This window comes from Amblyomma mixtum, chromosome 1, assembly GCF_055824585.1.
Source record: "Amblyomma mixtum isolate Tamu chromosome 1, ASM5582458v1, whole genome shotgun sequence".
Taxonomy (NCBI): Eukaryota; Metazoa; Arthropoda; class Arachnida; order Ixodida; family Ixodidae; genus Amblyomma; species Amblyomma mixtum.
In genome coordinates this window covers 234,232,149-234,376,327 of record NC_143012.1, presented here as the reverse complement: position 1 = coordinate 234,376,327, position 144,179 = coordinate 234,232,149, and the positions used below count along the sequence as shown (strand labels likewise).

At 47.9% G+C, this 144,179-nt stretch overlaps 1 protein-coding gene across 2 annotated transcripts; it reads right to left on the bottom strand.

The window, feature by feature from the left end:
* Positions 1-65,602: 65,602 nt before the first annotated feature.
* On the bottom strand, positions 65,603-138,816 carry LOC149371155 (paired box protein Pax-6-like). 2 transcript variants are annotated; one of them, XM_089564678.1, is made up of 9 exons: positions 138,640-138,816; positions 109,165-109,212; positions 100,613-100,778; positions 97,169-97,349; positions 84,630-84,903; positions 71,960-72,082; positions 71,219-71,301; positions 66,609-67,113; positions 65,603-66,193 (listed from the first exon to the last, which is right to left on the bottom strand). In XM_089564678.1, the coding sequence occupies exons 1-9, from the start codon at positions 138,665-138,667 to the stop codon at positions 66,099-66,101; spliced, it is 1,503 nt and encodes a 500-aa protein (XP_089420804.1). In that variant the 5' UTR covers positions 138,668-138,816; the 3' UTR covers positions 65,603-66,098. The 2 variants fall into 2 exon arrangements, with proteins under 2 accessions (XP_089420804.1, XP_089420810.1); XM_089564684.1 differs by lacking the exon at positions 109,165-109,212.
* Positions 138,817-144,179: the final 5,363 nt, after the last annotated feature.

The following is a 144,179-nucleotide window of genomic DNA, read 5'->3' as shown; positions in this document are numbered from 1 at the left end:
TCCATGTGCCGCGGCCGCTGGGATATTGCGAGCGGGACTGTTCTTTTGCCCGCCGCGACGAAAAATTCGCCAGCGCTAGACTGCTTTTCTCTGTTGCATACGGGCTTAGGTTTATCCGCGGGTGGTTGTTATACACCGTAGCACTGGCTCGTAAACACGCGCAAAATCATACCCAACAACTCTGGACAAGAGCATTTCTGAACGGGAAAACGCTTATCCCTATATAACAGTGGTCTGTAGGTAGTCTATAGACTACTTGTAGACTCTATTTCCTTCCTATAGATTATTATTTTTGCCTTTTCATAGTCTATAGACTGTCTAAGGACAGAAGTCTACTAAAAGTGTATGGTCATAAATCTATCGATTGTCTATAGACTGTGTATAGCGTTTGTGTTGCCCATAGACGGTTCTCTAGGATTTGTCAATAGAGAGTGTACAGACTTTATAGACAGAAGTCTATTGACTGTCTAAGAAATTTTTTGTAAGGGATGAACGCGATTGTTTAATATAATGTAAGATTTCACTATAACAATCGAGGTATCCGCGTATCACCCCACGACTGTCTTGTATCTTTCTTTTTTTTCGATTGACGTTTTTGCTATTGTCAAAAACGTTCCCTATTGGTTTTATGGCAGTCTTAACTGTAGAATGTGATCTATCGAAACACTCTAACAGAAGGATTTTGATACATATGAGAAGAACAGACCTATACCTTCAATATTTTCATAGCAGTATCGCACAAGTTTCTAATTTTCAAAAATTTTGTGCAAGAATGTTGGACGTGTATAGCCCTATATCTCACGCAGAGGACCAAACTGAAGCATCTTCACAGTACTTTAACTATGGATATGATAACAAGCCTTCTTCTCTTTGAGCTGGCCCATCACTCAATTCGTTTAAAATAAATTTATTTATTTATTTATTTATTTATTTATTTATTTATTTATTTGTTTATTTATTACCTCAAAGGCCCCGGTTGTGGGGCCTCATGGTTGTGGGGCCATGAGGGATGGCGGATTACATGCAGATTATATAAAGATTACAGAGCACATAAAGATCAGGATACATAAAGATTACAGGATACAAGATACAATCAGTAAAGCATCGCCTTAAGCTAAAGTATTTCAAATTCAAAGACGCAGTGACCAAGGTATAGCGAAAGCCAAAGGCACTTTGCTGTCACAGCTTCGCCACAACGGTTCATGTGTTGATCCGTCATTTTTTTTATGTGAGTCGTTTCCGTGCCTTGCATCAGTCATTAAAAAAAAAATCCAGATCACGTGTCTAAGCTTACAGCACTCATTTCCCTTACCTGAATTGGTTACGGGGACCTGGTTTGGCAGCATTCTTTACCTACTAATTTTAGGGTTTGCATAAATTGTTAACTTCCCCGAACTGCTGGACTCCCTTGCACATGGTGATGTAGCCAGTTCCTTATCCACGGACGGGATTTTTTTTTTTTTTTCCTGTGCTTGTCTGCTTTCTGCCATAGGACATCTGCAGAAGCTTTTGAACTGAGCATTTTAGCCGCTGTTCGAAATCCGCTGCGCCGCACTGTTCATAATCTCTACAGTGAAGACACCTTATCAACCAAGTTAGCGAAGTATGTTGTTTACTATATTTTCTACCTGCCCGTCATGTACGCAAAACTCAGCATGGCACATCTCAGGGGAAAATTAATCCACAATGAGCATGCAGATGGCCACAGAGTGTTCATTGTCAATACAGCTAACCCCCAGGCCCTTCTGGATATAATTCTCAATGGCAGCAAGCGAACTCGGAGGTTTAAAAAAAGTAAGCACGAAACAGTGCAGGGCATAGATTAACGAGAGTGCTAGAAAATAATGAAAAATAATAGTGCCCTGCCCACAGCGGAAAACGTAAGAATAGATACAAATGAAGCGCTGCCTATAGCAACCCAATTTTTAATGCCTGTTCAAAGCGTACATATATATACGCAGGGTCAACGGGAAAAAGCAACCAGATACAAAACAAAAGCAAAAATACTGATAGTGCAAAGAGTGTTTCACTCGCGTGCGAGATATGTCAGCTTTTCGCGGTGGAGCGCGATAGGCGGAAGACTGGTGTCATTCGCCCCTGTCTTTAATCGCAAGGCTTAAAAAATTTCCCTAGCCCTTCGATCCCGACACTTGTTTAGGATTTGACACGAATCAAACAGAGGGATTCGTTTGCAATTTCCTCGTTCTTTGAAATCAATACAGTGGTCTCCTGAATGCTTTCTGCCGGATCCTTTCAGATGATTGGTATGTTCTCGTAATCATCGTTGGTGCATCGTCCTAGCTGCTTGCCCGACGCGTAGCAGCCACGACGTGACAAATAGATGCAATGCATCACTCGGCGGCAGCAGTCAGTAAAGCTACAGGCATGAAGCCCAGAAAGATGTTCAGGTGCTGAGAACAATACTCTCATATCGGCTTTCGGCAATATTTTGTCGATAGCATGTGGCAGTTTTTAAACGTATGGGGTGGCAGCGCGCGATACCACGGCCGGCCGGGCACTTGGAAGTTATTCACCCTACCATCTTGCATTTGCCTGAGTAGACATTCAGCTAACCTTGTCCGCATGCAAAATAATTAACCCGGTAAATTGGTTTTTGAGAAAACGAAATGGGGCAGTATCTGTCTCCCATATCTCGGTGGGCACCAGAACCGCGTCGTAAGGGAAGGTATGAAAGTGGGAATGAAAGAGGTGCCGTAGTGGAGGTCTTTCCGGAATAATTTCCACCACCTGGGAATCTTTAACGTGCACTGACATCGCACAGCACACGGGCGCCGTTTCCGTTCCGCCTCCATGGAAACGACGGCGACGCCGCGAAACGCAGAAAGGGGCGCCGAAGAGCTGCGCTCTAATAAAGGTGTGGGGAGATAAGAGAGAGATCTGTTTCGCCTTTTCGAAGCTTAACTAGCCACGCCTCCAGGTGGCGTTCAGGTTATAAACGAGCTCGAACGAGCAGGATGTGCAAGAATAAAAGAAGGCTAAACAACAGCGAGACAGGCAGAAATGAAGGCAACAGTTGTCGCAGGATGGCGCCACTACATTTGAGGCCGGAGCGCTAGCGAAAGATGCGCATGCAAAGATATTGAGAGAAAGGGGGGGGGGGGGGGGGGGGGTGAGAAAGAACACCAGTGAAGGAACACAGGCCAGCAGAGAGAAGGAGATAGAGAGGGAACGATACTAAGACGTTGCACGCTCTCTCACCCACACACGCGTGTCATCCTCGTGCTCATTTAGCACTCGTTTTCGTTAGCTCGTGTTTTTGCACAAAAGAGTGTGTCGGCACCATATATACACACAGGCATGCAATCCACCATGTCCCGGGCACAGCGGGAGGAGCAAGAACATAAAGGATTGGGAGACGACTAGAAAGAGGAAAAAGATCCACCGCCCTCGGTAGCAACGGCAAAACGCATTGCTCGCCGCACCAAAGACGCGGCGGCGGCGGCATCAACGACAGAGCCAGCCGCTGCCGTTCCCCGCTTTCACTGCCGCCTTTGCAACAGCAGCAGCAGAGAGCAGCATCGCTGCATGATAAGCGATCGCTCAGGCGTGATTCCAGCGTTCCCCAGCGTCGCCACCGCTGCCGTGCAGGCAGCAGGGAAAAAAAAATAAAAGCTGCAAAGGCGCCGCACGCGCGGCGTGGTGATACCGCGCGCGCGCAAACGATGGTCTTCGTCGAAGACGACGACGACAGCGCCGCCGCGTGGTGTTCGCTGTTCGACGTCTCGAGCGCGCCACTTGCTTCTCCGGTTTGCGTTCTCTTAAACTGCAAAAAAAAAAAAAGAAGAAGTTTGATTTTATTTTTCCTCCACGATCGGCTTTCTTCTTCTAAATTGTTCCTTGGCGTAGAGCTACATTGTGTCGCTTTTTTCTGTGATCCCACGTGCGGCAACTCTCCTGTTCTGTTCCCTGGATCGCTAAACTAGTTTGTTGCGTTTTTATATGCTTCCTTTTCTTTTTTTGTGCACGTGTCGAAGGGAGGGGGGGGGGGGTGGAGGCTTTTCGGAGGAGTACGAGAGAAAGCGAGTCTCCCGAAAAAAGGAATACCCTGCTCGCTTGTGCATGCTCTCCGGTGCGCCTGTGCTCGCGCAAGACGGTTTATGCTTTCATCTCTCGACGCAGCCAGCGGCGGAAGGCGGCTGGGACGACGACCGCGCTCTTCCCTCTACTCCTTTCTCCCTCTTTTTTTTTTTGTCTTTTAACTATCACCGCCGCTTCTTCCTCTACCTTTTTCATCTATTTCCCCTTCTCACTTTTATACCACGCATTCCTCAGCGAGTTTTCTATATTTCGGAATGAGCTAGACAGTCTAGCAAAAGTTTGCTCGTGGAAGCAAAAGTAAAGCAACAGCTAGCAAGAAAGGAGACGGGGGGTATGGCAAGGAGATACACGTAAAGAAGAAGGAGAAGAAACGAAGGAAGAAAAGTGGAGAGGATGAAAGAGGAAGAAGAAGAAGATGGAGGAGAGAAAAGGCGGGCGCGCGCCGCGGGCTCAGCGTATGCATCACCGCGCGCGCCTCTCTTCTGAGCACGGCGGCGCTGGCGGCGTAGAGAGAGACGGCGGCAGCGTCGGCCGGCGGAACGCTCGCGGCCCTTCGACGTCGACGGTTGTCGCGGGATCGGGGAAGATGAAAAAGAAAGTGAGAGCGACGTGGGAGAAGAGAGAGAAGAGAGCAATGCTGATCTATGCGCGCACTATATATCGCTCGACGCGGCGCGTGCCGCCGCCGAGTCGCGGTGTACACAGATTCGACCTCGCAATGCTTTTTTTCGATGCCGCGAGCTGCTCCGTTTCTCTTTGCCGTCTCTTCTTTTCTGTTTGTGTTCTTGTTTAACCTCTTCGTTCTTTATATTCCACAGTACCGTATCTACCCGAACCTAAGCCTCAGGGGGGCCAAAGGAGAAGCGAATTGCAAGACAACGGGGTGCACAATATATTTGTCTCGCGATGTAATACTACGCTGTGCTACGCGTTCTCGTGTTAACATAGCTGAGAACAGCACTTCAAAAACTTCCCTTGTTTCACACGAAAGAGTCAACGCAGCGCTCGTGGCCATTTTGTTCAAACTGTGCGCCCATGAGCAGGTACGAGTAATCAAGTCAAGATAGCAGTCAACGGCTTTCAATTAAGGGCACTCAAACCTTTTTACCACCTCCAGTTGCCCGGTCGGGGGAGACCGCCTTCTCAACCGTGGTAGGCGTTGCAAACAACCTTCTAAGGCAAAAGCAGGTGGAATTAGTAAATGGCTGGTCCCATATATTTTCAAACCTTGCGAAAACACTAATCTCCTCTATACACCGCCTCGTCCACCCCTCCCGCTATTCTTGAAGACAGAAACGTACAGAGCATCAAGGAAGTACAAGCAAGGAAGACATGATACACACAATCATGAACTGTCTCGTTAGTGAACTTAAAGAATCAAGCCCATAGATCAGCCTTTGTATGAGACGTTAGACTGTCGCTCAACATTCGGCACTTTGGTGTGCCAATGGTTCTGTGGAGGACCATGTAGCATAGAATGATAGATCATTTCAAAGGGCTCTGATGGGCTATGGCTTCTGGCAAGAGTACATGTTAAATCTACGCTAAGGGACGAAGATGACAGAAGACAACAAGCAACGCCACCGTGCAGTGATGTTTCTGATTTTTTTTTCTTGTCCGTGTCCTTTAGCGTGATTTTACAACATTGGAAACCACAGCAGGCTTCTTCACTTCAACTCTTAGCGATGCAAAGCTCCTGTCGCTTACATGCGTGAAAATGCGGTGCTCGAGTGCTTCGACAAGCGCATGTTTGCGGCATCGGGACGCGGCTTTCAATCGGACCGCGAAACCCATCTATCTGCGCCGGAACCAGCGGCAGTTGTCGATTGGTTCCCGTTTCATTTCCTTTGGTTGTTTACGCTTTCATTTTTCTCCAGCCGAATCTCACTTTCCTGTTGTCGTTATCCCAGCCCCGGAGTGATGCGATTTCATTCGAAATCTTCGAATACGAGTGCGCTTATGCAGAACGCCCACATTTATGCCTGTTCTATATGCGGTCTGGAAAAGAAGCTGTACATATCTCCATCAGGAGGAGGAGACGATGCTCCCTGTCGAATGAAGTCGCCTGAGATCTGCCGTGCATGCACATACAATAGATCGGCCAACGTGTGAAAGCGAAACTTAAGGAATGCGCAAGAACTGCACCGTAGTTCGTTAACTTCGGTTGCAAAAAAAAGAGAGGAAAGGGGGGAGGGACATATTTTTTAAGTTTTACTAATAAGACGGAAGAAATAAAAAGGAAATTGTATCATTTTCGGGTTTTCTGAAAAATAACCGTACGAACCTACCCTTCTGCCAGCGTCACTCTCAGTTCATGATTAAACTGCGCGAAGAAAACACGGACAGAGACAGAAAACACGTACACACACTGAGCGCAGATTCTGCGCTCAGTGTGTGTACGTGTTTTCTGTCTCTCTCCGTGTTTACTTCGCGCAGTTTAATCATGAACGAAAAGCACCAACTAGCCCGCCACAAAACTCTTCGTCACTTTCAGCGGGAAAACAATTGAAAAATACAAAATAAAATGATATTTGAAAGCTACTCTATTATACAAATGTGGCTGATCGGGCTAGTTGGTAATTCATGACAGCTAAAAATATAACATAGGACAAGTTTAAGACAGGGGCGAAAAAAAGACGGGACACCACAGTGTTGGGCTGCCCCGCTGTTGTGATGTGGTGGGCACCACAGAACTGTGATGTCCCCGTTCGCCTTTTTATATAGACAGCAAAATCCGAGTGCAGTTTACAGCTGAACTGGCTTTATAGAAAAGAAAAGTTTCTAATCACCGGGCTTAAAGGATACACGCATTAAATATATATGTAAAACACTATTGCAGATCTCGGGTATTTATCATGTTGTACTCCACTGATCTGAACTTAGATACGGGGTGATGGGAAAATAAAGAATATTTCGCAAGGTAAAAGGAGCTCCTCAGTGGAAGAGCAAGGTATATGTAAAAAAATATTTTGAATATTAACTTTAGTGAAGCAAGAAATTGGGACCTTTATCAAGCGAAAAAGATCCCGTGCGCAGGTGGTGCACGCGCATGATGAAAGTTCATCACTCGGCTAATGTAACATAACGGTTAATGTAAAATGACACAGCGGCTGATGCAACAGTTAAAGTACGGTGAAGTGTGATATCAGATTAAGAAGTTTGAGGGGATAGGGTGGCCGCAGCTGGCACAGGACAGGGTTAATTGGATAGAGATGGGATTTGTCCTGCAGTGGCCGTAGTCAGGCTGATGATGATGATGACAAATAAGCCTCCTTCAATTCGGCTGTGGATTATATTTTAAGTGGGAAATGAATGGCTTCGACAAAACAACTCTCGGATACGTTCTTATTACAACAACAACTTGTATTATAATCGTATTGCGTTAATACGAATATATGTCTCTGATACTGCGTCGTCCCATATACTCCTGAGGCCCGAAATAGCACAACTTGATAAAGCGTCCGCCAACTCTGGTCTCTGATCAAGCTGGGGTGTGTGACACTGATTCAAAAATATTTGTGAAACGAGCTCATCTTTCTCCACATCAGAAGGACATCAGAATTTCATGTATAGAGAAGTGACGAATGTGATGCCTGCAGACAGATGTGACAGATGTGACAGAAGGTGATGCCTGCAGACTGGCGAAAAGTGGTCGGTCATCAATTTCCAAACCACGAAAAAATTTAGTTGTCAAAATAAAAAAAAAACATGATGAAGAAAAGTGTGTTGAAAAGGATCAGCAAATCAGGGGGATAGACTGCTCGTACATGTGTCATAAGCTGTAATATGATCAACTCTGTTTTCGCCAAGTATTGGAAGTTTTATTCCGGTGTTCTCTAAATACCCAAGTTTGACGTGTCTTCATTGTGGCGTCATGCGAGAGTTTTGTCTAAGATCCATTCGTACATGCGAGTAGAAACTTGCAAGCAAAACTGTAGGCCATGCGTTCATTTTTGAGGCTGCTTAGGGAAGCTGTCGTTTTGTGTTGTCCGTAATAAACTCAATAAACTTCACTTCAATAAAACAATAAAACAGTGCACAAGCACCTTATAAGAAAGACCTATCCCTGGCAGCGCATACGCGTTGCACTCTTATTAAAGTTTCGGCGCTTAAGCAGAGTCGTAAATTCGCAAAAACCGGAAAAGCTGGAGATGCGCGGAAAAGAACGAGCTCAGTGACGTTTCGGGGAAAAAAGGCGACAGAGGGTGAGAGAGAGAGAAAAAGGAATAAATGAGGCGAACAGGGGGAGTGTTCGATTGCATTTTAACGAGGCCATCGAAACGGGATTAAGGCCCCCGTTACAAGATGGTGCCGATCCGAGTAAAGGATGGCCGACGCCCCGCCGCCGCTCGGTCCTCCCCTTCCCCTCCACCACCCTTTCCGAAGATCGACGTGATGCATGCGCTGCCGAGTGCCTGCCTTCCATAACGAAATTCTCGTTCTAGCGTACACATAACGAAGGCACCGATGTGCTGGTCTGTACAGATGCAAGAATTAGCGGATGAACGAACGCTCTAAGCGACGGGAAAAATAAAAATGGAACAAAAATAAATCACTGTTGAACACCAGACTTCACATCCGACGGATGGAGATGACGCTTGTTTGTGTTCTTGGCGCAGTTCCTCGTATACGTGTACCCCAAACGAAACAAGTCTCGTCTTTTTTTTTTTTAATTGCTTTGTCTTGAGGATTTTTTAAACCTCCTGTTATCTATCACATTAGCTGCCTCAGAGTATGTTTTCATCCGTTCAAGCTGATGGATCGACCGGGATCCCTTTTCATGCGTCGCTACCCTAACAGCGACAAAAACAAAAAGAAAGTTTGTCAAAGTAAAGAAGCACCAGCAAGAGATGCGCTGACAGAGACAGCATCAGCAATCTTCGATTCCTGGCACGGCTTTAATTTGGCGAACCCTGCAGCAGACGCTCCGCTCTTCCTCGCAGAGAAGAGAATGGCTTTGTTTTCGAAATTGTTTTTGTTTTTTTTCTGCGAAGGGCGCTTGCAGACGCGATGAGATGAAGGCAAAGCCGAAGGATGCATTATTGGAGCACGTTTTGGAACTTGTCTGCTTTGTTCTTCTTCAATCGCAGTGTCGTCGTTGTTCTTTCTAAAGACAGAGAAGAGTGGATGACATGAAAAGGGCTTAAAAAGTAGGATAAGGATTACTGAACGTAAAACATGGAAATAAAAGCAAAGCTTTCAGAGTTATCAACTGAAGCGTGAGTAATACATTACTCATACGTTGGGGAGTTAGTGATGACAGGCAAGCAGGCGAACGATGATTCGCAAAGCTCGCAGTCATACCCAACAACTCTCGACAAATGCATTTTTTAACGAGAAAGAGGTTATGAACGCAATTTTTTTTCATATATTGGAATATTTCACTGTAACAATAAATCCGAAGATCTCCCGTCAGCAGGCATGTTTTTTTTTTTTGTTATTGACATTTTTGCTATCGCCAAAGCGCTCCACATTGGTTTTCTATGGCAGTCTTAACTGCTCTATGCCAACGGTGGAAATACTACAAAAGAAAGCTTTTGCTACATATCAGAAGAATTGACTATTATCTTCAATATTTCCATATCAGTGCCTTACATTTTTCCAACATTCAAAAATTTTGTACAAGAATGTTGGATAATGTTATTCGCCAGTAAATGACATGTGTCCCCGAACCCGGCCGGTTTGGACCATGAACCACTGGTATGGACCCGACGCGTTCGCGTCTATTCCTGCCGTTGCCGTAATTGCCACTGTTAAACTCGCCCGCTGAATGTTTCCGAGGCACTTTTGCGCTGTATTTTACACGGCCAGCAAAGCTGTCTTGTGCTTCACGGGGTTCTCAGAACAGTGCCCCGGAAAACTGAACAAACGGAAAGGAAGGAAAGGCCAGATGCCGAAAGCCTTATTTGTTTGTTCAAAGTGCCGCTGAAGGCCCTGTTGTGCGGGTACCGCATGAAAAACATATACTACAGTTCGCCCGTAAGAAAACAAAAAGTACATTTTAATGGTTTAGTTGCAACAAAAACAACTTTAAAATCGTACGAATCTGATAACTGTACAAATATGATGTCGGAAAAGTATATGGAGGAGTTATTTTGTCAAGACCGATTAGCGTTCTAATAAAAACTTGTCTGAACTAATAAGAGAGCATTTAATAAACAGAAAACTGAATGTTACTCTTCTATAGGTTGACGTCACTGCATGTCGGATCTCGAAGGCTAGTACAGGCTTTCATGACAATGAACAATTCATTAGCTACTCTTACCGGTCACAGACCGCGCGATCAACTACCTTTATACTATTTCGACAAAGGAAGGACGCTTCAGGCACATAAATGTTTGTCGATGATCTCGTTGCGGTAGGGCAGCCGCTAGTTATTGCTAGGAAACGGGCAGAAACGCGTTGGACGACAGTGTTTACGGAGGACCGCCCTTCGGGCAAATTAATGCTGGTGAAAAGTCCGTACAATTTCCGTCATTATTTGTGATACCGCAGACCTACTCGGGAACATGAATCGCTGGGTCGCAAAGTAATACAGAAACAAGTTCGGGAATACGGTAATCGTATAATGCAGAATATACCTATTTCTTTCGTTTTCAATTTTTGCTGACGATTCCAAAGCGGAAACACGAGTAAGCAAACGTGGAAGTTGCCTCAAAACACGCTGGGGCCGAGGGGAGAGAGAGGGTGGAATTGTAAGAAATGGCGCAATGGGGCAAGAGGAGAGGGAACGAAATGAAGGGGTCCCTAATCGCCCTATTCCCAATCTCTTTCCCTCGCATTTTCCCGCGCCAGTCTAGTTTTCACGCAACTTGCACGCAGCAGAAGCTGAAAGACGCTCCTCTTTTGCCAGACCGTTTAATATCACTCTTTCCGTCTTTTTTTTTCTTCGCGTATGGGCTCCACGCAGTATGTGCTGCCCGCATAAAAAGCGTGCGTGTCGTTTCCATCCCCCCCCTGCCCCCCCCCCCCCCCCCCCCCCACCCATCCCGCGATGCGAGAACCAAGCAGCAACTGTCTTAACGCGTAGCGAGAACGAGCGCGTTTGTTTTTCCCTGCTTTTCTTGTTTAAGCATCGCCGCGTGTCACGCATATATAGAATTACAAGGAGGAAACTGTAACCGAGGCGCCTGAAAAAATAAAAAAAAAGGCAAAGAAAGCGAGGGCCGTTTCGAGGGCGAAAAAATGTCGTAAAAAGGCGGTTGCATTAGACGGCAGACGAGGGTGTGACAGCGGCACTATGGGAAGCAAGTAAGCATTACTAAAAGTGAAAAGAAAAAAAGCTAAAGCGAGAGCGTGGAAGAGCGCTTCCAACCCCCCTCCCTTCCTTTTTCCCGTTCTTTTTTTCCTGTGCTCCACTGCCTCGCCCGTGTTTTTTACGCGCCTCGCGAGCGCGATGATGGATTGATATGGGCCGCAGTGACGATTAATGCCTCAGAGAACAGGCGCCAGATTACAATAAAAAGCTGCCAGATTGCACTCGAAAAGGATACTGCACGGCCCGACGCGCATCTCTCATTTCCTCCTCTTTCTGTTGCCTCTGCCTCTATCCTCCTCCTCCGCTTTTTTTTGTATGTGTGTGGGTGGAAGATTATAATTTTGTATTCCTTTCTTCCTCGTCCTCAGCTTCCTTTTTCTCCTTTTTTTTTTCTTTTCCTCGGCCTAGAATCTTTGCCTCTCTTCCCCTCAAGCTTAATGGTTCCATCTCGCACTTTCGCTGTTTTGTCTCTCGGCCCTTAGTCCTGTGCCCTGCAGTTGCGGCGCTTTACTTTTTTTTCACATCTTTATTTTTTATCCCTTCTTTCTTTCTGCCTGTCGTTTCTTTCTTCTCCTTTGTTCAGTGCATCGCGAACAGCTTTTCGTCGTATATATACCCGGCCGTCGCAACGCGCGCACATATACATGCAAAATGGTTCCCGGGGCCCTCGAGTGGTGGCGCCATTGTTTCACACGAGTGGCGGTGAAGGGTTGTGCAAATGAAACATGGTGTTAACGCGCGCCCGCTGAAGCCATTTGGGCGCGATTATGCCTCGCTTTATGAGCGCGCCTGCGAGACGCGCGAAGCACCCTATAGCGCCGTTCCGAAATACGATGTATGGGCGAACATCTTCGGTTTTGTTTCACTTTATTTGAACTCGCGTACAGAAGTGGGAGGTATAGCCTGTTTTCGCTTCACTTCCTCCTTCTGGATTCTTTCTTTTCCTTGTCGGTTATGAAAAGTGTCAGGGTTTTAACTTGGTTAAAGCGATTATAGTGCTAAAGCACGGGTGGTATTAGTCGATGAAGAAAACGGTGCGCAATGCATAGCGCGCGAACACATCAGCTTCGCAGGCCACTGCCCGAGAGCACTGTGCTAACGCCGCAGCCGATCAAGCTTCGATCTTGTTGGTGTTGTTGTTGTTATCGCTTCAGAGGCAACAACAACAACAACAACAAGATCGTGACCTCATCGGCTGCAGCGAAAGCCTAGTGCTCTCGCGCTGTGGCCTGCAAAGCTGATCTGTTCGCGCCGCTACGGGTTGGACACCCACTCATGGATATTGGTTTGATTTCTTTTTTGACCTAACGTGGCGTCGCTGTTGCTAGGCAACGACAAAACATCCAAAGATGACAAGATTCTTGGTCGGCGTTGGTGATCGTGTGAGTGCCCTCGCCCTGATATGCTGAATGCGTGTGTTTCAGGAAATAAAAAACTTGCGCGTGTTAACATGCACAGGAATTCACATGAACGGCTCATCGTACTTCCTGAGCATCCACCTCAAATGATTATTCCATCCCAACAAGATGTGGTTCTGATCTGAAGCTTATATCAAGAACTGCTTTTCTTAGAGTAGCGATGCATCAGCGTGCGACGCTGCTATAGCCTAGCGTCAATTTTACGGTGCTAACCATTACTCGCAGGTACTTAGGGTTAGTGACCGAGGGATTAATGCAGTTTTACATATCAGACTAGTAGTGTTGGGTATGAATCTTGCCGTATGATTCAAGGCCACATATTATTTTCGAACATCTGGGTTTCCTTGACGTGAATCGAAAATATACTGCGCACACGGACATATTGAGTGTCAAAGGGCAGCAGGTCGTTGAATTTTGTTTATTTTCAATTTCCGGGCATGTGGACGCAAAGCCGGCCAAACCAATGTGGTGTTGTAAATAAATTCATTTTATTTCGATAATTATTACTTCGCATATTTTAAGGGCTTTTCTCATAAGGATGCTTCGCTGATTCCTGCGATTCTATGCGGCCAGAATTTTTAGGTGTGTGTGGGTGTGTGTATGTGCGACCGCAAAGTGTCACAAAACAAACGTCCAACTCTGCAAGCTGATATGAACTAGTGCGTTTTTTTCTGACAGGGGATTGATTCTACATCAAGGAATCGATTAGGAGTGGTTTGTATAGCGTGCCCGAGTAAACTCCACAAATCGGGAAGCATCGTGTACGTCACGATTGAAATACTGGCGCACAGCATTCGCATTATATTTGCACTAGTCGATTTTCCTCATGCCTGCCGCCAGTACGCGGCACAAGATGACGCGCTGTGAAAACTCGGCTTCATCGGATATGGCTGCTACATCAAAAGAGCGATGCATGCGAAAGTCACCACTACAAACGAACCGCTTGCGGATCCACCGCTGTGAGCGCGTATGCGTGCAGTATAGCCAAGCCGTCTTTCTCTCCCCCAGACTGATGCATTCTGTACATGCAGCCATGTTGTACAGAAAAGCAAACTTGCGGTAGTTACGAGCGCGCAGTCATTGGAATGGTTTTTGGAAGGATGTTCTCCGACAGTCAGAGCTGTGTGATGGCGAAAAAATTCAGTCTTCTGCTCTGCGTCTATTATTTTATTTTTTTTCGCGTTAAAGAACCCCAGGCGGTCGAAATTTCCGGAGCCCTCCACTACGGCGTCCCTCATATCCTGAGTTACTTTGGGACGTTAAAACAACATAAACCCATAAACCTAATCTATTATTATTATTTTTTTTTACAATATGAGACGCTGGCATACATACAGTCCTGCATCGCGCAATGAAAGTTGTACATTCAAATTCATCGGAGCTGCAGTAGCAGCCGGCACGCACGAACTATACTCTCCTAACAGGCTATAGCTTTACATATTTGCCGTGATTCTGCAGCGGCCGCAGATCTTTGAGGGCTCGCATGTTACATTACGGAGTTCCGTGAAGCAATGGCAGAGAAATCAAGCCCCACGACATGCAAGTAGCACGTAATATTATGGAGACAGGGGTGTCATGCATGACATGGCATGGTGCACCATGGATTGCGTGGCATGGCTTAGCTTGACGGGGCTTTGCGTGACATAGCATGACACGGCTTGGAATGGCATGCCATGAGGACTTAACGTCCGAAAGCGTCACGCGACTAGGGTCACGTTGAAACGTCACAGAGCGTCTCTCGTCGCGTCCCGCTCTCTGTCTTTTACGTTCTTTCTTTCAGCACCCGCTCGTCCCCGAGTTCGCGCTGCTCGGATCCCTACCGGCAGCTGCCTCGGCCCGCGGCCCGAACCCTGAGCTCCGTCCCCGGCGCGTTGGCGGCGGCGGCATTGGCAGCAGCCGGAGGAGAAGACCAGTGTAGCGGAAGTGAGCGACGCTCCCCCGCGGCGGGCCCGTCTGATGAGAACCAGGCCAAGTGGTGCAGAATTAACGTGATTCGTGGAGGACCCCCCGCCGCCGCCTCCTCCCCGTTTTATTCGTCATAAAGATGGCGCGCGCGCGGGTCCTCCTTGCCGACGATAAGCGCCCGGGATGGAGCCGCCGCCGGGAAGAGAACGGGGAGGGGGGGACGGAAAAAAGAAAAAGAATCCGAGCACACACATAGCCCGCCCCCTCCTCGGCGCGGCGGCCGATCGAAGAACGGGGCCCGCCCGTGTCTCCCCGACGCGGCCGGCCGCTTCATAACGGAGCCGCAGAGCCGGAAACACCTCCTCCACGGAGAGGTCTGTGCTACGGCTCTACGTGCGTTCGTGCGTGCGTGCGTGTGCGTGCTCTACAATTCTGCCTCTAAGACGGAGACGGAGGCGCGCACGCGCGAGCACGCACGACGTCGCTCCTCCGCGCTGTCAAAGCGCGCGCACCTTACCGCCGTATATCCCTTCTCGCCGAATGGTCGCGCACCCCCCCCCCCCCCCTCTTTCCACCGCTTACCCCGTTACACAAGAGGCAGACTCCATTGCCGGAACCGCCGGAGAGGGACGGCGTTGGTCTGTATCTGTACGTCCGAGAATTGTTCCGCACTCCCGGCATGTGAGCGGGAATGACGAGGACGACTCGAAAACAACCGCGGTTGGCGCGCCGGCTCGGACAGACCCGAGGCACTCGCGAAGGCGATAGAAGAGCGTTTTACTCGCAGTATAGCATCGTATATGCGTCGGCATAGCATATTGCCACGTATCGTTGTAGTGTCAGTTCGTTCGCGCTCGAGGGCAAGGGGTGTTATCATTTCTGTTCGTGGCGGGAGAAGCGACTGGACTAATATCGATTGATCACAGCCATGAAGAGCTAATCTGCGTTTTTCCAGATTACTGTATATGATCTTGACCTGTTATCTCGAAATTTCCTTGCCGGCTTTAAATTGAGCGATGCCGCGAGTGGCGGGCATTCGTAGTTCGACGACTGACGAGCACGTTTGTTGCTTACGCCGCCGCCGAGTGATCCGGTTCTTTTGCGGGCGCGAGTCAGCCCAAATAAAGAGCTTAGTTTGCAAGTCTTGCTGCTGTCTTCCTGACCGCTGGACTGCCGTCACTACAACGTGACATCTGGTGGAGGTGCTGGGTAGCGTTCCATGTATAGGACTTTAACAAAACTTCAGTTTGGGCTAGATGGTGCATAGCTATAAATGAAAAGAAATTTAAGCGCACACGAAAAACGCACACAAGAGGAGATACACACAGGACAAGCGCTAACTTCATCTGATTTATTCGCAGGTAAGAGAGAATGATTAGGACACCCCCTACAAGCAGTGACGCCAGCCCTCTGAGTCATTCACCGGAGGACCTGACTCCAGTACACCGCGCAAGCCGACGTCTGCTAGGGGACGCGCCTGAATTCGGGACTGCCGGAGCCTACCCGGAAGCGAAAGCAAACACCAACGACCGCCTTGAGTTTACCCCAAATGTCGACTCCAATCATTCTGCAGCAGCCCCGGGTGCCACCAACCTTCGACGCTTCGCCTGGCGCCGACCCCGAAGAATGGCTGGAACCGTTCGACCATGTAGCTCTATTTAACAACTGGGACGATGCCATGAAATTTAGGTACGTCTTCTTCGCCTTGGAGGGACCAGCAAGAATCTGGTTTGAGAATGAGGAAGCTAGCCTTACGTTCTGGGAAACTTTCAAGGAGCAGCTTCTGAAGTCTTTCACAAGCGTCGTGCGAAAGGAGAAAGCCCAGCAGCTGCTACAGTCTCGCATACAACACCCCTTTCCTGCGGCCTTGAGCGCGAACGAACGGACACTACAATGATACGTGGCAATATGTTTAGTATACCAACGCATTACGATGTGTGCGAGAAGGTCGGGGATTGCCAGTGAGCATGAGACACAGCGGATTGGGATGGTTGCAATTGGAAAACATGCTCTTGGGAGTAAAACAGAGTTTTGTAGTAGGTATGCGTGGCCATCCTTTCATGAACTACTATGTGACCCGAGTTGGCAACAGCACTAAACCCGTATGTGGGTCGATGCGCTGTGTAGATCGACTGCCTATCTAAGGAAACCGGGAGAACAAAAAAAGTTTGAACGTCATTTAGGTTGACAATGGAAAGCTCTAAGCCACCAATGCCCAAATAATGAAAATGGTACGGCACAGCACATATCATAGTCGCGGGCGCGCTGCCAGAAACTAATAATCGGAGATGGCACTCTGCTAAAGTGAGCTTTAACTCTGCGCGAAGAGTTGTTCCGCCATCCGCGCGAGTGAAGACACGAGACCCGATGTCGTACGTGAATGGCAGTAAGATTACAAGGCTGTGGGATCAGCTTTGCGTTGTTATCAAAAGGGAAAACACGTCCTCACTGCTTTCCCCACTGCCTGGCGCACTTTTCGGCTACATCAAACTCCAGCGCGCTGCCGCTCATTTCTTCGATGTTTTCCTTCACTTCGTTTGTAGTCAGATTTACGCTTCGTCCTGGCTGCTATTCGCTTACTCGTCGACCCACGAATTCTCAACGCATGATTTTGAAAAAAAAACAAGAAAAATCCCCCCGACTTATCTTGGTTAAGCTAAATGCGACTTTCCTGCGCTATGGTAGCATACAACTTTAAAAAAAAATCTGTTGTTAACACTGGGCTACGGCCCGCGGTGTCCTGTAATACTCCGCTAGCCAATCGAAGCAGTAAATGAAATCAGTTTTAAGGCGAAAGCCTTTAATGGCTCATACTGTCGTCCGTTAACAAAGCGTGTCACACGCGTTTAACTCGGGAGCTAAAAAAAGATAGAACAAAACCAATGGTTGCTTCAGATATAGGAGGAAAAAAATAACCTAGAAGCCAAGTTTAATGACTGCAGGTTAATTAGTTCATTAATTATAGGCAGAAATGTAGAAATTGCGTCGAAATAGCGTGGAAGTCGATATAGCCACGGGAACGATGGGACGTCACATCCACCGGAGTTCACCACGGCACAGTGAAAATTGTCACAGAATGGTCGGAAAAACGTCAGATTTGTGTCAGATAAGGTGGATAAATTTGTAATTAAGCGTAATTAACACTTAAGATCCCCGGAAGAATTTGGGTATTGATATAGCCACGGGAACAGTGTGACGTCACATCCGCCGGAAGTCGTCGCGGCATAGTGTCCTCGGCTTTCGCCTCTCAACACTTTAGTTGCCAAAATGTCCACGCAATTTTTTAGCGCTTGACACTACTACACAAGCCAGGGATCAAAATAGAGCTTATAATTTCTTTCTTCGCATTTGCTTCTTGTTTAGCTAACAAGAAGAAATTTAACAACGGGCGGATCTTTTGTCGTGGAGTGCGACGGCCCTGGATATGGGCGGAGCTTCACTACAAACTTAAGCTGTATACGACAATAGCACGTTCAGTCTTGCGTAGCTTTGTTTTTCTGTATTTTTTTATAAGCTTGAAAATTCGAGTTGCACACAAACGCTCTTGCAGTCTTTCCTCGGCTGTCCACCTGCGTTGAGCTGCTCGTTGCGATTAGAGAGAGTGAAAAACTTTACTGTCGCAAAGTGATCCTCCCGGGGAGTAGCGTTTCCTCCGTTTGGCCATCTCTGAAGCCACTTGTGTGCAGCTGTCGACTGTACGTTATTGCGGCGACTTCATCATTCGCCTCTTCTTTCCCGCTCCTCTTCGCTTTTCTCGCTCTTCATCTGTTTCCGCACCCGTTTATAAAGGTTATGCTGCCTTCTTCGCCCTGCTTCTTCGGCTTGCCACCTCGCTATATCCGCTGGATCGGATGATTCACGTTGGTACTCGCTTCTTTCGCGTTGCTGTTCAGCAAGTTGGTCGAGTAGCCATGGCCAGTGGAGTCCTGAAATGAGCAAGCCACCCACTCGACCATTCCAACGAGATCAATAAACTCGTTGATTCCAATAATTGTTTCTCCTCTTCCTCCTCAGCTCGCCGTACATGTATTTCGGCTTAGAAATCTGACGAAGGACCTCATCCTTTTGTTGTTGTTTGCCCATGATTTACCTTTTGTGGCGACTTCATCCTTCGCCTCATCTTACTGTCATCTGCATGCGCATGTAACCGCTTTTGTCGCTATTGTTTTTGTTGTTTGCCTCAACTGCTTCCTTCGTCTTCTTCTTCCGCTTCTTCATCATCTTTCTTCCCATTGGTTGCAGCTGGCGCGGCGCTCCTGCGAGCTTACCCAGTTGCTCCGCTGTTACCACCCCCACACTACTAAACACCACACCCTACCACGCCTTCTATAGCAGATCTCTCCACACCACATCACGCACTACATCACACCGCACCAAACCACGCCACATCACAAAACCACACCGCACCACAGCAGGCAACCCAATGCCACCACCCCACACCACCCCAAACCACAACACGCCACGCCACGCCACTTCACGCCACACCACAGCACGCCTTCCCTCACCACACCGCATCACACCGTACTGCACGACGGTCCACGCCACGCCACATCACCAAACCACACCATGCCACTATAGGCAACCCTACGCCACCATCCACACCATCACACACCACCACATGCCACCACACACCACACCACGCCTTCCACAATGCACTTCACCACAAAACTTCTCCAAGTCAGAAAACGTACAACCAGTGTTGTAAGGTTTGACAAAATCTGCGCTTCTTTTGGCTTTCTATACTTTTGGACCCTCACAGATCCTCTTCGAAGCGAGATGTTGAGAATTCCGAAGCAGCATCGTTAGGTTGATGTGACAGCAGTTAACGAAGTGTTTAAAGTAATTTTGTAAGGCGTAACGAGGCAGCCATACGGGCTCTTACAGCACTGTCTCAATGCGCGCCGCGGGATTCTTTGCGCAGGATCCGAGTGATTCTAGTGCCTCGTGCTGTTATTTCTTCTTCAAAAGTGGCAGGTAGCCGCACAGATATGTCATGCAAGCTTTAGTGAAGCAATATGATTCGTCTGGTTTCGGGGAGTCTAAGGTTCCTCAGGCTATGAGGGACGCCGTAGTGAAGGGCTCCGGAAATTTCGACCACCTGGGGTTCTTCAACGTGCACTGACATCGCACAGTACACGGGCCTCTAGAATTTCGCCTCCATCGAAATGCGACCGACGCGGCCGGGATCAAACCGCGTCTTTTCGGTCAGCAGCCGAGCCCCATAACCACTAAGCCGCCGCGCCGGTTTGAAGCAATATGATATGACACGTTAAAGTAACCGTCAAAAAAAAAAAGCGTTAAAGGAACGTTTTATAACTTGCATTCGTGTGCTATATTTTAATGGCTGCATAAGCGATGGTCTGAAGCCACAACGACAGAATTTCATTGCTCCGAAGTATCGTTCGTATATTTTCTCTCTTCTGCCATACTGCAGCATTGGGCAGAAAAAAAAAAAGCGTATTATATCGTCAACTTGCTACGGCTATCTTCCTTACGATCTCTTCTTTTCGAACTTTTCTTTACTGCCATCATGACAAACAAATTCCTGGCAATGAAATGTGGAGCTGTAGCATTTAGACAACTCGTTTTGTTCTGCAGAGGGGCTGGCCTGGCCATTTAGTAATGCGGCTTTTATCCGTCAGCTCCTTTCTCCTTAAGGGACAGAATCAGTTTGATTTCATTTGAGGGGCTGAAGGAAAACTAAAGCGTTCATTATTAAGCGAGTTTATACGTAAGCTACCTATCCCCACTCGTCCAATTTTCTGCAAATTTTACTAGAATTTATTTCGTGTGCAATCGGCTTTGTGAAGGGCGATGCACAGAGCCGGAAAAAATTCTGAATAAGAAAAAAAGTTGTGCAGGGGGTACATGAACAAAAATGTCGACCTGTTCTTGTGCTTCCTGTGACAACAGAGATGTTATTTTTTCGTTTTGTTTATACATGGCATTATAGAAGTCCTTTCAACAATTTTTTTTTTTTTTTGTAGTGAACGAAGCATTTAATTCTCTCGTATTATAAATACGGCAGATGCATCGTCGCCTACGTTCTTTGCTTCTTCCTTAACCGTTCTGGGGCTTATCTCCTTATGTGTTATCTTGTGTCAGAGATATTGTGCCTGACTCCCAGCCACTGAGACCGCAATTACACCCAAAACCAAAAGCACAAACGCCACGGTAGCGACATTCGTGTGCTCGTTGAAAAACGCCCTCTACTAGTCTAAATTCCAATCTGGCGATCCTCATACCCCGGGTCTAAACTCGGGAAGTATAAATCCATTACTTTTTATGGCCTCCACTCCGTCTTTCAATGTGCGCTCGTCATTACACCGCATGCTCAGCATTCTAGGGCGGACTTTGATGGCTGCGAGACCAATCCACATTCTGACACATACGGGATCATGCGGAGATAGAGGAAAGAAAGAAAAAGGGTCTTTTTTTCGTTTTTGATGTTAAGCAACTGTATCATTACCAGTGTAGAAAGAAACACTGCACTTTTCCTCTTTTGCTACACGGGCATTACGTACGGAAGAGGATGCCATGGACTTCGCGGAGCGGAAACATCGCATGAACCTCTTTCCTTTCTCTTTCTCTCTTTCTGCATACGAGATAAAGAGAACGAGGCCCTCGTATGGAAGAGGTCGAGCCAGCAAACCGAAGCACAGCGCGCGGATATGCATACAAGGCCCGTGTAAGATCCGTAAAGGTGGGGAACAAGAATAAAAGCATTCTCGAGCTTCTCGCGCGAGCGGCGCGCGCCGCAGAGCGTAATTAATCGGGGCACTTCCTTTACGGGCCGCGGTGTCGCCGGCTTTTGTGCCGAGCCGCGCGCCCGAACAATGGGAAGACGATGAGGAGGACGCGGCGGAGGCACGGAGAGCGCGCTCTCCTTTGGCGCGCCGCCGCCGATGCCGCCGGCAATGCTCGCTGCAGGGGCAGCCGCTCGCGCGTGCGTTGTGGAGAAGCGGCCGAGGCACGGCCGCGTCGTCTTGTGTAGAGAGGATTTTTCGGAGCCGCTCCGCTGCTGCCACTTCTCCGCCACGCGAGCGGAGGCGGAATCGTAGAAGGAGACTCCCACTCGAAGGGGGCGCGCGCGTCGCTACCCGCGGGACATAGCCGCGCGCGCGCGCGTCATCGATCGCGCTGCATCAGCGCGCGGTCCTTCAACTGCGCGTGGACCATGGTCCTGTGAGCCGGGTTCCTATGTCTTTGTTTTCTTTTTCTTTACTTCTTTCTTGACGGGAGAATTAGCCGCCGCCCAAGTTTTTACGACTAACGCTTCCCTGTGACTTCTTCAGAGAAAGAAATCATCTACGGAGTGTGTCGTCAAGGGCTAGAAGGTGGAAACCCGCCGGAGGGATAGATAGCTTTCTTGATTTAACTTTGTCTTTGCATCAAGATGGACGCGACTGGTTCGCTACAGACCTTAAGTGAGAGTGCGTCGCGTGTTTGTAAACGCACACAAGTGGGCTTTCAGTCGAGCTTTGTGGAACGCTGCGCCCTTGCCGCTTTTGCACGCAGCGCGCTGTCAAAGCGCCTGGTTACCCTCAAGTGCCCGTCTCTTGCGGGATCATCGTTTGATTTGTTGAACCGTACACAAGGCATTGGCACCGTGTATTAGCGACGGAGGTAAAAACAGATAGAAACCTTCGTGCTCAGTGGCCTTGTTTGTTTATATTGTTTCTAGAGGCAGATAAAACTCTGAGGTTTTATTTGCTTAGCTTCAGAGGCATCCTGCAGTGCTGAAATCAACTTGGACTTACTTTTTTCGAGGGCAATAGCAACTCTGCAAGGATTTCCGAAATCGCAAGCATCGGCAACACGTATATACAATCAGTAATCAATGTTTGCAGTCGATGGGATTGGCGATGGGTGGTAGTTTGAAGGCAAATCTTTCTTGTTCTCAATTTTAAAACTCATACTTTTATTCCAAGCAGGCTTCGCGCTGACTCGCTAAGGTTCTCCACTTCTTCTTCCGCTCTCATATGTCACATGGGAAGGAATTCCGGACAAGCCGCTAGATCATATTTCCTTCACGGGGTGCCGCAAGTCCCTCAGGAATAAAGTTTTCGGTCATCAGTGCTAATGTTATCGTTTAAGCGAAGCTAATAACAGGCTTAAACTAACACTGAAAGAGAAATGGATTCTGTTTTATTGCAATACAGCTATATAGGAACCCTCCTCGAGCCCATACGAACAAGTCAACGCGTTGCGCAGAGCAAGCTCGGATCAAAGAGAGGCTAACTAATTATATTTTATCAAAGGAAAATCCCTCTATCCCTTTATTACTTTTTTTTTAGACTCAGAACCTGAATAGGTAACACTGAACTACGTAGGGGGTGCGTCTTTTGGGTACCTAATGCCCCGCCTGGGAGCCGATGTCCACAGCTACTGGATACGATCCCAGAAAATAGCTTCTATAGTCTCCTCATTTCGACGAGAGGTCATTCGAGGAAGGAAAGAGGCAGTTGTACTGCATAAGTAAGTCCCTTGAATGAACCCACTTTCAGGCTAGCCAGCAAAGTCTATTGATTTATGCAAAGCATAGGGTTTGCACCGCTGCTACATAAGTCTTTCAGATTGTTCCTCCCATATATGGAATTTTCATTTCCTTTATGGCAAACCAAATACTTTTTCATTGACCTACACAAGGTTCTGTTTCGCCCTCACATAATGAAGTTTATTATTACCTCGTTCTGGCGACGTTGTTGCATAATTATTTTTTTTTCCCGTGGCCTTCGCTTCAAGAGACGCATATAGTCAGTATGAGGTTAGCTGGTTAGCTGCAAAGTCTGCCGCAAGTAATCAGCCCAGAAAGCGATCAAGAGAGGCTCCTGTGCACATTCAGCTCGAGTCCGCAGACGCAAAGGCGAAGTCCATTACATGCACGCACACACCCTTCAAACTTCCTTCATCTTTTGTTCTCAGAGCGAAAGAAAGAAAGAAGAAAGGAGGGCAGAGGGAGAGGCAGAGAAGCGAGAGACGGCGGCGGCTCTATGGGCTGACGTTTTGAGCCGGCCTGATAAAGTGTGCCATGCTTCGACGCTTGGGATAATCTGGGATTTGGCGCGCGCCCGGAGAGCCTCCGCGCTCTCTCCAGCGCGGCGAGAGTTTGACGCTTTGTTCTCGCGCCAGGCGTACCAGCGTCGCCTTCGCCCCTCTCCGCTTGGCCCTGGCTCCGTCGCTGCCGCTGCAGCCAGATTGCAGGCCGGCCGTCCGTACTTGCGAAGCGCCTTGCTCCTTTCCGCTTTTATTCCGTCCGTTCGTCCCCCCCCCCCCCCCTCTCTGTCTCTCTCTCATGGTTTGTCTTCTCTGACTCTGTCCATTCTGCTTTCCCTTTCCTCCATCCTTCTTTCTCTAAACTTGCACCGCGTCTTTGCTCTATCTCTCTCTCACACATCCTACGCTACCGTTCTCTGTTCGAGTCCTCGATAGCGCCCGCAGTGTTTTCAACTTCAGAACATCTTGCTTTCTTTTTTTTGCGCCTACCGCCCACCTTCCTCTTTTAAAGTTTCGCTCACTCGCTCGGCGCCCCACGACTTCTCTGGGAATTGCTTCTTCTCTTTCTTCTAGTTGTCCATCGACACCGCCAGGATTCGGCCTTTCGTGCCTCTCAATTTCGCTCCCCCTTCCCCGCCTACCTTCCCTCTCTGCCTGGATTCTTTTTCCGCGACTCCCTTTTGTTTCGAGCTGAGTCTCACTCGCTGCTTTCTCGGCTTCATTCTGACTCCTCCGTTGCCTTTTCGAACCTGGGTATTTTTGAGCGGGGCCAGCGGCCTGCTTTTCTCCCCTGGCTTGCTACTACAGAACCTCTTTGTTTGCGTTTTCGCTGTCTCCTCCTTTATTCCCTTTCTGCCCACCTCACCCCCCTTCCCCCCCCCCCCCCCCCCGCCCCACCTCTCCACTCCACCCCACGTCCTGGGCCTCTGGGCCTTGCCGGGGCCTGCAATGTTTTGTCGGTCGCGCGGCTGACATAGCTCTATATTGGGCGTCTTCTACTGCTTCCAGTTTTTTCCACTTTCTTGCCTCCCTGTGTTTTGTTTCTCGAAAAGCGAGAATTTCCGTCTCCTCCTTTCCCTCTCTTTCTCACTCCGTCTTGCCATTGTCGGCAGCCGGAGCTGCAGACTGCAGGGATTGAAGTCTTTTCGTCAGAATTCGCTATCACTTCTACTGCAGCTATTGCTGTATTCTCTCAGTAATCTTTATTGCGGTTCGGTTCGCTCGTGCTATGTGTGACCATTAGGTACGCTTGTTTTGCTTCCTTTTTCTTGCTTCATTGCGCCGGCAGCAGCACCAACCCGCTCTCTGTGTCGCGCACGCCAGGCACGTGACCTTTAAATGCCCGAGAATAAGGCGGACATTCTTCTGCTTAGACTGCATGCTGAGAAACCAATGGGTAGCGGTCACTGATGGATTCGGATTCAACTGGCGTCGCTGCACCCGTTAGTACCATCCTCATGAGAGGAGAGCTAATGATGATGATAAACAGCTGAAATCGAGAGCAAGAAGGAGACTTTAGCGAGGCATTCGGATGCGTAGACCAGGTAGCCAGCAAATCTTTTTGTTACATATGTTTGAAGCGAAAAATAACAACAAAGTTTGAGGAAAGTAAAGCCGCAGCAATCATCTCGCTTCTCAACCGCGACGTCAGAGAAAGGAGGAAGGAGGGAGAGAGAAAGAATCACTGTAGTTGGGGCTCCGGAGTTACTTCGACCACCTCGGTGTTTTTCAAGGTGCACAGACATTAGGTCACGGTTGTCTTTCTCAATTTACCTCCGTAGAAATTCGGCCGCCGCGGCTAGGGTTGGATTCTGCCTCGTATTAACTTACCGAACGGCCTAGCTCCGGTTCCAGAGCGGCGGGTTTAATTCCCTGACGACGTGGTCTAAGTGAGCCTACAGAGTTCAGCTGGTTATATAGCCAATATGATTGCAATTTCACTCGGTGATTTTTATCGGAGCAGTTTTTTTTTATTTAGGAGCAAAAAAATTTTTGCGAATCAATGCCACGCCCTCCGATGATTGCTGTACCGTAATTACCATTGCACACGGCCGCGGCGCTGCTCGAACTCCTCATCTGCTGTGTACGCTGATATTCAGGCGTTCATGCTCCCACGCCCTTGATTGTGACCGGCGTCAGTGCTTCTGACGGTCTGTGTTTACCGGAGCACTGGAGCGCGCGGTTATCAAGTGACTCGGGCATCCGGCGTAGCCCATATTGGAGCGCGTCCCGCCGCCGCTTCGCTTTCCTTTCTCTTGTTCTCTCCCCCTCTCACCCGAGCCAACACAATTCTCTGGGCTTGCGAAATATGTAACAGCAGTCATTCGCCTAATAGAGCAGATATGCAAGACAGCAGTGGTCGATGTACAGAAAAAGGCATTTTGCCGTAGTAAGGGAGACCCAGCGCAGTCAGGTGCTGAGGCGTGTTGTTCTAGCGAACGCGCTAAATATAAAATTTTCTCTATGCCACAGGTTTAGTCGCAGTTTACATGAAATAGTCCTCCAGTAATTATGAAAGAGATAACGCGTTGAACATCATGAGCCGGTAAATCCATGTGGTCTGTTGTGAGCAATTTCAGATTTCACCTATGGTTATCTGTCCTAAGCTTCTGAAAGGTGGCTTACCTGCCACAGGAGGCAGCGGATTGTGGGAAACTTGCCAGGAGGCTTTATGGCAAAACAATGTATGACCGCGAGTTGGTTTCGAGCCCGCGGCGGCACGAAGAGATGAGTTTCGTTAGCCACTGCATTAGACCACTACGCCTTCGCCACAGCCGAACAATCCGCGTGTTTAACTCCCACTGTCTCGCGCTGTGAACTGCATATCGTTGTCTTCATCAGCTTCCATACTTGCGCAATGAACCCAAAGCACACCGCTATCACATTGACCTCTCAAACCGAGCCTCGAACCGAAACCGAAACCAAGTGGAAACTGCAGTGCGAGCACATCTGATTCGCATTTGGCCTAACCAAGCTAAACCGTCCTTCAGTTTTTTTTTTTAACATATTGTTGGTCGATGACTATAGTTGTGCTCGGAAGTAGTGAAACGGCTGGTTAATGCGACGACTTTCAAGGCCTTCATGTCAGTCTTTAATGGTCTATGCAGCATGTGACAGAAAGCTTGCTGCCACTAACAGAGGGCCGCCTTTCGATGTGTCTACGCAGCGTTGGTGGCAACACGACTTCTCCTTACAGCCCCGTGTTTACTCAGCTGATACGATGAAACCGACAAGCCGTTGATCATGGTTAAGTTAATCTATTTTTGTTTTCATAGCTCACGCACGTTTTGTTTCCAAAAAATATTGGCGCCAATTACTTGTGACACCGTGAAAAAAAGGACAAGAGGCACATAATTTTTCAAAAAAAAATTCGGCGTGGGTTGAGCGCAAAATGTGGTGCGTTTGGCGTGGAATGACCCAGTTCTAAACTGTCGTGTTGAAGTGTTAAGACTCAAGAGTCGCTTGAGTCAATGACGATGGGTCACACGACAGTGGGTCGCGTGAGCTTGCCTACAAGAGTTAAGGCCTTTTTTTAAAAAAAAAAAGGACGGGCTTTAACTTGTTGAGAGCCGCAAGACAGTTTTAGTGGACAACAAAGAACTGTCGCCAGACTGCTGTATCCACTCGTCAGTGCACAATCCTGTACAAAGCCGGGCGAGGCTTGAGGATCGATCTGGCATCCGGACGGGATCAAACGTTGGGACTGCCGCTCTCGGTCTCGTTCATGCCTTGTCAAGAATTCTTTCTCTCATTTTCCGCTTTTGTAGCCTCACTGGCCAGTTCGTACGTCGCAATTCCGTGTGCACGCTATTGCACAGCTGCGCAAAAAATATATATATATATATATGTCTAGCCTGTAAAGCTCGTCCCAAAGAGTAAGTGCGTAATAAAAAATGCTCACCTTATCTGAACCCGCCACAACTTGCAGAAGCCGTCAGATGTCTGACGACACTGACACTACTGGTATGCAGAACTTGTGAGCAGAGCTCTCAACTGGGCAGAACCGATGCATAGCTGTGTACCGGCTTGCACGTACTTTTGGACAGCATGTGTTAGCTTACCTGTTTAGTAATGCACAGCGTAAGCTTTTGAAGCTTCTGCAATATCTAACGTAAGAAGATCTTGAGCATTGACCGTTTTGCAAATTCAGCACAAAGGAGTTGCTTGCTCGCTTCCTTGTACTGCGTTGTGTACTTGTGGGCTACAAGCGAGTTCCTTTTGTGCTAGCCTATCAACAGTGCAATACACACAAAGACCGGAAGTATTTCGTCGAGTTTACCATGACTTTGATGTCTCCACCAGTCGAGCTAATTACTGGTCATACATGTATTTCACGCAATAAATTACGCATTTTTTTTTCTCCACTTTCCGGGCTCACTGGCACTGCGAGCGCAAACAGGCACTAACCACGAAGCCCTCTATAACCTCCACTCCCCTCAGCGGGAAATGTGTTCTCAATGACCGGCGCGTTTTTGCAACGCGTCCGGCCCGAATGAACCTCAGCCTGGCAGTGACTGTTAGAATAAGGGCGTAATTACTCACCACCGTCAACACTAGTGCCGCCACACTTGCTGCAAAGGAAAACTATGCAGCTTTCTCAGAAGCTTCCCATTGGAAGAAAATTCATGCTCCGGGGATCGAACCTCGGACCATCGCGTCCGGGGCAGTCTCTTTACCAACGAAGCTAACCAGGACTGCAGCAGATGGTATGGCCAGGCCGAATCGATTAACAATCTACCCCACCTAGGGATTTCCCCTTAAACAAATGACTATTGGAGACGATGCTAGGGCACAAGCAAATCTCAAGCCCTGTATCTCCGGTGGTAACCAAGGCATTTAGGAGCACCGTGCTTCCGACCGATCAGCGTTATATTCAGATATCACTCTCCTTACGGAGCAGCGCACAGCGATCGCGGTTTATCTAGACAGGTGCGATTAGGTCCGCGAACTCTCCGCGCGTACACACCACCGCCCTATCATCCCACTTCTTCCTCTGCACAGTTCCGTCCCCTGGACTCCCCGCACTTCTTTTCCCCACTCCCTTCGGACGCATCCCGGGCAGCTTTCTCTCGCGATGCACGCCTCTTCTCTTCAGCTCCTCTTGCCACTCCGCGGCTTCCGACAGTCCCCAGACGGAGCGTGGCTCGGCGCGAAATTAATGAGCGCGGCCGCGTCTACGACGAGCGGGCCGCCCCTAATGACGGGAGAGGGCCGGTCAACGGGACTTTCCCCCTCACCCCCACTCGTCCACGCACGCGGCAGGCGAGGACGGAGGAGGAGGAGGGGAAAATGAAAAGGAGAAGTGGGGATAATGGGGGAAAGGAGAGGGACAGTTAACGACTCCGTGACTTATTGAAGGATTTCGTGTTCCTGGCGGCTGCAGTCTGTTGTGATCACTGCACGACCTCCCCGCTTTCTTCTTCTGCACCACGCCCTCCTTCCTTCACGCTCCCTCTCTTTCTCTCCTACGCTTCCTCTCGACTGCTCCTTGCTTGCCTTGAGCGTCATCAGCCTCTTCCTTCCCCGTCCTCTGACGAGTTTGGGAAGAGCGTATAATACTCTCGTTTGTGGATGCGGCGGCGGTGAGCCAATTTCGGGAATCGTGTCAAGGCTTTCTTCCGGCTGTCTTCCTCAGCGCTGGGTTTTCTGTTTGTTTGTAATTTCTTTTTATTCCGGGCGAGCCGATGAGTGCAGCCGGCAGCTAAGCTTGCGGCGACTTTTGTAGACTCTGTGTTCTCGCATGCCCTACAGTTATTCGGGAGATTTGCTTTGTTTACGTCTTGTCTTTTGTTTTTGGGCCTGGCGTACTGGCCTTGTACTCTGATTCTTCGTCACCGTAAAGAGCCGTTTTTCAGCGCATGGGAATTGCAAAAACGCTGGTGTACTGAGCTTTTGGCGCATGCTGAATAATATGATGTCTTCGAAACGCAACTGTTGTTCTCCATTGCGTGGTATAGATGCTAGCCGGTATGTGGCAAGTAAAACACCACAAATAATTTATTTCGCAGTGCCGTTCGACTGATTACTATCAAATTCAATCGAAATGAAGACGTCAAGTGAACCGCCCATGTCAACGCAATGAAACGGCATTTTCAGTTGCGTTTGTGGATCTACAACAACAACCAAAAAATCAAACGCTTGATATGCTGTCTTCTGTAGTAAAAGATAACTCGAAGGAATATATCACACGCGAAGTGACAAGAAAGTGCGCTTAATCTAGAAGCGTGATTTGAACTAATGAAGATCCGCATTTATTTCGCTTTTCCAGCTTCATTTACCATTCTTCACTCAGCCTTGAACTCTAATGAGAATTGGAAATTAAGTCAGCGCGTGACTCCCAATTTAATGATTCAGTGAGAGGATAACCTATACGTGCTCTTCTGCAAGCGAGAGCTTGTGTGCCTATGGCTCGGATCAGTTCCTTGATATACGAGCGTTTCCACGTGACGCAGCCGTTCCATCGTTACCCAAACAGGGTACGTCCAGACAGGGTACGTCCAGACTGGGTACGTGCAGACAGGGTACGTGCAGACGCCTCTCCTTCGGTCTCCAGTTAGCCTAGTCCTCCGCCAGACGTGATCAACTAAGTCTTCCGGCAGTATAACACACCTCAAACAGCAACAGAAACACGTGTGGTCTGCGCAGAAAACATTCACGGTGCTATGTGTCGTCTGCTTTGTGTTTTTCTTTTCATTATGCTACTATATTCTGGAGTGGCTTTCTTAGCAAGAATAGACGCATTGTATTAATCAACCATACTGTATGCTTGATGTTATAATGCCGCATCAATTACTTCCGAACAACTTGATATACGTTGCGGTCGAGGCAGTGTATAATGAACCAAAATGGAATTACTTTGAAATATGTCCTGATGAACTGCCTTTCTGACCTGTTTAAATGCAGACAAAAGTTTTGTAAATGCTGTGGTCGGGGCAATGTATAATGAAGCAAAATGGAATTACTTTGAAATAGGCCATGGTGAATCGTCTTTCTGGCTTGTTTAAATGCAGACAGAAGCTTCCCGACAAAGCATCACTTCAGTAAGCGTAACCGCAAATGTTATTATTCCAGCCGTCAAAAGCCCCGAAGCAAGAGAAGAAAATGCAATACACCGAAAAGAACCCCCATCCATCTGAACGTGCCAGCTGCACTTGGCGCGTAACAAATCGTCAGATTGACGAGGCGGTGTATATAGCGGCTTGGTAGAGGGCACTATACGGGCTTTAAAAAAAAAAGCGCAACAGAAAGAAGGGGCTACGCAGTCACGAAGCAGGGGATTTTCTAATGAGGGGCACAATAACGTAATGAATCCGTCGTCAACCCACGTCAACCGGAGCTTGTATGGAAGCTGACGACGCATTCACAATGAACCTCCCTCCTCCCGGCACCCAATTCTCCCGGTTTCCCCCCAGCTGCTTGTTACTGCGCGGACGCGTCAACCCACACCGCGTTGCAAGCATCGAGCGTAACCGCGAACATGCAGCAACCATTCGCTGCTGGGCTGAAATTGAGCTCTGCTTGCCCTCCTGGAGAACGTAATAAACGAGAAGTGGAGGAGCGAGACAGATCTGATTTGAAATAGCGAAACTTTGTTGGCAGCCTAGTTACCACTTTATATATATATATTTAAATACCATTATGTTTTTCAATTTCTGGTGACTTTATCTTATATTGATAAATCAGCTGCGAAGAAATCAATCAGCTCCCAAGAAAGTCACCTATATATATATATATATATATATATATATATATATATATAAATCAGTTGCATAGGATGGATTATTTTTTTGTTCGCCCTACAAGAGGCAAAATCGAGGTATACTAATGGCTGTATCGTGCCAGTAGTCACCTATAGGGGCCTGAGCTCGGAAGCTAACGAGAAGAGCTGAAGTTATATTGAGGATTAGAGAATGCACACGACTTTAATACAGCCGCAACCACGAGAAGGAAGATGAGTATTGCTAAACACATAAGCTGACAACAGACAGCCAATAGTCTATTTGGGCACTAAAACAAATTACAACACGGGGTAAGTGTTGCATTTCGGGGGTCAGCGGGGAGTCTGGTGGCAGGGCAGGGCTCAATGAAGGTCAGTGGAAAGAGCCATTGTCCTGCAGCCCCGGTGACCTCGCTGATGACGACGAAGATAATGTGGAGAAGGAAGTGAGAAAATAGTGGTAGTAGGGATCGATATGGCAGTGATGTAGGGGTACGAGAGCCAGATTTCGCCCATGCAGTGCCAGCGTCAACAGCGACGATGTGACGCTATCGCTATACGAGGGGGTACCCAAAAGAAACCGGACTAAATTTTTTGGTCGGCAATGCTTCTGTGGTACCGCGTTTTGCCACTAGGAGCGCATAGAACGAACATTCCAGAGTCAGTAAGCCGAGTGCCGTCGGTGAAGGAGGTCAGATTAGTTTAGGCAGAGTTTTATAGTGACGACTGTTTTGTGTGAATGTCGTTTTTCCAATGGCTGATTTTCGTGAACAGCGTGCGCCGGTGAAATTCTGATTTTTGCTCGGAAAAAGTTGAATGCAAACTCTTGAAATATTAAGAAAGACGTACAAGGACGATGCTATGGGGACAACTCAAGTGTTCCTGAATCGAATCCTGAATCAAAGCAACAATCATGCCAATGGAAAACTTCAAATTCACCTCGCCTCAAGAAAGCTCGTCAGGTGAAACCAAACCTCAAAACAATGCTTATTTGTTTTTTCGACTTGAAAGGAGTCGTCCATTGAGAATTTGTTCCGCAGGGTCATACAGTTAGCCAGGCTTTCTACTTGGATGTTTTGAAAAGATTGGGCAACAGTGTGCGGTGGAAGCGGCCAGATTTGTGGCGGTCGGGTGACTGGCTTTTCCATCATGGCAATGCCCCTGCTCACACAGCCCTGTCTCTACGACAATTTTGGACCAAAAATGGCATGACCCCTATTCCTCAACCCTCATAATCTCCCGACCTTGCCCGTGCTACTTTCTTTGTTTCCTAGAATGAAAAAAATAGGTGAATCGAAAGCGTTTCGCTGATGTTGCAGAGGTGAAGAAAAAAACGACGGAGGCACTGTCAAGCATCACAAAAGATGAATTTAAACAATGTTTTGAAAAATGGAATGAAACATTCGACAAGCGTATCATTGCAAGTGGGGAATACTTTGAAGGAGATTGAAGGTCTGTGCTTAAAATGTGATCAAATAAGTTCAAACAAAAATAAGTCCGGTTTCTTTTGGGTACCCCCTCGTACGTATTCGGGACGGGAGACACTCGGCCGCGCTCAGTACTCCCTCCTTGGCTTTTGCTGGGTATACCGCAGCGACTCGCGGTATTCCGGCAAGGACTCGAAGAAAATACTATGAGAAGGTTCCGAAGGTCCCTGGTTATGACGATATTTCTTCTCAGACTAGGATGTTCCTATATATCTCCATTCCTTCCCGCTTATTTCTCCGTCTCGATTTTTTCCTCAGAACAGCACTCCTTTTGCGCTCGCGTGCTTATGCAGAGATGCAAGGTATGTCGACAATCGCATATCATGACGCTCTGGTTGAGCAGTAAGAATTAACGCTCAGCAAAGCGGAAAGTTGGGCAAGTTGGATAACGTTCATGATGTAAAAAATAGTGCACAGGGAACACACGGGACGGAAAGTAAACGACGCAGACAAGCGCTAACAGAGGGACTGTTTGTGGTTGTTTTTGTTTTATGTTTTTAAAGTGACTACGTTATATTGCGCGCGTCAGCAATAAACCTCAGTTGCGAGTTAGCGCTTGTCTGCGTCGTTTACTTTCCGTCCCGTGTGTTCCCTGTGCGCTATTTTTTACATCATGAAGAATTAACGCTACAAAATGAAAACAAAGAGAAAGGAATCAGCATTGACAAGGAATATTGTATGCGCTACGATCGCACGCAGCGCGCGGGTGACGATTGAGCGCTCCAACCCAGCGTCGCGCAACTGTGCGGGGCACGGTGGTTGAGGGGAGAGGAACGAGGCAGGGCCAGATGTGGAACGAAACGGCCAGCGAACAGAAGCAGGAGCAGCAGTATAGCTTCTGCTGCTGGCTAGCACGGCTGTTGCTGTTGCTGCTGCTGCTGTCACTGTTACTAACCCAGCAGCGGTGGAGGAGAACGTTGCCTCTCCTGCGTGCACCGTGAGCCCTTCCTCCCCCGCTTCCACCCCCCCAACCTCCACAGCACGGCCATTGTTCCTGGATGCTCGCGTCCTCCGCGCGCGCCTGAGCAGCACAGCGAAGCAGCACTAATCCGGCCGATCTTTTACGCTTTGCGCCGACGCCGGGATCGGTCCGGGCTGGCGAGAGGAGGAGGGGGGGAGAAGGCAGACGGCCCATTGTGCGCACAATGCTAGTTAATAAAGCCGGCACCGCTAGAACACTCCCCAAATAAAACGCGCTGGCCGCGCCTCCCTTTCCAGAGAGACTCTTCTCTGCTAGCATGCGCCGCGCAGCGCGCGATAGCGGGAGGAACTTTTTAACGAGCTCCTAGTTAGGGGAGCCGTATCCAATTGATTCTGCGGCCGCCACGGCTCTGCAGGGCTCGAGACCGGAGAGGCTCACTGCGCTGTCGCTTCACGTTTTTCCACTCGTTCTTCTTTTTCCCTCTATCTCTCACTTTCTCTCTCTCTCTCTCTCTTCGGGGCTCTTGCGGATCCTCAGGCTGGTTCTCCTCATCTTTCCAATACCACCCCTCCCCGCTCGGCATCCTTTCCCTGAGTTCGCAGGAGCAGCGCTTCAGGTGTCCCAGCCCATGCGGAGTTAAAACCGATCGCTGTTATTCGATCGGGCAGACGCCGCCCGCGGGCAGAGGGTAATTTGTACTGCCCTAATCAGTCTCAGAGAAGAGTCGGATTCTCATTTGGCGCTTTCGGCCGTTAAAGCTGCTCCCATTTTTGTTCACCTTTATTTGTCGATCGCAGAAAAGACAGATTTCTAGAAATTTCCCGCTCGTTCACTCTAGTAAGCGATTGCACAGGCATACGTTCTGCTACAGCAAATGTCTTGAACGTTTTGAAGAAACTTCCGGAATCTCTTGTAACTTCTTGGGTGATCATTCTTGTCTAAGGCTAGATGGCATTTTTTGTTGGTCACTTCATTTTTCTTTACTCGAAGGAACAGCCGAGAGATATAATTAATAAAACGCCTGTGCATCAAGTTTGCGGCCCTAAAGTTATCCCCGCTTTCTGTTTATGAAAATATAACTATTTCAAAGGTGAACCCAGCGTCTGAGCGTAGCCTATGGATACAAGATCAGGAAGGAGGCTTCAGAGGTGAAGGTTTCGCCGAAGTTGCAAATAAACGTTTTGCTTTCTCGGCGGTCCGCTCCGCAGCCATAATCATCGCAGTTACGTAACAGCTTAAATCAGCTTGTTATAACACGATTCTTTTAGCACATTCACCGACATGGAGCTAAATCGAGCGTACGTATGTTCACAGCGGCGCGTAAGTCTGCAGTGGTGCACAGTGATAAGTCTGCAGTGGTGCACAGTGAAAGCTGTCCAATCTCGAGCGTTGTTGCCGCTTTTCAGAGCTCTTAACAAATCTTTTGGATGAAGAAAAAGCTGGAGAGTTAAGCTCAGCCTCAGGGTTTTACACGACAGAGTTAATGGGTTAATGCCCATATATGCGGAAACGGTCACAGATGCCTCGGAGCTCTCCTACCACTCTTGGTGTAGTGGTGCAGCGATTAAGCCACGCGCCACTGCCATGCCATGGCAGGTGATTCCACCGGTAGAGATTGTGCGACCCAAGTTGCTCTTCCCAAGCAACCTCTCGTGTCCAATCATTAACTGAATTTCCACCTCCCATAGTCGGCAGTTTTCTCACGATCTGGTAGGTAGGTTGTGATGACGTCATAAGTTCAAGGGACCTAGGTGGCCCACCTGTCACCTAGGTCACGTGGCAAAAGCCGATTAGGTGGCCTCTCTGGGGATTTTATTGCGAAAGCAATACTACTTGCACTTTCACGCCTTTGCCGTGCCGCGGCGGTGACCACCATTGGCCTTCATTTGACCTTGATTGCATTAGATTGGATTGGATTAGATTAGATTAGATTGGATTGGATGTGATTTGATTTGATTGGATTGGATTGGACTGGACTGGTTTGGATTGGATTGGAATAGATTAAATTAGATTACATTAGATTACATTACATTAGATTAGATTACATTATATTGGTTTGTATTGGATTGGAGTGGAGTGGATTGGATAGGATTTGGATTGGATTGGATTGTATAACAGATGCATCGCCACAAGTATAACCACGAGCACCACCACCAGCTACACTACCAGCTACACTACCAGCTGAACCATGGCGTAGGTACGGATATTGCTTTCGCAATTACCGGGCTTAACCTAGCTAAGCCACAGCGAATTTTTTCGTTGATATTTCGCTCACGACCACCAACACCGACAACACAACCACGAAGGCATTCTGCGAAACGGGACCCTTAATGCTGTCGTGTTAAAGAAAGGCTTCCTGGAACAAATTTTGTTCATTTCCCTGCTAAACAATGCCTGCTTTCCTTTATTTCCGCTGCCTCAGCTCAGGTGCTTCCAGACGCGATGACAGATGCCGGGGCTAGCAACAATCTTTTGTCTTCCATTTACCATGTTCATTAGAAACCACTTACTACTACTACTACTCGCATGTTCCGGGCACATATCCATGTCGTGGTCAGCAAACACAACTTTATTTCTTGACTATCCGATATCGATATGCGACAGACTTCGGGCACTCCTTCAATATTCCGATAATAGAAGCCTGTCGGCAAGCGTATTAATCGCATGGGTAGTATGGTACGCTCTACGCAAGAACTGTGCTGATATCTTGGACCAGGTTCAAAATTGTGTTCAAAACGTTTTCTTCGCAGTGCAGCGACCGCAAGCGCAATAAACACACAAACAAAGACTGGAAGCTCTTTCTTCGCTCTTCATGCAGCGAACGACTTTGAATGGGGTGGGTTTTGGAGGTCGCTCTCGGAATCCCACAAAAGAGGCTTTGTCTGCTAGCGGAAACAACAGCGTCTAGCGTATAGTACGCAGGCTCTTCTCCCTTCGGAGGCAACAAATAAATAGTGTGCTCATAAAGACTCAAAATGGCAAAAGCCGAGGCTCCTTAGAATCTTCGGTAGGATACGTACAAGGCTGTGCGGACCGAGCAGTTGGGATAAACAATGTTTTAATTTTTTTTTTATATGCTCGGTACAGGAGATGTTGGCTCGCACATCAGGAGTCCGCTATACACAGTGTTTCGCCTAAGACTTTCCACAATGTTTAAAAATAGGCTTTTTGACTTAGAACAGCGGGCCCGCCGCGGTGGCTCAGTGGTTAAGGCGCTCGTCTACCGAGCCGGAGTACCTGGGCTCGAACCCGACCGCGGTGGCCCGTTTCGATGGAGGCGGAACGCAAAAGGCGCACATGTGCTGTTCAATCTCCCCAGGTGGTCGAAATTATTCCGGAGAGACAGGTAACGCACCTCTTTCTCTCTTTCTTCTTGCACTCTCACCTTCCTCCCTTCCCTTACGACGTGGTTCAGGTGTCCACCGAGATATGTGAGACAAATACTGCGCCGTTTCCCTTTCTCAAAACCCAATTTACTTTATCGTCAGCGGCGTAGTACAACAGAATGCTGCTCAGACGGGCTACTAGTCGGTTGGTTAAACTAATATTCAGTAGTTAACTTTTTTACCAAGCATTTTTTGACTGCTTATTTATCGAGAGGCGTGTAGCCCACCGTAAGTAATATCTATATCAGTTTTTAGAATTTCGAAAATGGGATTACCCTCAGCGCTGTGGCGCAACAAATGTTTGCTATTTCGACGAGTTACGAGCACTGAAGAGATTGCTTTGCCTGCAAGCTTCTGAAAGCGCATGTGCCTTGGCGCCCTCTTTCTCTCTCTCTCTCTCTCTCTCTCTCTATATATATATATATATATATATATATATATATATATATATATATATATATATATATATATTAACATTAACCATGTAAAATCACTCCTGAAGAAGATCGGTCTTCCGATCGAAACGTCGAGTCGAATAAATATGTTTCCTTTAACGAAGCGTATACTTACTTCGCTATACGCTATATATATATATAATATATATATATATATATATATATATATATATATATATATATATATATATATATATATATACTGGACAACTGGTATATGGACACTGGTACCTGGACAACTGGTATATATATATATACCAGTTGTCCCAGCTAAATGTAACCAAGGTTTTAAAGAACACGGAATGCCCTAGCCATCTCAAACCAACTGAGGATTCTTTAGAGTCGCGTGACCCAGTCTGCCGTGTATTTCGTTTTTCAAGGTCAATTAATTAGTTAAGTTTAATTAACTAACTTTTTTATTATTGCCTTGATGAACAAAGTGTCAATAGAAAAGTTGGAGATCGCTTTGAAAAACAGCTGACTGAAACATTTGCAGCAACGTACTATTTACGTAAAGTAGTTTTTTTACCGGCCTTTAACCCTAATTCGGACCATAAAAAAAGCTTCCACGTGACAACCGTGCCACTTCAACGTCCCAAGATGCACCTTAGAGGATAAAATCCTGTTTTCCTGAAGTCCTCTCCTCGATGAAACTTTGGGTGCACATTGGGGCAGACATGCGAGCGAGCAGCTGGTCACGTGATAACTTTCTTTTAAGGCCGATAAATGAAGCTACGTAAATCGTACCGTGATGGAAACAGCCCTACTAGCGCTTTTTCGAGGCGATCTAAAACATTTGCATTTACACTTTTTCCTGAAGTCAATACTTAAAAAGTTAGCTAATTAAGCTTAACTAACTAACTAACTTTGAAGAATGAAAAAATACTCGAGGCTAGGCCATGCGGCTCTGAACAACCTTTAGTTGGTTTCACTGGACTAGGACACTTAGTATTTTTTAAAAGGTCGGTTACATTTAGCTGGGACATCCGGTATATATATATATATATATATATATATATATATATATATATATATATATATATATATATATATATATATATATATATGCCCCGCCGCGGTGGCTCAGTGGTTACGGCGCTCGGCTGTGGACCCCAAAGACGCGGGTTCGATCCTGGCCGCTGCGGCCGAATTGAGGCGAAATTCTAGAGCCCGTGTACTGTGCGATGTCAGTGCACGTTAAAGAACCCCAGGTGTTCTAAGTTTCAACAGCCCTTCATTACGGCGTCCCTCACAGCCTGAGTCGCTTTGGGTCGTTAAACCCCCCAATATATATATATATATATATATATATATATATATATATATATATATATATATATATATATATATATATATATATATATAGTAAAATGCTGCAAATCAAGGAAGAGGGGGATCGACAGCGCCGACAAATAAACAGAAACCTGCCTTGTATAAAAGCGCACACTCATTGTAAAAACGCCCCAAGTTTTTTCCCTCCAGAGTGTGTACACTTCAGTTCTTCCCCCCTTCCCCCTCTCAAGCATTGCTGCCTTCGCAGCCAGTTGTTTCAAAAAGTGACGACCTCAGCGCGCAAATCCCGCTGCGTCACACGGCTCGCTGTGCAAACAGAAAAGCGCGCGCTTTTTCCTCCTCCTCCCAGCGAGACGCGCAATTCGCACTTTCGCGCACGTCTGCGCAAAGGCGCTACTCGCACGCGTAGCCAGCAGATGCAGCCAGGCGGCGATGCTATGCGGCCTCGAATGCACTACAGGCTCCGTGCGAGCTCAGCTGATTGAGCTGCTCGGCGCGCGTATCCCAGTTTGTCTTCCGCATTACCCAAGCGCCGAATGCACGCTGACGCCGAGGCGCCTCAACCAAGTCCGCATGCAACGCGGAGACCCCGAGAAAAACGTATACCATGAAGTTTTCAATACTTTTTTTGTACATGAATGCTTGTTTCTATGCCTGAATAAGTTTCTAGTTCGTTTTCCCTCCCGCCTTTCGCAGCCTGCTTTTTTCTAGTCATGTAAGCGTCCATGTATGGCGGCACATGGCTTCCAAGAACGCATTTTTATAAATGATAACTCTTTATGACAGATTCACGTTGCGCTTTCTTTGCTCACTAACATATGTGCAGAGGTGCCTTTAAAGGGTGGAGTAGTGCCTGCCACTAAGGCACACTATTTTCCGTACTACGGTTCCCTGCACACTAGCATATATGGATTGGTGCGGTGGTGTAGTGTCTGCTATTAAAGCACATTGTTTCTATCATACGGCTCCTTTTGAGACGAAAAATGCAATTGTTATTCGTTTCCATGCACGGTGACAGTCACACCTTCTATCCATACCATTTGAATGTAAGTTCTGTTCATTCCAATATTCTCGTGAATCAGGACTTCTGGTCAGCAATTTTAACTTGTAATTGGAATACCGTATGTACAATACCCTTATCCTCCGACGGCAAAGCAGCCGTTCTGCTGAAAAAGCACCGCTGAAGCTCGAGTTCTTCCAGTGGTTCCGCGTTATCCCTAACGACTGCGTTTCAATTCATCCATGGGTTTGCGTAGAACAGCTAAATCAAGAAGAAAATAAATAAATGAATATCTCACCGCAGCGAGAACACGGAATCCCGGGAGGGCAGAGGGTACTGAACGGGGGAGCGGCGCCGCGTGGGGAAGTAGTAAATAAGGAGGCCACCCCTCGCGAGCGCTGAATTTCACTCTGCACGTGCGAGCCCCTTATCGAGATATCTCCCCCTGCTGCGCATTCGCGAGGCGCGGAAAGCCCCTTTTTTCTCGAACGGGATCCTCGCTCCGTGTCGCCAGCTTTCACTATTAAAATCTCACTCGATATCTCTGCCTGATAACAGGAGCGGAAGTGTTTATAGAAAAGCATAAAGGGAACACCAGTGTTGCAGGAAAGTATTCGTGTGGCTCGGGGACGTGGGGGAAAAGGGGAGAATTTTCTCTTTCTTTTTTCATCGCTTGTTCAGCCTTCAGTGTGCTGTGAGTGTAGATGCCAGGTGGTGGGCGTTCACGCGAAGGCCGCACATTGTTGCAGATATAAAGGTTTGTGTAAAATAGAAATTGTCATGTTCTCATATTGCCAACATTTTACATAATGCAAGGTTGTTCGCGACATTTTCTTCATTTAGAGCTATAGTGTTGCACTAATCGTGCCTCTATGCACGCGCCTCGGAAGAGAAAGGCCCTGGATTAATTAATGACTTGAAGAAATTGGAAAAGTTCTTACAGTGCCTCCATCTTGATTATCATTTCAGAATTCAAATTTATTTACCCCCGCGGGACTCGCTAGCCTTCTATCACAGCCGGTTGTTGCAGTACCAACCTTCTATGGTGTAGCAACGAACGAATCAACAATCAGCTTTTTGGTCAGCTGCTTTTTAACTGAGGCGGCAAAGCAATGGACTTTGAAGCGCACACGCTATCACACTGGGTTCAAACGTGCACCTGATACTTTATTGTTTTTTTTTCTTTTCTGCTGAGTAAGAACTATATATACGAGTACGGTTGAAGTGAAACAAAAAAGGACTCTCTTCTTCTAAACGAGTTTGCTTCGAATTTGGTACAACGTAGTTTGGTACGAATCTAGTAATACATCGTTTAAATTTTTACACTGTGTTTCTTTTGCTAGGAGGTTTTCAGACTTTGTGAGAACAATGGAGAAACTTGGGAAGGCAGTTTTAAAATCAAACTTAAATGCGCGCACGTGAACTTTATGCTATTTCGCCACTTTGTTAATTCAAGGAAATTTCGATGTGCCATAGTTCCTTGTTTGCTCAAGACGAGCAGAAGCCAATGGTGCCCCGAATAATGCTAGTGTATGCCACATAAAACTTTTTAAAAACAAACAAAACCTTTCTCGCGTGTACGTACTGCCCGCCATTACGACGGATGTCGGCTGATTTTTGCGACACCTGCTCAGACACCTGTTTTGTGCTGCCACCCCGTTGAGAAAACCATTCCCCGCCGTACTGTGGCAGCGCCTTTACTGCCCTAGTCGCGAAAAAAAAAATATTTGTAAAGAACATCCCTTATAAAAATGGTCTATTGACTGTCTATAGACTTCTTATTGACTCTATTGACTTCTTATAGACATTACTTTCTGTCTATCCATAGTCTATAGACTGTCTATAGACAGAAGTCTACTAAAAGTATACGGCCATAAATCTACAGATTGTATATAGACTGTCTATGGCATTTGTATTGCCTATAGACTTTATAGACAGAAGTCTATAGACTGTCTAAAACTTTTTTTGTAAGGGATTACGCACATTTCCCATCACTAATCAAGCATTTACTTTAGCCGGCACAATATTATGGTTTGGCTTGGTTTATGGTTTACAGAGGTTTTAACGTCCCAAAGCCACTCAGGCTATGAGAGACGCCGTAGTGAAGGGCTCCGGAAATTTCGACCACCTGTAGTTCTTAAACCAGCACTGACATCGCACAGTACACGGGCCCCCAGAACTTCACCTCCATCAAAATTTAACCGTTGCGGCCAGGATGGAACCCACGTCCTTCGGGTCAGCAGCCGAGTGCCACAACCACTGAGCCACCGCAGCAGAAAAAAAATGTTATTATGCATTTATACTATTCATTATGTGCCCGGACAAATTTGTCTCGAAGGCGCTTCGAAGGCTCGAAGGCTCTTGCTGCTGTGAGTGAGTTGCAACAAGGCTTGAAGCACAAAGGTAACTCATTCCGAAATACTCTAGCGGAAGTATCGTCCTAAACCACACAGAGAAAGTTTTTTAACGCAACGAATGCATTCGTCGTCCAGCATGCTCGCCAGTTTTTTCAGAACAGTAAGTGGGCTGAAAAAGAAAACCGGGAACTAATACATTTCGCGTTAGTTGCCGAAAAAAAAAAAGACGAAGTCGGCAGAAAACCATCTCAGTACCCCGAAACCGTATTTTACATTGCCTTGGTACAAATTCGCACTAATATCTAGGTTCACCGTAAGGCTTATTCAACTTGTTCGTACCTGAGCTCTATTACAGCGAAATGCTGAAGAAACTGAGAGCACTAACGACAGCACTCATGGCAATCTCACTGTACACGCATAGGCAGCGAAGCCTACACTTCTCGAACGAGCTTTTGTTGGAACCTCAACTTTTACTCGGTCGCTGACATGGATGCGGAGAAGGGTTTTCGTCTCATAATAAACATGTTCGTCCTGCCTACCCTTCATCTACAAACCCCTCTGAACTCCTGTTCGTTTACGTTTTTCAAGCAGCGCTACCCGTAGAGCCATGCTTGCTACTGCAAACTTGCCCGGCGGAAAGTATGGAGTGAGATGGGACAAAAAGGTCCAAGGGGGGGGGGGGGGGGGGTGCACCCGCGAGAGGCCCGTCGAATTAACTCGATATAGCCTCCCCCGCTCCCAGTCCAGTTTGCCGCTCTTCCGCCTGGACCCCCGCTTCCTCGCTCTTCCCTCCAGGTCTAACAAATGCCACCGAACCCCGCTCCTCCGATCCGGAGGTCGGCGCGCTGGGCAGCAGCCGACCACCACTTCCTTCCTTTTCGGGCCGCCGTCGTCTAAAGCGAGCGACAACAACAACAGCTACTCCAGAGCGAGGCGACCCGCGTGCACAGCGATGCCCCTTACATCGGAGGACCCCGCACACAGTTCCGCCGGCGGATCGCTTTGCGCTATTTCGTTCACCTCCTCCATATAACGCGTTCGCCTGCCAAAAAGAAAAGCGGCCCGGCAGGGCTGCATACGGCGGCGGCACGGGCAAAAAGGGAATCTTCGCCACCACCACCACGACCACTGCGCCGCACAATTGACGCTTTTGTGCGCGCCCCGCCATTAGGGCCCTGCAGCGCCACCATGGCAGAGTGGTGTGCGTGCGCAGTCGCTTAGCAGCCCTCTTTACGCCCCCCTCACCAGGACTGAGTGAAAGGAAGCCGCTTTTCCCGACTTCCTCGGCGCGGCTATAGAGACGTATGCGTGTACGGCGCGGGTTCCGTTCCGTATATACGCACACACGGTGCGGCGGCGGGGCGACAGGCGGCGGCGGGGGTCGTCGAGAATAGCGCCTTGGGGCGATGCGACGGCAATATATACGTGGTGCGCGGCAAAAGAGTGAAACATCGGCCCGAGAGGCGGGGAGAAAATGCGTAAAAACCTCTTAAGCGGCGCCGCTTCTGTGCGAGCACGGGGTGAGGACAAATAGCGGAGGCAGCAGCAGCAGAAGCAGCCGCGGTGGTTTGCGGTCGGTTGACTCTGCTCTAAAGAGACGCCGCCGCCGCCTGAGGCTGCTGCTGCCTTTGGCGAGATGGTCGGAGAGAAGAAGCGAGTGATTTCTCCAGTGTGCGTGAGTGTGTGTGCTTATTTGCATGTGTGTTCGTGGCACTATTTTGGCACTAAGCTTCTGGCGTTGTAGGCCGAAGTGCCGAAGAAAAAAACTAGGAAGAAAGGGAGTGAATGTGGTAGTCTTGGGGACGAGAATCTGGGGATGTGTCTGTTTATTTATTAGTGTATGGGACCCGGGTAAAGCTGAACGTGGGTGCAGGAAGAATGTCCGTGAACGGATGGTTTTGCAGTAAAGAGCCCCAGTGTGGTAATAGAGCAGCACATTGGGGAAGCACTAAACTGTATACGGCTAAGGGAGCCAGCCTGCCGCCAGTAGAAACATTTCTCCTTCTCGAGACTGCATCGGACCTTCTCCTTCTTCGATTGGCGCTCAAATGCAAAAAAAAAAAAAATACGCTCAAAAAGCGCACACTTTCTCCGAAACATGGCAGGGGAGGAGGGGAGGGTATGGAGTGAGAACTTACAAGACAGAATAGAGAGATGCCGCCTCAGGCTTAAAAAGCGGCACGAAGCCGCTGTTCCCCTTTTCTTTCTTTCTCTCTTCAGTACTCCATTCTTCTTCACTGGAAGCCTAAAATCGTAGGGGCGAGCGGAAGAGATGAAGAACGAGACGATGCATACAACGCACTGTATATGGCGTACCGCGGGGAAGAGGAACTCCAGGAAGCGCCTACGTCCCTCTCACCTCACCGCAAGAGACGTTAAGAAAAAAAAAAAACATATGGGTGACGAAAAAATCAACCATGAGACGGTACGGGAAGAGGAAAGCAGTACAGAAGCGCAGTAGTGAAGGTAAAGGACAAGAAACAGAAATGGGAGCCAGCAGGCAGTATGGGTGCATTGGGACAATCAGAGGGCACAAGAGGAGGAGGAGGGAAATGCCGTGGAGGTGTGGGTGTCGCGTTGGGACACTGGGTGCTCGCTTCTGGGACCGTAGAAGCCTGTGCAGACAGCGCGCGCGTGAGTCAAGCTTCAGAGCTGCGTATAGTCACTGGAAATACAAGGAGCGCCCCATAGCGGCGACTCGGGAGGTGACAGAGTGGTTTTGCGGTCTGTTAGCGCGCACCACTGTGCATGGCCTGTACACCTTTATTCTTCCCTGTAGCGCTATATACCAGCCAAAAGCCTGTGACCCCGGGTACTCTTTTTTGTTTCTGCTTTTTCGTCACGTCGGTCGCCGAAAGCTGGCGCTACGAACAGCCTTTTATGCGGCGAGAATAAAAGAGCTTGCGTCGCTTCTTGCTCCTTTTTAGCCTTTGTTTGCGAGAGCAGTGGCCACCGCAACGACACGGAATACGCCGCCGCTGAACGATGCGGTCGCTGCGGTTCCCGAATAAAGGCTGGAGCGGAAAAAAGAACGGGGAGCTGGAAGAGAGGGCGAGGGCGCGTAGTGAAAGAGAAGCGCGCAGCTTCGCTCCAACCGACTTTTTGTGGCGCCGTCTCATTCATTACACGAATACAGTGACTTGGCTTCGGCCAATATGCTATCGTGTGTGGGGACACGCCGAACGCCGTCCGGACGTTGAAATAGAGATGTAAGGAAGAGAAAGAGGAACGGGGGACGGGATGTGAGAGGAGACTGCTCAAATAAATCGACGCGCAGTGCTCGTCGGCTCGTTCCGAGCGGTATTTAGGCAACCCAGTTGTTTGGAAAAATGGAAGAAGGAGGGGTGAAAAAAAAAAAATGTTTGCGCGCGACATTTTCGTGAATGCTTTTTTGCTTGAGTATGGCAGGCGGTGACATTGGTTAGTTCAAAATATTAATAGAAAAGAGAAAACGATTGTTGCCGGCCGCGAAATCGGCTGCAAAGTTACCAGACGCCTGCTCAGCGCACGGCTGAAATGTGAAGGATAAAACGAAAATGTGGGCTTCACGGCACCCGGTGGTTTAACGCGCAAGGCTACGCAAGCGTTCACGTCGCCTGCTTTCTCCGTATGGAAGTGGTGCACTTGGATTCGACAGGACTGCGCATGTTCAGTCGCTTTACCGTCAAAATGAATGAGTGCGCGCGTGGTTGCAGCAGCGACCGTAGGGGCAGCAAACTGCAATTAGTTTCGGTTTCAACTACTTCAACGCGCCTTGTGAGTGGGGGACAACTGATGTTCGGAAATGAACAATTCGTCGTGAAGGAAGGGATGAAGGAGGGAGTGATAGAAGCAACAGAGGAAGAGGTGCGACCACTGGTATCGAAACGCGGTCGCTGCGAAGGAAGGAAAGAAGGAAGGAAGGAAAAAGGGAGGAAGGAAGGAAGAAAGAAAGAAGGAAAGAAAGGAGGGAAGGAAGGAAGGAAGGAAGGAAAAAGGGAGGAAGGAAGGGTGGTAGGAAGAAAGAAAGAAAGAAAGAAAGGAGGGAAGGAAGAAAGGAAGGAAGGAAAAAAGAGAGGAAGGAAGGGTGGTAGGAAGGAAGAAAGAAAGGAGGGAAGGAAGGAAGGAAGGAAAAAAGGGAGGAAGGAAGGGTGGTAGGAAGGAAGAAAGAAAGAAAGAAAGAAAGGAGGGAAGGAAGGAAGGAAAAAAGGGAGGAAGGAAGGAAGAAAGAAAGAAAGAAAGGAGGGAAGGAAGGAAGGAAGGAAGGAAGGAAAAAAGGGAGGAAGGAAGGGTGGTAGGAAGGAAGAAAGAAAGAAAGAAAGAAAGAAAGGAGGGAAGGAAGGAAAAAAGGGAGGAAGGAAGGGTGGTAGGAAGGAAGGAAGAAAGAAAGAAAGGAGGGAAGGAAGGAAGAAAAAAAGGAGGAAGGAAGGGTGGTAGGAAGGAAGAAAGAAAGAAAGAAAGAAAGGAAGGAAGGAAGGAAGGGTGGTAGGAAGGAAGGAAGAAAGGAGGGAAGGAAGGATGGAAGGAAGGAAAAAAGGGAGGAAGGAAGGGTGGTAGGAAGAAAGAAAGAAAGAAAGAAAGGAGGGAAGGAAGAAAGGAAGGAAGGAAAAAAGAGAGGAAGGAAGGGTGGTAGGAAGGAAGAAAGAAAGGAGGGAAGGAAGGAAGGAAGGAAAAAAGGGAGGAAGGAAGGGTGGTAGGAAGGAAGAAAGAAAGAAAGAAAGAAAGGAGGGAAGGAAGGAAGGAAAAAAGGGAGGAAGGAAGGAAGAAAGAAAGAAAGAAAGGAGGGAAGGAAGGAAGGAAGGAAGGAAAAAAGGGAGGAAGGAAGGGTGGTAGGAAGAAAGAAAGAAAGAAAGAAAGAAAGAAAGGAGGGAAGGAAGAAAGGAAGGAAGGAAAAAAGAGAGGAAGGAAGGGTGGTAGCAAGAAAGAAAGAAAGGAGGGAAGGAAGGAAGGAAGGAAAAAAGGGAGGAAGGAAGGGTGGTAGGAAGGAAGAAAGAAAGAAAGAAAGAAAGAAAGAAAGAAAGGAGGGAAGGAAGGAAGGAAAAAAGGGAGGAAGGAAGGAAGAAAGAAAGAAAGAAAGAAAGAAAGGAGGGAAGGAAGGAAGGAAGGAAAAAAGGAAGGAAGGAAGGGTGGTAGGAAGGAAGAAAGAAAGAAAGAAAGAAAGAAAGGAGGGAAGGGAGGAAAAAAGGGAGGAAGGAAGGGTGGTAGGAAGGAAGGAAGAAAGAAAGAAAGGAGGGAAGGAAGGAAGAAAAAAAGGAGGAAGGAAGGGTGGTAGGAAGGAAGAAAGAAAGAAAGAAAGAAAGGAAGGAAGGAAGGAAGGAAGGAAGGGTGGTAGGAAGGAAGGAAGAAAGGAGGGAAGGAAGGATGGAAGGAAGGAAAAAAGGGAGGAAGGAAGGGTGGTAGGAAGAAAGAAAGAAAGAAAGAAAGAGAGAAAGGAGGGAAGGAAGAAAGGAAGGAAGGAAAAAAGAGAGGAAGGAAGGGTGGTAGGAAGGAAGAAAGAAAGGAGGGAAGGAAGGAAGGAAGGAAGGAAAAAAGGGAGGAAGGAAGGGTGGTAGGAAGGAAGAAAGAAAGAAAGAAAGAAAGGAGGGAAGGAAGGAAGGAAAAAAGGGAGGAAGGAAGGAAGAAAGAAAGAAAGAAAGGAGGGAAGGAAGGAAGGAAGGAAGGAAAAAAGGGAGGAAGGAAGGGTGGTAGGAAGAAAGAAAGAAAGAAAGAAAGAAAGAAAGGAGGGAAGGAAGAAAGGAAGGAAGGAAGGAAAAAAGAGAGGAAGGAAGGGTGGTAGGAAGGAAGAAAGAAAGGAGGGAAGGAAGGAAGGAAGGAAAAAAGGGAGGAAGGAAGGGTGGTAGGAAGGAAGAAAGAAAGAAAGAAAGAAAGGAGGGAAGGAAGGAAGGAAAAAAGGGAGGAAGGAAGGAAGGAAGAAAGAAAGAAAGAAAGGAGGGAAGGAAGGAGGGAAGGAAGGAAAAAAGGGAGGAAGGAAGGGTGGTAGGAAGGAAGAAAGAAAGAAAGAAAGAAAGAAGGAAAGAAAGGAGGGAAGGAAGGAAAAAAGGGAGGAAGGAAGGGTGGTAGGAAGGAAGGAAGAAAGAAAGAAAGGAGGGAAGGAAGGAAGAAAAAAAGGAGGAAGGAAGGGTGGTAGGAAGGAAGAAAGAAAGAAAGAAAGAAAGGAAGGAAGGAAGGAAGGAAGGAAGGAAGGGTGGTAGGAAGGAAGGAAGAAAGGAGGGAAGGAAGGATGGAAGGAAGGAAAAAAGGGAGGAAGGAAGGAAGGAAGGAAAAAAGAGAGGAAGGAAGGGTGGTAGGAAGGAAGGAAGAAAGAAAGAAAGGGGAGAAGGAAGGAAGGAAGGAAGAAAGGAAGAAAGGAGGGAAGGAAGGAAAGAAGCAAGGAAGGAAGGAAAAAAGGGAGGGAGGAAGGGTGGTAGGAAGGAAGAAAGAAAGAAAGAAAGGAGGGGAGGAAGGAAGGAAGGAAGGAAGGAAGGAAGGAGGTGGAATGAACACTTTATTCGCACCACAAGGAAAAGATTTGGTAATGAGGAAAAGGAAGGCGCAGTAACTGTCGGCAGTGAGTGAATAAAAACTTTTTGAACTAAAGAGTAGAGTAATGATCGGTTTGGTTTGGTTTATTGGGGTTTAACGTCCCAAAGCGACTGAGGCTATGAGAGACGCCGTAGTGAAGGGCTCCGGAAATGTCGACCACCTGGGGTTCTTTAACGTGCACTGACATCGCACAGCACACGGGCCTCTAGAATTTCGCCTTCAAGAAATTCAGCCGCCGCGGCCGGGATCGAACGCACGTCTTTCGGGTCAGCAGCCGAGCGCCGTAACCACTGAGCCACCGCGGCGGGGCAGAGTAATGATCGGTGGTGATGTCTAGACCATGCAGGTCTCGGACGGCACAGGCCCATTCGACGGCTTTGACTTAAGTGTTTCGGTCGTCGCTGGCCTTTACTGAAAGCCACACGTCAGGTGAAGGAGCAGTCATGAGATCTGGGGATGGAGGATGCACTTTACACGTAGTGCCAGATCAGGGGACACGACACTGCTCGTCGCACCATGCGCTCACTTGTGCTTTTCGTACAGGTAATCTTCGCTACCTGTTCACGACGTGCGGGTGATTTCATCGACTGCCCCTCATCGCCTTATCTGCTGGAGCATGCAAGCCTGGAATTGCACGCCTCTCCGCCCCCACGAAAAAGCCCGGTCTTCATGCCAAAGTTGGAACACAGTGGAATTCACGTCTGCCAACCTGGAACTGCAGCAGACGTATTTGAACGCCCACCACCGGCATTTCCATTGGGACACGACACTGCTCGTCGCACCATGCGCTCACTTGTGCTTTTCGTACAGGTTAGTTACCGTCAGAATTCTCTTTGCATTAAGACGTCAAACCCTTGCTTTTTCGCAGTGTCGTGCCCCATTGAGCTCTTTCATGTTAAAAAATGGTTATTGTGCTTCGCTGAGTGCTCTGCGCTGCTTGTGTGCAATGTTTACCTTTCCAAATTGCTCATTTTCTTATCAGGTGATGTCGAGTTAAATCCTGGCCCCTCAGTTGCATGTGATTCCTGTACGCAGACAGATACTCTAGATCTGTCAATGGTTCTACAAGCCATAAGTAGAATTGAGTCGGGCCAGGTGCAGATTCTATCGGACCTTGCGGAAATACGCAATAGACAAAGTTCTACTGATGTAGAAATCAAAGGCCTTTCGGAGAGAGTCAAAGTACTGGAGCAATGTGTTAATGTGAATTCAACTGGCGACACTGCGCAAGTCCCGTCTACCGAAATAGCGACCTTGAAGGCTACTCTTGATGATGCCGAAAACAGACTTCGAAAGAACAATCTTCTCTTTTTTGGTTTCAAAGATAACGTATCTGAGACGTGGAAGCAATCCGAAGAGGCTGTTGTCTCCCTTTGTGCTACTAAACTTGGTATCTCAATCGACCCAGTTAACATAGATCATGCTCACAGGGTTGGCTCTTTCCAAGAGGACAAAAGTCGCCCCATTATTGTGCTTTTTGCCAGATTTAAAGACAAGGATGCTGTTCTTGGTTTGTGTCACAAGCTTAAAGATACTGACTTTTATGTTCGCGAAGACCTTTCACGCCCACTTCGTCTCGCCCGCAAAAAGCTGCTTGATTTTGCAAGTGGCCAAGACTTATCTTATAAATTGCGGCACAACAAACTTGTCATTGATGGTAAAAGCTATGTCTACGATGCTAGCTCAGATACTGTGATTCTACAAAAAAAGTAGCACGCAATCAATCTCGACCGCGTCAACCTGCATGTGATGCTCGTATTAAATCTAACCCCCGTTTTTCCTCTCATCAGGCAGGCATCAGTGTCATGCTTATCAATTGTCGAAGTGTAAAGAATAAAAGTGATGAACTAGCTGCTTTAATATCTTCTTCGAACACGGATGTTGTTATCGGCTGCGAATCATGGTTAGATGAATCCATTTGCAGCGCTGAAGTGTTTCCTTCTGAATATGTCTTACCGAAAAGATAGAAACACACACGGAGAAGCCTGTTCTTGCTCGTAAGGCAAAATATAGCAAGCTTTGCGGTCACTACTGGTGATATCAAATGTGAATCGGTGTGGTGTAAATTGGTGCTTGAAAATCATGAATACCTTACTATCGGCGCTTTTTATCGCCCGCCTAATAACGACTCCCATTCCCTCAATGCCCTTTCGAATGTTTTGCTGAAAGTTACAACTGATTATTTCCTGATCGGAGGGGACTTTAACATGCCTGACGTTCAGTGGCAGAATAAATTACCAGTGCTCTCCTCCCACTCGTCTTTGTCCTACGCCTTTAATAATCTTATCTCAACACATGGTCTTTTTCAATTTGTGGCAACTCCGACCAGACGACAAAGAGGGACAAGTTCTATTCTTGATCTCTTGTTTTCAAACTCCCCTTCATTGCTCGACTCTCTCTCGGTTGTGCCTGGAATAAGCGATCATGACGTTGTAGTAGCCCGCGTTGTAAGTCCAAAACCGATCATTCCTGTGCCGCGGCCTCGCAAAGTCTACAACTTCGAAAGAGGAGATTATAATAGTATTATCGTTGCCCTACAATGTGAACTCGACAGCTTTGTTCAGATTAGCGGTAGCCGAAATGTAGATGAATTGTGGTCCGACTTCAAAGATAAGGTCCTGAGCTTAATTGATACTTATATACCTTACCAAATACTTTCGGTAAAACGCAGAAGGTCTAAGCCATGGTTCACGAAAGAAATAAAGACACTTATTAACAAAAGAAATCGCATGTTTAGAACCTATAGAGACCAGACTAACTCTTCTGCTTTTCAGAGACTTGAGCGGTTGAGTGCGGAAATCAAGTCTAAAATCAAAATAGCAAAAAAAGAGTTCTTTGTTTCACTAGGACCGAAAATTGCAAGTAATCCAAAAACTCTGTGGCATTTAGTTAAAGCCAATAACAAAGACGAGGTCGGAATACCTCCGATAAAAGATGAAGGTAACATTCTTACTAGTGATGCAGATAAGGCAACCTGTTTTAATCAGTATTTCACCTCTGTTTTCTCGGACTTAGCACCAGGGCTTACTTCAGTTACTACGGGTACTGAGACCATGCCTGACATTACGATTAGTAGGTCTGGTATCTTTAATCTTCTGCGAAAGCTAAAACACAATTCTGCTCCTGGCCCTGATGGAATACCGAACTTTGTTCTTAAATCTTGTGCAGACATTATATCTTATTATTTATCCATATTGTTCACAAAATCTCTGGCCACAACTGAACTCCCCCATGAATGGAAAATAGGGAATGTAGTTCCAATTCATAAGAAAGGACTGAGGGACTGCGTCTCAAATTACAGACCAATTTCCTTAACTAGCGTTTCCTGTAAGACACTTGAACACATAATTTACACTAATATTTGTTCCCATCTTGATAATAACAATTTCTTTGTAGATTATCAGCATGGGTTTAGATCAGGGAGGTCGTGTGTTACCCAACTAATTGAATTTTCTGAAGACATATTTAGCTCATTCGATAATGGTTTCCAAACTGACTGCATTCTCCTTGATTTTCAGAAAGCATTCGACAAAGTTTGTCACGCTCTTCTCTTTTGCAAACTATCTGCTCTCGGTTTACCTCAGCATATTCTTTTCTGGCTGCAAAATTACCTAACTGGCCGTTCGCAGAAAGTAATCGTAAATGGAGCTGAATCTGCTACCGCTTCTGTGACATCCGGGGTACCACAGGGCTCTGTATTAGGGCCTCTTCTTTTTTTAATTTACGTTAATGACATTGGTACTGGAATAACTTCAAAAATCAGGCTCTACGCTGATGATTGTGTTTTACACAGGGAAATTAAACATGATTCAGATCGATTAGCTTTACAGTCCGACCTCCATAGAATATCCCATTGGTGTCAAAACTGGCTTATGTCTCTAAACGTTTCCAAGTGCTCTTATATCCGTTTCACCAGAAAGCGTAATTTCATGCAGTCAAATTATTACATCGATGGTCAGCCCCTCGCGTCAGTTAACGAAGCTAAATACCTAGGTGTCACATTTTCTTCAGACTTAACATGGAATCATCACGTTCAATGTATAACCCAGAAGGCAGGTCGCGTTCTGAACTTTATTAAAAGAAACTTCAAACAAGCCCCACAAAACGTTAGGGAAACACTTTACGTTACCAATGTCCGCCCTATTCTTGAATATGCCTGTATTGTGTGGGACCCTCCCACACAGCATCTTATTAACAGTATAGAAGCCATTCAGAATCGTGCCGCTCGCTTTGTAACTAGTTGTTACCAATTTCCCAGCAGCATCTCCGGTATAAAACGTCAGATTAACTGGGAGGACCTTTCCCTGCGCCGTGAACGATTTCGCCTTTTATTCTTGCGGGACGTTCTGTACAACGAAACACCGTTAGCTAAAAGTAGATATTTACAGACACCGAGTTATGTATCTGAGCGGCGAGATCACAGCCTAAAGATTAAAGAAATTTTTGCCCGCACATCTGTTTATAAGAAGTCGTTTTTTCCGTGCACTATCAGTAAATGGAACCAGCTGCGTCCTGACATTGTTGAAACTGCTGATCGTGCAAAGTTTGTCGATGCACTTAGTCATTACGCGTAACTTTCTTCATTTTTCCCCTTTGTGTCTACTGATTGATTACCCGTGTATGTTGCGTGTGTTTATTTATTACTTTGGAGCAATTATTGATTGCCCGCGTTTGTTTCTTGTATTTGTTATCACTCTGATGCTTTGAAATGGGTTTCTATCGTTCCTCAATTCTGCAATGCCCATCAGGACAATGTATTTGATGCCTGTACTGTTTACACTTTAGAACTTTGGCGCTGACAAGTGTTCCAGTTTTCTGCCTCGTCCCCCCTACTGTAATGCCCACCAGGGCGATATGTAGGTACTTGAATAAATAAATAAAAATGTGATCTAAAGTAGCTTTTTCAGGGCAGAAGCGGCAGTTCGGGTTAGGTATGTGAGTAAATACGTGCGAGTACACATTTGGGTTGGAGAAGAAGTCGACTGAAGTCTTCTCTACTCCACCTGCTGCTTCCTCGAGAGGGAGCGGTATACGGCGACGGGAATCGCCTTTTTCCGAGTGGGTGGGTGCTGTTGCCGTGCAGGTTAGGCATTCGCTGGTTGGTTCCGGGTGCGTGCCGTCCACTGCTCGGTCAGCTTTAACTCGAGCTTGTGCTTGGGCGGCCTCGTTTCCAGGGTTTCCGGCGTGCGCCGGGACCAATACGAGGTCGGTGTCTCGGAGGTGGATATTTCCTCAACATTTTCCAGAATATTTATGGCCTTAAGTGAGATGCAGTCTTTGGCAAAGTTGGTGATAACGTATTTGGAATCGCTAGCGATCGTTGTATAGCGTCCGTAAAGACAATGGCAACACCTTACTAATGTGTGATTCGCTGATGGCATAGGCTTGCTGATTAACTAACTCAGGGGACGGATTGCAAAGCATCATCAATAACCAAGACAGGCAAAGCAGAACGATGGCTCTAAACATTAATATGCAGAAAAAAAAACAGTAATATTCAACAGTATCGGAAAGGAGCAGCAGTTGGCGATAGGTAGGGAGGCGCTGAAAGTAGTAAATACTTCTACTTATGTCACGTGGTGACCGCAGATCAGGGCTACGCGAGTGAAATAATTACAGGAATAAGAATGAGGTAGAGCGCATTTGGCAGGTACTCTCAGATAGTGAATGGCAGTTTACTAATATCCCTCAAGAGGAAGTATATAAAAGCTGTGTCTTACCGGTACTCACCAATGGGGCAGAAAGGTGGAGGCTAACTAAAAGGGTTCAGCTTAAGTTAAGGACAAGGCATAAAACTATCGAAAGAAAAACGATAAGTGTAACATTCAGAGATAGGAAAAAGGCAGTGTTATCCATGCTAATATATGAACTCTAAAATTTCTCTATTTCTTTCTCCAAAGAAAATTTCTCCAGAGACCTGCCTAGATGAAAAAAGTCAAGAAAAGGAAAAAAGAAAAAAGAACAACGAATCAAGAGTGAGGCTCAAGGAAGTGGCTGAAAGAGGGTGCAATTTCTCGCCTCTCAGTGGCCCTCTCGGCCATCGAGTGGGCAGTGTCAATGGGCGCATCCCCGCCGCTCGTACAGTGCGATAGTCCGACTAAAAGGAAGCGGCGGGGAGGGTGCTTCTCGGCGGGCCAAGATGGATGCGCGTGCGGTAACATGGCGCACCGCCCCGAATCTCCCGGGAGGAGACGCGCGGAGCAAAACGGATGGCGGTAGGAAATAGGAAGGGGGATGGGGGAGGGCAAACGCAGTGCGCACACTCGGGACGAATTTTGTGGACATCGCCTCCGCCGCTGCCGGCGCGAGATGAACGTTCCTTGATGATGACGGGTCCAGTGTGTTGCCGCAGTGGCCCCCAGAGAGAGAGGAAAAGGGAAGGAAATGCGTGGCACTGTCCAAGCGCGAGACACTCCGCAACCATGCATCACAGGCGCGCTGCTCGGTCGCGCCTTTTGCGGTCGCTCCCCCTCTCTGAGTCCGTTGTTTATGGGGAGGTTGTGGCAACTTGGCTCGTGGTAAACACCGCGCCTTCGCCCCCCCCCCCCCCCTCTCTCTCTCCGTCCACTCCCCCATTGTTGTGGAGGGGGTTGTTGCTGTTGTGACTTGGCTGGCGGTAAACACGTCATTATGGCCGCCCCTGTTGTTGCAGCCCGTGTTGAGCGACCCTCCAGCCGTGACCAGTGATGTCGGTGGTGCTTTCTGAAGCTGTCGATGACCGGCGTACAGGGGGGTTGCTGCTTTTAAGATTGCTTATTCTGCTCTATCCTTCCTAGCTTGCCCAGGTTGTTCACTGAAAATAAGTTTCAAGGCAGTTCGATGTTCAGTGTACTGAAGTCTGGCGTGCGTATGCCATCTCACTGCGAAACGCTAGAGGAAGGTTGATGAAACAAAATGACCCGCTATGGCATACAGCGTTGTGTTTGCACTAATAAAGCACGCGATGGCAAACATTCGCGCAAAGGTACGAAAACGAGACATAATGCACTTTCCGTGCTTATTTTTTTCTTGTAATCCGACAAGCCGTGCGTATTAAAGAGCATTTATTTCCAAAGCACACGGCACAGTCATCAGAGCGATATTTTTGTTTCAACTGTCCGAAATTAGAACAGTTTACTATGAAGCATTGTTTATACCTCCTCCAACAACACTTTTTTCCATACTGCAAACGTTCTTGTACAGGTACTAACACTTGTCCCCAGCTATAATTCCCTGCGAGGCGATGTGGGTAATTAAATAATAAATTATTTAAAAATAAGTAAATATAAATAAATAACGTAAAACCTGAAAGTGCTACATTTTTTCCTAACACAGATTTCAGACACTGTTACCTACATATTCCTAGTTGGGACCTAAATAGAACGAATCTAAACGTTTTGGTTTAGGGTTTATTGAGGTTTAACGTCCCAAAGCAACTGAGGCTATGAGGGACGCCGTAGTGGAGGGCTCCGGAAATTTCTACCGCCTGGGGTTCTTTAACGTGCACTGACATCGCACAGTACACGGGCATCTATAATTTCGCCTCCACGGAAATTCGACCGCTGCGGCCGGGATCGAGCCCGCGTCTTTCGGGTCAGCAGCCGAGCGCCATAACCACTGAGCCACCGCGGTGGCTATTAAGCCCAAATGACCCAAGCATTCAGGAAACAATAATCGACAGGTACCCACTGAGAGAGAGGGAGAGGAAGAAGGAAGGTAGGGATGTTAACCAGAAGGGTGTTCCGGTTGGCTGCTTTGCTCTGGGGAGGAGGAATGAGTGGACTGAAAAGGGAAAGAGAGAAGGGGCGAGTGACACAGTCACAATTGTTCCCCCAGGCCAGTCGCTCTCAGGAAGCAAAACCGTGCCTTGTAGGCGTTTACGACAGTCGATTGCTGTGGACACGGTCCCAGGATCTTATCTTTACAGGCATTCACAATTGGAAAAAAAAAAAAAAAGAAATGTGATGACCTTAGTACGGTGCGGCGTTGTCCTCGATAGAAGCGTTGTCAGTGTTGCACAGATAAAATAGCGAATCGTCTGCGGTGGCTCGTGAGCACTGTTGAATTTTAATTAAGCATGAGATGCCTTTGGCTCCCATCCTCCGCAAGCTCAAGCGAATGTCATCTCCTATACTGCGTGAAACCGGTGCTGAAACTGAAGCCGGAATTAGAGCCGGTATTGCAGCTGAAAATGCAGAAGTTTTCTAAAAAGAAGAAATTTCCCCATCCCAGTGCCTACTAAATTCGAACGGACGTCGGCGCAAATAGAGAAGCTTTGTCTCCAGACACCTCAGGCTCCTTAGAATGAGATACACACACCTAAACATGTAATGCTAACAACTAAAGGGTCAAAGAGAGACTCATAGTACACATCAATAAGGGTATCCAGTCCAAATAAAAGTCGCTTTCGTCATATATGCACATCAGTTGGAGCGCATCATTTGACTGAAACGTGTTTTTGGGATAACTACAGGTTTCGCATTGTGGTACAACATGCGTGGGCGATCCACTTGGTAGCGATTACAGTAAACCGCCGTCAGCGTCACGTTCCATCTGTTTGTTTGCTTTTCAAACGCTCTGTGCCAGTAGCGCAACAGCCGTGGCCATGCATGCAATAGAGCCCATGTGTCGAGGTAACTTTGTGGATCTGCACACGAGGGTGAGAAGGCGGCTAATTTGATCGAATACATCGTTAAGACTGACAAAGCGCGGCAAGCGATGAGGTGCGTCAAGCTGCGAAAGCAGCGTTGGACGCCGATGATATTAGCCACAACGAAAAAGTGACGCGACTGAACGCGACAGCACGTTAAGCGCTAAAAGCACTGCGGAACGCCAAACCAACTGGAAGAAGAGAAGCAGCTAATGGCGACGGCTCCTCAAGCTGCGAAAGCAGCCTGGATGACAATGCGCGCTGCCGAGCGCGAAGAACAGAAGCGGGCGAAGGCGGCGGAAAGTCCAGAAGCCAATGTTACCAGGCCGATATCTGAGTGCGCATACTGCGAATATATGAGCCGTCATAGAACGTGGTACGCCTTTCCCGCGTTTCATTTCATGCTTAAGCCCACTCTCGACGACGACGGAAATCACCAGCTTTTGATTTAACGCGTATGCGACAATTTGCTTCGGCCTATAGGCTACGCAGCAAGGTATCAAAGGGAAGCGGAACAGGTTTCCGACAGAACCATTTATGCTGACGCAGGTCTGGTGCTGTGGAGAGCCGTATTGAGGAAGGTTAGCATATAGATGATGACGATTAATTTTTATGGTGAAGAGCAGCTTGGTACAAGAGAATGCACTCCATGGTACATGCTGTTGTTGTCTACTCAAGGTGAGGTCAAAGAGTGGTAGGGGAAATTTTCCATTCTATCAAGTGGCACGGGCGGAGAAATCACCGACAGACCTTTTGTAAGGCTATTTCCGCCTGAACATAAACACAACAAGCACCACACACCAAATATCCTCATCCGCGAAAATGAATTTTGCTCGGCATTTCCTTCAAGGGCAATGCTTAATTACTTTCTGACCCCTTCTGGCTCCAAAGAATCACAATTAAAAATACCTATTTGCTCGCGCCTCATAGCAGTTTGTTAAAACCAGTTTTGATGTGCTATTGACTCGTGAGTGAGAAATGGCGTTATTGCTGTTCGAGTCGTTGCTTTCAGTGTTCGATATCAGGGCTAATGAGGGCAGTGTTCTGATTTTCCTTCCGCGCATACCGACAGGTTTAAGAGTCCTGACCGTGACAGTGCTTCGAACAAATTATAGTAAAAGCCCAGTAAATTGCTATTTTTAGATCAGGTACCCAAAGTACAGCTAGCTTGAATATGAAAGGAAATAGTTATCCGCGTCCAAACAATAATTACTCGAGCTATTACTCAAAAGAAGACCTTTTTTATTACCAATAGTTTTTCCCTGGGAAAATAACACCCATGAGATATTTTCAACTTAAGTATATAACGATAACGGCAGAATTCGTTTTTCTTTTTGAAAACTAGCGGCTACCTTGGATACTGAAGCAATTCGAAGATTTCTTTCCAAATTGTTCCAATTTAAAAAAGTCCGAGCACAAAAGACGTAACTTTATACAGGGTCACTTCTCTCACAACCCCCTTCTGAAGAATGCTACATATCAGCGTTTATCAACATCTGTGGAATTTGGTGCGCGCCTACAATATAATTTTTGAATGCATTATGAGCTTCGAAACGTGTATACTACACAATAACCCAGCTTGTTGAAGCTGGTCATGGCCTTTCACAAACAACAAAGAGTCACGGATAGGTTTGGTTTATTTGTTTATGCGGGGTTCAAAGTCCCAAAGCTACTCAGGCTATGAAGGACGCCGTAGTGAAGGGCTCCGGAAATTTCGACCACCTGGGGTTCTTTAACTTGCACTGACATCGCACAGTACACGGGCCTCTAGAATTTCGCCTCCATCGAAATTCGGCCGCCGCGGCCGGGATCGAACCCGCGTCTTTAGGGTCAGCAGCCTAGCACGATAACCACTGCGCCACCACGGCGGGGCAGTCACCGGTAGATCACTTGATTCTTTTTTTAGCTCAGCAAGAGCCCTCTACAACGCCTCCCGCCCCATACTCTTGCTAAAGGTCCATGCAACTTTCAACAGTACTTACAAAAGTCAACTTTTTGGCCATGCATACTTGCATCCTCATGAGCAACATGATCGAGAAAAAATTTAATGTAGATCCTTGTTAGTTTTGGTGTTCGCCAAGGCAGTGTATAGAAGCTTTCTAGATTTCTTATTTTTATTAAATATTTGCCCACTTCCGCGAACCCTCATCTTTCGGGTCAGCAGCCGAGCACCATAACCACTGAGGAATGGGTCTTTGAGAAAGACTCTTTCCGCGTGTATGGGCATTAACCCATTAGCTATCGCGTCAGATACCCTTAAGGCGAAGCGCGGGCCGCAGTACGGCGGCGTCTGCCTTCATGTAGCGCGTAGATTAGAAGTGGTGCTGCAGCTATACGTAGAGCCATGCAGAAGTAGAATTGCCAGCTGCGTGGCATCGGGTTACATGACGCCGCGCGGCGACTGCGTTCACAAAGTCAACGGGCGGGCCTACGCCTTTCCACACGTAAGTAGTCTTACGTGTCTCTGCCGGCTTTTTACTTCCATATAAACGTATTTGTGTTCAGAGTGTAGGGTCCAGTTATGCTAGCCTAGGTCAGATTACAAAGCTCTAATTTAGTCTTAGTTTAATCTTGGTCTGCACAGCTCTGATTTAGTCTTCACTGTCCTATACTCAATGATGTAGAGCGACTGCTGTCGTAAATTAACTATCAAGCTTTCTCGAGCCCATGCACAACATATTGCGTTTTCGCATTGCGAACAGATAAAATAACTGAACAGCAACGCAAATAGAGCCCTCAACAAAGTTCAACGGGCGCATGAATCTTCCTGTTGTGAAATCATAAACAAAGCTTGATGGGTAAGGATTTTTATTTTAACTATTGATTTGATTTGATGGCGTTTAATTTCCCAAAGCGACTGACGCAATGAGGGACGGCGTAGTGGAGGGCTCCGGACAATTTCGGCCACTTGGGATTCATTAACGTGCACTGACATCGCACAGTACACGGGCCTCTAGAATTTCACCTCGATCGAAATGTAACCGCCGTGGCCGGGATAGAACCCGCGCCTTTCGTATCAGGAACCGAACACCATAACCACTGAGCCACCGCGACAGGTATTCCTAATTATTGGTAACCAAGTAAAACTGGATATGTGTGATTTCTTCGAGCTCTTGACCAAATGCTCGATGGGCTAATGGTGCAGTTTTTTACTGCTTGTTGCGAGGCTGAGCAGACGGCTGTAGTCACCTTGATAAATTTATTTCGGCCACCTCGTGAAACTGGCTTTCCTCGAACTACTCTAAAATATTGGCAGAGAACGATAATGGCAAAAATGAGCGCCCGACGAAAGAGTTTGTTGCTTTACATATGCAATACGAGGATTTCATGACAACGGTGCTTGCTAAATCATTTTTGCTTTTCATCTGAAGCTTTAGAACCACATGGTAATCAGGGGTGCTTTTTTATTCCGGCACAGACTCACCACACAGCTATAGTGCGTTGACACGCAACGCGTCGCCACCATAGTGGTGCGAATCGCAGGCCATGAATTCAATATATGCACATATATGGATTATTTCAGGCCATATATGGACAGTAGCGTAAGCACATTTCTGCAGTACCCGCGTATCTTAGTGTTGACCTTTGATTACAAGTTTGAAGAATGAAAAGAAAAGCTAAACACGGAGTATACAACACTGATTGGCTGATTTATAGCGTAAGTTTTAAGGGAGGGTGCTGTAGGTAATCGTGGCCAAAATAAGGATTTTTTTATTTTGCACTCAAAATACCATGATTTCTAGAAACATGTACCCAAATGGCGCGCTCATACAAGCGCTGCAGGACACTTAATAACGGTGCCAACAACACCAATCAGCTTCTTGATGCTAATTGGTGCGAGACGACGAAAAAGCGCTAAGAGAAAATATGACAATTTTAGGCAGCAAAAGGCCCACATTATCAGGAAAACAGGAGCAAGTTTTATTCCTGTAGCCTAGACAGTGGGTTCAAAAATGTTCCTTAATAAAAGTGAAATGTAATCAATTTATGTTTAAATAACACCAGTATGCTTGAAAGGATTTCTCTCAAACTTTCTAGGCAGCATGTTGAAACACACTGTTAACGCGTGTAAAATTTTAGTTTGTTTTCTTCACCAGGAGCAGAAATATAGGCAAAACAGATGAACTCTACGTTAGCATACCATCCCCCTTAAAGAAGCAACTGCGATGAGATAACCATGGATTGCATGCTTTTCTCAGAGTAGACATAGCATGAATACGTTGAAGGAAATTCTGCAGTTCCCGCACACAAGCATGGCATGCCCCGACCCACTGTAACTTTGAAAAATTATTCAGCTGACCACAAAGCTAAACAGTATATATACGCTTGGTATAGAGAAGAAATAAATCGCTATCAGAAGCATCCACGATCATTGGCATAAAAGTGAGCGTATTAACACGGATTATAAAAACACTGCGAAATAAGTAAAACGTGCAGATGACTGAGCGGTGAGAAAAGAAGCTTTGTAAGTAATGAAAAGGATGAAAATAACAAAAACGGCCATGACGTCGCTGTTTAACGTGCATGAGGCTTGTCATTCGACAAATATTGAATGATACAGTGAGATTAAGGAATAAAAATGCAAGTCAGTAAGCTCGCCCTGGGATACGCGTCTCGTCTTGAGCCTCGATATTGACTGTTGCGATTTAATTTCCTTTTCATAGGCTTTTGAACTGTTCTATCCGCATACGTGCATTTACATGACAATTGACGCTAACGATTTTAGCGAACCAGTAGACATACTCAGCACTTTTTTTTTTTTCACTGACGTGGGCAACTGAAGTGATAAAGAGCTATTTTGAGTGCAGAAAAGTGGCCACCCAGCCACGCCTCATTACGCAATCGAGTAAGAATGGATATAGCGGCATTGGGTGAGGGGATCTTGCATTTTAATGCAGAAGTTGACCGCGTTTGGGAGGGCACGCAGGGATTTTGTGGCCGACGAGCTAAGTTTTTCAAAATACCTCGAAGTTCATTCTTTTTATTCGTAACAATAATACTTTATATTTCGGTTTACTCTTTATATATTCGCTGGTTATCTCAGAACAAGGGGCAAATACAAACAAACAACGTATTGCGCAAGGGCGACTGATTTTTGTCCTTTTTTAGCCAAAATATTTTCTTGCTTCAACATCGCGCTCTGTCTGACGTCTTATATACATGAGCGCCCTAATAGGCAGCGTGGTCGCTAAGTTGTGAGATGTCACGGAATTGAGAAGCGACCTTCAGACTTGCAATATTTCTTAAGACAAGTCGAGACAGGAAAAGTGACATTTAATCGTGGATATGATACCCGGAAATGACGTGGCGACAAAATGGTTAATGGAAAGGCTGCAGCAGTGCGTCACCATTAATTTTGCCTAGCTTTGGGTGCGCAAGATATATGCATGCTATTAAAGTTTACGGTTAGGGCCACTTTGCACGGAAACTGAAAGCTTATAGATCACTCTTAGTGTTCAGCCAATGCGCGCTGGCGGCCCGTTACTAAGGCGAAAGCCTTTAATGCCTCATCGTTGTCGACAGAAGGTTGTCAACAGAGGTGTCACGCTTTTCTAGTCAGACCAGAAAGAAAATCTTTGTGCACGATGGGATTCGAACCACCATCCTTCCGTTGCGCAGCCGAGCGTGCTAATGGCTACGCTCCTTCCTGCCAACGCATATGTTTAGTTCTCCTTGTCAAGGATCGACGCTGGAGAGTGTTTGCACAAAGGCGTTGAATGAGGTGGGTGTTTCCCAAACGCCCTCCAGTGTCTCCAGCATTTAAGATTCAGAAACAATTGTGTACTTAATTAACATCTTAACCACACATCAGTGACACAAGCGGCAACACCGCGCTAAAGGCTTTCGCCTCACTGCACTTTAGGTCGACAAAGTGCCCCCCTAAATGTTTGTTAGTATTCCTGGTATCTGAAGTTAGCGTTATTATCACCAGGGTCAAGCTTCGGGGGATGGTGCAACAGCACGTAGTTCATACAAATCCCGCAGCTGCACGCTCGATCAGCAGCGGAACGCTCACCCGCTTCACCAGAGCTGCACCAGAACCGCACCAGTGCGTGCGCAAAAATACGGCGGACTCCCTTCCGCACGGGGGAGTCAGTGAGAAACACAGGGAGCGGCGTGCAGGTGTGACGATGAAATGCATTTATTTATTAAACTGCGAGGCACTATGGCGCGCGCGGCGACAGTGCGTCACTTTGCTGCGTGGGGGCGCGCCGTGCGCGTGCTGGCGCCCCGAGGGTCTCTTCCGGTCGCCCACAGCGGAGAGGAGGAGAGCGCGCACGCACACACGCACACACACGCACACACACAGCACGATTGAGTGTCACGTAAGAAGCCCCCGGGAGTCCCTGCGTGAGCTGAGCGTTAGAATGAGGAAGTGTGCATGCAATGTGCCCGCCTGTGATCACCGACATGTCACCCGAGGTGTTGTTTTCGGTTACGGTTGCTGGTCTGATTACTCCAATGATTTAGCTCCCATTTTATTAATTTGTGCCTATACTGTATACTTGAAGCGGTCGCACGAAGAAAGGACGTAATGCCATCTGTCAAAGGAAGGACATAACTTTGAACTGTCCTTTAATCATTAGAATGTGCTTTAACCTCTCCTTTTGGAATGCGAACGACAAAAAAGCAAAGAAACATATACCTGATACGTTTTACAAAGTGAAAATGCTTCGTTTTCGTCAACCTAGGCATCAAGTGTGCTGCCGCGACCTTTGCACTTAAAAAAAAAAAAAAAAAATCAGGCCATAGTGAACCAATAGCACCTGTTGTACGCGGGAAAGTGAAGATGCCATGATGCCATGCAATGTGCCAGTACACGAAAGCTTGCTAGTTCGTTTTGGTACAGCACGCGTCACATTTACAGGGAACACAAAACATGGCTAAAACGGCTCCTAACACGAAGAAAAGTAGGTTTCACCGCAAAGCAGGAGCACGGCTTCGGATTCATGCTCTCGAGCTCTCTGCACCTGCGCCTGCCTTGCGGTGAAACCTACTTCTTTCCGCGTTAACAACCGGTATAATCATGTCTTGCGTTTACTCTAAGTACGACACGTACTGCACATATCGTACGTATTCATCGTTGCTTTCGTATTCATTCGTTAAACCCTGCCAGCAGTTACAATCGATCACTGCTGTTGTTCAAGTTGTTCTTAGCACAGAACTGGAGGTGCCGAACTCTCGCGAGTTCTACAGAACGAAAGTCTGGCGTATAGCATGGAAGGCCGGAGGCCAGATCAAAGAGTTAAAACGAGGTGATCTCGCATACCTAATTCAACACAAATTCTGTCAGAAATCACAGCCTAAAGAGTGCCCTAGTTCGCATAAAATTTCAGCTTGCTTGCTCCAAGACAGCGAGCATCTTGTATACGCGTATAGCATAGTTAAAGATCGTAATAACCTTTTCTTGAAGGATTTAGAAATCTTCAGAGCCTTTAACGCACAAAGCTTACTTTTTTCCTCCCCCATTCGAAGTCCGGTGAGCATGTCACATCCGTAGCTGCAGCGTCACTTCCGCTATATGTTGTGGGCGGCGAGTCGGTGAAGGACACGACGGTCATGAGACGGATCACAAAAAGGAACAAAAAAAAAAGGCAAACGCGAAGCACGAACGCGCACTTTTCACTCTGTCTTCATCGGTCCGACAAGTTTCACGAGCACGGGATGCAGACGACGCACGTCCAAGTCGATCGTCCGGGGCAGGCCTGGTCTTTGCCTACTAGGTTTCCTCCTGTCCATGGAAGCGTTGGCGACGGATGCCAGTAAGATCCGCCCAGACTCTGCGGCGGCAGCATTTTTATCTTGGAGGCGACGGTTGCACAACCACGACGATGGCATACGCACGACGAGTCTCACGACTTGAGCTCATTCACGGTTAGGCACTGCGGTCACGCTAGCGAGAACGAGGGCCGTAGAGTACATTCGGACGGACAACAAACCGCTTAAGGTTTTTTTTTTTTTTGTACAGACAGCTTTTTTCCTAACCTGCGAAAGTTGCCTTACTGAACAACACGGCCGTAAATAGAGGCGATCTCTTCTCTTGCACATTTATAATCTTATGTAACGCCTTACAATTTAAGAATTTTTGTTGGGGGAAGCACTCTGCAAACCGTGCAAGCAGAAATCGAGTTCGCATTTATGCACACGAATAATGCTGTTTCACATAGCTAATCTCTATACTTCCCCCCCCCCCCCCTGCCTGCACCCTCCTTGCTCTTTGTGTGTATTTGCAGGCATCTGTGGAAGATGAAATTTCATCCCCTGGAACATGCTGTCTAAAACCTAGCACGTTTTACGATCGATTCCATCAAGAAATATGTCTACGGAACTGCATAGCGAGGTGCTCGTGCTGTCTTGCGACAAAATGCCACATGGCCAGAGTCCTACGTGGAAAAAAATTCATCTTCCGGGCCATAATGCTTCATTTTCAACTTTTCAGCGACCTTTGTGGCTCACTGGTGTCCATCACAAGGCACGTGGTCACTCATCGGCTCTATGTATCGCTTCGCACTGACTCGGCCGCCGCTAACTCGCGCCCGCGTGTCGCAGTGCCTAACCGTGCCGCACTTTCCAAGCTCGCGTGCTGCCGTAGTCCGTCTGTGATGATGATGCTGTGGGTATTCCGGGATGCCATATAGCCGTCGTGGTCATCAGAAGTAGCCCAGTCGTTGGGGCATGCGTCCGTTTGCCTCAGCCGCAGAGTCAGGCGGTGCCTACTGTATCCGGGGCCAGTAGCTGGACGCCAGGTGGTCGCCGCTGTTGTGGCCCGGCACTTGCACGGGAACCGACACGCCCGGCGAGATGAGCCCTGCATAGTGTGCGTCTTCGCGTAAGTTCCAAGCGACAGCCAGCAATAGAGATGTCCTCCCCGGTACAAGAGGCAAAAACACCCGTCACCATAAAAAAAGACGTAATGAGTACGGTGGCATACTAAGATATTTCTTTCCGATGGGGAGAGGAAAAGAAGGTGTGAGGTATGCTCAAGATAAACAAGCATTTCGCCTTCGTTGTTCTAACCACCGTTATCACGCTTGTCATATGCATTTATTTCAAGTGTGTTATAGCTTATAAGGTACGGACTTACACTGTCTTTACACCAAGAGAGAAGCGCTTTCTTAGGAAACGACGAAGACCCTAAACGGCACTCATTACAGTGCGGTGAGAATACAGCAGTTAGGCGGCACGACCATCGAGGGCGCTACCAGGAAGCCAGAGGCGCTCACCCGTCGATCCGGCTCCAGCCAGCTGGGCGTTGAGGTGAGTCGGCCTGGACGGGTACGGACCCGTGATGGAGTCGTACGGAGAGCGTGACACGGCCGCCGCGGCGCCTCCCGACGGGCCCAGCACGCACGGGGCGTAAGGCGAGGCCGGCGCCGGCGGTGCCGCCGCGCCATGGTGTTGCTGCTGCTGATGCTGCTGGTGCTGTTGTTGCTGCTGCTGTAGGCAGGAGGCTGCGGCCGCAGCAGCTGCCGCCGCCGCCGCGTATCCCGTGGCCGGAGACCCACCGCCGTACATGTCGGGCACGACGGCCCCGGAGCCTCCGCCGCATCCGGACGGCGCGTGCAGGGACGGGTAGAGCGGGCTCGCGTAACCGGGACTCGGCCGCGGAGGGCTGCACCCGTTGCCGCCGAGACCGGCCGCGCCACCGCCGCTGCCGGCGCCGTCGCGTCGCTGGCTGCGTAGCTTCTCCTCGCGCCGCCACTTGGCACGGCGGTTGGAGAACCAGACCTGACCGGGGGAGAAAAGAAAGGACAAAAGCGCGCTCAAGTCGTCGTGTGAGGATGTAAGAAGCTCGGTGCGGGGCCACTCCGTTTGGATTCTTTCCTCGTCGTCCGGCCCTGCCCTCTGGAGCTCGTTGTTCTGCGGCATGCATGCACCACCGGAGACCGGACGACGAACTCGGCACTCCTTCAGACGCAGTTCTTTCTCTTAACAGCTAAGCCTGCATGTTACAGACAAAGGTAGGAGGCCTACAGAGTAAGCGGGCCTGTGGGCGTCTTGGCAGGCGCATAGGTCTAAACCGGACCGCTGGCTAATGTGTCACTGAAGTCGCTACTTATGTTTTTGAGGACTTTTGTGGCGTAGTCCAGAAGGTAGCAGGGCTAGAGCAAAAGTAAGTTTGCGTCTCTTAAGATCAAAAGTCATTTCACTTGCACTGCTCTGTCGTTTACCTAACGCTCCATAAAACACTGGTTCGAATTCACACATACTTCTTTCTGCGGTAGAAACAATGCGGCATTGTTAGCGCGGTGCCATTGCGTAGGTGAGAAATTCGCCTGCTGGCGAAACGAGGACAAAAAAGAGAATCTTGCGAGGAGGCTCAAAGAAGGCAGTGAAAACATCAGTACCTCAAGTTGAACCTTACATTCAGAATCCGAGTAAATCCCACAATCAGCATTTAAGGCTGACTGCTCCTGAAGGATTAGTGGCCGCAAAGGCATGGTATCCGCTCTTGTGCAATCATGCCTACTGGTATCTACACAGCAGTGAGATACCAATCGCAGGAAAACTCAACAACAACTACAAAAAAGTGAATTTATACAACACGCGAAACGGCTACTGAGTGTCCGCCCACCACCAACTAACTCATCCAGGCCAATTCGGACAGCTGCGCACTTCCATTCCCTGATAGGGCCTTAGATCACGATAATAAAAGCACTCACACTGAACGGGGGACAAAACGCCTCATCGGGAGCGCAGGAGCGGAAAAAAATAGGAAAGAATAGAAACCCTGCAGGGGAAGAAATCTTCCAAACACTCCACTCGGTAGATGCGCCATCGAATAAATCTCCGCGCATATTCAATAAGTGAACCCCTCCCATCCGTGTGGCATCCCTCTGCGCCGAACGTCTGTCGAACGTGCCATCAACGTCTCGCTCTTTCCACTACTTGCGCTCCCTTCCCCCTCTCCCGAAAATGGTTTCCGTCGCTATAGCGTGCATATGCGCCTCGGCTTCGAGGCCTTTGTTTGGTGCACGTGCTAGCGTTCGTCGATGGCCTTCCGCGAGAACGGGCACTGCAGCGCCGCCTCGTTGCACCGACTCAATGGCGGCCGAGCGAGCGCGCCGGCGCCGCGTGGGGGCTGAGCGCGCAATGCGATTCGCGCGCCATCTATGCGCGGCACGCGCTCGCGCGTTTTCTCCTTCTTTTCAGCGAATGGGTTCGTTCGTTTAAAGAATGTAAACAAATAAAAGCGAAGAGCACGCATGCACGCACCAGCAGTCATAACTGCAGTCATTACAGGCCGTGCATATACAGCGCTTTCGTACGAACTGGGCTTTGGATATAGGAAGAGAGTGCGCATGTGGCGGGCATTGTGTTCCTGTAGATTTTGACAGAGAGAGTAGTGTTCGACGTAGGCTTTGAGCGGCTTTTCAATTCAAATGTCTGAGTCTGCTTGAGTAGAGCCGAGCGTGATAAACAAACAGAACCAAAAAACCAAAAAGAAAAAAGAGCACACGCTGCGAATGATATGATTCGATGCAGGAGTAACACGGGCATAAAGTATACATCCATCTGCAACCGCAGAGTTTCGACGAGAAAGGTTGCCTTCTTCAGGGACGCTGTTTAGAAGCGTGGATATATCCCCATACTGTGACTCTGGCACTATCGTGGTGTTCACCGCTAATTCCTAGTGGTTTCCGTTACCCCACTCTACTTGGTGTTCTCAACGATGATTTGGCTTTCCCGCTTTGCTGACGTCTCACGATGCAAGATCATTAGCCTACAGTTTGCCGCACAGATTCTTTGCTCATTCTCTGTTAGTACTGCTTAATCTTATTTCCTTTTTCGATGAGATGGATGGGAATGCGGTGTTAAACAGCTGCCGTGCTATCCTTTACTAAGTCCCTCCGGAAAATGCTATTTGGAAATCGTGACCAGCACTGCGTGCGACTGCAGCGCAACATCAGCAGTGACGTGGTCCCGCACCGCTATGCATGCAAAATTATGAGTTCCTCGGCGTCACGGCATGGATATCATACACAGCCTGGCTACAAGCATGTTACAGCTGGAAAGTGCCTATGGCTGCAAGTTGCCTATGGCATCACCTTTGCTTCATCGTTCCCGAAACTTCTGCGTGGTGCTCGTTTCTCTGTCATTATTTGGCGGATATTTCAGACTGCTTATTAAACCTTAAATTAGGTCCAATACGCACACCTCAGTGATTGGGAGACCACATGCTGAGCTGGCCAATGCTTCTGGGTGCTTCTTTATCACTTCTTTCTGAATTCTATGCTTCCCCAACACTGAGCAGATGCACGAGGCAGCAGCAGACGACAGGTAGGAGTTTTTTCGAGACCAACTTGCGCTGAGCTGATCCTCATCGTATCGGCAGTCAGAGTGAATGCACAGCATGGAAATCACATTATTACATCACGTGATGAAGCTTTGATTCTCTGAGAAGCTCATAAACGTTATGGCCAAATATACTAAGTGCTCCTCATTTTCGGAGTTACGTATGAAAGTAATGCAGAGAAATTCGAAACTTAAAGGTGCACTGAAGAGGATTCTGAACTTGTCTTTTTGCCGCGGGAACTCGATCTACACGTTCCTAGCATTCTTAGAAACTGCAACTTATTGCCCTGTATGGCCGATTTCCCTAATTAAATCGAATTAACGTCCGGCTCCCGCCCTTTTTTTTTTAATTCTGCCTCGTACGATGGGCGGAGTCGACCAACGCGTGAAGTTCCTTTCAGCCAGCTCCGTGGAGGCTTTGCTTTCACTTTATTTTGTTTTTAGCTTTCCATGAATAAATAGTTTCATTCGCAGATAATATAGCCGCAAAATAAGCCCGCAGAAACAAAAATACGCGCGGACTATTTGCTACTACGGACTACTACGTATTACTCCGCCGATGGCAGAGCGGCAAGCCGCCACGAGACTGGGTGAAAGGCACTCCACGCGTTGGTCGACTACGCCCACCGTACGAGGCAGAATTCAAAAAAAAGGGCGGGAGCCGGACGTTAATTCGATTTAATTAGGGAAATTAGCCCCACAGGGCAATAAGTCGCAGTTTCCAAGAATGCTAGGAACGTGTAGATCGAGTTCCCGCGGCAAAAAGACAAGTTCAGATTCCTCTTCAGTGTACCTTTAACATGGGTACGCACAGCCTTTGTCAAAAGTTTAGAGCTCTCGCTTTTACGCAGTGTAGTGGGGCTCCAGTAGCATTCATAGAATCCTACCCATTGGTGTCGGAAGTATCAGATATATTGTAACCTTCGGGAGATTAGGAATGCTGGGTATGCATTACTAGCTACATGGTGTGGCTGAGATGCAAATCCCCTGGGCTCCAAACCTTTGATAAAGGCTGTACCTTTGCTTGCTAGATACATTACAATATTATACAGTAGCACTTCGGGATGACGCATTTTTATTGCTGAAAACGCTTTCCACGTGGGTCATCACGTGAAACGGGCCTCTTCGACACTAATATCATTACAAATCTCGGCAGGCAGACTTTATTTATTAACTGTAAAGTGCCACTTAACTATTGCTGGTATAGCCCAGCTATTCCCGGGATGAGTAAATTCTTTGCAGAACAATTCGCCATGCAGTCTCTGAATAGGGCTCCTCAAAACAGCGGCGGTGTAAAAGACAGTGACACCGACAAGACAGGCACATGCACATTGGTTACAAAGTTTTCCGCATGCAGTTTCTCTTCGGGCCTATGGGCTTCAACGGGAAATGGTGTAGAAGGCCCATAGCAAGGCTTGTCACGTTCAGCAGAGTGAATGATTTGCCCAAAGAAAAAGAGCCGTGAGAGAGAGAGAGAGAGAAAGAAAGAGAGAGAATGGCAGAGGGCAGTGCGAGCGTCGGGGCTTGCAGTCCTCACCTGAATACGTGCCTCGGGCAGGTCGATCTTGGCGGCTAGCCTCTCCCGGGCGAACACGTCCGGGTAGTGGGTGCGCTCGAACTCTGCACGGAATGCACGGAGCGCGACGAGTGTTAAGGCTGCGCCGGTACCCGCACAATTAGCGCGAAACGGTCTTGCTATTCTTATATCGGCGTCCTTGGATCTTTCTGGCAAGACTAGCGTCGGAATTGTTTTGTCAGACGTCCTGCGAGAAGCTGCCTTGCAGTCCGTCCATCTCAGTCATCGTTTATGGACCCCTATCTATCCTTGTTCGGGTAGACTGACTTCGAAGGAGCTTGGGTTCGCAGTTGTGACGGCAGGGACTCGGGGAAGGACACGGCATACTGTATTCAGCACAGGGTAAAACTCATGGACAACGCACGGACAACGCATGTACAGCACAGACAACACGCGGACAACACATAGACAACACGCGGACAGCACGCGGACAGCGCACGGACAATAAGCGGTGAATACACAGACAACACTTGGACAACACGCGGACAGCACGTGGACGGCACGAGGACAGCGCATGGACAGTAAGCGGACAATAAGCGGTCAATAAGCGGTCAATACGCGGACAACACGCGAACAGCACGCGGACGGCACGCGGACAACGCACGGACAACACACGGAATGCAAGCGGACAGCACGCGGACAGCACGCAGTTCTATACACAGTACACCGCTATCCCGAGGCAGTGCTACGCAGGGCGCGCACCTTTCTCCAGCGCTTCGATCTGCTCCATGGAGAAGGAGGTGCGATTTCGCTGCAGCTTCCGCTTGAGCCGAAGGCGTGCCGCCGCTTCGTCATCGCCGCTCTCTTGGGACTCCGGGTCCAGCTCTGGGAGAGGGAGAGAGAAGGTAATGCGCGATTGATTCTATTAGCACACGAAGTGATGAAACAGAGGAACATTAGAAAAACAAAATCAAGAAAATATATGACATGCAGTGGAGAGTTCCAGCCACGATCTTTGAAGAACGGCATGAAGCAACTTCTCACACAAACAAGGATAATGCAGTGGTTCCCGCTGCGTGAGCAACAGGCGATGAAAGCGAAACGCAAATCTCTTGCTGAACAAGAAAAAAAAATGTGTTGAGAACCCAACCCATAACTCCAAAAGAACTTCCATACGCCTCGCGATAAACCCTCCCGCAGAAATGTGCGGCAGGCTGTCATTGTGGAACCATGTGTGTACTGAGGAATTGTAGCGTGCTTGTACGTGCGTATATACATTTTTTCATAGTCGTATACATAGTATACGTGTATACATTTCATATGCGCGTGCAACCGCACCGATGGCCTATAGTGGTGTGAGCATCCGCCTCGCACGCGGGAGGTGCGGGGTTCGATCCATAGTGCCGCCGGGTACCCACCGTTGACACAACGGGTGCAAGCTTTCCGCTGCCTGGTGCTCGGCCTAATTAGGGTGAAATGCTTGGGAAATTGGTCTTTAATCCCACCTTGAGCAAACGAAAATACCTTGTGCCATGGCGGTCTTCGGCCGCAGATGCCCTTGCGCCATAAAATTCACCATCATCATATGTGTGTGCATGTTCGTGCGTGCGTGCGCGTGTATATGTGCGTATCGCCATAAGGGGGCGCCAACGACTTCACCAAAACGCCATTGATCCTCTATTTTTCCGAGAATACACGTGCATTTCTCGTCGCAGCGCTTGTTCTGTAGGTTCGCATCCCAACGGTTCGCATCGCCGTGCTCAACTCCTTGAACATGGCATCCTTTAGTACTAACCAGTCCTACGGTTATTACGTTCGTTACACCATCATCGTCTGGCGCTCGTGTCGCCAGTGAAGATGAGCACACACTGCAGATCACAGCTTCGCCGCCTTCGCGCAGCAACTGCGGTAGACAGAGCAGGGAGGCCCTGCGGCGCAGTATACAGTATACTACAACCGCAGCAGCGGTGGTGCATGAGGCACGACAGTACAGCGCCGGCGCAACAGCGGGAGATACCCTGTAGCCACAAGAGGAGCAAGCAGGCAGCAGAGGCCAACACATCGGTGGTCTCCTCCGAAAGGAGGAGGGGGCGGAAGAAGAAAGGAAGGAGGGAAGGCCGGGAGAAAAGGAAGCGCCGCGTTATCGGCTCGTTCCGGTCCAGCGCGGTCAGGAGCGACGCGTCCCACCGGCCCCGATCTCGGCGGCCGATCCTCCGGCGGCGCTTCTCCGCCGCGGTTCGGGCCAACTCATGCCCGACCAACAACCGCGACGGCCTGCGCTACTGCTGCGCCTCCGCCGCTGCCCTTATCGGCGGCGCGCCACCGCGGCCAAGAGAAAAACCGCGGAGGCCGACCGCTCTCGATCGTAGGGGAGAAAGGGCGAGGCGGGTCGGGACATAGGAGAGGAGGCCGAGTTGGCGACATCCATTCCCCCTTTTCCCTGCGTCGATAAGGGAAGCAGGGATGCGCACCACTGAGCCAGTGCGCCGCTGTATATACCCGACGTCTTTATGGAGGACGCCGCGTGCCGAGCGGTAGCTAGCGCTATGTGTACATTCTACGTGTACGACGCCACCACCGAAGCCGTGGTGCTGGAAGCGTTGATCTTTCCACGTTGTTCCCGATACAACTAGGATTAAACAAAAGTGCGAAATACTGGCGTTTCTTCTGCGCGCTCCTTACCCCTATACCCTTTTCATGCTGGTAAAAATGTATCATCTCGCACTAAAAGATCGACAACACCTGCCTTTCAGAGTTAAGTACGAATGTCATTCGCACGTAGAAAGTTGGACGCTGTGTGCGGATAGTTCCTTTTATTGAGTTGAATCTGCACTATCACACCACAGGCTGTTTATTTGTTCATTTACTTTATTCCTTATCTAATGCTGTAATGCTGGGAAAGATGGCAGTCTGCTGTAAAGTTTAATACTCATTGATGCCATACGGACTGGGAATCCAGGCGTTTTAATTTCTTTTTAATCTTTTAATAGCTTGTTCCGTCTTGCTATCAGCGGATAGACATGACCAATAAATTAAGCCTAAAGGCCGCCGCGGTGGCTCAGTGGTTATGGCACTCGGCTGCTGACCCGAAAGACGCTGGTTCCATCCCGGCCGCGGTAGTCGAATTTCTATGAAGGCGAAATTCTAGAGGGCCGTGTGCTGAGAGATGTCAGTGCACGTTATAGAACCCCAGGTGGTCGAAATTTTCGGAGCCCTTCACTACGGTGTAACTCATAGCCTGAGTCGCTTTGGTACGTGAAACTCCCCATAAACTATAAATTAAACATAAAGTTTGCGCATTAAAAAAGTAGAAACAGCGATAAACAGTTGCGCCGATTCATTACAAAGCCGAGAACATGCAATAGCCAGTTAGCCTCTGTGTATCATTTTTACTAGGACTGAATGTGAAATGAGACAAGCAGGAAAGTCGAGGAAGCCGGAACATCTGCATCTAGCAACATCTATAGCAGCTGGCACGAAACCAACGAAGGTGCGCACTGTCCATGGAAAAAAATGTCGTTCTTGGACGGAGCTAATCAAGCAACGAATCGATTTCTGGCACCTTAGCTCTGAAAAAAAAAGAAAGAAAACGGGCTTAGTAAGACTTATGAACTGGCGTTGACTGCATAAGTGAGCAATTAGGCATCGTCCACCCGCGCGACACTGTATGGCTACAAAGGAAAACTATAGAGCTTTCACAGAAGCTTTAAGAAAAATTCCTTCTGCTCCGGAGTTCAAACCTAGGACCACCGCCTATCCAAGGCAGTCGCTCTATACCTACTGAGGTAACCAGGAAGGCTAGCAGGCGGCAGAGCAAGGCCGAATTGGCGAACTCGAAGCGGGAACGGTGCTTGTCCAATGCGGTTTAGGGGAATCCCCTAAGGTGGAGTAAATTTTGTAAATAACGGAGAAATTACTCGTTAGCATCCACCCAAGCGCAGCCGTATATACGGATAAAGAGCGCACAGTGAGCTAATTGCGCCCTAGCTACATTGCAGCCATCTCCGTCAAACTTTGTTCAATGTGGCTGCGCATGCCTGTGTATGTGCCGGCCGGCACACCTTGTTAGGTCTCTGCATAGCCAGGGGCGAAGCCGCTCTCTTCCGCCCCGATGAATTTGAAAGCAAGGGAAAGGCGGCGCGACTTGACGAGCACGGTTCTTGACAGCAAGGCCAGCCGGCGGCGAAACCCAGTAGCAGGTTATCTGGCCATCGCTTCTTTCTCTCTGCTCGTGAGTCTTTCATGTTTATTTTTGGTGCGCGGTTTTGACTGCGCTCATTCACCTGGTTTGTTTTCCGTGAGTGCCTTCGCTACCACATTTGTTGCACATACGCGCGAGATCGGCGTTGCTGCACACTCTGCCTGCAACCTGTAGGGGCAAGCGCTTTCTGCGACTATAACGCGCCACGTTCTCACGGATATCTTTTTCCTCCGCGCGGTCTTGCGATGGAACCGAGACGTAGACGAAGTTCAGTGCGTGAGCGATAAGGGAAACCTGCAAACAGGGTCCGTGCCAACCATATGTCGAAACGCAGAGGTCAGGCGTGTACAGGCCCAAGCAAAAAGAGCGACTACTGTGTAGTTTTTGGCTAGAAAGATCGTTAAATGGCAAGAATGATTGTTGACTTTTCTCCGGAAAATATATAAAACAAAAAAATCCATCTCTGCCTTGCATTTTGCGCGCCTTTTGACAGATTTGTTTTGCAGTTTTGCTCTTAGAATTCGATAAAAAGAAAAAAAAAACTTGCAAATGAAGCGCCTCTTACAGCACTGTATTTCCATACCTTTCGTGTCAGCTATTGAATGATTTGGACGTTCTTCGCAATCAAGAATATGGACCGGCATGTTCATCATCGAAAGCCAGAAAACGGGTCATCACGCAGTGCACACACACCAAATGTTATTACCTAAGCACCTTTATAGCCTATTGCCTAGCACCTTTATATGTATAGAGAGAGAGAGAGAGAGAGACTCTTTAATGAAATGCAGAGAATTTAGCCGGCGTTTCAATATCGCTGGCATGCTACTTTGCGTAGGGAGGGGAATTTGGGAGATAAAGACCGAAGGAGAGCAGCGTGGAAGAGGTAAAAGAAAAAAAAGCGAAGAAAAAATGCGGCCATGAAATGGTTTGGTTTGGTTTATGGGGTTTAACGTCCCAAAGCGACTAAGGCTATGAGAGACGCCGTAGTGGAGGGCTCCGGAAATTTCGACCACCTGGGGTTCTTTAACGTGCACTGACATCGCACAGTACACGGGCCTCGAATTTCTCCTCCAAAGAAATTCAGCCGCCGCGGCCGGGATCGAACCCGCGTCTTTCGGGCCAGCAGCCGAGCACCATAGCCACTGAGCCACCGCGGCGGCCCGGCCATGAAATGGGTACTAAGGATGCAATGGCGAGTATTGATGTAACCTATGGAATGATGGAGTGCATAGTCCGACAAATGGGCTGACGAAGTTCACTGCATGAAGAATGCATGAAGGTAACGTGCAAGTGAATTCGCGCTCCTTCCAGTAACCGAGTCGTTTGCATTTTCCAAATGGTGCCGAGGCAATCGCGACACAGCTCCGTCACCTGATATAAACAATTCAGAGGGCTTTTTGTGCAGAAACTGACCCATTTAACACGAACGGCGAGCTGAGTGAATGAGGGGTTATAAAGATTTATGCTTTAATTATAGTCGCGTCATCTTGTATACATAACACGCGTTTTAGAATCGTACGTGGATAGACTGCAATATATTTTTGATCATTTATACGATAGTAGTTTCCGCCTTGAAATATTTAGCGTTGCCTATATAGCGTAAAATATTTTTTTCTGGATATTTATTGTAAAGAATGCACAGTACACACAAAATGAGGCAACAGTACAACGCATGCATTTCGTAAGATTTCTTCGGACAGAGACAAGTTAACATTTTTCCGCACCACTCAGTCTTTAGAGCTAGGAACGGAAGACTATTACCATATCTGATCTGATAGAACCCTCTATAACCCTTATTGAAGACAGCCCTGCATGACAGCGGTCCTGTAAACCTAAACTGCGCAGCGCCACACAGTTAAAGTCATCCAGGTGGTCGCGTCACAAACAGCAGACTAGTTTCGCTCAATTCAGAGTACCTTACACTGCCAGGTACTTGTTCAGTTGCTAACCGGCACTGACCCTATTGCGTCGAGAAAGACACCCTCAGATTAGATTCATAACACGCTGCGCGTCTGATCCTTTCCCGGGAGGTGGAGTTAGCTGCCGAGCGAGTACTTTCGTTGGCGATACGCTCCGCAATTCGCCCCCAGCTTGTTTTTCTGCCGGGCGAGCAGTGTAGTCGACATCCTGACTAGTCGAGAACAGGTTAGATCCAAAAAAAAAAAAAAATCATCCACAAAATAACAAAGCCTTCGCGATTTTTTTTTTATGCAGCAGCGACCTTGAGGCTATTTCCTGCATATTTATATTTACGTACGGTGTTAACAATGACTGCTGATTACGCGGCTAACAAAGCTGATTGCTTGAGAGATTGATGATTGATCCGCTAATGAGAGGGTGAATTAGTGCGCTAGCGAATGACTACAGCTATAACTATCTGGACTGCAGCAACAAAGGCAGGATACTCTGATGCTTCATGGCGTTTGAAACGCAGGCTGTGCAGGCGATGGAGGGTGAGGCAACAGCAACGGCCGCGAATCCTGCAAGGAGACCCTTCGTAAGTACCGGGTATTTGTCAAGTATATAGAAATTTCTGTCCAGCTCGTATTCGCGCCTCAGTTTGGCGCGTGTATTCTGCATTATGCGACTACCTTTCCTGATTCTTGCATGCTACAAACAAGGGAGGCCTGAATTAATGACATCAAGTAAACATCGCGGACCGCAGTGTCCTAAGTGGAGTACAAAACAGAATCTTTTTTTAAAGTATTGAGAGTAGGTTTAGAGGGAAATACAACACGCCAGTGGTGACCTGAGATATTATAAGCGGTCTCTGCATGCAAACGCCTTAAAAGCTCAGCAAGGTATGCAGATGACGCCCTTCCGATTTTTCCGATCTGCTGTCACATGTATTTATTGCAAGCGCGAGTAACCTATAGTGTTTACAGTACCAACATATGTGCCACATCCGACCCCCTGTAATCTGATCGCGCTGAGTTCCAGCCAGAGATATCTCAAATCATTCGTGCTTTTCTTGTGGTCAATGAGCTGTTATAAGTATTTCTTTTAATGGCCCAACGCGCCTCCACTGAGAGTTTTAGTCCCAGACTCAGGAACAAACACATAGGCGACTTTTCTACGCCAAGTTCGTTATCCACGGCCGTCAGCACATGCATGGAATTCAATACCCTCGACAGGTGGGTCCATGCCTGTGTCCCAGCTATAGCTAAGGACCGCTGCGGCAAAACCGCCGTGGCATTTTCACGAGCGGAGAGGGCACGTCGCTTTTGACGGACAGGCCACCCGGACGCGAGACGCCCCCGAGTGCGAGTAAAAAAGAAAAAGAAAAAAGGGACGCCGTACTTCTTTCTTCGCCCACATTGTGCGTCACCTTCCGTGGGAGCCGCACACACCAGCGCACATGCACATCCAAACAAGCAAGCAAACAGGCCTACTAAGCACCCAGGGCGACCTCCAGCGGCGCATTTGTTCTCCCTACAGTCCGATCCGCGGTCTGTATACACAGAAATGCCCGGAGTTGCTTTTTTTTTTCTCTCTCTGTTCGCTCGCTTTAATACGTTTGTGTTCTTGTTCGCACAGCCCCGCTCTTCGTAGACCCGTTGTCGTGTGGCACACTGTCTCCTACGCACCAGTGCGAGGCTTTGACGTTTTGCGACAATCAGGCGGCATATATACACAGCCGAGCCCGCGGCAGGGCTGTCACCGGTAGTCTGTGTATGTATTTCTGCGTGTACGGCCTTTTATCACAGACAGAAGGAAGGAGTGGGGAAGTGGGGGGGGGGGGGGGGGGGGGGAAGCTGAGCTTGAGTACACGCTGTGTAGAACGCACAGACTTCCGTGCACGTGCATTAGGTAGCGCGTGCGCTTCAATCGGTGCCACCAGAATTTGACGCACGGAGGAAGCGACGGCAGCTCTGACGTCCGTCCGCCAGCGGGTTTTCTCGGCAGGGTCGGCAGGGGGGTGCCCACCCTCGGGTCTTAGCTCAGAAGAAGGCGCAGGCGTCCCCCGCAGCCATGGGCCCCCCGCGGCGAACATTTGTGCGCTCCTTGCGACGCGAGGACGCCGTCGACAACGGGAGAAAGCACATTTTTCTTGGAGAAAAGCGCGCGGCGGCGGTCCTTCGCGGTTTTCGAATGGGCGCATCAGGCAGGGTGGTTTATTGAAGAGCAGGGACGTTTCGTTTGGTTATGAGGGAGCAAAGGAGCTCTCGATTTGAGAAGAAAACGGCCTTGTGGCTCTGCGTGAGTGACATTTATGTGCGGTGCCCAGGCCCTTAACCTTGCGACCGACGCTGAAAAAGTGAATAGCCGCTTTTTTATATGTATTTGCACTGGTGGCTATCGGAAGGTGTATACGTGTATGCCACGCGCGAAAACTTGTTTCCCTCGGCTTGCGTCATGGCAACAAATTGAACGTACGTGGCATTGTGAGTGTCGCGCAGGGTTAACTTTAAGGACTGCTCTCGTTAGGAAACGGACAGCTAAGCATGAATGCGTATGCTTGACGTATACAGTTCGGCGAAGAATCACGGCTGACCTCAACTGCGACACATGACCTCGAGCAGAATACTGGCTTTGACAAACTGCGCTGTTGGTCTTGGTTCTTCATCTGTATTAGAGGCGGCAGCCTTTATAACAGAGTACTACAGTACTACATTTGCGTAGCGGTCCCGATGCACGTGGCATGAATGAGCCCGCCATGATTCTTGGGAGTTCATGTGACTTCCGTAAACATAGAATAGGAGAGGGTAACAGAGTAAGAAGTAAGACATAGTTGCCATAGCTTAGCCCATTTGGAGAATGTACCAATTATTAGTGTCGGTTTTTCGTTTTTGCACTTCGCACACTTTCTATAGACTCTTTGAAAAGTGCATGCAGCGTAAGAGTCGCAAAAATGCGTTTTGTAAGCTATTCTGCACTCCAACTGAAACTCCATTTCTCTTAAGGCAGTGCACATGCCACGCAAATAAGTTAGCTTTGCGCATTAAACACAAGGCAACGCAAAGTGAGATGGCAAGAAGTCTGAATATACATTTACGCCACATCTCTTTGAAGTGCGTCACTCTATTTAGCTACAGCTACCGTAGCCTACGCAAGGCAGCCTCAGCGCGATCGTGTTTCGTGCACGCTAAAGTGCTCAGTTGAGCTAGTTGATCAGTCGACATTTGAGGCATCTTAACTAGCGCAAGAAGGCTTGGATCTGTCATTCTCCGTGACTTTTTGCACCATATATAGTTGAGCTTAATCAAAAGTTTGGTGCCCAGTATGAATGGCGAAACGTCGATACAGATAGTTACTGGTCTACCACTACCGGCATCGCCGCTGCCTGCAGAGGCTAAATGGGTATGCACACATAAAAATTAAATCGCGCAGAGCGAGTGCCTACCATAAATAGCAACGGCAGCGGTGCGTATATCGAGCGCAGGAACGGTATGTTGTACGCGCTGTCATTAGGGCGCATGAGTCTGAAGCGTTCCGCGAATGCCCTAGCGGCGTTGGTCGCGATTATTGCGGTTGTACCGTCGTTTGCCACGGCTGCCATGCAACCTGACGTGTATCATCAGCCTGTACGCGACCTCCAGCAAGCCTCCGGTGCTGTGCAGAAAAGCACCCTTGCTGCACCTCAGTGATATTTTCGAAGTTTTTCTCGGTAGAATGATGCCTGCACATAGCGCAAGTTTCTGCACTTGTTCGCAAGAGGCCAAAGAGGAGGGGTTTGGATATCTGCCTGCGGTGCAAAGGATGGAAAAGTTCATAGCAAAATCTCTTTCTGAAAGCGCCGCACGTATTCGTATATCAGGGTCAACATTCTGTCCGTTTCCACTATACGCGCTTCACATTTTGAGTTTCTGAGCATGCGTTAAGTAGCTTTGCTACACGGGTCCTATTTAGTAATGCTCAAGGCGACGGACAGGTAACTTGTGGCGGGGTGCTGAGAGCGGGACCGCGTCCATACGCGGAAAAAAGTCGTTTACAGGGAGTCTAAAACGTATTAGTTTTCCTATACTCATATAAAACAAATACATAAACTCGGGCTTGTCCACGAAGTTGGAACAGAGATTCGGCACATATAGCAGCTGTGACCGTCAAAATGCGCACTGCGCACCTTTACTTTCGTTGTTAATAGTAAAAACTGGTCCCACACCAAGCGAACCGTTTCATTTTTATCTTTCTTTTTATCTCAGGCGGCCACTACTTACTGCACGCTCAGCGCTTCTTTCGGGACCCACAACCCATGTTCCAACAACGTTCGAACACAGCACGCAAGTTCGTGCAAATTTCCAAAATTTTGTGTCACACGTGCACAAAAACGGAGTTCACGTAAAACTTCTCGCTACGCAAACCTGTAAAAAGCAGGTGTGAGAAGAGCTAACCCCCTTAATTCTACTTCTGTTGTTGGACAAGATGATATGATATAACTTTTAAGCAACGTAGCGTCAGGGTGACAGCTATGTAAAAAACTACGCTGCCTTACAGTTTACGCCTTTCCGAATAAACCATCCTTGTTGCGGCCTCCTATTTTTCGATAATCATTATCAGTTCTTATCATTTTTTAGCGAGACGCCAGTACTGCGCCCCACGCATTAACGACGAGTTGTATAATAAAATGATCAAGGAGTACAGAAAGTATAAACAGCGCTTACGAACGTATAGTGCCGAACGAAAAGTGAGCGACAACAGAGAATTTCATGTCATCAATATTGCACGCGAGGATTGGTTGAGAAAGTCATGAACGGTCGTGGCGGCTGTGACACCTGTATATACCTTAATAAGATGCTTTTGCTCACTGAATTGGGCAGCTTCGTGGTTCCCTCTGGCGGCGGTGGCAGAAAACGGCCGTACGTGCGTGCAAGCACACATTCATTGTGGGTATACGCACCAGCGACCTCTTTCGGCGACACAAATGGCCGCAGGAAAGCGGCAATAATCACACTTTTTGTAAACCTTGTGCGCGGCTGCAGCTTACTGGCATCGCACTGCGCAGTTCGTTGGCGGTATACTGTCGCGTTCTTATATATATATATTTTTTTACCCCATTGTTAAGGCTAAAATGGCAGAGTATACTGTACAGTATTATGAACTTCTCTCTCTCTTCTCATTTAAAATCTCTCATGGCCTTGCTTTGCTTTTTGATTTTTTTTATTTCGCTAAAGCCGGTACATATTTTTTGTTGTGAACGGAAGACCAGCGCATATATCGGCCCGCTCGAAGACGCCTCCCTTGTAGCTTCCTGCTTAGAGTGTAAAGCCGCGACAAAGGCGCCCCGTCTGCGATGCGGTCAAACCGGAAACGACCTGCTTACCCCCAGGTTCAACCGCCGCACTGAAGAACGTTTATGTAGATCGCTATAAATGCGCGGCCAAAACCAGTCGCGCGTTTTTTTGCAACTCGTCGGTGTGAACACGCCCAACTTTCGTACGCAAAGTAGGCAGGGCAGTGCTCGAATTAGCGATATTTTTTAATGTGGTTTACATCTACACCACGGGGACAAGAAAATATGGTGCGTGCCGCCACAACACTCAACCTCTCTAAAACTAACCTAAAAAAAGTTCACTAAGAGGGAACAATCGTGCTCTTAAAAGAATGAAGTCTAATCAATAGTCTCTAGGGTGGCATATAAATAGCCGTCTCTTGAATATGTTACGGCAGGCTATAGACTGCGCTCGCGAATGCGCGATTACTCTGTTCAAATAGCGAACCAATACATCATGCACCAAAACCACGCACCATCAAGTCCAACAAAGCGCACTTGAAATAATAAGTATTGGTGCATTGCAGGTGCTAAGAAAATTACAAGAACAAAAAAAAAATAAGAGCGATAGATGTAATTAGGGGTGTGCGGATAGTATTTCATCCAAACCGAATCGAAAACCGATAATTTAGATTCGTTTCCGAATCGAATACGAATGGTGCAGCTCAAAACCGAACCAAGTACGAATCGAATGCGAATCGAAAATATCACTACTAATATTTACTACATGTGCGAATATTTATTCAACATGAGCCATGATGGGAAACACTGAAGCGCTAGAGGTGGCACTGTTGTACGGTGCTATAAGTTTAAAACTTATAAAGTTAGAGCTATTAGCTGCTAAAAGACGCAACATTAATCTCCACTAACGGGTCGCAACATGAAGTGACTATAAAAACTCCAAGGCCGTCAAGTTACTGGTATACGAAAATTATCAATTGCTCGGTTCGGTCAAAGACCCTTTTCACAAACATCTCGACTTAGAAAAGCCGAACACCAGGTCGGAGGCAACCCAATAGAAAACTGGTGTACGGGTACTCGGCGGCACTGCCTGCAGTCACGCAGCAGGAAATGAGACTGGTGGCACCTATATATATGAGCCATGGCCTCCGAGAGCGGGCACTAAGGCAGGGTTTTGCTGAACTTATCCTGAGTCCTGCCGCGTCATCCCTTAGAGGCCATGTACAAGCTCTATGAACGTTGGCACACAAATGGACCGCGTCGTGGCGCTGAACTCTTGATATTGTTCATACTTTTCGCCAAAGGATGGTGCACGGCGTTGGTGTGGGCCGTTTTTGGAACAGACGTCCAAGCAAATTCCGGTGGACCTTATTCAAGCCTTCTGCCTATTATTCGAAAACAATTCGAAAAGTTGAGAACTTAATAAACGATTCATTTCGAATAATTTTGAAAGCACACGATTTATTAATTCATTCGAACCGAATAGGAGGATATTCGATTCGCTCTTCGATGTTTTCGAATGTTCGCACACTCCCGACACGTAATGAAAAAGACCCCGACATCAACTGCCATACGTTGGAGGCTAGGGTTGAAAAATGGTGACCTGTCGCCTACGGCTATACTTCAAAGACGTTTCAGAGCGTATGGCCTTCAACTAAATTCATTCAACATATACGTCCTTCACCGCTTGCTTCGCGTCACTCTCAAGTAACCTGCAAACGATATGCCAGTATACGGCGCACGCTGAGCACGCGATTTCGCACCGCTGCGCAAAACACTCGAACAAGGCTCTGCGCATGAGCGGTGGCACCGCACCGGACGCCTAGTCACCTGGACGCTGTTGTTTAGGGGCGTGTGGCAACGGAGCTATAGATGGCACCCTATCGGTCCACAGAGGTGCCATTTAGCGCTCGAGAAGAAGGGACACGTGTTGAAAGCTGTCTTCCATAAAATTAAACCGCTCACTTCACAACTCGTTCACCGCTCGTTAACTCGTCAACCACTCGTTGACCACTCGTTGAGCCATAACCGATACGCAGACAGCCGGACGTGCGACTCACCGGCGGCGGCGGCCTTGGCGTGTTGCGCGTGCAGCGTGGTGGACGCTGCAGCGGCGGCCGCGACGGCCGCTGCCAGCGGACCAGCCCCCTGCCCGGGCTGGGTGGTGGGCTGGGTGGGCGTGGTGGTGGGCTGCCAGGGGCCCCAGCACGCGGCCGACCCCAGCGGGGAGGCCCCGCTCAGCACGCGCAGCTTGTCGTACACGCCCTGCACGGCAGCCTGTTGCTGCTCCTTCTGGGCGGCCAGGTTGCGCAGCACACGGTTGATGGACGACACCTGCGGCAGGGAACACGGGGTCGGCGATGATCCTTCCGGGACCCCGGACTGGAACTGTGCGGACCACGCACGGAACAAGGCTCGTGCTATGGGGACACAGCGCCCGCGTGTCACAGCAAACTTAACAGCCAGTTCCTCCAAAGCTGCTGGTATGCGCAGGTTTTGATTCACAAATGGATTCACAAGTGCACGTGAAGGGCCAGTTTCATTCATCCAACACCGAGTTCTCATAGCGGGACCGGGTCCTGGGTATCTTGTAGGGTGCAGCCTGTGCCAGTTGCCCGGAAATGTACGCTTCTGCTTTAGGCATTCCCCCGTGCACTGTCGCCAAACAATACTCGAGCTTTAGCCAAGTGCGTCCGCGTTTACTGGCCGGTTCTTGTGGATGCGAGAATGGTTCGAGCGTCGCGTGACCCTGGAACAGTAAACGTCTATCTCGCGAATTTGCCCTGGCTGGTGACTTGCTATACATAGAATATGAGCAGGTCTGTCCCCAAGGCAACTGAAGCGAGGAGTGAAGAACGAATGTGCCAAACCCTCGTGCATGCGCAGAATTATTGCGCCCGCATTTGTCCCGCACGTGAAGTTGAGAGTTAGTGCTGGCTCGTTTAGCTAATTATAGATCTTATATATCTTTCTTGTGGGTACACGTTTTTTCCTGCTTATTTTAGAGTTAGGTCGACCGACTAGTGGACATAGCTTTCCAGCAGAGTGAACAGTCAAAGGCTTCCACACAGTGCCGTTGTATTAGCTAACACTGTGGATGTGTCAAGTGGGCAGAGTGGGGTGTAGGAAAAACACCTCTTTCCCATTCGTAGCAGTATTTCCATCGGAACAAGACAAACGTCAATGGCTTCGTACATTCACCGTCATTATCCTCAGCAAGGTCTATTTTTTTGCAGGTCACATATACCCATGTCACTGACATCCAGCTACCTCTGCATGGCTGTGGCCACACGAGCTGGGGCAACTTTCTGAACCTCACTACTCCACTTTAATGTGTACCACCTGCGAAAAATTTTTTCTCGCCCTGTAGTAGTCTGTCACTGAATTACATCAACCGGTGCCTGTCTCTGGCATCATGAGTCGGGCCCAGACCCACTTCTACATTTTTAACTTCAGACGGTATACACCACCAGTTGACAGTTCTTCCCAATCCACGTTGTACCCGTTCTCCCTCTTAACCTTCTACATCGACCGATTTTCGCCCCATTGCTGGGGGCACTGTCTTTAACCTCCTTTCATGCTGTCTCGGTAGCCTCCAAGGTTCGGCTAAACAACTCCCTGCTTTTAATTCACTGCAGGACTGGAAACTTGCAGGAGTACGTACAGCTGCATGTATACAAAAGTCATAGAAGAAGCTACCTGTGGCCACAGCTGCATCACAGACTTGCACAGATGCGCTATATATAGTCCAGAATGTGTTTCATCCAACTATCGCTGTAATAAGGGTGGCACAACACAATTATTGCATCTCTTCAATTGAATATTGGCCAGCTGCAGTTTATCACCTTCAAGTGCCAACGAGGTGCACTTGAACTGCTGCTCAATTTTCCGTGTGTCACTATTCAGAACGGCTTCTCGAATAAAAAAAAAAAAGAACATAGCTTTCCATAAAACGAAGTCATTAAAGAAAATGTTTTCGTTCACGCGAAGCCTTAGCAGTGCGACCCAGCAATAAACTAGACTGCGATGAAACTGCACGAAAACACTTCTATTACATAAAAAAAAAACCTATATGTGAGCCAGTAAATGCGTTCCATTTGCCGTAGAGAGCAAGATGAGGCCGCTACAGTAAACCATAAGTTTCTAAAGGAAACAAAAAACTTAAAAGACATTACGGACACACAGGAGCAGCTGCTAAGGTGGCGATAATGTGCAGCTGCTCATAACTGCTGGACATTATCTCTCATGACCCGAAACTACGTACCCAGGCATAAACATGAGCGCTAACTAGTTCCAATGCATCACTACTTGCCGTAAGCCTTTAGCCATATTGTTAAGCATGGCTTAGTATTTCCATTGAATTTTTCAAGCTGAATGCAGTTGTTCTTGTGTAACTTCCCGCGAGTAGTTTACAGAAGCAGAGACATATCGTTTCTTACGTGTTTGTCTTTCTTTCCATAAATATTCAAGTTAATTTTATGGATGACCCGTCATTGCTGTGCAGTCCCTGTATATCTTTCCTGCCGTACTCAATCTTCCCCCCTACGTTCTTTACGCAACGCATGCGTTATAGTTCGGACATTTTTCACGCGGTGGAAATGCCTTCTCGTTATGCCTGTCGGTCTTAAGTAAGGGTTCGTTACATTATGCGCATTTCTGTAATAATTATATTGATGGCCGGGAAGCCTATAGCTGGCACCGCTTCTCTTCCACTATTTCGTTCAGAATGAACATTTCGCAATACTATTGCACTACCTAATGAATTCGTTTCGAAAATCAGCATTTTCCAGTCCCTCGTTGTTTATAAAACCCAATGGTCCACTAGTTTCATTGCCGAATCTCTCCAGTAAATGTCATACAGAACCCGCGGTGTCTTCGACGTGATTTTTCATCTTAGTATTCCCTCATGTACGTGAAACACTCATTGCTTGTAATAAGCTTTTTTTTTTCTTTAATGCGAAAGAACTACTTCACGGGGTCAAACCCAACCAAGAATCTTGTGGCGTCCCTGAACTTGAGGATGCAGAAATAGAATGAACATTACCGCGACTTGGATTCGAACCCGCGGCTGCGCATACAGACCAGCTTCGCTGGCCACTGCACGAGAGCACTATGCTATCGCCGCAGCCAATCACATCTCGTGTTAAACTGCAGAACACCTGCGCGCTGTGCATTGCACATTGTGTCGTCTTCATCAACTTCCATCTGCGGCGCGAACAGATCAGATCAGCTTAACCTCGATCAGAGCTTAAAGGGACACTGAGGAGAAATTGAAGTTGGCTTGTATCGACAGAATACCAGCTCCTGATTACAAAAACGCCACTCATACTGACAACAAAGCTCTTGTAACGTAGAAAAGAGCAAGAACCAAAATACAGGTATCGCCGCCACAGGCCAAACTCGCAAGTACAAGCGTGATGAGATCATAGAACAAAACAGTGTTGCTAGAACGAATGGTTCTAGCAACACCAGGAACCGAGAAACCATGCATCACTGAGGCGCAGCCAATGCATGCGCAAATCTCCTTGACGTCGCCAGATGGCGCCACGTGCCCGGCTGCTACGCGCGCTCCTGAAGCATCGGGACAAATCAGCGCCTGTTTTCCGGCGGTAGGCGGGCTCCCGGTATTCCGCCAGCGGTAACAAGGTACACGGTATGCTAAAGGTGTCTATTTGCGAGAACTTCGTTGACGACTTCGAGAACGAGATCCATCGTAACGCTGGCAAAACGCCAGTGCAAACGTAATCGAAGCGACTGTAGCGACGGCCGCAATAGCCGATAGATGCCTTCAACGTGCGGCCGGCGGTAGCTTTCTTTTCGGCTGCTGCTAGGCCGCACTGCTGGCAGCCAGAAATCACGGAGTCTGCGTTACGTCATGTGCACGTCATGTTTCACGTCTCTTAGTCCTCTGTCGTCATAGACGAATCCCAAGTTTGAATCAGAGCGGCGGGAAAAACTTTTTCAACTTCGAATCCAAATTTCTTAAAAATAAATGCACCTTTCGCTGCCGGCCAAGTGGCAACAAAGCCATGACATGCCGAACTATCGGATTTTACTATAAAAAAAATATTAATAGTGCTCTCCTCAGTGTCCCTTTAACCTGGGTCTAATATCGTCACCAGACCTCAGTGGCTCATTGGTTATAGCGTTCGGCTGCTGACCCGAAAGATGTGGGTTCGATCCCGGCCGCGGCAGTCGAATTTCGATGGAGGAGAAATTCTAGAGTCGTGTGTACTTTGAGATGTCAGTGCCCGTTAAAGAACGACAGGTAGTTGAACTTTCCGGAGCCCTTCACTACGGCGCTCCTCATAGCCTGAGTCGCTTTGGCACGTTAAACCCACCATAAACCAGAACTGCCGACGACTGCCGACGAAGCAAAACCGTGAGCCAACCAGGTTAAACAAATGCTTTCGCATGTCTGCTCTCGTTTAACTACGTTAAAACCCTACCACTTATTTTTACTGCTTTCTTCACTATAACGCAATCCCCATTTTCAGATGTCATCATACATCTGACGACAAAAGACACCTGATTTATGAGTTGTGTAAGCTATAACAGTAAACAGAAGAAGTTGCAATATATTCTGAACAGTTGTGAAATTCATACACCGAAGTGGTTTTAATGTGAAGGCCATATGTGCAACATAGATGCACATGAAAGAGGTTGAGTCAGCAGTAACTTTAACAAATAACCTTATTTCACAATTGCGTTTGCCAACGCCTAGTTCACAACCACTGTATATTTCTTACCCGTTGGAGCGTGTACACTAGTTCCAGTGTGAAAGAGAACACGTTATTCGCATTCAACTAATGAATATTGCATATGTATGAGTGAAAAGTGCAAGTTATTTTTCCTTTTAGTTTGTAGCTTTTCTGTGGACAGATAATGTCCGTGAGGTATTTTCAAAATAAGGTGCATAAGTAACGGCCGAATTTGTTCTTGCGTGCAAAAATAAAATACTGTCCATTTCATGCCAGAGCCATAACGGCTATCAGCACAATGCTACAGAGTCTGTGTGTTATACTAGTGCTGAGAGTCAGCTGTCCATAAAATTACACTGAAATCACACCCAAATGGATTAACACACAGTGGCCACTTACATGTTTAAATCAACGCATCAAAGACTGGATTCTTTCACAAGTGGCCTTTTGCGTGCAGATGTTCAGCACTTTTTATTCACTTAATGCGGCTTGCAAAATGATGTGACAGCAAATTAGTCAATAGTGGCCAACTTGAAGGCACTTTCCTGTTGTGTGGTTACTTAGTCCTCTAGGCAACAAATGACTTCCAGTTAATTAGCATGCATGCATAATTGCTTTCTACAACTTAGTAACTCTTACTATAGAAGCAGTATATTCTGCTGACGCTATTACTATGAGCAGCTCAGTTAGGCATACTCAGTTTTGGTTGTGCTCGTAAGCAGGTTTCATTAAAAGAGCTGATGACAGGTCAAAAGCTAGTGCTAGTTACTATAGGTTTTCTTTATGTGGTTAGTTATGAGTACTATCTCTTCGACCTAGTAACGATTACTGCTATTCCGTTTACTACCCGCAGTAACTAAAACTAAGCAATATATGTGGCAAGCGCATGTTCGCTTTAGTAAGTAGCAAAACCTTTTTCTTTTAGGAGAGCTTTACAACACCGCGTGAAATCTACTCTGCGTTAAATCAACATGCACTGCCAAAAGGTTCGCTTTGACTTTAATCTGCGCGGTGTCAATATCATAACATTCATAGTCAACTGTAAGTGTATACAGATCGAAACGATGTCAAAGGTCATGCTTTATGTTATCAATGATTTTCCTCCAGATGTGAGGGAGGAATATACCTTTTTTATAAATGTAATTTTTATTCTAGAATCATGATCCCTTACATAGGTACACTTCGAAGCTGAACCCAGCTCGATGCAAAATAAAAATTAATTCTTAAGTGCATGCAAAATGCTGCCTTGTCCATGCCTATATCGGCGCTCTTTACACGCAGACGCCTGTGCTTAAAGAAATTCGCCGATGCGCGCCGCTAAGGCGGCAACGACGGCTAGCAGGCCTAATCTATGCAGATGAGCGTACTGCACGAGAAAGCGAGTGTTGCGACTTCTCACGCCGAGTCATGCCCCAGCAGAGGCGCTACATCCGCCTCTGAACGTGTGTTCGCCTACGCTCAGACGCCTCGCACCAAGAACGGGCGATGATGCATCGGGTCTCCGGACGGAAGCCGATTTCATCGGGGCAAGTTGGCCGCGCTGCTGGCTCTGATGACGACACCTCCGTGCTTGTACGCCTAAAGGCAACGGATTGTGAAACGTTGCCCGTCTCCTTATGACGCCTCCGTTCGACGGCGGTGGCGACAATCGATATGGGTAGAGCCACAACGTCTGTATTTATTCCTTTTCCGGGACATGCAGTTCACGTCGGACGAGGAAGAGTAGCATGCAGCCCATTGTGTACGAGTGGAGTTGAAAGTATACACCGGGCACAGTTCTGAGAACAAGACACACTGGCGAGAGACCTTCCTAAATTCAGGAAGCTGGCAACCTGTGTCCAAGTGTGCATGTGCCCATGTGCCCATTTGAGTGCTTCTGTGCGCTAGAGTATATTATATATACCCATCGTCAAAAGTATACAGCCCAAGGGTTTTGCTTTTGACGCCTGCAGCATACCTCGTTATGCATCCTCGCGAACCGTAATCCTGCAAGCTTTGATCTGCTCGATGCGCTAGGGAGCCCTGCTAAACGGGGCTGTATACGTCTCTCAGTACTCCATGAAGCCCGCGCAATTGCACCACGGGAGAATGTTTAATTTAGCTATAACGAGACGCGCATGCCTTAAAACTCTCCATAAGTCTTGTGAGTGAAGCTTAAGGATGTAAGCTCTAGCTGCATCGTGAAACAAAGCTCCATCGAGCTTTTCGCTGTAATCCGGGTGGCAGCACAGTTGCATCGATCACGGGACCGCGTTTCATGCATGTACTTTCGACGCGCCTGACGCACTAAGCAAAGCAGCTCTCTATAATCCGTAACGATATGGGCACGACAGTTGGAGCTCCCGATATATCGCGAGCAAAGGTCGGGACTTACGCGTGAGTGTTACGGGAAACTGAAGGAAGCGACTTGGGCAACATATAAACATATCAGGAGTGTTATCGTCCCGAAGAGCTCCGGCACGAGCGTGTCTTCAGCTGTTCCACATGCGTACGTTTCAGCCAACGGTGATCAGAGATATTTGGTATACATGTTTGTGTGCTGCCCTGTATGGTAAATGTTACTGCCCCGCTCACTCAAACCTACCGCAGTGAATTTCCTCTGCATGACCTTTGAACTAAATGACACTCGAGAGTGCGGTCTGATTTGTCAGTCAGAAGAGATAAGCGCACTTACTGAGACATAGCTTCACGTAATTAGCAGCCCGGGGGTCAGGTGCTGACTATAGGTTCGACCTCGACCGCGGAGGTCGCATTTCGGTCGAGTAAAAACGCAAATACGCCCGTGTGCTGAGATTCCGTAATACATTAACCTTCACGTCACGCCACTTTTTTAAATTTAGTTCATGATGTAAACTTTCCATGAAACAAGCAACAATGCAGACCGGCAATGAAACGGACGCCCCCAATCAAGTCATGTTGCCCTGACGAAGAGAGCGACGAGACCGAAAGAGACAACGAAGCTAGACACTCTCGATGCGTTCACTGCCTTCGGTTCCCGCTAGCCCTTTCACTTTTCTGGGTAAACAGCCTGACGTCAATGAGCACTGTCCTGCGGGCACTGATTTCATCATAAGGACACGTAATTTCGCCTCGAGCAGCCGGTGACGCAGCGAGCTGGACGTCGTTACACAGTGTGATACGAGCACGGGCATCCGTCCACACAGTGTTGCAACAACACTTCAGCGGCATTTCCTTGACCGCGAGTAACGTCGGCTCGCCGACGGCGGAGCTTCGGTTCGCGTCGAACAATCAATCTCGGCGGCGGCAGCGGCCAAGGCCCCTTTTTCCCCGAAACGCGACTGCCCTGAAATCCCAGTCCCGCCGCGCTAACGAGGAGGAGGAAGCTTGTTACGGGGGCGCAGCTTGTCATAAACAGGCCCCGAGTGATGCAAACTCATATGCACACACACATACAAACGTTCGCACGCACCGACGCACACCGCCGGCTTAAATCCTCGCGGCTATCGCTGCGCAGAAGGCGCCAGGCCGGGACGGACGGCGCTGCCGGTCGGATCCCGCCGCGCGCTTGTAATTTATGCTTCCCGTTATGAGTCGGGGACACCAGATCGCCTCGTTTCGCGCACTCCGCAGACGGGGCTAGTCTTAAAGCGCCCCGGCGTGCACGCGCAATGCGCGCGGGCGCGGCTGCTCGCGCGCAAGGCTCGCCTCAGTATCCGCTCTGTCCCGAAACAGTTCTGTGCAGGGGGAGCGAAGACCGAGTAGTGACGTGCACATACAATTACCGGCGGTGACCCCCCCCATAGGCGGCGCGCTCGTTAACCATGCATTGCCCGGTACTATACGCAAGCAGTCCGCAAACTGCAAGTCGCACTCACTGAGCGCGAAGGCGCGGCGGCGCGGATATATGAATCAGACAATGGCGAGCGAACCTGAACGTCGCGACACGCAGCGTCCACGCAAAAACGAAGTATGCCCCCTTCACAACAACCATTTACACCCATTCTTCACCTGGACAGTACGCGCTTTCAAACACATCATTACTGTTGAATGAGACGCTGTTATCACTCAAAAATTGGAGCCGCACTGTAGGACCCTTCTCTAGACGTCCGATTTTTCCGAGGTGCTGCACGCAACTAACGTACGCATCGGGGAAAAGAAAAGAAATGGGGGGTAGCGCATGCCAGGCAGGCATCGGGTGACGACTGCTGGCGGCAGTGCCGAGCGGCCTGCCATGCAGGAGAGCAGAGAACGAAGCGCACACGGCCGCCCGACCCGCCGCACTGCGGAGCCGTCTCACCACCGCCGCCCCTCCCAACCCTCCTCCCCCCCCCTCCTCCCCTGCGCCAGGCTTCCTTCTCGGTCTTGCCGTCACCGCGCGTTGGGTCGGGCTGGCGCCACATCGCAACCAATTTTCCGCGCTGCTAAAGACAGGAGCGGATTAACGCTTTGCCGTCGCCCGCCGCCGCCGCGGTTCTTGTCCCCCGGGGGAGAATTCGGCGGCGGCGGCTGCAGCCGCGAGGGTGGAGATACGAGGAGCCTTCTTCTTACATCCCCCCCCCCCCCCCTCTTCCATCCCTCCGCTCTTTCCCCATACTTCGAGATGGGATGCGCACGTGCGCCTCTCTCGCCTAGAGAGAGGGAGAGGGGGTACCCGACGACGCATGCCCTGCCGCCCCGGGGTGCGTGCCCGAGCCATGAATGGATGGGGAACACCCGGAGATATGGTATGATTCGCTCGTTTGCGGCCGAAAAATGGGCCGAAAAGAAGCGCGCGACGACGAAATAGGTTCCCGGCTCGCGAGTTTATCGGCGCGCCTCGTTTCGACGCGCTTTCTTTCTTCCTTTCTCTCTCGCCACCCCCTATTTCTGTGTCCTTCACCTATCTCACGCCAATACACCGGTCGTCTATGTGTGAAGAGAGTGGCAGCGTATCACCGGTCCCCCAGTTACTACAACGGCGTTCGACCAGCACTCAACGGCCGAAAACCTACTCACAAGCGTAACTTCGAAGTGGCAGCAACTTCGCTAGCTTCCACAATGCCGAAATCGTCTCGTCGGTCCGGCCGTAAATAGTCTTCATTCGCAGTTCGCAATAGGCATGGCCTTCTTGTCAGGGAATAAAGCGTCGTTGACCAGGGAGCTTTCCCTTTTGTCATTTTCGTGTGTTCGTCTTTTATGTGTGTGCAACTCGTTCTTAGCAATGGCCATGCACCAACTCGACCAACAAGAAGGTCTTCTGACTACCAGTCAAGACTGCCGGCTCTCGACATACCGCTACAATAATCTGCCAAACATTCTCGACGCATTTAGCGCACCTACCTTCACTTCGTCCTGCTAAAGTAAAGGCTTCTATTTAAATATTTCCTTAAATATCCCTCCCCTGTCTCTACAGCGGCAACATCGTCCCACGCAGCTTCAAGATGAGCATCAGTGCAGGCGAGACGAGGCCGTGCGCACATCGGCTTCTTTCTGCTCGAGCTGTTCCCTCTTCGACAGTCACACTGCTGAGACGGCGGCGGCTTCTAATGTGCCCGCGAGGATGCGGTCCTGCCTGTATACGTGCGCCCACCAGGACGGCGGCACGACCGTTCCTGAGGGAGCTGAGATAACGCAACGCCGAGGGGCCAGCCGCGTCCACCACTCTCCCCGCTTATATGTATGGACTGCCAGATAAGGCCGCCATCTTCCCTCCACCGACCGACCTGCCCCGCTCACTGCCTGTCAGTTTCAGGAAGACCCTACACCCGCCACGGCTATGCCGCATGCGAGGCTGCTGGGTGTATGAGCTGTCTATGCAGCATAGAAAAGGAAAGAAGATGCACGGAGGGGACATCGTGGACAAAATTACATGCTGCGATGTTATACAGGAAAGAGTGTATGACAGATTCTTCGTAGTCTAACTAATCGCATAGGGCAGTTTTGTTAGGACTCTTGTGAATGAATACATTTATGGCTTGGCTGCACACTTTGAACGTGTAAATGAATCTTATTCTTAGTCGGGTGTGAACACACATGGCGCATAAAGCTGGATTCACAAAGACATACTGCTGACAGGAGTTCAGATGAACGGGACAATAGGATTCGTTTTTTGGTATGGGCTTCATGACACTGAAACCAAGTTTTCCTTTACGAACGAATAATTTCTCGACAACCGACAGCACGATGTTGACGAATTGTGCGCAAGGCTTGGTGGGAGGAATGAATCGAAAGAGGCACCGAAAGTTCTTATTCGGGTGCCGCGATGAAAGATGCCGCAGAACTATACTGGGGGTTTCACCTAGTACTTTACGAAATTTTTTAAAAATAGGCTTTTTGAGTTAGAAGAGCGCTTTCTTCAGGGTAGTATTGTCAGCTCTGTAATGCATTAGAGTACAGCTAAGACGTGCTAGCTAGCAAGATGGTCAACAAATAATGAATAGTTAACTTTTTAACTATTGTTAGGCTCCTTAATTATTGAAAGGTGTGTAACCCACCGTTAGTAATAGCTATATCAGTTTTTATAATTTCGAAAAAGCGGTTACCCTCGGCTGTGTGGCACAATAATTTTTTTGCGATTTCGACGAGTTACGTGCACTGGAGAGGTCGCTTTGCCTCCAAGCTTCTCGAAAGCGTATTTTGGCGCGATGTAGCCAAAATTTCTTGGGCCACTGCGCTGTGGGTAACCGCGCTTTCGAAATTCTAAAAACTGATATGGATATTACTTATGGAAGGCTACACGCCTCTCATAATTAAGGAGCCTAACAGTAATAGTAAAAAGTTAACTATTCAATATTATTAAACCAGCTTGCTAGTTAGCACGTTTTAGCTGTATTCTGATGTAGTGCACCGCTGACATTGCTATGCAAAAAAATAGCGCTCTTCTAGCTCAAAAAGCCTATTTTTAAAAATTGTGTAAAGTTTTAGTTCAAACATCCTGTATATCTTAGTCGTGCGAATTCGTTTCATAAAGAATAAACGCTTCTGCAGAACTTCGCCATGTATAAGTAGCACCCGAAGGTCGGTTATATACCGCACTTTTGGTGCTGAAGACACGGAAGTTCGACTGCGGTCCTATTTTTCGTTTCTTAAAGGGACCCTGAAATGATTTCGGTGATCCTATTCTAGTGCAACAACAGATTTGTAGAGATGGTGTTTGCGGGTATTCGAGTCAATTTGAAAGGTCTGAGTGGAGGCTATAATGTAGAAATAATTTTTAAATATCACTGCTCGCAGTAGCTCGCAACCGATTAGAGCGCCATCTCACCTCGCGTCCCGTACACCGATGACATCAGTGAGCAGTCTGGGCGAGCCACAAAGATCGCCTCTACAAATCTGCTACACCAGAATGTGACTATCGAAATCACGCAGGGCCCCTTTAAATGAAAGGTCCGCGACAACTTCAACAAAAGAATTGCGAGGACACTTTGGCAACTAAAGTGCTGAAAGGCGAAAGCCGAGGAGACTATGCCGTGACGACTTCCAGTGGATGTGACGTCACACCGTTCCCGTGACTATATCGATACCCAAATTGTACATCTTTCGGGGATCTTAAGTGTTAATTACGCTTAATTACACATTTTTCCATCTAATTTGACACAAAACCGGCGTTTTTTCGACCATTCTGTGACAATTTTCACTATGCCGCGACGACTTCCGGTGGATGTGACGTCACACCGTTCCCGTGACTATATTAACGTCTGCGTTATCTCGACGCAACTTTGCCATTTTTTACTATGATTAATTAACTAATTACTCTACAGTCACCAAACATGGCTCCTATGGGTTCATTTTTTCCTCCTCTATCTGAAGCAACCATTCGTTTTTTCCTATCTTTTTTTTATTTCCCTAGTTAACACGCTGACAAAGGTGGGACACCCTCTGCTAACAGACGACCGTATGAGCCATTAAAGGGTTTCGCCTTAAAACGCGTATGGAGTGTATGGGGCGGGGGCACTCACGCTGGGCACGTTGTCACCGGAGCACATGCCCTCGGAGAGGAGCCGGTCCCGTATCTCCCAGGCGAAGATGGACGGGCACTCGCGCTTGAAGGCGGCGATCTTGCTCACCACGTCGGGGGTGGCCACGCGCGGCTTGCTGCCGCCGATGGCCCGCGGACGGATGGAGCCCGTCTCGTAGTACCTGCACGCATACGCGCACCCGCCGGGTCAGAAACTGGAACTACAAAGGCCCTCGAAGAACGCGTCTATAGCGCCTCGACTCAATGACGTCATCGTGAGCAGGAGTCTGAGATGGATCAGCTCAAGCAAGAAAACCGTTTTGTCGTTTATGTCAGAGACGCCTTGCAGTCCCTGGTCGCGTATACATGCAGGACCTGACATCTTAAGGAGCGTTTAAAAACATTGAAGAAACTCAAAGGTTGGCTGGCCTGGTGAATACCGGCCTTGTCGACGTTCAAGGCTTTCACACAACCTCGACATTATTTTTTATTGCAGCCAAGCTAGTATTCCAAAAGAAGATCAAGGCAGCAAACGCGGTAGCGTAGAAATAGCCAAAACGAAACAACAAACAACCCAGATGAAATAAATACTCCATTTAAAGACTTTAAAGATAAAACAGTCCTCAACATATTTAGCCATAATTAATAGCATTCAGGGTGTCTTGAGGCGTTGTCCGCTGCACCCGCTGCTCTTTCCCTTTTTTTTTTTTGACGTGATAGCATGAGAAGCTCCGCCAGAAAAAAAAATTCGTCTTCGGTCACATAATTCTCCGGACGAGAAGGGAGGTCACCAGACCTGAAGTGACAACAAAACGTTTCGGTGTATCTTAAATGCGTCCCTGCACCACCTCTAGACACCTTCGCGGAAATATCTAAACACCAGCTAGATAACCCCAAGAGATGTCTAGTTTTGCGCCAACAGACGTGCAAGGGTCGACAAACACAACTATTACAGAATGACACAAAACTTGACGTAAAGGCATCAACAGCTTATTACGTTATCGCATAGCCAACTCATAATGTAACTAGGTGTCCGTGTGAGATTTCTACCCGACTTTAACACCATTATCCGTTATCCATGCAAAGCCGGTGAACGAATCAGTGCTCAATGGCCACAGTTGCACGTATACCTATAGCAGTTATTAAAAGAAAATAAAGCTGCATTGTATAATGGCCACGTCGTATTCACACTTCTTTGCAGCCATGAAACGTTTCCTTCAATCCCGGAAACAATGGCTCACTATAATTTTACGCCGAGTGCTTGGGAAAAACGTGATATGGCACTCTGCTATATATATACTGACCATGGAGGTTGATAACAATCGCAGTGACTTCATTAAGACGAAGGCAACATGACAACACGCCAGCTTTGTGAAGTTTAGGTACTCGTAAAACAATCTCTGGTGGTCGAAACTGATCCACAGCCTTACATTAGAGCATGGGGCATTGCCAACAGAGCATGCTACGCCACGTATAGATCCACATCAAAGTGGCCAAGAGTTGAGACTATCACTCAGCGCAAAGTTATCCTTGTGCGGCAGCAGGCTGAAGGAGGACAAGGACCGCGGGACGTCGTCCCCCACGTGAGCGGTGAAGCTTAATTGGCCATCTTTTCTAAACAACGGCAACCAAAGTCTGTCATTACGCGGAACGTGTTCCATCTCTTCAGGAAAAAAGAATGCTTCCTTCACTGACCCCACAGTGTTGTCTGTCGAGTCATGCAGATATCAATGGATTATACTGCGGCGCTAGCTGAAGGCAGTCTTCACAAGCGGGGCAATAAAAGCGGGGCACTTCTTGAGAATGGGCAATTCGCACTATAAACATGAAAAACAAGTTGTAGGCAAGTAGCCAACGACGTAACAAAAGCCTTGAGCAAAAAGATACTAATTGTCGCTGCAAATTCGTTGTGAAGAAAAAGGAAACGCGAAGTATAACTGTCGCTCCCTCGGCAGTCACCTCCACCATGCCCTGAGGGAAATGGTGAAGGAGGAAATAAAGAAAAATTGGGAGAAAGAAGGGCCGTAGTGGAGGGCTCCGACATAATTTCGATCATCCTTTAACAAGCATTGACGTCGCACGGTACACGGGAGCGCCTTTTTCCGATTCGCCTACTTCGAAACGGGGCCGCCGCGGGCGAGATTTGATCCGGCATTCTCGAACACGGCAGCCGAACGCTGTAACCACTAAGCCACCGCGGCGGGTTCCATGGGTAAGAGTTGGCAGAATGCAGAAAAATATGCACAGAACGTAACCTCATCGAAACGTATCTGCTAGAAACGACTTCCATGTTGTGTGAACAAGACACGCTATATAATATGTATTTATATCTTCTTCGCTGCTGCAGCCCGAAACCAAGAAATGACAGTTGTACCACTTTTTCTCCCCTCCCCCCTCCGCCCGGACCTACATGTCTCTTCTCGCGTTCAGCTGTACAGACCTTTTCCCTTTTTATACCTTTCCTGAGCTTTCTGTGCTTTCTGGGCTGCGGTGCACGTGCGCAGTAACTTGCCTCGCGTGAATCCACCAACGGGAACCCTGCTGGCACAGCCCGCAGTGGCAGTGTGGCTCAGCCCAGAAGGGTTAATTTGAAGAGGTGTATATAGGTAGGCCAAAGCCTAGACCATATTGACGTCACCACTCCGAGATCACGAGATCGTTTTCTGACCAATCAGAATAGGACATTGATGCGTGTTCTTCACCTGCTGGCCAATGAGAGTGAGCCGTTTGCGGCCACGTGATCCGGGTCGGTCGGGGCCACGTGGGCCTGGGAGAGCGCCCCCTCGCGGGACTGCGGTGGCGGTACAGCTATGGCAGACATGGCCCAGGCCCACCTGAATCGCATGACAGCGCAGCGGTGGCGTCATTGCGCTTTTGGTTACAGGCTGATAATGGCCCATGGACACTACATAAACTACGGAAAAACCTCCATGATTAATCTATATCTCTGCGCAAACTATGAGGCCTAGACTCCGGTTTTGAACATTTCGTACCTTCCGTGGGTGCTATACTGGCCGTCACCACTGTGCCCTTGCAGTTCAGGCAGCCGCATTTGTTATTGGTGCTCGAAAAGCCGCAGTTTTGGGCATATCTGGAGTTTTAGGAATTTCGTTAGGTCGTGAGAAAACAATATTTAGAATGAACTCAAATGCATCTTTGTTCGACAACTGATATTACTGGCGATCAGGATTTTCTGTTTCCAACCTTAGATAGCAATCCCAGCCGTTTTTAAAACCTTACGACGTTGATTTGTCATTAATTAGCCAAAAGATAAAGAAAATGCGCCAACTTTACCGAAAGCTGCTTCACTTCAGTTTTTCTCGAGATGTGCTGGAGTAGTGCTATAATTCTTTTTATACCTTTAGCTATAGAGTTACACGAGGTTCCCAAGCATGGACTAAAAAAGCATGAGAAAGAGATAAGGACCATGCTGGAGGACACTCGCCTTCCGAGTATCTTGGAGACGCATCCGTTGGAGACCTGCAGTATGCGCGATATGTCGCACGGCCGGGCACCGGAGTGGGCCAGCTCGACGATCTTCTGGCGCGTCGAGTCCGGCAGCGGCCGGCCGTTGACGTACACGCCTCCCAGCTGGTTGACGCCGCTGTGCCCTGCGCACACAAAAAGAAAAAAAAAGAAGAAATGTCAAAATGGTCACACCGTGTATAACGTAATCTCTGAATGGATCTTTTTCGTCATTGCTAAGCCGGCATCACTCCCATCATTAATTGTTAGCCTAATGGAGGGACGGCTTGCATTTCGTAAAGCGGAACTTGCCAACTTGTCCCTGTGACAACTCCCCGTAAACCTGCCAAGCGCTAGCAGGCTTGGGGCAGCCTTTTACCCTTGCCTTACTGATGGCCAGCGACGCCATTATTATAGAATGGCACGCAGTGTGGAGAAGGCAAGTTTAAGAATTATGAAACCGAGTTTTATGTGTCAAAATATGAGGCTGACTTCGTTCAAAACGACTGAGCTGGACTAGATGGAAGTCCATAGACGCACACAACCTTCTGGACAGATGCAAGTGTCTCGTACGCACACGTATGAGAATTTCACATTGGAAAGCGGAGTGATGGTTACCGTATAGGTCGCCAGATGCAGATGGTCAGCTATTTGAATCCTATACAATGGAAGTCTCGGTTTTTCTGAAGAGGAGGTGAGAGCGTAAAGCCATGCAGACCCGCCGACCAAAGCCCCACCTATAAAACCAGCCGTGCCCGGTGTAGGCAGTTTTTTTTTTTTTTGCATGCTTACCGCGCTGAAATGAAGACCCGGCCATGTAGTGAGACACTTCTGCTGGTTAAAAAACTCCAGGTGGTCGAAATTAATCCAAAGCCGCCGACTCATGGTCGCTCACTCGACTTTGCAGTGTAAATATTAATTAATTATTGCCATGAATACGGTTTTTTTTTTTCAATCCTTACGATGCACTGTAAATGAAAATGTAGTTTTAATATCTTATCCTATACTAGATGACAGATCTTCGAAATCAGAGAAGCAAAGCAAACATGAGAAAATTACTCCTGAAAAGTAATTAAATCACGATATTAATTCTTCAAATACAGTAAGTATAGCTAAATTACATTGTCAATTACAGTTGAATCTCGTTATAACGAAGTCGAAGGGGCCTGGCGATTACTTCGTTATAGCCACAGCTTCGTTATATCCCGTGTTGACCGAGCTTCCAAGAAGAATAGTCATTCCTTCGTTATAATCAATAATTCATTATAACTGAGCACTACTTGTTGGGGGCCTAGTTGGTGCACGTTTCCAGAAAAGGGTTGTAGCGCCGAAACAGACAACACACAGAAAGCTAGACGGGACAGGCGCCTGTCCCGTCTAGCTTTCTGTGTGTTGTCTGTTTCGGCACTACAACCCTTTTCTGGAATTCATTATAAACCGTTCTGTTATGACGAGGTTCGACTGTATTGCTCACAAAGAGTAATGACGTTGCATTAAATTATGAAAGTAGTGCACTTAGTTTATTGCTCTTTAGTTTTCACGAATAAAAACAAGTTCGCTGGTCGCAGCTTGTACAAGCCTTCCAGAATTGTAAACTTTTCGCACAGCACGAGATTTCCAAGTCGACAGTTGTGGCCCGATTTGAAGAGAGGGTGTTCTTAGCCACTCTGCTGACACAGATGAGGCCTTTGTACTGTGCGATGTCAGTGCACGTTAAAGAACCCCAGGTGGTCGAAATTTCCGGAGCCCTCCACTACGGCGTCTCTCATAGCCTTAGTCGCTTTGGGACGTTAAACCCCATAAACCATAAACCAACCAGATGAGGGCTGTTGAACACGACGAAAAATTTCTCCAGCCTTGGGTGCGACTCAAAAATCGTATAAATTCGCTCACTTCACTCTTCCTCCGGCGGTGAATGGGTGGAGCGCCACGCAGGTTCGCCCTGTAGATTTCGAGTAATTTATCGTCCGTGTCAGTTGCGGGTAAAACATTGCCTTCTTGCTCGCGTTTATGATCCCAGAAAAGCCCCGAGGTCAGTGAGAGGAGCAGTCAAACTGCATGCGCTTTCCCCTGCTCAAGTTGCTCGCCCCGTGGCCACGCCCATTTAAAATGTAGATGAGTTATCCGAGAAAATATAAGTCACGGCTGTCCGCATTGCATGCTCGTTAAAGAGCGCAGGTAATTTAAAAAGATCACGCATAATAAATGATCACACTGATTTACCTGCTAAAACATTTTCTAGACGTTGTAGATCAAAGACTATTTATTTTTTTTTGAAAATGAGTTAGACATATCCTTGTGAAAAGGGCGGAAAATGCGGCGGAGAACCCCAGGTGGTCGAAATTAATCCGGATCTCTACCCTAAGACGTCCATCGCAGCCCACGCAGCCCATATCATGTCGTACTGTCCGTTATATATGCGCTCGGATAGCTGCCGTTCCACATAGCGAATTTCTTGATACAAATCAGCGGCAAGACACGAAAGGGCCCACAGGGTCCTTGTGAAGAAGCCCCTCTCCGGCAGACCAACCATATCAAGAAAAGAAAAGCGACTCGTCGTTTGTCCAATGTGTTGTTACTCTTTGACTGGCATTCCCCGAGAACATAAGACCACTTTCACGCGGACGCGAGTTCAAAACTCGTATACTTTCCTGTGTACACCCTAGAAAGCCTCTTCCCTCCTCGTCGGCAAACTAGTCGGCGCCAGCGAACCCCAAGCCAAACTACACGACCTCCTGCCGCGTCCGAGTAGCACTTACACATCTTAACTAACTGGCGTCGCCGTGTCCCCTCTGTCGACCAAGTATGCGCCCACCCGCTGGGCCTCAGTGCAAAGCGGCACACAACAGCACCGCGCTGGAGGACACACACAGACCCACAAACGCACCCGCGTATCCCAAAGCCCTCATCTATCCCAAGCCGCGTCTCTCCAGCGATCATGCCGCACCGCCGCCGGCGGCGACCTCCCGCGGCGTAGCGCAAAGGCAGTTCTTCGCTGGAGGACCTTAATCTGCTAAGCCCTCTCGAACGGAGTACACGGGCCCAGCGCCGTGTTTGTCGCCGTCGCCGCCGCGGTCGCCTCCTCGTCCTGCACGCGGTCGCTTGTGCTGCTTTGTAAGATTTTTGCATTTTTGTAACTGCGCCCGCAGCCCACCGTAATTGGGGGCCCGACCATGACGGTGGCGGGAGACGAAAAATGTGCGCCGCTCGCGCGCTTTTGTGCGACCTCCCCTCCATCTATCCCTCCCACTCCTGCTCCGATTCCCCGGCCCCTTTTTACCCTCAGCCCGACAGCTATACTATGCCATGCCTATGCGACTGTGCCTGCCTTGCCCCTCTATCCCTGTACAGGACTGGGAGTTTCCGCAGGTGCGGTCTAGTTCGCCTGTGCGCTCCAAAGCGTCGCCGCAGTCGAGGCATGGGGAAAACGTGGACTTCGAGGGCCCGACAAACACCCATGGGCGACAAACACCGAAGGAACTATTATGAATCCATGGCCCGTGGATGTTTGTGGAAACCCCTGCATGGCCTTGGGCCCTTGGTTCATGGGGAGCCATGGGGACTCGTGGGTCGGGAACCCGCTCTCTCCGCGATGGGTGAAAAAAAGTGGCCCCGATCGAAGCGATTTTTCGCGAAGCCAGAGCGTAGCTTGAACTTTGATGCATGATTCACGTGTGCTTGCATGCGCAACGCCGAAGTCTAGCCCCGCAGGAAAAAAAAAACATGCGTCTTTGCATTTCAGCCAGTTACTTGTATTCGACATCGCATCGCGTTGGTAATCGACAGGTATACTGTACACAAACTTTACAAAGAAACTTGAGTAGATTGACAGGAATGGGGACACGGCAGCATATACGACCAAATAACGCGAACTATCATGAACATGATGAGGGGAAGGTGGGGGTGGGAGCTGACCACGAAACTATACAGCTGGAAACAACATCACATGTAGGCTTTGTTAAGCGGCAACGGAGCGAAGAGTGAAGAAGCCGCGAATTCTTACAACGTAAGGCGTCTCAATAGGGAAGATGTAGATCAGTTGGCGCGTATATGCAACGCCCAGTGTATGGCACGTGCGACAGGCCACTCGCGTAAACAGAGAAGTCGAACGACTCAGTTGCGACCAGCATAGGGTTGTTGGAAGGTTCAAAACTGCATGCTGGTCCTTAGTCTTTTCATCGATTAGGGGCTGATGATTCAGACGGTTGCCATAAAAATAATCAGGCTGCTTAAACTATAAGCTCGAGCAGCGAGTGAGTGCACTGACGGTGGCGGACTTCTGGAAATAAATTTCAAGGGTGCGGATAAGCGTGCAGCTGTTGACTCGCCTAGGAAAAAAAGGAACTGCAGGCGGAAACAAACATGGACGAAATGAGAACAGGACAGGCGCAGAATTGCCCTGTTTCTTTTTCGGCCATGTTTGTTTTGTGCTGTTCCTTTCTTAATGACGTATACGACTAACTCGCCCACCACAGTGCTCTCTTGATTAGCATTTACCTTACAGCACAGCAAGACCCGACGTCCGACCAAACCACGTTGTCGCCTTCAGTGTGATATATGTATATGCTTACATACACTTCGCCTCAAGACTTCATGAAACGGTGGAAGTCGCTTTATATTGCGTGGGGTCCCTGCGCCGAAGATTAGCTAATAACAGGTACAAAAGCAACGAGTAATCATAGACGGCTTGCTGCAAGTGGAATACGATGATAAGCTGAGCTAAAGAAACGACATGCACGTTTCATAAAGAACGAACCAAAAGCGAAATTAATTCCACGCGAAGCGTTCGGTTGTGTTGCTTCTCACATGCGCTATCTCAGTAAAAAATGCTACTCGCCACCTTTCCAGAATCTCGTCGTCCGATTCTGGTCAACGCGGAAAGAGATCCCGGAATAGACGGTTTAGCAGAAACAGAGTCAAAGAAGCAGGAACAGCAAATGCAACGAGCGAATCAACGCGGTATACATGGCGACCACGGTCGCTGCTGCAGGCATCGCGCGGTCGCGGCGCGCGATTCGGAACCGCGGACCTCACGTATTGTGCCGGGCCGAACAATGACACGCGGGGGCAGCTTTAACGCGAACAGCAGGGGGGGAACCGCAAGCGACGGAGGAGGGCCGCCGCCTCTCCTTTATAAAGCGCTCACTCAGGACCGCCCCCTCCGCCATCATTTGGCGCACGCACGCACACAACTTGGTGCAGTTCTGCGGGCGCTGCCGCTTACGATGCAAGGCTATGACCGCGATCATACGGGCACAAACGCGTGCTGTCCGCGAGCGCCACCGTGATATGTTCGTGCAGCGCACGTGAGCGCGCAGACAGTGCCTTTTTCGGGGAGGACAGCGAAGCGGCGAGATTGAGATACAATGGCTGCGGGAAAGGTCTCCCCCATCGCCCTCCCCAATAGCTTTTTATTCTCCCCCAGCGCGGCCACCAAGCGGTCCCTGTGTGTGCCTCGGTGTTCGCTACGTCCCGAGCCTCGGCGAAGCTATAGGTGATACGCGGACAACAGTTGTGGACGAGACAGCTGCTCGCCGCCGCTCCCATTGCTGCGTCTGCATGGTCTGCGTGCACATAGTGTGGCGGTCATGCAGATGCGTCTTCTTGGAGAAACAAGCCGTTTAGCGCGGTGATTGACGCTCGAGAGCTTTTCTTTCTTCTGTACTTATTCTTCCCACCCCCCCTCCCCCTCCCTAACCTTCATGGCTTCATCTCCTGAAATAGCACCGCAGATATGTAGCCAGGCTCTGTGCTTGCACGGCCCGCGTCGAGAGGGCTGAAGTGGTTGTGAAGACAGCGCAATCCGCGAGCGGCGCTGGTGTCGCTTGGAGTGGTGTTTGCCCGTGTTTCCGCAAATACGTAGGGTTGTAAGGGTTTGACTCCGATGGCTCGAGAGTCGATGACCGCGACCTTGTGGGGACCCGTGCTTTTGGGCGTATACCGCGTGGTTCTTAACTGAGAGCGAAGGCTTCTGTTGGCGTACGACGTATGGAAGAGGATTTGGCAGAACATAGCCGTCAGAATACTAAGGGGAGAGGGAGTGAGAAGGGAATGCGCAGAAAAAAAAAACGTACACAGATCAGAAGGAAAGGAAAAATGGCGCGAGTGTTCGATGCTGCCAGCTGCCCGTTTTCTATTCAGTGGCATATCGTCGATTTCAAATCCACAGCGAAATTATTTTTTTAAATTTCGTCCTTAATGAAATATACTTCTCGCTTCAGACACGCGTATATCGGTGTGCATGCCGGTTCCCGGCGGGTGAGCGAAACACCAGTTTAGCTGTAAAACTCCTCAGGATGTGTGCACAATGTCGGTCTCTCGGCGTGTATAGTGAGGTGACGCGTGTGGCATTCTTGCCAGTGTCAGTCAGAGGCCAGCAGAGGTACATGTATATGCGAAGCCCGGAAAAATATCGATCGCAGCAAAGTTTTACCATTGCGCACCTCTCAATACCAGTTTTATATAAAGCGATTTCCCAACAGCTAAAGTGATGACAGAGTAGTCTAGATTGCTTCAATGAGAAGTAATGAAAGGAAAATATAAAGTAGGTGGATTATGGAAAACTGCTCCTGAACTAATATGACCATGGCGCTTCAAACTTCGCCAGTCTCGGCGCATTGAAAGCTTCTACCTTTGACTCTATCTATGCATAACTTGTCCCAACGCAACTTGTTCTACTTCGCCGTGATTCAGGCATTACTGACAAGCTTAACAAATGCTTGATACACTAGGCATTGAAGAAACATTACCCACGATAGAGCGGTCTCATGATGTTGGCTGTTTCGAAATGTACGAATGAACAGACAGAGCGATATAATAAGCAACCGCTTCACGTCTGACTGTGCTGTTGCCGAAATTTACAGGAAGAAGCTTTACTGATCTCAAACTTCAAATGTGCAGTAAATAGGTCGGTTCCTCCATTATGCCAATGCTTAACTGTAGACCATTGTCGAAAAACGGCTATCGATGGAGGCTAAATGAAAGAACATCGGTGGGCTGTGGGATGTCAGTGCACGTTATATAACCTTAAGTGGCGGAAATTATTTCAGAACCCCTCTCTATACCCGCCGCTGTGGCTAGGTAGTTAGGGCGCTCGGCTACTGAGCCGGAGTTCTCGGGTTCGAACACGGCCGCGGCGGCCACGTTTCGATGGAGGCGAAATGCAAAGGCGCCCGTGTGCTGAGCCAAATCAGTGCACGTTAAGGATTCCCACCACGGCATCTCTTTCTCTCTTTATTATTTCACTCCCACCTTCCTCCTTTCCCTTACGGCGCGGTTCGGGTGTCTACGGAGATGTGATACAATTACTGCGCCATTTTATTTCCTCAAAAACCAAATCTTCAAACCCCTCTCTATGCGGTGTCCTTCATATCCAGTGTGCACTTTTCAGACGTTAAAATCATACCGTCAAGCCCCCCTTCCTTTTCCAAAATTGCCTTTGCAGAAAGAATGCCATGCTGTGCCAATTGGCTGAATGCGCCGTTTAGAAAAGTGGGCGCTAAAAAACAGCTTACAGTATCGGGCAACAGCTGCATTGAAACGTACACCAGGTGAGAGGAACAAGAAAAGAAGTCATCACATTTTGTTACCCCTGTTGGCTCTGTTACAAGTTGCGCACAATTTCCGAGGGCGTGTTTCCTTAACTCACTTTGTAGCGCCCTCTAGTAATACGCCGATTCGCGCCTTCAGTCTGGAAGCGCAATGGGCGGGCGCCGTATATACTTCGCGCTTGCTCCACCAACCGTACACAGCGCCTACAATTTTTGTTTATATCTTCTTTTTTGCGCCACCTCCTCACCTACGTGCTTCAGCGCGTTTCCTTCTATTGTTCTCTTCGTTTTTTTTTTTTGTTTTGTATAGGGTTTCGCTGCGGTGGCGGTGAATAGAGTCGCGGCGGCCACCGTGGTTCCTTGTGGCGCACATAAATTACGACGCAGATAAGGGAGGCGGAGCTCGAAGCGCCGGCGATCCACGCCACACACGCCAAAACCGACCGGTAAGGAGCGCACACGCAACACACCAGCGGAAGATTAATCCCTCGCTACGCAGCCATGGTTATACACAAGGTAGGGAGAGAGAGAGAAACGGGCAGCGAAAAGAAAAAAAGAATCTCGCTTTCCCAAACTCCGTTCCGCTATAGTTTCGTGCAGCAGAGCGAGAACTGAGGAAGCGCGGAGGTATATGCGCGCCTAACAGTCACCTGTTTCGCAATCGTTTAGCTAGCAATGTAGAATCAACAGAAACTTGTTTATATAAGTTTATAATACGGTTTATATACATCTACGTGTTGGTATGTTGAATGTGCAGTTCATCGTGTGACCGGACGAACAGGAACTCCAGCCAAGACAGTGCACGGAATTACTGAAAAGTGGCATCACCTCACAAAGCTGCCTTCCAAGCTCGCTAAGTCAGTCCCGTCTCTCTCTCTCTTTTTCTACACCCCACGGTGGCCTTCCTTCTGCCTTGTATTCCTTGCGCTGCTCCTTGTGCGAGGAGGAAGCCGATGGGGAAAGGGCCTCTTTTTTTTCTCACCTGGTTCTGGCGGTGCAATGGCGAACCCCGACCGCAGCTGGCACACATCTGGGTACGAGGGTAGACAAGGAGGAATAGAGAGAGAGGAGGAGGAAGAAGAAAGGGGGAGGAGGGCACATGTACACTCAGCTAGCGCACGAGCGAGGCATGTATAATATGGACATGGCCGCGCACAAACGGCATTTAATGTTTCTATGATCTTAATGAGGATGCATATAGTTTCTATTGACGCTTGGAACTTAGTATAGAAACGCGCAGGTACTCGGAAGAGTGGATACGCACAACTAAGAGAAAATGCACACTGCCGTCTTAACATAACGAGCACGTCTCGACTTCTTGATACGCCATGAACGCGCAACCAAAAGGAGAGCGGCCCGTTCATTTACGTGCAAAAGATACTGGCTTGGAATGCATGGCAGCGCCTATAAAGAAACCAAATTGAATCTGCAAATCCTCTGACAGCAAGTGAGACGAACTGCCGCTTTCTACCAACTTACCGGACCAATATATGAAAGGGGGCATTCTAACGTACAGGCGGAACAATTCGATAAAGAAATATTTCCAAAGATGACTGAAAACCGCTGTTTTATTGTCCTGCTACAAGAGCACTGCATGCAGTGATGATCACTGAACTTTTATGTTATAATGTTTTGTTAGAGTTATTGCTTAATTAATCTTAGACAAATTTTATGTTATAATGCTTTGTTAGAGTTATTGCTTAATTAATCTTAGAGATAACATTGTGCCAATAAAGATAAAATACCTGTTTAGTTTTATTTTCGTTTCTGCGACAAGTGTAAATCACTGAAGATGTAAGCTGCGCCTTGCGAAAGATAAATGACCTTGTATAGTGGTTGTTCAGAACTCTTCCGCTTATTTCGCCACTCAAATTGTTCAGCACAAACCCGGCCGATACACAGAGCAGCATGTACTATGGTTCCGCAAAACAGAGAAAGAGTATTATTACGCGAGAACAGATTGTCGTTCTGACATAGAGCACATCATTTTACTAAGGGTCTCTGATTTCCGTCTAGCTCAAATGATACTTCCCCCTTCCCTACCCTCTCCTGTATATATGGAGCGACTCCGTCATGCAGCCATGCTGGGATCATCAAGGCACGAGAGCGCGTTCAAGCGCGATCACCTTGACTGTGGTATATAAGTTCACGCTTGATTTGCGCAACGATTCACCCGCCATTACACCGGCAAAAGGAAAAGGAAAAAATTGCAAGAAAGCAACAAGCTCCCGGCAGAAGAAGCAAGAGAGAGAGCGGAGGATTATATGGACGGCGTGTGTATACGTGCGCATGGCTGTGCGAGCTAAGTGAAGGCGGTGCGCTACATTTCCGCCGTATTGATTCCATGTTTGCTCTATATATAGGGGCCGCGGTGATCGCTGCGGCGTAGGGAGTAATTGCCCAAAAGCTCCCATATACCCAAGGTGTGTTACTTTGGCTCCGAGGTGTATGGGAGCGGCGTGGCCGATGGCGCATTAGGGCCTCTCTATATTTAGCATGCCTTGGTCTCCGCGGTGCACAGCGGAGCCGTAATGGTCGCCCTGGGTTTTGCCACTTAGCGATCATAAGATGTTATTCACCTTTCGTTTGCAATGCTATACTGCGCTCATGAGCTTCTTTTTTTTTTTTTTTTACTTTCGAAAGCATATCGGTTTGGAGCCTCACCCGCGGTTTGGTTTATCAGTCAGGCTTCTAACTGTGACAATTTACTTCATGTCCAGTTGTTTTAGTCTGCGAGCTGCATGAGTCGAAAACAAGGCGACGAATTGATGTGCGTTCCATGAGATGTTAATTTAAAGGATAGCAATCTGAATTGTTTTGCATCTCCCCATTCACTGTATATTAGCATACTAGGATATGAGGGGCTCATTTGAAGGAAGCCGACACTCACCAAAATCATCAAGAAAAGCATTAGGTAATGTGTTCTTTTATATTGGTGCTGCTGATCAATGGGAATTTAGTAATTAAATTACTGTTTTACCTGAAATTTAACTGATTAGAAATTAGAAGCCGCCGGTGGGATGCGAACCCACTCACTATACTTCAGTACGTGACGGACAGTGTTCTACAAACTGAGTTTCACTCATTCACTCATGAGTATGTGTTTGCACATACATAGACTAAAAATTTGCTTGCGAACAGCTGATGAATGCAGTCGGGTTCGATAAATCGGTGACAAAGTTGACAACCCTACGGGTGTGAGTAATTTTTATAAAACGCGCAGGACCAGAATTTACGCCCTGCATCCACAGACTGATGGCTCCTGCATGTAAAGCACGCGGAATGGTCGATGACTCGATTTACAAAACCAGAAAGGCACTACTCACACATATAGTTTGCTACTATACGCTTGCTGTTTCTTAAAAACCAAGATGCGTACACTTTGTTTCGGCACCATTTTATTTTATAAAACTATTTACTTTGCACGCCACGCTTTTCCGCAAGCCAAATATCCCTTTGCCTTTGTATACTTTGGAAACGGATCAGAATTAAGCGAAACGAAGGAGCAAATTACAGCGCGTGCGCACACGTGAACTGCATGCGACCCTCAGCGCCGTGCTTTCACCACAACAGTCGGCAAACCCCGCGCATCCGCAAAGGGGCCGGCGTATGCACCTCTTCATTTTCCCGTCAGCGACAGCTCTCCGGCGCGATAAGGGATGCGGCGTAAAGCAAAGCGTGCGCTTTCCAATACACGCAGCCCCCGTGGCGAGCGGCGAAATCACGAGCGAGCGACGCCGATCAATTACGGGCTGCCTCGCCACAAGGGCACCGCTGCCGCGGCCGGAGGAGATGAAACAATCGCCACCGAAGCATATCTCGAGACATGGCGGCGCCCCTGTGTTCCCGAGATAGAAGACGGCGCCGGCGAGGCTGCATGCTAGAGACACGCGCGCGCCGCGGAGGCGCGGGCATCGTCTCTGGATGCGCGCAGCTTCGGATGCGGCTCGACCTCGCTGTCGCTGCTCCAGCATGGCTATATCATTTACAGAAATGGACGTGGAGTTCAGCTGTTGGGCATTCATGGTGTTCCAGCAGCTCATCCGACAGGGTGCCTACAGGATGCCGACAGAAACTGAGGTTTAGTAGAGCGACCTCTCAGGTTCAGTAGAATTATATAGAGGTTCGATAGAGTGATGCGACATTATGCTGCAGAAAGATTCACTGAATATACCGCTGAGATTTTAATGAGCGCCTCTATATAGGATAATCATCACTCCAGCGTGAGAGCACTGCAACGACATAAAAAATGGGAAAGAGGAATGAGGAAAGAGGGAAAGAGGAGAACCAACGCGGGAAGCCGGCAACAGCCGCGCAAAGGCAACGGCGGGAAGCCAGGATTCCCACAATATATAGTTCTGTTTAATGAAGCCTAAATATCATGACGCTGCCGCGGAAGAAAGCAAGAGACGAAAGTGCCAGCTGCAGCGCCACGCGCTCTTATATACAATTGCTAGGGGTTGTAGTTTTCTGTTTTAGTGCTATAGCACGCATAGCGAGGCCTCAGTGTGAAGCCTCAATGAGCCAAGCTTTCACCCACCAGTCGCCTGCCCCCAGCTGGGGGGATGCCCACCTACCAACTCCGTTGATCCACCTTTCCAACCAACCCCTCTCACCTTCCCCTGCACAAGCGCATCCACCACCTACCCGTTCAACTCTGCCCTCCAGAAGCACCACCCACAGCCAACCCCAAACCGCAAACTCCCAAAAGGCCTCGATCCACCCACACAGACCCAGCAGAGGAGGAAAAAATCAACAGCGGAATCGAATTGACAGACACTTTGCGAAATCTGCCCACCAGAAGCACCGCCCATCAGACACCTCTCCACCCAGCCCCTTAGCTGTGGAGCTGCCCACCCACTAATCGAAACACTTCTCGCCTACTCTGGTGCGGCATGGATTCTTTACCTTCTAAACCTGCACCGAGTTTATAAATAAATTCCTTGAAAACAACAAAAAAGCTCCTCAAATACCCTGAATGCCTCACTTGCACATGAGTCTAAAGGTTCTTTATCAAGCCATCAATAATTTTGTAGATTTGAGGTCCCTGGGTTGAAGGTTAGGGCCAGTCCCTTTCAGCAGGTGCCTATTCTCAATTGATTACTCTAAAGAAATTTCCGACCTTTACTCGTAAAAGACTGGGTGGCCCAGACTTTGAGGGGACTGATTCTGGATGGGCGCTGGTTTATTCTGAAGCTTTATAGTCAGTCGCACCGTTCGTCAGACATGTGCTCATTCAAGCGTCGCATCACTGTGTATACCGAGTCCTATCAAGAAAAAACGCACGTTCTACGTGCGCCCTTGGAGTTCGTGCCTAAAACCTGCTATCGCACCCGTGTTCAAAAAACTTTACGCCCAGTTTTATGCTCATGCTTTTCCCTTGAAAATGTCTCGGCTCGTCATTGCATGTAGCATATAGCAGGAGCCTTTGCTGTACTTGGATCGTGGTGCTTCCCATGAGTCGATGGTTGATGTTTTTCGCAGTGTTCTACTCTCGCTCTTGTAGCAATCGAAGAAGGCAGAAGTCCTAGCTGGCATTAATCGAATTGTTTTCTGATGTCTTGATAAGTGTCATCATGAAGTGATCTTAAAAATCGCAGTGCTTCAGTGCGCAGTTTGGCTGATTCCCAAAAGGGAAGTTTGTGTGATCTTGTCCCCACCTCTCAGCAACGAAGCCCGTAGCTGATGAGTTATTTTCTTGGCCAAGCCATATCCGTTGTCGTCTTGTACTTGGCAAGCTGAGCATGCCACCTGGGTTCTGGGCGCACTCAAGGAGACCCACATCGATCCTGTCGGCTGCGCCAATCATTACTCCCATTTGAATTTCTTCCTTCTTCCTCTCCTCCCAAAGTTTACGTCATCTTCTCTGGCACTCTACGATAAGCGCTGGGAGCACTACCGCCTCAGCAATTCGGCAAAAAAAAAGCAAGAAAACAAACTGCATATACGTCCCTGGTGCGTATACTGTTGCGCACCGTCACTTTAGTGTTCACCTGTCGACAACGAGCCCTGAAGTGGCGACCTTTGTATAGGTTATTCACTCGAAAAGGAAAAAGAAGGCGGAAAAGTAAGTTGATTGCTTTGATGCTCATGTCTCAGGAAACTGTTAGGAGCCATGAACCGGCGGCAACATGCAGTTTTGCTACCGAGACAAATTAACTTATTCCCTGTTCCTATATGTGTAAATCGTCAGAGAGGTTTAGCGCAGCGATGCATGATACGCACCGGCGAGGCGTCCAGACGTGCATGCGCCGCCTTGCCGCGGCCCAAACTTTAAAGAGTGCAGTGAACCAGCAAGTCGCGCGAAAACAAAATGTTATCAAGAATTTTCACACGTAATCCCGCAGTCAAAAATTTGTTGAAGGCAGGTAATGACAGCGAAAAAATTTAATTTCATCGTCGCTTTTCGTGCATCCTAGAAAAAATACACTCAGTCTATTGTAATTATTGTGCGAATTACACAGTGCGCCATTAAATCTCGAGCAATACGCCTCTGCTCAAACGAAATCAAATTTCTTTCACAGATTCATTAGCCATCCGCCGCCGCGGTGGCTCAGCGGTTATGGTGCTCGGCTGCTGACCCGAAAGACGCGGGTTCGATCCCGGCCGCGGCGGCTAGAATTTCTTTGGAGGAGAAATTCTAGAGGCCCGTGTACTGTGCGATGTCAGTGCACGTTAAAGAACCCCAGGTGGTCGAAATTTCCGGAGCCCTCCACTACGGCGTCTCTCATAGCCTTAGTCGCTTTGGGACGTTAAACCCCATAAACCATAAACCATCATTAGCCATCCATAAATTTTCATTATGGATGCACGTTCCTGTTTCGGAAAATGTGTGTATGCATAGATCAGCAAGTAAAACAGCAATAATTGCCGCCAGTATACTTATAGCTATAAAAAGAAAGTAAATAACTTGTCCGGTTAGGCTTGCTATTTAGGTGACTAAATTCTACACACACACAAAAAAAAACGAACACAATACAGTTCTTTATACAGAACGCAGCATGTGGTGATATACGTCGAGTGTCTCACGTGTGCGTAGCCAGGCTGATGAAGATGATGAATCACTAATGCACGAGAATCATGTCAGGAGCATATGCGATTTTTTTTAAGTGTTGGCTTGTGCTCTGTGAAAACAACGTGTGTGATGATCCCGTCTGGCTTTTCATTGCAAAGCAAAATTTGAATTATGTTGCGTTCTATATTTAGCAGTGCACATCCGGGTTCTAAAAAATGATTGTCCCATAAGTCCCATAAGCAAGTCTCCGTACATAAACCCGCTTTGCTTTCCAAACGAGTCTTCAAGGGGTTATTTACTCATCTGACCACATCTTCAGGGACCGATTCATCAGAAAAAAATCGTGATTAGAAACACAAAAAAGTTGGATATAGCGAACTATAAGGAGAGTGTTGCGAAATAAAAGGATGAAAAATAATAGCCCCTGCCTGCACCACTTACGCAATACAGGCTTAATCCAATTATAATATAAAAGAGAAGGCCCGACTGAGATTGTGATTTTGCCCCCGAACGTGGGAAAATAAAATAAAAGGGGAAGGAGCTATTAAGCGACCCACAGCCTGAGGAGCGGGCTCGGAGGACTCCACTGGGAAACAGCAGGTAGGAATTGGATATTGGAATGGGATATGGGATATAGGGATGCGGATATGGGAATTAGGAGGACAGCAGAATTTTCCCGCATTTCTCATTCGTTTGAGCTCCTTTCCAGGCCTCCGTAGAGGGCGAGCACTCAGTGGAAATGAATGTGGTGGAAATGATGTCCTCATACACAGTTAAGCTTATGCTCTGTAAAACATGTGATCGTTAATAGTTACACGCTACGCGAACAGATGAAAAAAAAGGTGGTTTGTTGCATAAATGCCAACATTGCGAAAGCTCCCTACACGACGGTATAGAAACTGCGGAGGATGGAAAGCTCGTCGTCCCCTGATTGGCAGTGGGAATTTTTTTTTTCAGGAGAGGAGAGGTCAAAACGAGGAATGTTTTACCGAGCTGACAGGGAGGGAAGGCGGAAATTTGTCGTTCCGAATGATATGCTTGCGATCTTGTTATGAGATTAAAAATATTAAAATTCTAATTACAAAGACATTGCCGATTAGACGCGAAAATACGGGCAGTATATAAGGAATGGCAGTGCGTGCAATAAAAATTCAACATCGCAAGCGTGCCGATGCTGTTTAACATCTTAATATCACAGGAGAGTAAAAATTCGCAGAAAAAAAAACAGTTAGAGACTCATTATCACATGCATCTAATAAATTAAGAGGGGCGGACAGGCGATATAGTTGACGTTTGATTCGACCAGCGGTTACGCAAATTTTCGTCAAAACAACCCAGCCTTTGAGGCGTTCAGGCGACTGGTTTAACGTCTGCTGCACTGCGTTGTTTTTATACGCTCTGCTGATGGCACAAGAAATGAGCCCGAATTTCAACACATTCAGCTTTTATGCATCTTTACCTATTTTAGTGACAATTTCGCAACTTTACTGATAAAAGAGTGAAAAAAAAAACAGTAGTGACACAAAACTTCCAGTATCTGTTTGGTTTCAACTTTTCTGAATGCGAAAGCAAATTTTTCCAGCATGTCAGCTGTCACCAAATTTTACAGCGTATTCAAATATTACGCCAGAAATGACTTTGGTGAGCGCAGCTGGCCTCGGAGGTTCAGCATCTCGCAGTAGGGATGCATCAACATTTCCAAACAACGAATCTAGATTACTACATACAATGAGTGACGCTGAAGACTTTTTGCGCCGTCCAGCAAAAATGCTAACATCGCTAACAGAGGAATGCTAACAGAGGAATACCGGCACGCAAGCGAATCCATTTATAATCTTGTCAAATAAACGGTGTCCCATGTCATCAGTATACCTCTTATAGTGTGCCGTAGTCACAAAGCCTCTTCAGTCATCACTGTGCACTGATACGCGCTCGTGGTCATTTGGAACAAAGAGGTCTTCGAGAGCTCGCGTCTGTTCCTTGTCCCGGATAAAACACTTTCTACAGAATTCCGTCCGGTTGCGTTTGAAACATCAAAGTTGAGGAATACTGACACCGACCAATATTTATTAGCAGCCCAACATTTTGGAACCCTCTCGGTTCATTCTTCAGGGACCAATTTGTGTGCCGAAGCGTTGGGCTGCTTATAAATATTGGTCGGTGTCAGTATTCCTCAACTTTAGTATTGTCCTGAACAGTTTCAAAGGTTGTCCACAGCGTCCCGCTTATTACAGGCAGAGCGATCGGAGCAAAGGGATGCGTGCATGTTCGTGGTTGCCTGCCTGACCGCAAGGTGGGGCTGCGGGGTACACAGGGTGTTCGAGGGGGTGCTTGTCGTGCACGTACCCTTGTGGGGCATAGTGGCGAGCGGTGGCCAGTGCGACCACCGAGATCCCCCCGACGGATCCCGCACGGAGGCGGCTTTCCAGCACGCGACCGCGGTTCACGGCCGAGCCGACGGAGCGCAGGCCGCCGCTGCCGCTGCCTCTGCCATATCGGGTGCCCCGGCAGTCGACTCCGCAGGGCCTGCGTGTGAGCACGTGCTCAGGCAGCTCTTACGAGCGGGGAGACGCCCTTAATATACGCGGGCGCTGCAGCCCGCCTGATTACGCTGGTGGACTCTGCCCGCCGTTCCACTCCTTTTCATGGAAAGTACGAAGGATGCGACCGTTATTAGTCAGATTTGTGTATTCTGCGCACAAATTGTGTATTCTACGCACACAACTCCAAATAACTGGAGTTCCGTCCAGTTGTTTAAAACGAACGACCGAAGGTGTCGGCATGCACTGTAACTCTGCACTGTTCGATTTTCCTTCAACGTAGCACTTCACGAGGTTAGCGGAGAATCGACATATATTGGCCACGCTAACGTTCCGCCCAGACAGACATGCAGGTCTGATATTTGTGGCGATGCGACCGACGACATCTGTAATGCCGTGTTCAAGACCAGTTCGTATTCTGGTCACTTGACTGGTTATTTGCTACCGATTAAATTTTTCTGAAAGATGGAAAAACGTCAGCACCAAGAAACCAACCTCATAGTTTTGTGATGCAGGGCATAGCAATTAGTAGTTCAAAAAAAACAAAAAAAAACATCGCACATCGCAAGAAATGGAGAACCGCAGCTGGGTGACTTCAAAATTTCTCGACTTTGGTGAGACATAGAGGAAAAGTCAGGAGCTTCCCTATTCATTTTCTTTTTCTGCGCAACTCCTACGCTCGAATTTCTGCGGCGAGGAGCAAATTAAGTATTTTGGCGTGCACAATTAAATAAAAACAAATAAAGATCTCCACCTTTAAGCTCTTGAACATTAGGCTAATTACGGTCGTTTTAAAAAATTTTGTTAAACACTTTCGAGCCAGGAATTTTGTCCATGAATTATACTAGTTATTTTGCAGTTTCGGTAAACAGTTGTGCTTCTAAGATAACGCTCTAATGCGGCCTTGAGTGAAAATTGTGGAAATTTGCAATCTCATGCAGTTAAGACCGCGAACCTGAAAATACAACCATCGTTCATTTTTCAAAATATCACAGTCATTGTCAGACATTATTAAGTTATGAACCGCGAAAAATGCTGAATTATGTTAGTATTGTAAGTGAATGTGAAAAAAAATTCAAGCAGTCCAAAATATTTCAAGAAATTTGTGCTATTTTAAACACGCCTCCTGGATCCCATACCACTACCACTACATATTCTTTTACGCGGCAGCGTAAGGATCCCGTTCTCTAGAAAAGCCGGCGTTGCCGTCGCCTTTGATGTAACCGAAAAATCCGGATTTTGCCGAGAACATTACAACGTGATACGTGAAGCGCCGGATTTGAAAGTGATTAAAACTGAAAACTGGTGATTAGAAGCTCGCAGCATAACTCAAATGTCATTAGGACATATAAGTGTGCAAACTAAATGAACTGCTGTGAAAAGAAAAATTGGGGTAGCAGGGTATCGAAGCTCCTGGTTGCGTGCCAGACACTCAAGCACGTTTTTTATTTTATTTTTTTATTTATTTTATTTAGAACATACTGCAGGCCTACAGTAGGCCCAAGCAGGAGGGGCGAATACATAATATATGCAAAAAAGAACAGGTTTAGCAAAATTGAAAAATGTTAAATACAAGTTGTAACACAAAATACAGCAATAAATACAAGGCTCAGATGCAAAATACAAAAAGTAAACGTAGAAATAAATGGCTCTCAAATTAAATGCTGTGAAGAAAACATAGAGTCAGAAGAATCAGCTCTGGTTAAGAGATCTGGCGGACACCTGCTCCACTCCTCAATGGTGCGTGGAAAAAATGAGTATTTAAAGGCGTTAATCCTAGCACTGTTAATGATTGTGTATGATGATAGGGGTTAATGATTGTGTATGATGATTTCGTGTTTGGCGCGTAATGTATGTCTTATGCTCTTTCACACCACGATCGTGATTGTGAATTTTCATAACATTTACTAAGACAAGTTTACGACTTCTTTTATTTTTGTTTGTGCAGGTGAAAGTGGCTTCATTCAACTGCACTGGGCAAAAAAACTTGCGGAGGTTGCGCAGAAAACACTTGGCCCATCAGATTTTCTTCAGTGTACGAGCCACCAATTCCGGAGTTTTTTTCAGTCGCAAGAATGCGGTACGCCACGACTTGTGATGCGCGATGTTTTTTTTTTTTTTATAACCACTTCATCAGAAAGATAAGATTCATTCATCTGAACAAAGAGATTTGGCGATCGGTAAAATATTCACCGAAACCAATTAACAGTGGCACAAAAAATTGTCTTTTCGTGTGAGCACTACCGTAAAGAAAAGTCAACACGAACGAATTAAACCGACCAGACAATGCAGATCACAAAACAGAAGCGAAGAGCAAGTTCTCTCAACTTATCGGCATGGTATACGGTCCATGCGGTCCGATATAGTTCAGTGCAATTCAATGTTACATGATGTGACATCATATATGACATGCAGTGTGTTTCCAGACAAATCTCGACCAGCTTTAAATAGTTCAGGCTCACACCATATTTGTTTCAAGAATCCTCTTTTCAGTTCGTGAGAGCCTCATACTCCTATAAATAAATCTGTATATTAAAAGCTGTTCGGTGCTTCGCTCTGTGTTAAGCTAGAAGCAAGTGCGCACTGCACTGAAAGTTTATCATGCGCATTCTTTATACTGGCGCTCTTTCCGGCGCACATATAAGTCGCTTAGGGTCAAAATAACTGCAAAGTAGTCTTGCATAACATTCCATTGGCGGGCGGAACGCTGACCTATGGGCAAAACTTTGTGATAACGACAGCCGTGACCACAAGCATGTTCCAGGTACTGGTATTTTAGTTGCACAAGCCCTTAAAATTCTTCTGGAGTTAGCGATAGTTGAGCTTTGGAATACGTGGAGCTGTTATGAGGGGAACAAAGGCGCTAGAGCTCACTCGGGCTTATATGGCCTTATGAGGAGGAGGAGGAGGAGGAGAAGGAAGAAGAGGTGGTGATTACTAGCACAAAAAAAAAAGGCGCAGTAACTGGCTTGGAAGGGACCAACAGTTTATAATAGGTGGCGAGGTATTGGCAAGGGAATACACTAAGGCAAATGAAGATCGCAAATCCGGACCATGAAAGGAAAATAGGTGGAAGAATAAGGATGGACAGGAATGCATCATGAATGACAGCTTCACAATCCCTTAGAAGGAACTTAGATAACAGTTGTATCTTGCCAGCAGAAAGGGTATGGCGCAGGAGGTTCGAACGAAATCTTAAAGTTAAATAGGGGACCAGGCAGCGAGCTATGGAAAGCGAAATGATACAAGTAAACATCAAGAGAAAAGAAGAGAGCTGAGTGGATCAGGTAACAAGCGGGACTTTATATCGAGCACGGGAAAGGCATGTATATTAAGGAGAGCAGATCAGATAAAGATTAGCCATTCAGGGTAAAAGAGAAGATTCTGAGGCAAGGAAAACGTCACAGGTGACGTCAGAGGGTCAGGTTGGCGGATTAGATGAGGACGTTTTCGGGGTTAGGTTGGTGGCAGCTGGCACAGGACAGGCTTAACTGGGGAAATTTGAGACAGGATTTGCCCTGCAGTGGACGTAGTTTGGTCATGATGATGAGTTTCCATGCGAAGGGCAAATTGCGCACTCGGACCCTCGAGCTCAGTTGCGCTTGCGTTGCGATGGGAACGAGGTCATCATAGGACGGGAAGGGCCTATATGGGCACTGATGCATGCTGCAGTCTCGTCCAGCAGTGAAAAATGTGTTCTAACCGAGTGCTGCAACCGACAGCGAACGCACTTTGCTAAACACCACGTCAAAACAACAACAAAAAAAGCCCGATTGTCGCTATATCATATGCAACTTCAAGTATACGCCGCGAAATATCCTCACATTTTTTAAAGCCATTTCTTGAGTGCGTAACCTCACGTCTGACCCGCGATTTTTTTTTTCTTTCGCGCATTGCTTCAGTATAAACGTGTTCGTCAATGCCACCATATCTGCATGGCGGCTTCTTTTCCACGTTCTGGCGTCCAGTCTCCCCAGGAATAAACACTTTGGGAAGTTACGCAGCCTAAGGATGCATCGCAACATCCTCCTGACGGCAGCTCCAGACCCTGTTCCCTCGCCATCAGATGCCGGTAAAGCGAGAAAGGAAAAGGCACTGCCACAGTTGGACAATTAAACTCGCCTAATTTTGTTGTCAATGATAATTCCGAAGTGCCTTATTCCGGCTCACTCCGTCCGTCCGTCAATTTTTTTTACACGTAGATTTACACATATGGGTACGCGTACGCACACGCGCGCGCCCACACACACCCACGTACACACACACAAACGCCTACACACGCAGACACGCACGCAAGTACACACACACACACGCAGACACACACGCAGACACACATGCAAGTACACACACGTGTACACACACGCGCGCACGCAAGCACACACACACGCAGACGCGCACGCACGCAAACACACACACACACACAGACACGCACGCACGCAAGCACACACACACACACACGCACGCACACACACGCAGACACACACGCAAGCACACACACATCAAAACTTCAAAGGAACACGCGAGCTTACACCTAAAGGATTCGATCTGCATTTTCGGTGCCAGCGGAAGCCTATATCGAACCTACACCAGCCGGGCATCGATTATCGAAGATTCAGGCGCGCGCAGCGCGCCATGCATGGCTCTTCCGCCCGGTAGAACAAGGAACTCAGCGACCGCACTGATTGCCATCCGGCGGCACCTCCGCTTCCAGCGCCCCCTACACAGTTATACCTCCATACACGCGTCCATGCCATCCACAAACGTATTCCCCCCGTGCACTATACTTATCCTCGGCCCAGCGGCGCGCGGAGCGACGCTGCATGAGCGCACCTTCGAACCGCCGCACGCACAGTCGCGTTCGAGGCGGCCCGAATCCATCTTTGGCTCGTTATCGGAAGCCCGCTCTCGCGCGGGCGCACCCGCAGCCGCGGATGATACGGACGGAGCCTATACGGCGATGCGGCGCGGCTTCTTCCAATTAACGCCCCGGCGCAAATGGGCTTTTCGCCGCTACCGCGAACCCGAAGCGCCAATGAGGAGAAATTGAGCGCGCGCAGTCCGTGGCTTGGCCACGAAAGGAGGGTGGGTGGCCGTAGTGGAGTAAGGAAAAGAAACAACATAAAAAAAAAGAAGAGACGAAGGGAAACGGCGCTGGCAATAAAAGAAAAAAAAACGTTGCTGATAATTAAGCGATGTGATAAAAGAAAGCGCTATGTTTGCTGGTAGGAAGCAGCAAGAGTCAGCTGCGGTATTGAGACACGGGCAGAAAAAGAAGAGCGGAGCGAAAAGTTAAAAAAAAAAAAAAACTACGAAGTAAAGAAGACATAAAGGTGCGGCAGAGAAAAAAAAAGGGGGGGGGGGGGTGGTGGGGGGGGGGGGGGGGGGGCGCTGCAAGAAGAAAATGAAAGTTGCGCGAAGTGTTGGGGAAGGAATGAGGCTCGGAGGAAATGATGAGGCGGTCATCACGGGCCACGACAAACGAGCGGGAACGGATAAAAACAAACAAAAGCCGCGCAGTCGACTTCCGTAATGAGCGCCAGCACTGTGTTACTGGGGTGGGTTTCGAGTCATTTCGTGATTTTTTTTTTGTTTCTTGAATTCTTTCTTTTTGCCGTTCTGACAGGCATTGCAGTTGAATTCTCTGTTATTATATGCTTGTCAATTTGATTTTTGCGAGTGAAGAAAGAATGATTAAACTTTTCACACAGAAGCAAAAATATGCATAAGAAACATCAATAATTAACCGTGAGCCAAGGTACGAGATAGAAAAAAAAAAGACATACCGCATTTATCAAACACTTTTTGCGCATGAATAAAAGGGAAAAGAAAAAAAAGGAAGTAAAAATTTGTGAGCAGAATGTTGCAATAATCTCGCCATCTCCCCGCCGATGGAGAGAGAAAAAAAGAATATCGATCCGGTTTTTTAACCATCTCAAGCGAGCGGCATATTAAAAAAAAATAATGAAGGAGAAGAACAAGATAGAGTCATTAATAAGAAGAGAGCGTTAATTCTGACGGCAGGGGAAAGTAAACAAAGGACTCACTCGGTAATAAGTACCGCACAAGACGTGAAGCATGGCGCTGCTTTGTTCGAACTGCGCTAATATGACAAGCTCAATATGTCGAGACATAATGTGGACATGAGCTTGTCTTCTCTTCTTCGCTTCTTTTCTTCCTTCTTTCCTTATTTCTTGCTTTATATTTCGGCGTTCAATGTCACTGTTTCATGGTTTCTGAGAACAGGTTCCGGCAAATTATCCCGCACCACTCATATTTCTTATTGTTCCCTTGGTTCGACGTAATCAGAAATGACCGTCCTCGTCCTCTTAATGTCGCGCGAGCGGGCATTGCTTCAAATGAATCTGCGTTATCTTGCCCCATCTTGTAATCAATCAGAAGCCTTTACCCGTTCCCAGCGTCGTTTTCGATATGCGAGTGGCTATTCAGCGACGAACAAGGCTACTGGCGATATACATTGCTGATACGAAACATATGACGCCGCTGCTGGCGATTACGCAAGTGATTAAACCTCAAGAGCAGATTTGCGAGCGTAACTGATAAACTTCGCACCCCTTTCATGCTCGATCAGTAGCGTATACGAGCTGGCGGGGCAAATGAGCGTCTAACAAGTAGCCGCGATGTTTAATCGTCCTTCTTTAGCTGCATTGTGAAGATGATTCGTTAAGTCACCTCTGCGGGGAAGCAGAAATAACAGGCGTTTTCGTCCTTTTATTTTTAATCCCGTTTTAAAGCATTAGACTTTAAGCTGGTCCTATGAAAGATGTATAAAACTGTACACGGAAGAACGCTTCACCTGTTTTTATCTAAAACACAAAGATGTCCGGAACAAGAAACAATATGTTTTGTTGTAGATCTTGTTTTGCCTTACGTGGATTATACTTGTAAAAAGCAAAGACCATGAGACGAAACACACAAACAAGTGCTTATGTGTGTGTGTGTGTGTGTGGGGGGGGGGGGGGGGGTTCTCGAGGTATGTGTTTGCGCTAAACTTTTTTTACAAGATCGATATGCACCAACCCCCCCAAAAAGAAGTCTTAGTGCATGATGCCACGCGGGAGTGCAAATGGACGCGTAGACTTGTCCGTCACTTTACAAGTGGTGATTTATGGCAATTTATCTGACATCCTTCGAATTCACAAGGTTGGAAGGTTCAGCAGTGTTTTGTGCAGATATATACTGTGACTCATTCAGTGTACATCACCCATGGAACTACATACAGTATAAAACGTAAGCACACCAAGGGAAAATGTGAGCATTTCTGCAAGTTAGGTGTTGTCACCCCGGTGAACGAAGAGAAAACATCCTCTTTGCGCTCATATATTTCCTCTGCTATTTTAGTGTTATAGACCAAGACACGACAAGCGAAAAAGTAAAGCATGACTGTAATGTTTAAGCATTCGCGACAGCATTCTCGCCATTACGCAACAAGTTTTGTTGTCTTGCAATAAGCGGTAGCCAAGGAAGCCAATCCCGAAAATGGCTAATTGATCTCGTTTTCGTTACTGAAAAGAAAGGAAATGACTTAAGTTCTCAAAAACCGAGGTAGATGTCCAAATTGTACGCAGTCCAAAAAGAACTGAGAAAAAAAGTTTGTGACAATAAAAGGGAACACTGAAATCACACGAACCAAAGTTCAATGAGTTTGAAGAAACTTTATTTGCGGAAAAAGAGGAGGCACAGATTTCAAGTCGTGCAAAAATCAATCAATCGGGACTTGGTGATACGACGCCACAGTGAGGGCGGTTATTCTCGACATTCTTTCGAAAAAAAACCAAGGAGGTCGAGCTGAAGAATGCCTAAATAAACTGCGACATACCCCTCGCGCTCTTAAGCTCTGGTCCGCATAGACTTTTTCTGACTCTACTTTATGTTCCAGTTGAAAACTCTCTTCCTCATATTTTACTGATTTCTGCATATGGAACGCGGTTACATTTATTCAAGTGGAACTTTTATTTCAAAAAGTTCCACAGAAAGGGGCACTGCAAAGGTGTCCACGAGGGCAAAAGATAAGGCGTGATCATGATAGATATTGAATCGCCTATCATCCTCCCGCAAAAATTTTCAGTCCAGCATTTTTACCACCCGAGATACCGGTGATTAAAACAGCCACTGCGTTTTTCTTTTTTTAATTCATGCACAGGAGCGCGAGCAAGAAAAACTTAAGGTGACCATACTCCGGCAACGCTGATGTCACCCAGCCAACCCGGGTCGGTTGTTTACTTATTTTTTTTTTTTGCCGGCGTAAATGCACTATGTCTACCGCAGAGAACACAAGGGGGGGGGGGGGGGGGGGCAGGAACAGCGTCAGCAGCAAAACATAAAAAAAATCATGCATGCAATTGTGCACATCGGATGCAGCCTTCACATAAACACGTTCGTGCAAATGTAATTTATCGCAAATGTAATTTGTGGCGTCCAGAGGCTTTTAACTTTATTATTGCTTTAGCATTAGAAGGGTCTGGCAAGCGAAAATGGCTACCGTACGTTGTCTGTCAGTAGGCAGAGAAAAACAGGTTGCTTACCTGCCCACCGAGGCAAGTGCCAGTATACCACCTCGAGGTGCACGGCCTACTGAGGTATCAGGATATAACGAACTTAGCGCGTTGACCTCGGATATTACGAACCAAAGTGCACCACATCGAATATAGCGAGCGTCTGGCGGTCAACGTATTCCAACGACCCACCGATGATCGCCTAAGAGTTCTTTTTCTTCCGTATGCACATCACGGACTGCTCGTTTTAGTATACGGACTCCAAAAATTACGCCATCGCAAATTTTTTTGTCATTCGAGCAATAAACCTTCATAGGCCGCAGTAAACTTTATCGAGAGTTTCGTTGTGCATACATGCCCGCTCGATTTCACACAACTCAGGAGTCCGCGACGTAGTTCTCCATAGTCATACAGTGGTATTCATTGAAGGCGCTCCCATCCCTTCACTCCTGTCAAGCTGTCAAGCAACTCACCAATACAACGTCAGTGCATAGCTGTAAAAAACGGCCTCGCCATTAAATGTTTCACTTTTTGCTACTTTGAGGATATATAAATAAGAGTAACCAATCGAGGCTTCTTTTTCTTTACTCTTGATTGTTTTCGACCCCAGTGGGATCGTCAACCGTTCCGTCTCTTACAATAAGCCAAAGACGCCATCCTCTTCCATAACAACGTTACATGTAATAATCCATCCACTGCTGTTTAACCGGTTTTCAAAGGATTTTCTTCCTTGACATCCTACAGCCGCATGATCGTCTCGCCTTGCCTAAATTCGCAACGCATGCGTGAGTGCATATGGCAGAGGGAGTTGCCAGCTTTGATGCCGACCATAGCTTTAGCGGCAGTAGACGAACAAAAAAAAAAACAATATCGAAAAGGTGTAGGGAGCACGCGGTATTCAAAAGCGGCTTTAACGGGCATTTGAAGCGTTTGGATCTGTCAAGCGTGTCCTGTCTCATCCGTAAACCAGTCAAAGATTTGAAACGTAACCACGCTGTTTGTACGAGGGGAGTTCATTAAATGTTTTATATTTGACAGGGGTTTAACGTCCCAAAGCGAAAGACTGAGACTGGGTCTAATGCTCTTTCTTCTCTATGCGCTCACTGCGATATCTCTCGGCGTTTTCTTGCGAATATTGTGATTCCACTAATTTCTGCCAGATGCCACATCCCTCTCGGTCGAATTTCGATGAGGCGAAGTTTTAGAGGTCCGTGTACTGTGCGACGTCAGTACACGCTCAAGAACCCCAGGTGGTCGAAATTTCCGGAGCCCTCCACTACGGCATCCCTCACAGCCTGGGTCGCTTTAGGACGTTGAGTTCCCAAACATCAAATCAAACTCTCGGTCTAATGCAGCGACAGCCATGTTCATTCGAACATGAGATAGTATTTCATCGCTTCTAAGTACGCTGGTCGCGTGACAGAAGGTGACCTTGCCAGAACTCTACGCAATCAAGTTTTGTGTGCGGCTTAACGAAATAGGCACTGAAACTTACGCCGATTTAATTCGTGCATTTGATGGGGACGTCATGTCTCGTGCAACCTGTTTTCGTTGTTGCAAGGAATTTAAAGAGAGCAGGGGCGACCCTAAATTGCAGGGAGCGGATGCCCTTTCTAGGGGCCTGGCGCGCGGTGGCGCTCGGCTGCTGGCCCGAAAGACCCGGGTTCGATCCCGGCCGCGGCGGCCGAAATTCGATGGAGGAGAAATTTTAGAGGCCCATGTACTGTGCGATGCCAGTGCACATTAAAGAACCCCAGGTGGTCGACATATCCGGAGCCCTACACTAAGGCATCCCTGATAGCCTGAGTCGCTTTGGGACGTTAAACCCCAATAAATCAAACCAAACCTTTCTGACGAAGCCATCACAATAGAGTCTGAGATGATCAAAAACCGATGGGCATCTCACTGTCAGGCAGCTTATCCAATACCTGAGTATTTTAGTAAAAAGCACACACAAAAGTGGTCCAGGGATGAAGTGCCAAAACGCTCTGTGGGTTTAAAGGGCAGCCTCGAACAATGATGGCTAAGATGCAAAGATCGACAAACAAGGGAATGGTAATAACATTTTTTTCGACTGCAAGGAGATCGTCTACACCCATGCAGTTCCTACAGGCCAGACAGTAAACGCCGAGTATACTACAGGAGTGTCTTGCAAACATAGATGAGGCAACACATCTGAGGAAAGAGACCCGAACCCGAACAAAATTCTAAAAACCAATATGGATATTACTTACAGTGGACTACACGCCTCTCAATAATTAAGGAACCTAACCGCAATAGTTAAAAAGTTCAAAATTCAATATTAGTTAACCAGCCTGCTAGTTATCACGTCATAGCTGTATTCTCATGTACTTGACTGCTGACAATGCAGTGCCGAAAAACCGCTCTTCTAAATAAAAAAAAGCCTTTTTTTTTCTCATTCTGTAAAGTCTTAGGCGAAACACCCTGTATACGTGCATCTTACTTCGACACAGCGGCGCTCCCGTAAACACGTGCACGGGTCATCTGACCTCATGCTGCACGTTTCTTAGGACTGTCTCGATGCTGGTTAGCTGCACGGCCGTGGCTAAGATGGAACTGATTACGCTAAGCTTTCTTGGCGCAGTGTGACCTGCAGTGCGCAGAAAGGCAACAGCTGTATACCTGTATATTTTCCGGGCGCGAAGAGCGTCATCGTTGTTGACACCCTATGTTGGGCACCAAAAGCTGGGTAGGGGGTCACGCAATTTGGCGACCAACGTGGGGTCACTACTATTCGGAGCGATAATAAGCATATGTGAGCGACCGTGTATTCGGAGGTGTCACTAAGCGCGGTCACGTCGGGTCTCGTCAAAGCTTCAATCCTAAAATGATTTGTGGGTAAAAACCGGAGACTAACGCACGGCCTACAGTCAAACCAATCCGAAGCAAAAAAAAGCTTTTATTACATCCGACATACGTAATTTTTTTATGAAAGCAACCACAGTGTAATCCCATAAGGAAACCCGAATTCAGACACGTGCGTCTACTCACCGCGATGCGAGTGCCAGCCAGTGTGGTGTGTGTGGTGTGTATGTGTGCAGACATCACCCGAGAAACTCATTGTATTATGCCATCATCAGCCTTCATTCGCACTTTCCTTTTCCTCCTCTTCCCTTTCCCCTGTGTGGAGTAGCAGGCCAGGGCCATGTTACCACCGGCCGACCTCTCCACCTTTCCCTCATTAAAATTCCTTTCTCTCTCTAGACACGCGCACACAATGTCGACGCTCTGTGTGTTGTGGTCCATGATTGTGCTAACGTGCAACTCTCGCCCCATTTTAAACACGCGTATTCATATCTGTCCTCGCTGCAGGCATTAGAAAATGTGGCCAGGTGTAAGGTCCATCTCGGAGGCAATGCGCTAATCTGGACAGATAGCATTCGCTCAGAATGAGTATTTTTGAGTATGCCAGGTCGTTTAAATGGGAGCAAGATTAATTTTATGACCATCAAATTTTATGTGCAAAAAAAGATACGCCGCTTGGATTCCGTTTTGGTTTGGTCTCAGCAGCATGTAACACTCAATAAAATACCACACGAGCACGCGAAGTTTACGCTTGCTTGACTATCCAATAATTCGTGGTGTATCAGTATTTGCCATAGCGACGACCGACGATTTCGTCTTACACATACCCGCACCTTCCAGCTAGGAATTAACCGACGTAAATTCCACCGCTGGCCCCGACTCCAGCCCACACCCTCTCTACCTACAGATAAGCTCCTACCAGCCGAAACAAGTATACGGACTTTTTTCTATATCTGTTTTGCTTGGTTAAGCTAGCCTTATAAGTAATAGAGACCTCCCACATTCAGCAACTTCCTGATAATACGACTTCGTGAAATATAACCACGTTTGCGTTTGTTGTGTTATCACTGTCCATGGGAATTCGAAAGCGACCGGAGGAGTGACAAGTGGGGCGCGCCCAATTTACCCAAGACTCAGGTTTTAGTGGCGGAGTAACGGAAGTTTCAGGACGTATGACGCCACAGTCACGAAAAGGGTCTCGAGCGTCCAATGCATGAAACTTTGATGTTATCCTCTCTCTGGGAAATGGAGGGACGAAGAAAAGAGAAGAGGGTGGCAAAAGGCGCATAAAATATCTGCGCCACAGACGATACAGTTGCAGGCGTGTCGAATAAATATATTCATCACAGCGATTTTGTCACCGATTCTGAAAAGTATAAAAGATGTGGGCATATACAACTTCTGGAGTAATATAAAATCTTCGAAAGCGACGAAAAGTAAACAGAAAAAGGTCTAAAGAATAACTAATCGAATGCTTGAATAGTCTTGCATGCATAATGACGAATTTAAGCTACTGCATCTTTCAGAAACGGAATGCAAGCTGCGTTGATTGGTTTGGTTTGGTTTATTGGGGTTTCACGTCCCAAAGCGACTGAGGCTATATGAGAGACGCCGTAGTGAAGGGCTCCGGAAATTTCGGCCACATGGGGTTCTTTAACGTGCTCTGACATCGCACAGCACACGGGCCTCTAGAATTTCGCCTTCATCGAAATTCAGCCGCCGCGGCCGGAATCGAACAAGCGTCTTTCGGGCTAGCAGCCGAGCGCCGTAACCACTGAGCCACCGCGGCGGGGCGCAAGCTGCGTTGATGAATTCATGGCTGCCGAAACTTCATTCTACAAGCAGTTTCATATTCAACAGATATTTATTAAGAATGCTATATTATTTACGTAGCACCTCTTCTCAGGTTGGATTATCTTCCAGACGGATACGTTGTTCGTGCATATTTGTAAATATTAAGTTATTATTACCTAATCATATCCATCAACTTCCAAAATTAGCTGCATTAAAACCATTGCACTGAACAAAGTAAAGCTTTCCACATATCGTCACCGGCTTAACTTCCCCTTCTGAAGGATAAAGACCTCACCCATACCCCTTCATTTAACCCCTTGCAGTGCTATCTGTGGCCGCCTTATCTTTACAAAGTTCCTTATCTCCTCCGCTTACCTTATACTCTCACTCGCATCCTGCTACACTGGCCTTCTCCTGGAAACCACTTCGTTAACCTGAGAGGGCATCGGTTACCTCCCGTTCGGATTACAAGCCCTGCCCATGCCCATTTCGTCTTCATTTCAACTCCCATATCTAAATACACGCGATATATCTCGCCATTTTCCTCTTGCGTATATAGCTCTTCAGCGCCACGCACCATGAAACGCTTATATTGACACGCTTTTAATCGACCACCTCGCTGCTGTGTTTAAGCATCCTGTAGCGCTGGTCAGGCCCTTCTTTATAGCGGGGGCGCTTGACTGGGAGCGCGTTTCACCTGTAACTGCCTTGGTAACGACTGTTGGATACAACGAAATCTAATTTCCGTCGGATGGTATCTTGTTACAGCGCGAGTGTCTAACGCATTCGCGACACCGATACCGTCGAGAAGAAGGCATTGACAAAGCGAAATCCTATCATGGGGACAACACACCGCAAGACTGTTCGGCGAAAGCAAGACGACGACAAGGGGGCGTGCTCAAGCGACCAAATGAAAGGTGATGCAGCCAGGAAAACCACGCCGCCCTTTGGTTGCAGCGGTCCGCCTAAGCACAATGTTACTAGCACAATGTTGCAAGCACAATGTTGTGTGTACATGCTTTGCAGTTGATGTTCTTTCAAGCTAACGCGGTATTGAAAGAGCGAATAAAAAATACTATCGCGTAATACCTTCTTACAGCGAAAGCTGCAATAGCTTTGTACAAGCCATTTAGTGGAAGCAGTTTTTAGGACGCACAACGGCAGCTGTGCAACGTGCTAAGCGTAACCCCCTTTTTTTTATTTGCAATCGAAACGCTACATCCGTTCGTTTTGAAAAACGTAAAGGCGTATAACTGCTTTAATTTGTAAGCGGACCCCCCCCCCCCCCCCCCCCCCCCCCCCCGCCCCTTGTTCTTCGACAGGCAGTTATGCACCTTTCCTTTCCCTGAAAAACCGATGGAGGGTTTAGACCGCCAATAAGGCAACACTGCGAACTAGATTATTTGCTCAGTGCAAGCGGGCCCCGGAGTCCGTGAAGTGTTCTGGGAACGCGATCGAAGCGAAGACCGCAATTAGCCTGTGAGGCTGTTTCACCTAAGACTTCACACAATTTTTAAAGATAGTCTTTTGAAGCTAGACGAGCGCTTTTTTTCGGCATAGCATTGTCAGCGGTGCATTACTTCAGAATACAGCTAAGACATGCTAACTAGCAGAACGGCTATCTAATATAGAATAGTGAACTTTTTAACTACTACTGTTTAACTCCTCAATTATTTAGAGGCGTGTAGCCCATCGTAATTGATATCCATATCAGTTTACAGAATTTCGAAAACGCGGTTGTCCTCGACGCTGTGGCCCAACAAATTCTGGCTATTTCGACGTGTTACGTGCACTGGAGAGATTGCTTTGCCTGCAAGCTTTTTGAAAGGGCATGTATTTTGGCGCGATGTAGCTAGACTTTGTTGGAGCGTTCTCGAAATTCTAAAAACTGCATGGTGGGCGACACGGCTGTCAATAACTGAGGCGCCTAACAGTAATAGTTAAAAAGTTAACAATTCAGTATAAGTTAACCATCCCGACAGTTAGCACATCTTAGCTGTGTTCTCATGTATTACATCGCTGAAAATTCCATGCCGAAAAAAGCGCTCTTCTAACTGAAAAAGCCTATTTTAAAGATTGTGTAAATTCTTAGGTGAAACGCCCTGTATATAGACGGAAAATCGGGCCTGTGCGACGCCGGACCGGGCAGTCGCCTGTGCAACGTCAAAATAGGCCCGCCACTCCAGACTGCTCGGCCATCAATGCCAATCAGCTTTCACTGATTATAGCGCTAAGCCGGCAAGCTTGGATCCAATATTTCTTTTTTTATGCGAAGCATACTACTTTAGCTACCACTTCAGCCCTTCACCGTGGTTATGTGCCTCCAAATCACGTGATACATGACGTCACACCACGTGACACGATGACGTCACGACAGTAGAGAAACGGGGGCCCACCTCGCGCCGTCGCTGTGGCTGTGCGCCTCCAAATCACGTGATACATGACGTCACACCACGTGACACGATGACGTCACGACAGTGGAGAAACGGGGGCCCACCTCGCGCCATCGCTGTGGTTGTGCGCCTCCAAATCACGTGATACATGACGTCACAACACGTTACACGATGACGTCACGACAGTGGAGAAACGGGGGCCCACCTCGCGCCGTCGCTGTGGTTGTGCGCCTCCAAATCACGTGATACATGACGTCACAACACGTGACACGATGACGTCACGACAGTGGAGAAACGGGGGCCCACCTTGCGCCGTCGCTGTGGTTGTGCGCCTCCAAATTACGCGACACGATGATGCTTCGCATTCTCCAGGCTTAACCAAGTTAAGCCTCAGCTATTTTTTCCAAGAAAGTCTATAGCTTCTTAGCAGAATGAATCTTCGGTCAAAGAGATGTCAGAAACGCTATAGGTGACGTTTCGGAACCCGCATGGGTTCTTTATACTCATAACAAAGAACCGGCCGTGAAAGATGCATGTTTATGTAACCTTAACTATAATCGGCGCGGAAATCAATGTGTAAATCGTTGCTACCGAAAGAAATTTGTCAACGTGGCTGTCCCTGGAATCATTGATCACACAGACGGATACACACAACAGAACAAAGGGAAATCTTCACCCGGCTTATTACAAATAATCAGACTAGTTAAACCTACATGAGCTGCAACTTTCACGGCCGGTTTCATTCCGAACAAGAAACCCGCGTACGGATTGCGAAACGTAAACTAACGTTTTTGACGTAGTCATGTGACCGCAGATTCATTCTGCTATATACAATGCTACTACCAGACGGAATTCCGTGAAGCCTTGGACTCTATAGCTTTTCTTTTCCTCTCATCTTATACCTGTTCTCAATGCCTACTTAAAAACAAAGATCAATAAAAATAAACATGTCATGCGTGGGCCTGTATAGAAAGGAGCGATTCTTGTGCATAATAATCGTATGCCCTTTAGGAATTTTTTTTTGTTTAAGAAAGCAAGGAAAGAGTGTGGAGAAGACCCAAAACTCCGAAAATGCATCAATATTAAAAAAGCGCTCTTAACCGCTCGAACCGGTCACGCGGACACAACGCGGGAAAGAGCAGCGCATACTTAGTGCATTTCCTTCTGCGCTGACACCCTCCACGTTAACCAGCACGATTGCTTCCACAACGTTACTTATCAAAACATTTATCGCTGCCCGTGGGTGTTCTCGACACGACAGGCTCCCCGCAAAGCAATGCAGCCGAATCGGCACGAAATGCGTAAACCGTGTTCTTGAATGCGCACAATGTACCTAATCTAACGACCGTACACGTGCCTCTGGTAAGATAATGGATCACACTTAAAATGGGTAATCGGAGGTGAAGAAGACAACACAAAGGGTGTAACATGCAACGCGCGTTTTTATAGAAATGCATTTACAGATTCCCCCCCCCCCCCCCCCCCCCCCCCCCACGGCGCTGAACACCTGCGCGCGGGGTGACCACTCTACACGCATGGACAAACACTTAAGTGCCCGGCGCGGTTATTATAGATACGCATAATATGCATAAACATGCGGGGCTAAAAGGGTTTCAGAGAAACTGAAGGCATCTGGGGGGTCGCGTTGCGCTCTCTGTATAAAGCGCGCGGTTTTTCGATAACCGTGCGAGAGATAACGAGAATTCGCGAGGCGACCAGCCGAACTGGTTCTGGGCGCGCCGCCCGCGCACAACCATGTTGTCGAACATTCTTGGAGAGAAATTTTGAATATCGAAAAATTGTAAGCTACTGTTATGGAAATATTCAAGGTAATGGTCCATTCTTCCGACGCGCAGAAATTTTTTTCTTTTCAAGTTTTTCCATCGCTCGCATCGATCGGTTAGGACGGCCATAGAAAACCAATGGGGAACTCTTTTGACGATGACAATAACGTTGATAGCAAACAAATGCAAGGCTATAGGCAGATGATCTGCGAGTGTATTGTTTGTTGAAGTGAAATCTTACAATATACGAAAAAAAAATGCGTTCATAAACTAATTTCGGTTCAAAAATGCTTTTGTCCAGAATTGTTGGGCACGAATACAGCACGTGTATGCAGTTCACATGTCGCGGTGAACGGAGACCTTGAAAAGACGAAAATGAACTTCTACGGGGTAGCCGGCACACATTCGCCATATTGTGCACCAGACGTCCGCAGTGATAGCCGCGCATTTATAGAGAATATTAATGTCACGGATCCTTAGAATTTACAGAAAAAAAAAACTAAACAACTATTGCATTAGCAGAAAGAGTATATAGTTGAAACTATGGAAAAAAAGAGAAACGAACAATACAGAGCACTTCTGTACATTCACTATACGTCCAATATATATGGTCAGATCCGGCAGTGGTATGAACTACTATGTGCATACATAAAACATCTTAAATTAATGTTTGAGAAATTGTTTCTTCGCGGCAACAAAAAAAAAAACACCATCCTTGTTGAGTTTTTTAACATGCTTCTGCCGAAAAACACGCCAAGCAAACCGGACTTACGGAAAATGCTAATAAATGTGCGACAGCAATCAGTACGAGCTAATCAAAGTAATGTCTTTATTAATACTTTCCCACGGAGTGAAACAGCACGGGGCCATGAGCCACGCTGCCGGTATATAGAGATCTTCGAACTGATTTACGTCACCTGATGTTCCATGCCGTATAGACTGAAAAGTACGTCTCCTCATTTCTCCTCGAATTAATACCGCCTCATTGTACTGATTACAGGTAGCGGCTAAATAACCACATGAGGTCTACCACCATCTAATGCAGTCATATTGAAAGTGTTGCTCCAGGACGATAAACGAATCGGTCACATCGCCGTTCAGCTTCGTACGTATAGTAAGAAAGGCGGCTGTGTAAAAATTAGTAGTGAATAAAAATTTCGGCAAAGACAATTAGGACTGTCTACGGGAATTTGAAAGCACATCTGCCCCTGCAGTGACACCCACCCACGCATATGCGCGTGTAGCACCCCCCGCAATGGTGTAAGGCGAAGGTTGTCTCACAATTTTGATACAATTGGTTTTGAGGGAAGGGAATGGCGCAGTAACTGTCTCACATCTCGGTGGACACCTCAACCGCGCCTTAAGGTGGATTCACACGACGGACCGCTTCACGGACCAATCGGTCACGTGATGTCTGACGCGCGGTCCCCCCGTCCGCGGCGAGCATTCACACGACGGGAGGAAGCAGCAGACGACAGCGCGGACGAGCCAGTCGGATTGTCGCATTGTCGGCGTAATCGTCTCTGTGCGTATCCCACAGAGCGGGAAAACTTTCCACAAGGGCAAGAAAAAACAAGGTTGTGTCATCTGTGAACCTAGAACCGTACGAACAAGACGCGCTTTGGCTGTTAGAAAGTTCGCCAAGTGGTTCCATCTTCGCAGCTGTCAACAGGACTATGTAGTTTTTCACGCTCTCATGTACTTTGGTTCGACCAGAGGCTTGTATTGGATTTTGTAAGCTTGCTCGTTGCCAGACTAAACAGTTTAACCGCTACTGCTTTGAGAGTCACGGTCAAGGATCTCAAGCAATCCGAAGTGTGAAAAGGTCTCTCGGCCATATCACGAATCGCTGCTCGCGAGTGAAGCGGAGCAGCAGGAATCAGTGACGTAGGGTCACGTGATGCCCATCCGCGAGGGCACTTCGCGATTTGGTCCGTCGTGTGAATCCAGCTTTAAGAGAAGAGATAGAGAGTCTGGGAAGGCATACAACTGAAGGCGCATATGTCGTCAGTTCGAATCCCTGTCGCAAGCTAGCCTCCAACCTGACTAGCACATGCTTGTACGACAAACGGTTGCGTCACAATTTTGGCACGAAAGTAGTCGGGAAAAGTGGTGCCACATTGAGGTCGGCCAATGCGGAGTATATATGTATATAGACGAACGAGATGTATATGAATGACTGGAATGGCGGTGCTCGGCCTGTTGTGTGCGTCCTATAAGACCGCTTGATGACGTCACCCTATTTTTCTTGCATCGCTGGGATTTCTGCACCCTATGCGAGTGCACTAAGCACACTTCTAGCTTTTCTCGTAATAGTACCAGTAATTCATTCGCATTAAAAGAGAACGTGAAAAGAAAGCGTCCGAATCTATTTCGGCATCCCAAGAGAAAACAATCACAGGCCCTTCATTATCACCTGAGGATGGCATAACTTGCGGCAGTAAATACGGCTCAGATCACAAGAATAAGAATCCGATCAAGAGCATGCAGACAACAAAACGTAATTTCGCAAGCGCAACTCGAATAAGACATAAATCGAAGCGTGAAATGAAGGAATATCCTCAACGAAGCCTGTCAATATGCCTCCCGGTACTGATTCTCATTGGCGTCAATAACGTACGGGTCAATATCTAGGTAAAAACCTAAGAGATTTCACTGAGCCTTGCTTACTGGAAACGAGGTCTTAAACTTCTTTATCTCCTTTTTGTTTTCGCGCAGTAGTTAAGACGGTCGGGATTTCATAAATTAACACTGCATGCAGTATACCACAGAAGTTGATTCCGCGAGATATATCTGCCTTCGAATAAAACAGATATGCATATGTCTCGTGCAAATGCTGTACTACCACTTGAGCCAAAAGAAAGGAAAGGAGCAAATAAGCGATCAAACATCAACGTCACGTGGTACTCGAGAGATGAATGCAGCCAGGCGTGATGTTTCACGTGCGCTATTAGATGAGGTCAATGGTTTCCTTATTCTTCTGCACAAGGTCGCGACTACGTTCAAGGCGTGGCATGTCTATCATGAACCAAAACACCATCAATAAAAGAGCCGCATAGAGAACACCTACGAGGCAAACACTCTAGCGAAGCCCGTTTGACATGCTCCGTCGGGCGACCCGGCTATCGCGGAAACAGCGCGAACTAGACCGCCGAACGTCAACTGTTTGTTTGTTCTTGCCGCCGTCAACGCCAAATACTCCTGTGACCTGTTTGAACACTGTCGCCCCGTAATGGCGCACAGGCACAGCCGATAACGAAACCTCGCAATGACGGTCGTTGTCCGGATAAGGAACAGAAGAGAACGAATACACACTCCCCATCATTCATTTCTGACTTGTACCACCCGCATTCAGCTCCGTCCGAAATCCGTCCGCGCACAATCCGACGCACGTGCTCGCCGGAGGACGGGCTGAGCCGGCGGCGAGCGGCGTAAGCGTACCGCGCTACCCGAAACCGGCGTTCCCGCCTAGCGGAATCGTTCGCTCCGTACACGACCACTCCAAGCATGCGCGGGAGCTACGTGAGAGCGCGCGCGCGGACAGTACACAAATCCGCATTCGAATCCGGCAGCGTCGAGCTCGAGTACTCACCGTCCGTGTGGCAGTCCCAGTGTCGCATGGCGGCCGGGGTACAGGGGAGCGCGGCGCCGGACGCCGCTCGCGGTTCGTGACACGCTCCCGGGGTGCTTTTTCAGCGTCTCCGCGTGGCTGCCATCTTGAAACGCTGCCGGCCGTGCGCTCGACGCGGCTCTCTGCTCGCTGTGTCCCCTCCCCCCCTCCCGCCGCCGCCGCTGTGCGCCCCCTCACTGCCTCCCCCACCCGCCACCACCAGCGGTGCCCTCCCTCTTAATACGAGGCGAAGGAGGGAGGGACGATGGGGACCCGACGACTACGTAGGGCGCGAGTTCTGCGAGGGCGGAGCACCAGACCCCACCATCCCCTCCTCCACTGCAAGCACCGCCCCTTTGTTGCATGAGCCACGCCCCAAAATTTTGCGACGCCCCGCCCCGTGCAACGGCGACCACGCCTCCTAAGTTACCTGAGGATCTGCCTTTCTTTTTTTTCGGTGGAGGAGGGAGGGAGGAGTCTGGTGAGTTGAGGAGGCACGAGGATGAAGAGAGAGAGAGGCTGAAGGGCACCGGGGAGCGCGCCGGCGGCCGAGCTGCCGCTGCGCCGACCGGCGGCGGCGGCGCCAGCTGGCGTTCGCGTGCCGCGGGCCCGTTCTTCGCGGGCTCCGCTGCTCGCTCCGGCCGCGCCCGGCTGGCTGGCTGGTCGGCTCGCTCGCGCGCGTTGAGTCGTGTAAACAATGACGGGCGCTGCTGGCTACGCCGATGACGACGACGACGACACTTCCGTTCCGGATAGATTGGTTTCTTAACGGATGGAATCCATAAATGCGTGCAGTGGGCGAGGGGGGTGCTTTGCGTCGGCTTTGGTGGGGGGGGGGGGGGGGGGGCATATCCTGAGAGGGTGAGGGGGATGCAGTCCTTCTCAGTGAGTCCGCGTGTGTCACGTGTTACACGCACGCATGGTGTGCGAAAGCGGAGGGGGGGGGGGGCACACAGTGTTGAATTTGTTCCACGAGGCAAGGATGGGAAGCCGTTAAACGAGGCTTACCTCACACTGCGACCCGTCTGTGTGGAGCGACACCAGGGGGGATGGGCGGTCTCTCACAAAACGATGGGAGTTACAGGGGAGCTGGGGTGTCACGTGATGCGTGAGGCGAGCTTGGGTGGCGTCGAACCGTTACGCAACACGAGCGACCCGTGCGCGGCAGAGATTGAGTGGGCCCGTTGCAGCAGCGAATATTGGCACTGGCGGCAACAGCAAAATCGTTGGACGCGCCCGCACAAGGCTCTGGCAGGAGCCGGCCCCGTGCTCTGAGTGACACGCACGCGACGTTGTTCGTCCAGACTTTTTGCCGTACGTCACTTCCCGCTCTCCCGATTCGCTCGCGCGTTAAGCCCCGCGTAACGTTTTCCTGGAGAACCAATTAGATGCGGCATATTGGCGCAGCATCACCTCCACTTTTTTTTCCCTCTTTCTCTCTCAAAACTTTACAGCTGGTTGCCACGGCTAGCAATAGCACCAGCTGTTACTACCGAAGGGGCTGTGCCGAGCCTTGAGGTATGAAGTTTTGTCTTTCTTTGTTCTGAAACGAGTATGATTTCTGCTTCCCCGCTTTAATTTGCCGGACGGTGAAGGCGCTCTGAGTTTTGCTTGCCTTAATCTTAAAGCTCATTCAAACATATTCATTCGCATAATGCTATCAGGCTGCATAAGGAAACCAGTGGTCCTTTCCGCCTATAGAGTCTGCGCGTCATCGCGCAAATGCAAAGAAAAGGAACAAAGAAAGGGAAGGACGATGAAGATCATATTATTCCTGCCTTTTAGTACGAAAGCAGTATTGGCCTCATAACCTTGAAAATATCGGTGTGTGGTGAAGCCTCTGAAGTTAGTCTCGTGATGCGGGCGATGGTGAGAAATAAACGAGACTTTGAATGAGGGTAACCTTGGCCAACCTGGAGAAACCGAATATTGGCACGACTAGGATTCGAACCCCCGGCGCCGCGAACTGATGAGCTTCACTGGCCACTGCACTCTGAGAGTAATGCTCTCACCTATTTTTTTTTTCTTTATTACCTGAACAACCACATGCACAGACCAGAAGGCATCACATCACCACAATGACGAGAACGTGAAATGCGGTTTGCAATATAAGATTCACCCTGTCTTCGGTTCACTATGCTATCGCCGCAGCCGATCACGCTTTGTGTGAAACTGGAACACACTCTCGCGCTGTTCTGTCGTCGTCTTCACCAACTTCCATCAGTGCACAAGTCACGAATGGAAAGTAAACGCGCTCTCAATCGCGCTTTCAGGTACAGGTCATTGGTGTCCTCCTGCAAATACCATCTTTCGCGCAATATTTCGCGGTTAGCAATGCTAAACCGCCATCAATTTTTTTCTCTTTCATTTCACGAAGCTTAATTAACGTCGGTTCTTCATGACATACCGTAGCGCTCCTTTCACCACATAAATCCCCCGCTGCGGCTGTGGCGTTTCGATGGAGGCACTTAGCAATTACAATTTACAATTTATTTCCACATATATATCGCAGGCTCTGATGCTTGGTAGCATATTCGTCGCGTGTGATGAGAGGTCATGGGGCAAAGTGACACTTCTTTCAATTTTCCTTTGGACTCAGCCAAGAATATAATAAAGCAGAAGTGTAATTGAATGAATATCAGTGGAGCTGCTGTTCGATCTCGAGACTGTTTCTTGGACGTATTCATTTCTGTAACTCAGTGGTTACGGTGTCCTGCTACTGAGCTCGTGGGCACCGGTTAGATTCCCTCAGTTCCATTTCGGTCTAGACGAAAATTCGTGCGTGCTGAAATTTCTGCTCTTCTTAAAGAAGTGCAGGTGGTGATCAGGATTATTCAGGAACCCTCCTCGTGCCCGATACTTCGACTTTCTCTCCGCGAACTTATTCCCAGCTCTCCTTGCGCAAAACGTTATCAGCGTGTGAATAGCTGAAGGTTTTTATGTTTCTTATTGTTGTTCTTAGTTTGTTGCACTGTGCTATAAATTAAGTTTCCTTGAACGAAGTGCAAGTGAGCAATTAGCAAAGATTGGTTATTTCCTTGAAAATACGAGCTTCATTTTTTTTTCTGAATCGATGTCAATGTAAACGTGCCTTGTAGATACACTGACAAAACTGCGACAAGAAAGGTCTAATTTATATCTTTTTGGTGCTTTTTAAAAACCCGAGCACGCTATATAAAACATCGGATTAAAGGGACCGTAAGTTACAAAACAAACAGGGTGAATTTGAACAGAATGCGAACAATAATAAAAGTGCTTTAAATGTCAGCGATCAGTTTAGAAATTAAGGCTTTTACGTCTGCATTTTAATCACTCAGCTCGACATGGCTGAGACATCTTTAGAGTGAGTGTGCAGTGTGAAACCGTCACAGGCCTCGACACGGGAAAGCGCAGCTCAGGAATCAGGCAGAAGGCGAAGTCTAAATATTCCGCATGAAACCACTTTGATTCTCGTACAAGATGTTTGGCAGCGCCTCCACGCCTATGAAACGCGCTATGGAACTTCTGATGTATTTTTCGATCTCGTACACACAATAGATAATTATAGAAGAGTACCTATTTACAATAAAATGCCTAGAGCCTGCCATTACACGCGTCGATTAAACCATAAATCTTGATCTACGCAAGAAAGCCTCGAAGTTAGCGTACTGTTTGTCGCACGCAGCTTTCACCATCGTATCCCAGTGAGAATCCTGTGCGCTAGAAGTTCATCCTCCTCACACTTCGATCATTGCCTTAAGTATATACATCATCACGTGCAGTATATAGTGACTGTTCTTTTAATTTCACATATACCTCCAAAGATTAAATCCAGCTAATAGCCTACACATCACATCGGTGTGATTCTAAACTGTTTCGCGGTTCGCATGCAACACTGACACTTTCGTACAGACATGGTAACTTCTGCGTTGTGTATTTTCTACCTCATTACCTTCGTTGTTTTTGTTTCCCTTCGCTGTTTACAATTTCTTATTGTATAGAGTGGATCACACTCCTCTAGAGCACTCGAGAGGTGCCGTAAGGGGGAAATAAAGCGGAATTCTAAAGTAGGTATTGACTTTAACTGATAATGCATGCGCTGGACCCCGAGCGCTCTATAGACAAGTATGATCGCCTCTTTGAATATATGCATGCGATATATGCATGCATACATACATGGCCAAGTTATGTTTTTGTACGTAGCCAGACACTGCTCCGTTTCTTGACAGCGTCGATCCTGCACGTTAGGCTATGACTTTGGAGCAAGCTTTTTTCTTACTGCCTCCATTTTCTTTTATATCCCTTTTCTCTTTCACCTTTGTATAGCCCCTCACCTCTTTTCCCCAGTGCAGCGTATATACCAAGCCAGTTTCTTGTCCCCTCCCCATTTCTTCTCCTCCTATGTTATGTACTGTACCCCCCCCCCCCCCCCCCGCCACACACACACACACTTTTCTGCAACGCATGAACTTGAAGATATATGAAAAAAAAAAAAAAGGAACTAGAAGCTTAACTAAGCATAAAGCGACCAGAAATTGTGTATTGAGTGTACGCATCAGTTGTGTTCATCCGCGTGGCCATCTTCAATGCTGTGGCCAAACGAAAGTTCCGGGTTCCGCCTATCGAAGAAGTGGATCGGCAGGTATCGTTAGTATCATTAGTTAACGTGGTTTATTACCTAAAGTGGGTATGAAACAGTATTTACGCTATAGATACGTCAAAGTATACAAGGTAAACAATAAAGCAGGTGGTCATACTAAGGGGCGAGCAACATCTTAGCGGCGGAGGTCACCGACAACAACGAGATGGTTGGTGTCCTCCTACTCCCCGTAATTCACAGAGCCACCCTTACAAAAAGTTCGGCAGCATTCTCGCAAAATTTTTCTTCCCGAATCAAAAAAATGGCTTCACGGGGCCAGTCAGAGTACGCCACGTTTCTGATCATGCAGTTACGCAAGCGTAGCCGAAGGATTACAAGGCCGAGATGACAAGTCATTAGGTTAACAAAAGTGGAATGGCACCAAGAGGTGGATTCTTTTCCATTTAACTCTCCCTTTTCCTTCTTCGCTATCGCTCCACTCTGTACATTAACATCGCGATCAATGACACTTTTACTTCCGCTGGTCTCAGCTCGAGTACCTAAGGTATTAGACAGCAATTGCCGCGGCAGTTATGACTCATTCTCTGGGACATGTATCTTGTAGGATCATCATGTGTCGTAAACTGTGCTGCATGGTACAGTTTACGACCAGTGTACCTAAAAGAGCTACAAAGCTATCACGAAGATAGGTTAATTCATTGCAGCATATATTTTTTTCCCTTCGCTGCAGGGACAAGCTTCTTTGAAACGCTCAACGGTAACGAATAAAAGACAAAAGCTCTTTTCTTGGAGCAGGATAAATCCTAAACTATGCACGCTCTTAAGCAACAGCGTGCCATAATGAGTGAACTTCGTTATATGGAAGTCCGTGATATATAGTTCCTGAACATTCTGAGAGAAGGTTTAAAAAAAAAAAGCCCGAGGAAAATGTTCGATTTCGCTC

Bases quoted from the DNA above. Each gene is read 5' to 3' on its own strand.
- LOC149371155 (XM_089564678.1), bottom strand. From the start codon at position 138,667: ATGCGACACTGGGACTGCCACACGGACG. The intron at 72,083-84,629 runs GTGAGTCGCACG...TCCCTCTCCCAG, and splicing joins CGCCAAGGCCGCCGCCGCCG to AGCTGGACCCGGAGTCCCAA. The intron at 71,302-71,959 runs GTGCGCGCCCTG...CATTCCGTGCAG, and splicing joins GATCGAAGCGCTGGAGAAAG to AGTTCGAGCGCACCCACTAC.